Raw genomic sequence first — 144,179 nt, 5'->3', positions numbered from 1 at the left:
AAGCTTGAGAAACACCTTAGCAAGGTTGGAAATGGAGTTGGGAAGGGGAGAGTGCAGAAAATGCAGTCCAACAGCCCTCATGAAGAAGGTGCCAATCTCTAGAGAGAGGAGGAGTGAGGTGGTGAGTTGTCCAGTGTAGGTGGCAGGCAGGTGCTTTGTGGAGCAAGCTAGAGTGGACACATGGCTGGTTACTCCCTTTGTACAAAGGGGATAAGGTCTGGGCGGTGAACATTGGGTTATGTCATAGTCACAGGGGACGGAAGGGACGGCTGCTTGGAACGCGGGGATGCCGAATCGGGACGGAACAACGATGGGGACGGACGGACGTCCCCCATGACGCGTCACTCAAAGGGGACGGGGACGGGGACGCCGGTGGGGGACGGCAGAGAGTCGTTGCTGGCTGTTTTTTTTTCGTTGCGCTCGCCGTTTTTGGCCGTTGCGCTTGCCGTTTCTAGCTCGCCCTTGAGGCTTTCCTCTCTCTCTCTCTTGCCTATCTATATAAGAACAAGCCTCTACAAGGCTACAAGCACACACAACTCTCAAGGCTCAAGCTTTCAAGCTTCTTCTAGCTTCCAACTTCCAAGTTCCAAGCCTCTAGGCTCTCAAACAAGGCCTGCGGGCCGCCGCCCTACTATCTAGATTCTAGAATCTAGACTCTCTCTCTCTCTCTCTCACCTCTCCCTCAAGCCTCTTGAGTCTTCCAACTTCCAAGCCTCTAGGCTCTAGGCCTCTCTCTCTCTCTCTCTCTCTCTCTCTCTCTCTCTCACCTCTCCCTCAACTTTCAAGCCTCTTGAGTCTTCCAACTTCCAAGCCTCTAGGCCTCTCTCTCTCTCTCTCTCTCTCTCATTCCTCAAGGCTCAAGAGTCAAGCCATCTTCAACCATGGCATCCTCCTCACGTGCCGGGGCTTCTCGTAGAAGGACAACGGGATGGACATGGTGGGAGGAGGTTAACTACACCCCATCCGCTCATGGAGGCAGTTCTCGGCCATGGGTATGCAAGCTTTGCCCGTACCGGCGAACGGGTGGCGCCGACAAAGTGCGAGTCCACCTCTTGCATGAGAGTGGGCATGAGGTGAGGTTTTGCACGAATGTCACGCCCGAGAAGAGACGGGAACTTCTTGACAAGCTTAGCGTCTACGAAGCGGTCGAAGTGACAAGAAGGACACCATGAGTGGCCGTGGATCCCGCGACGATGGGGAGAGGAACTCAAGCCTCTACAATGGAGTCATGTGGTGGATCGGGATCATGCACACCATCACCTTCACCATCAAGTCGGAATGTTACTCCATCCACGACGCCGGCACCCTCCATCTCCACGGCCTCTCAATCATTACGTGGCCCACGGCGACAATCTACACTTGGGGAGAATTGGAACCGGAGGTGGATATGGCGGTGGCCCGCTTCTTCTTCCACGACCACATTGCCTTTTAAGCGGCTAGGTAAGTGCAATTGATCATTGCCAATTCATCATTCATGTTTTCATCATCCTAGTCCCCTTCTCATTAGTAAATTACTTTCTTGAATAGGTTGGAATATTTCAAGGTCATGGTTAAGAAGATTGGGGAGTATGGCTCAACCTATATGCCCCCCTCATCCGAGAGCTTGCGCACTACATTGCTCGAGAAGGAGAAGCGCATTGTAGAGCAAGCGGCCGACAACACAAAGCAGCAATGGGAGAGGAACGGAGTCTCCCTCATTGTGGATGGATGGAGTGACACCCGCAAGAGGAGTATTCATGGCATGGTTGCATATTCCCGCGGAGAGATATACTTCATCTCATCTCATGATGCATTCGGCGGAGTGGGCTACCACCATGGAGATCGTTGGCCCCGAGCATGTAGTGGGCTTTGTTGCGGATGGGGAGCCTTCCATAGGGCGGCGGGAGCTATTCTCCAAGGTATGTATGGACATGTCACGGTGTCCTTTTGTATGGCTCATTGCCTAAACAACCTCCTCAAGGACATCGGGGCATTACCATGGATCAGTCCGCTCATTGAGGAGGCGAACACCATGGTCTCCTTTGTCCTCAACCACCAAAGACTTCGGCATGAGTTCAACAAGAGGTCCTGTCTCTCTGTCCTCAAATATTCCGACACCCGGTTTGCCTACAACTTTCTCATGTTGGGCCGGTTGAAGGATTGTAGCGGTGCTTTGAGGGGGCTTTTCCTTAGCGACGAGTTTGTCGCCATGCAAGAGTCCAAACACTGGCCAAGAGTGTAGGCTACGGGCGGATGACGCCTCTTGGTGGGAGCGTGTGAAGACCACAGATGCTATGGTGAGGCCCATAGTCCACCTATTGAGGATTGTAGACGCTATGCAACCATGCTTAATATGACTCAAAAGCTTACCATTTTAGTGTAAATTTGTGCTCATTTTGATGTACTTTCAAAGTAGAATAAGTGTAGAGTAGAAAAATTATAATAAAAAAAAGTATTTTTTGAGTGCCGTTCCCCGTCCCGTCCCCGTTCCCTACTTATGGCCGTCCCCCGTCCCCGTCCCCCGTCACCGTCCCCCGTTCCTTGTGACTATGGGTTATGTCCACCTTGAGACATCAGTGTGTGTGAACACTGGGCTGGTCATAATTTATAAGTGAGTTTTGGACGCCCAAAACTTAATGAAGTATGTACACACTCACTTATAAATTAATGCTAACTCCTAAGGCTAGGTTTATGACCAATACTTACCACCTGTCACATGCCCCATAACCATGTCAGCAGACAGTTTCACACGCACGGTTCGCGGGCAGGCGTCCCCTTACCCGGAACTACACATTGGTCAAGCAAGCATGAAAACAACATGCAATTGCAAGCACATAAAGATGCTATGCAATGCAGCATTGGTATGGACAATCCCCGTTCATGAGACTATACCAAAATAGACGTGCTCCAGGCAAGTACACAAGGTACCAGACCCAATGGAACACCAATCCACCAAGCATTTCCGGGTATGTACACGGAGGCACAAGTCCCAATGGAAAGCCAAGTCCACAGTATCACATGAATGGCATCAATCCCCGACATATACAACTACCATGGACACCAGTCCAATGTACATACATGATGAGAAAGCACAAGTGGACCAATTGGGTGGCCAAATGGTGACAGAATGTCACGTGCACCGTGCATTGGGGTACACAATGACACACTGGCATCATCATCAGTTCAACACTTGTACAGCAGTAATATCTTTTTTATGAACATTTGTTGTACTCCGTGACCCCATTGTGAGCCATCAATCTAGGGACAGGTAGGCACAAGCTACGTAGGTCTATCTCAGAGCCATAGAGGTCAATCTAGAGTCAGTCGTCTTAACCCACTTGGAGAATTCATCAGATAAGTACATATAGCAATAGGTAGCGTTAACTTAAGCATTGCATGCCTATGGGCCAGCCAATGGCTTCAACAGCCTATCCAAGGGCTGTTCACAGCCCTGGACAGTATCTAGGGCCAGTTTACAGCAGTAGGGAGCACCATGCTCTAGTCGGCCAGCAGAGGACATCACAGGCAGTAGGTCGGGGTCAATAAAGTAGTCGGCCAAGCATAGAAAAGGACAACCAAAGCCTGCACAACATTAGATGCTGAAAAGCACAGCATTAAATGCCTATTTTTTGGCATTATTTGTCCACAACAAACTGGCCGAAAGCCCTTAGATTGGTCGACCAGCAGCCTTTGTCCATATAAAAGCAAACGCTGATATTCAGCATATTTCATTCAACATCAGCCAAGTTCTCAAGCAGTTTTCAATCATCAAATCAACAATCAGTCTCCTACCTCTCCAGGCAAAATCTCTGAAGTTCTCTTCAGCATTCAGCCAGCATATGTGCAGTCCTACAACTATCTTGGACTTGTGTAAGTGGCCCCGAAGAGTCTTCTGCAGTGCCCTTGGTTTGGTGGATACTCAGCCGACGTATTGTCTCCTCATCCTTGTGTTGGGCAGTTGTATCGCTTGTTCTCAAGCATTGTGCAGTAGCTCTCGAAAGAAGTAATATAAACAAATACTTCTGCTTGCAGGGGGGCCCCTTCAGTGAGCATTTCCCTACCTTTATCATCGAGGATGATGATTTCTAGAAAGGGGGAGAAAATGTGATACTCAAAGTAAAATCTCACGCAATCACAAGGGTAAGTGTACCAAGGTGGAAGGTGGTGAATATGATCCGGCAAGTAAACGGACGCAAGCACCCATGACGACCGAGTGTGGCTGGCCAGCACGCGAGGTCAGAAATCAAAGAGGGGTGCAGAGCTAGGGACTCATGTTCGTGCACGGGGGATCCCAAGGAGGACCAGTGTCAAGTGAATCAAGTCACTGCGTGAATTGGGGCTTGGGCTTGGACAAAAAAAGGTGGTCCTCATGGGGATGAAGGTTGGGTGGAAGAAAGAAAACTTGCCAAGGAATGTTTCATTTTTTGGGCTCTTCACTTTGCATGATTATCGGACCGGCACCACCTTGGAAAAGGTTTGTTACAGTGGCTATGACCATGGACAGCTTCATGTGCAGGAGACCATGGGTGAGGTTCATAGGTTCAGCCCCAACAACCTCGAGTACAACCGCCATTTAAGAAAGCATTGTATAGTTTGAAAAAGGCACCGTAGGCATGGCATGGTCTGACAAGATAAGCAAGTATCTTGTCTCTTTTAGATTTGAGGTTGCCAGTGTGGATCATTCCCTTTATGTGAGGGGAAGACAGAGTTTGGACTTAAAGTGAGAGTCATTTATGTGGATGACTGGATTGTAACAGGTGATAGCAATGATAAGATTGCTAACGTGAAAGGGCTCTTGAGGATCAAGTTTGAGATGAAAGATTTGGGTAAGTTAAGATATTTTATTGGTATAGAGGACTAGAGGACCCAGCATGGTATTTGGCTTATGCAGATACAATATGGGCTAGACATGTCCAAATAGCACATGGTGGGATGTAAGCCAATTAGTACACCTTGGAACATAATGTGAAGCTATGGATGGATGCAGGTGAGCTTCGTGAGGACCCTACCATGTATTGGAAAATGAATGAAGTCTTAGTTTTCCAACCTAAATTACTGTGTTACAACTGATTGACTGAAAGTGAATATTTACATTGATATTTGCAAGATCTAGACTCGTGATGTGTGTTTACTCTACTGCTGGTCTGGACCGAATTCTTCTACTTTCTTGAGTGAATCTTGTTTCTTTCCTGGCTGCTCTACAAAGTCTTGTAGAAGATATGTAGAATGGGGAGTAAGGGTTCGATTTATATGGAAAATTCTTGTCTACTCACTCTAGTCGGCCAACCTTTGGTAAGCCCAAAAATCATTTCATAAAAGTCACTAAAAGCATTCAAACTGGGCTTCAAAGGTGCCCAATCTTTGGCCCTTTGGCCAAGCTGGTTTACACATGCTTAGGTGGCCAAAAACTGGTCCAAATCTGCCCCACCATTTGCACATTACTCCATACTCATTTGCTACTAATGCTACCCTAATTGCACACATGCATACACTACCTACCTTGTATAAGTGTCCTCAAGTGTCATGGCACATGTGTATGAGGATGGATGCATGTGACATTTTCAGTTTTTATCATAAAAATTTAATTGATCTGATCATCAAAACATGGAATGTATTATTTTCTGTCCCAGTGTGTTTGCTGTCTGTAAATGGTGTCACTCTCATGTTTGTGGATGCAGGAGGAGCTTGAGAAACTGGATAAAACAGAATATGCTTCAGTAGCTTGCAAAGAGTAAGCCAGTCTTACACTGAAATGGATGGTTACAAACTTGGTGGTGTTTGCGCTAACGCTTACCTGCAATTGTTTTCAAATGTAGGTTTGCTGTTGTGAGTCGGATGCTGACAAGTTTCTTTGCTTTTCTGTGCCAGGTTTGTAATACAGATAGAAAGCACACGGGACCCACTTCTTGCCAGGTAAGGAGTATTTGTAGGATTTTGAATTTTGTGTGGAAATCAATTTATTGTAAAATAACATATTTGTTTATTATGGAATTCAGACCTTTATCTTGATAATCATGTTTCTCTTTGATGCAGGACCAATCCTGGTCAATCCTTGAATCGATGGTTTGAACAGCCTCCCCAGGCCAATAGCTGCTACTGTTGGATATGTTGAACCTCCCATGTATATTAGCAAACTTCTATGTCCAGGTTTGCTCATGGCATACCTGGGGTGGATGCTTTTGTGGTTTCCTTATCATTCACTTACATAATGATATGTTAAGGCCTAATAAATGTGTTTGTGATCGGAACAACAGATGTACTGAAGTTAGTTAGTTTTTCTTCTTACCTCATGCTTGCTTGGACTGGTGTAAAGATACAGCTAGGAGTTCACTAAGTTCATCTTTATGCTTATAAACATGCTCTATCAATTAGATATCTTGCACTGCCTTTTGCGTTTGTGAACTTGAGAATTTTCAATCACCTCTCTCTCTCTCTCTCTCTCTCTCTCTCTCTTTTCGTAAAGGTAAGAATGTAATATTATGCACAGGTAATGTACACAGGCCTCATGGCCAACATCTGGGCTAGAACACAAACAAACTTAGAAGAAGGGGGGAGGGGGGACAGAAATAGTAGACAGTCCAGATAACTGATACATTTTCCCGAGCATCGAAGATGAATGCATTTCGGGTGAGCCATATGTGCCACAAGCCAATCCACCTAAAGAAATGAAACAAATCCACAAGTGCAGCCTCCACTATTGCACCCGGAAGATTGCCGAAAACCCAATCCTTGACCGAAACATGTGTGTGTGCAATAGACCACTCAGCTCAGGAAACAAAATCCCAAACACGTTTAGCAACCAGGCAATGCATAAATAAATGGCGGCTATTCTCTAGGCAAGTGGTGCAGAAAACACAGAGGCCTGCCACAAGCTTCCTCTTGCACAATTGATCCCCTGTAGGCAAACCTCCCACCAACACCCACCAAACAAAGACTTTCCCTTGAAAAGGGATCTTGGAATGCCAAACACTCATCAATGTATGCTTCCACCACGAGCGTCTTCAGACTTTGTTGGCTTTTTCAATAACCCACCTCTTATCCTCAACCAACAAATGGTTGACTTGGTTAGCAGACACTAGCATAAGATCCCCAGGCTTTTTAAGCATCCAATCAGCCGTGGTGTAGCAGCTCGAGGGCTGGAATATTCCCAAACGAATCTAATTTCTGCTTAATCACACTCCACAGTAAACTATAAGACCTGGGAACCTTGCCCATGCTGACGAATCCGACAGAAAGAGAAAACCCGGCCCCGCCTCAGTATCAATGCATCAGCCACCCGCACCAAGCGCAACCTAGCCATACAGTTCAACTGCTTGCGGGAATCATCCCTCCCTGGCCAAATCACAAACCGTGTGGTAACAAAAGGCTCTCTCTGCAAGGAGTTTGCATGAAGCCTATTCTGTGGTGGATTCCACCAGAAGATGAATGCCCACATCCAACAGAGCTCCTCCCCCTAATCTCTTAGGCGTGGTAATATGCATCCAGCCCTATCACCTTGCTTTTTCCACAACATAAATCGCACAGGCCGCATTAACTCACCCAACAACTTCTTACTCCATGGTATCAAAGGAAGGAAAAAAGAGACCATCGGTATCATAATAGACAAGGACACTTTAAGGTGGACATGTAGAGACCAACCTTGGGACTTCCAGTACAAAAACTTGTCATGAATACGGGTGACCATCCAGTTCAGCAATTCCCTGGTTGATACATCAACACCCATAGTGTAGCCCAAATGCCGCGTAATACAACCTCTAGGGACCAGTCTTCCTTGCCATCCCAAGGCAGCCAAATCCGATTCTGTGCAACTAAGCAAGGCGGACTTCTCAATGTTAATGCACAAAAGCGAAGCGTGAGCAAAGAGATCCCAAGTCCCCATAACGCAGTAACATTCCTTTTGTCAGCCCTGAAGAACATGAAAGAGTCATCCGCAAGGTCTCGACCCACCAACTGTTGACCACTCAGCAGGAGATGCAGACCCACAATTTGGCCATCTTTAGCCATCTTATATAGCAAGGAAAGTATGGGGTGTGTGACAATAGCAAAAAACAATGGACTAAGAGGGCATCCTTGCTGCAAAGACCAAGTCAAGCCAATACCCTAAGTCACCCCTCCATTTAGCAAAACATGGGTTTCCACCCGTGACCCCGCTACTAATCGTGTAAATCAGATTGGACATCTGAGGCCCAAAACCCAAAGTTGTCATAAGCTGCGACAAGAAAGACCAACTAACATGATCAAAAGCTTTTTCCAAGTCAAGCTGCACCATTACCACCTCCTGCTTCGTGGCTTTTGCATAATCAATGCCTATTTGCACATTAAGAATATTATGCAGGATATCGCGGCCTTTGATAAAGCCATATTGGCAAGGGTGAACAAGAGACGGAAGAACCCTCTGCCAGCACCTTTGTGAATATCTTATACATGCTGATCTGCCTCCATTGCCTCAAATGAACAGGAGAAGGCATCTTGGGCAAGAGACGGAGCAGCCCAATCTTCCAATCCGAAGGCATGAAACCTGAGCTCCATACCTCTTGACAAATAGCTGCCAAAGGTTCTTTCAAATCCTCAGCAAAATTTGTGAAAAGTTCATTTGTGAGGCTATCCCAATCTGGACTTTTCCCCCGTGGTAAATAAAGCAACACAGCTTCCACCTCCCCCTCCGTAATCGGTGCATCCAAATCAACTGCCAAATCAGGAGAGACTTGATTCCTAACTTGCTGAAACAACAAGTCCCGGGCTGCCATAACCTCAGCCGAATCCACCTGTGGGGGTCCAAAAGGTCCTTGTAAAAGTCCATACAAATGTCGACCACCCTAGCCGGGTTAGTAATAATAACCCCTTGCCGATCTTGTAAACGCACAATATTCTCCCTTGCATATTTTTTATGCAAGCATGCATAAAACTTATGGGCTTGGTAATTATTGTTAAGAAAACGTGGTGCTCATGCTAGATTCAAACATGTGGAGGAGAGAGACCCCAAAATACAAGAAGAGATCTTGCTTATTAAGTTGCTTAGAAATACAACTTGGCTTTTGCACCCTACAAAATGCCTTCTAGCTTTGCCTTTAAATAGGTGAGCTAGTGGACCATAAGTCCATTCACACACACACCCTTCTCCTACCCTTTTACATGACCTTAGTCTTTTAATACCCCCCCTCAATACCAACTATGAAAAAAATTGGAATAGGTGGTATTGGACATAGGTTGCCTTTATAACATTAGGCGTATAAGGTTAGGAATATAGGTGTTGTTACATTGAGATTTAAAACAATTTCTCAGTGGAGTTAGAGGCTGATGCAAAGTTAGCCTCTGACTCTTTGTCAGGACATTTAGAAGTGATATGCCCCGTTTGTTTACACTTGTTACATTTCATCTTGTTGGGATATTTGATCCAACAATTATTTGCCAAATGACCTACCTTTTTGCAATGGGTACACCTTACTTTGCTCACTTGATGTGACAAAGTTTGTTCGATATTCAATGAAGTTGATGTATTTGAAGATTCAGCTCCTCCCTTTGGCCTCTTTTCTTCATCAAGGCAAGATTACACCTGATTGCATAACTGCATGCCCACTACAAAACATATGAAAATCTTTGTACACATAAGATTGGCCCGCCAATCTATGCAGGTTATGCTCCACAACACAAAGCACATCCCAATTCTGTGAAAACACAACGTGCCACAACATGAAATGCTTTTGTTGTTGGGAGCACACTCCCTTCACGTTCCATTGTACAATTTTCATGAAAGCGAGTCAGGCTTTGAGGGGTCCATCTCAAGTCCCCCTTTTGTCAAAACACTGCCAACCAACTGTTGTCTATCCATAAGTGCATAAACGGCATTCAACAACTCTATTGCTGATCTACACCCACCGGCCATCCGAGATGAAGAGGGATCTTGTATCTGGCGAGCATGAGTCAAAGAGTAATTCCCATCCCAAGGAGAGATCATTCCCCCTTTCGCATCAAAAGCCAACGACATAGAGGATTGATTCTCTTTATTGACCTAAGACCGGAGCGGGTAACGAGGTAGCGAGAAAGCTCCCTAGACCTTTGTGTATGCCCACTTGAAGGTATCACTCCACGGCCATGCTCACCCTCTCTACCATAAGAATCTTGAGGCCTATGATTGTAAGTCCACAACTCGGGTTGTTGCCCTTGCAACGAAGCACCTTGGGGCCTCGTGTCAAATTATGGGCGTCGTGCTTGCTAGTTTTGCCCCTTTCTCTTCACTTCCACCCATTACCCCTCCGATGACAACACCTGAGGTTCCATAACACCATTTTGATCCAAAGAAACTGGTGCTGTGTTCCTTACCCTTCATCACCACCTTCTGAGGGGCCTGAGAAACCAGTCTCCTAACCTTGCCCAGCCTCAGGGGGGATCTCTACAACTTTTGGGCACTCAGAAATAAAATGACCCATCTGCCTGCAGTGAAAACAATGACCTGCAAATGACCCCCATTTTAACTCATACATCACGGGCTCCATGCCCTCACCACACACTTTCAAATATGCAGGCCTCTCTCTCTCTCTCTCTCTCTCTCTCTCTCTCTCTCTCTCTCTATATATATATATATATATATATATATATATATATATATATATATATATATATATATATATATCCTTGCTCGTCTTTCCACGCACTTGTTCGACATTGAAACCCTACCCAATATGAATGCTAAAGCCAATGCCTCACGCAATTTCTTCAAAAGGCTGCTAAACAATCCTTTTTTAAATATTTTCAAATTCACCAAGAAATACCCTCCCCAAAACGGGTGGGGTGCCCAGCTTCTTGCCAGTTCTTCTTCCAAGTGGGTTGGTTGGCCTAGTGCCCCTTCATGGCGAATTCTAGTGATTGAAGTTTGGGAGCGGATAGAGAACGAGCCCCTTGGCTCGAAAGGCATCTTCAATGCAAGGAGATAGCAGCCCGAACCAATGTGCTTGCCAGCTAACACTGGTGCCACATCTTTGGGGAAGATTCAATCACAGCTAATTTGTTTGAGGAAGTCTGACCATCCTTTTGCATGTCAAAGGCTTGGTCTGACACAAGAAGCTCACGTTTTTTGGAAGCCAATGAGCAGGAATTGTTTAGAATAAAGTAAAGCAATAGCTCTTGAAGAATTTTGGTCAAGGGTTATCAGCATGCACCCTTACAGACCCAAACTTATCTCTCATATCCCACGCCCTACTACACGATCTTTGTTCTCTATAGATTGTGCCACGAGAGCCATCCATCATTTGAAGAATGGAGGAGCCAATGACCATGAAGAGGCTAGTTGGACCTTTAAGATATTTTGGCAGTTGTCGTAGCAAGCTCTTTAATGAGGTTGTTTACCATGGCTTTCCCAAGTTGTGGACTATCCATAAAGCATGAGACCCAATAGACGAATGAAGTTAGAGCACTAAGGAGCTTCATTAGAGGGATACTTCAATGCGTGGGCTGAGAGTGGAGGAGTGAGTCATGGAGGAGGCAAAGCTTAGTCGGGACTGCTCCACATTGGGTTATTCTTCACACTCGGGGCCATCATCGAGTAAGCCAAGCACAAAGGATAGGAATTAAATAGTCACTTAGTAGATTTTTATAAAGCTTTTGCACGGTCCCACAAGATCGATTCATTAATAGCCTTAATAGATAGAGGTTGAGGAGCTAGTGATAAGGGCTACTACGACATTATATGAGCATGTCAATGGGTGAGTTTGCACAATTTATTGGATTCTCAGAGATCCAAAGAATTATTGGGTGAAACACTCTAGATGAATTGGTTGAATTTGTTGATCTTTTGAAGGGGCTCGCTCTACACTAGGAGAGACTTTGATTTAGATCCTATTTATGTGCATGATATGCTTCTATCACTCTCCAAAGGAATTGCAACAAGAGTTAAATGTCTTAGGAGTTATACCAGCATAGAGAACTCGCAGTCAACCTTGATAAGACCGAGGTTATAATCTTGCACACTAGCCTCAATTACTTGCATTGATAAAACTTATATCTGATGAAGAGCTCGTGGAGATTGTAAGAGCGTACACATACTCGAGAGTTGTGTTCTCAGGCCCAAAATTCATGATGAGAACAGTCGCAACATCATTGCTTGTTAGAGGATTTGCATTCTTTGCTCATCTTGAGAGACAATGGTTTCAAGACCACTTTCAAGAGGCTCAGTTCAAGGCACTGCCTTTTTAGTTTCTTGTTAGACCACCAACGATGTATGGTGCAACATTTTTGAATGTGGACATACTCAACTAGAGTACAGTCAGATAGAGAGACAATGATTTCAAGACCACTTTCAAGAGGCTCAGTTCAAGGCACTGCCTTTTTAGTTTCTTGTTAGACCACCAACGATGTATGGTGCAACATTTTTGAATGTGGACATACTCAACTAGAGTACAGTCAGATAGAGAGACTACTATGATGCTCTCATGACTTATCCGCATTGATCCATCAGCCCATATCACATCCTCTTAGGAGAGTGTGCAACACGCTCAATGTACGTGGAGATGATGGAGGGTAGATGGGATGAGAGTTGTGGCTCTCTATGTGCATGTAGTTCTAAGTTATTGGGATCGATTTTTGAAAAAAAGAAAGAAAGTGCTATGACAAGGTTGGTCAACCTTGTGTGGCCACATGTTACGCTTGTTATGGGTTGATTGTAATCATGCATATAAAATCTTTTAATAGTGATCCTATGGTGCCATTACACTTATTAATCTTTTGCTATTTTACAAGAACTAGACAATATCCACGATGTTAGATTCCATGTCATTTCTCTTTTTGCCAATTTTGTGAAACAAAAATAATATTGTATTCTCCCAATCTACATTTATCATGCTGTTTTTCATAAGGTTAGTCTTGTTTTGTGTCAATTTAAACCTTCACTTTCACCACAAAAAAACATTAGAAATTGTTGTGATTTTAAGATTTTAGTGGTTATATCTAAAGTGAATAGTGATTTCTTAAAGTAGATTGATTTATCAAATATGAATACATGTATCTATAGGAGTATGAGTACATGTATCAATAGAAGCTTTGTAACATCTCTGTACATTGAGATTCAACTAATAAAGTATGTGGTTCAACACAAAAAAGGAATGAATGATAGGAAAGATTCTATAATATGTGGACATGCTTGGTTCACAAGTGGTTTTTGGTGATGTAGCACCTTAGTGAGAGTAAAAGAAAGGTTGCATTGGCAAATGAGACTAAGAAAAGGCATAAGACGTTTTCAAAATCCTACTAGAAAACATAAAAGAAGAAAATCACGAGTACCTTATGACACAAGGGAGAGTATTGTCTATCGTGGTCTTCCTTTGAAAGTGGTTTACATGATTCTCCATTAAATTGTAGTAGTGGTAGTGAATCTAGAGAGAGAACCCATGTGAAGTCATCCACCTTGTGACATGAGCATCTAGGGGGAGTCTATGTTAAGTCATCCACTTTGTGATGTGAACAACTAGGGGAGTCCATGTAAGTGATCGACTATCGCACTTGTTATGGAGAAATGGGGTTCTATAAAAGACCACTTTAGCAAGGGCGAGCTTTCACTATCTCCATTGCCTCATCCTCACAGGCAAAGTTGTTGTTTTTTTTTGGGGGGCGGAGGGGCGGGGGGGGGGGGGGGTGGTACCCATAGCTTGTACAAAAACAAACATCAAAGTCTCTTTCACGTGGTGGCTAGATTCAAGGAGACAAAACACTTAAGACAATCACCAAACGTGTATGGGTCTTCAACCCCCATGGCACATAAAGTTCCTCACACAATACTCCATATGGTATTGTACAACACCAAGTAGAGCAAAGAGTTGACCCATCCAATCAAAGCATTGTTACTCATGGGGGATGAAATCAAAAAAGTGCAAAAGGATAAGTATGCTTCCACATTCAACTTTCCTTAAAGTGATTGCACCTTGGGATTGGCCATGCTACCCATACCATTGTTTGATTTGAACAGGGGTCAAAGTCTCTGCCAAATTCAACAATAGTATGAAAAGGTACTCTAAATGCATGGCCATTGCCCTATACCATTGAGGATATGGTCGACATAGGTTTTTGGCTACCTGGAACCTTTTTTAAAGTCAAAGAAAAGGCTTCATGGTCCGAACCTCATGAATGACTATTGCACCTCGCAAACGATCACATCTAGGAAGGGGGACATATTAGGAGATAGGCGTTAGGTCTCTTACTCATGGGTGGCCTTATGAGTAATGGATTATGAAGCCTGTAAGTCAAATTTCTTATACTTGTAAAGGACTTTTTCCATTTGTACGACAGTGTTAGTGTTCTCTCCATTCTCTATCTTCCTTACAATAGTGTTGAGTGTTCTCTCTACTCTCTATCTCCTTTGCAATCGTTTGTGAGTGTGTGCAACCATGATATTGTTAGGGTTTGGAAAGACAATGCCCTCCTCTAGATTTGGGTACTCTCAAGGTTTCTCCTGCTTCTCTTCCCTCCTCTAGACTTGGGGTATCTCTTCTCTATTCTTGGGAATCTCTTGCTTCTCTTCCCTTCTCTAGACTTGAATATCTCGTCTTTGAAAGACTGTGCATTGCTAATGTGTAGTTTGGAGCTTTTGGTGACCACACAAGCCATTTGCTGCATAACCATGCACTACCTACAATGCTTGGAGCCACCTTGGAGTGACAACAAGCACATGAGAACCACTACCTTAAACATATCGCTATCTTTACGATTTGGCAAGTCCCAACAATATTACAAGCTAAGGAGAACCACTACCTTAAACACATGGAATTTGAAGCCCCATTGTTACCTTTGGCAATTTGACAAGTCCGACATAACAAGCTAAGGCAAGGTGAGTACCCAAACTCATTAACACACACACACACACACATACATACATATGTGTGTGTGTGTGTGTGTGTGTGTGTGTGTGTGTACACACATACATACATACATACATATCACACACACACACACACACATACATACATACATATGTATACACACATGCGCATACGCACGCACGCACGCACACACACACACACACACTCTTTTTTTTGGGGTGAAAACCACTGTTTCATTATAAATGCAATGTACATTCATCATTGCCCCAACATGGAGCAGCTACTACGGAAAAGGAGAATTTGAAAAAGGCTAAGACATCCACTGACACACACACACACACACACACACACACATATATATGTTGTTCATGTCAAGAACCTTCTTGTCCTCATGCAAGGATACATAGGATAGAGGAGTGTCAATCCCTCTTGTTTAAGCCCTTCCTTTACTCTCAATCCTCTATGGCAACCCTTCCAATGGCAATGGTTAAGCTAGAAAGCTTGAACCACACTGCACTCCAATCTTGTTTGAACCCTTCCTCTACTCTCAATCCTCTATGGCAACCCTTCTAGTGGTAATGGTTAAGCTAAAAAACTTAAACCACTCTCCACTCCACTCTTGTTTGAACCCTTCCTCTACTCTCAATCCTGTATGGCAACCCTTCTAGTGGTAATGGTTAAGCTAAAAAGCTTAAACCACTCTCCACTCTTATTTGAACCCTTCCTCTACTCTCAATCCTCTATGGCAACCCTTCGAATGGAAATGGTTAAGCTAGAAAGCTTTAACCACTCTCCACTCCACTCTACCTTAATCACTCTCTCACTTAGGCTTGTGCACTCATCATACAAACACATACACAAGCATGCATACCACAAGCAAGCAAGAGGGTAAGAGCTCAAGAGAAGAAGAAAATTTTGCACAAGAGAAATGACTGATTCTCCCCGGTCGCCCAACTTAAGTGGGTGCCCATAGCTTATCTCTAAATATATATACAAGCCTCATGGCACTTGTTACATCAATGGGGCCAATGCCCATACATAATGTGAAATGTTATTAGGCTAGAGGCAAGGATTTCCAATGTACGAAAAGTGTGAACAACCCCTCTTGCCTAGTCCTACTTCCATCCTCAAAAGCTGCGAGGCATTAACGATCTTCATCGATGGTGGCATCTTTGGCTTTTATCTTTGCACGACGGCCTCTACATGTTAAAGTGTTGCACCTGTTGGAGTGGTTTTCCATTGTTATGGGTGATGAACATGAAGTTGTAGGCAGAGAGGATGAACTCAGAGGAGAACATCTCTTCAAAGGCTTGCATCGCCTATAGGCTTCTAGGAATTGGATACATGCAAAACAACCCATATATATGACCGAGAGTGGGCCCAATGTTGAGGTCGAAGGTGAGGCCTTGCATATGGGATTCATCATATTTGTGCCATTGTATGTGGACCTCCTCTTTGAAATCCTAGAGGTAAAATTATAATGGTATAATGGTATCTAAGAACTTGACGGATGCTTGAATTGTGATGTCGGGGACCTCTTGATAGGAAGTGATAAACTAGGTAATGAGTCCACACATCCAATCCTCTGTTGGGATCATGCCAAATGATGGTGATTTGAACTCCGAAAAGTTGAGGAGCAGCTGATTGATCCTCTTTTTGGCTTCATACTCTTTCCACCGCATGTGCTTGCAATGCCATATACATGGGGTTGATCCTTTGGTTGACTAGCATGGCGTAGTACGTGGTCCAACAATCCGGGTTCCTTAGGTAGCAGAGCCATCATCTTGTTTGGGTCTTCATTTCCACATTATCGAATGCTTTGTCATCCTCCTGTATCTGTATCATCCTCTTTCTTCTATAGCCATTCCTTGAAAGGTTTCTCCAGGTAAGACGCATCTCTGTAGGACCTCAAGCTTGTGTATTGTATGGATGGGCTCTTTACACGGAAGGGACATCGCTAGCTTGTAGATAATATCATCGTAGTTGGTGGATGACTAGTAGGTATGAGAGGTCCCATGGGAGCATCTCTGACAATATTTCTTGTGCTTCAAAGAAGAGGTTAGGTGGGTTGAAAGTTCCTAAAAGGGGGTCCCTTTTAGGAATTTTCATGGTTCTAGGCTTCTTGCGGCTCTAGTGGCTCGTCAAATGAGGTTGGGGTCCTCCAGTGGTTTCTAGGCTTCTTGCGGCTCTAGTGCCCATCAAATGAGGTTGACTCAGTATTTCTTGGTGGTTCCTCAATAAGAGTTCTGGAGGGTGGCTCCCTGCCCCCTTCTTCGGTGTGTTTCTTTGCACCCTCAGCGTCCTTCCCCCAGCCCTCTTGGGGTCTTGGTATCCCGACTTGTGGAACTTATCAAATAGTCTTTCTTGTCTAGGTCATCAATAAAGTCCAAGGCTTTGTCTCCTTCCATCTTGCACATGGTCGGTGGTAAAAAAGAAGGCATTGGCTGCCTTTTGCACTTCAAGTTGGGCTGCTATCACGTGGTATATATAGAGAACTACTGATTGGGTTATATGTGCCAGCCAAGGGACCCATTGCTCTGTAAGTAGCCTACGTAAGTGCAAGGCCTTACCCGTTAATCCATTGTTCATCATGGCCCCATTGCCAAGGCAGAGCTCAATAAACGACTTGGCATTGAACAATATATATTCTGTGTCTGCCTCTCTACACATGGGTTGTTTAGCAGTGAGCACCAAGCTTGGTAGTTGGTTATAATTGGATGCACTTTTTGAATATATATGTTTGCTGGTTGCTCAAGGTAGATATCCCTCTTAAAGATCAACATGTTCGGCATGTACTCTATGGGAACTTTTCTACATATCTCAGTAAATAAGTGCAGAGTGGGCGGCTAGTCCAAAGCAGATCCCTGATAGATAAACATTAGTGAGATGGCCTGGAGTGCCAAATGGAGGTAGTGGGCTGGGATGTGGTGCTGCAACACTAATTGTAGGCAAGTTCACTGCCACTTCTAAGATTAGCTCCTCCTTAGCATTGGCCCATGTCGACTTTCCATAATCAGGGTTGGCTAGCTTCTGAGCCCTTTCTTCCTCTAACCCTTACTACAGCTCTTTAATTATTGCATCCTTTCTTCTGAGCTCTACTACATGCAAGGCATTGGTATCTCGGCTCATGACTATAAGTCTTTCAACCTCTCTTTGTCGATTGGCCAATGAGTCGAGGGCTGAATCCCGTTCTTTTTGTAAAATATGTATGACCTTGTCCTTCTTTGTGAGTAGGGATTGGGGTTTGCAAGGAGCTGGGAAGAAATCCTGTCGAGCTCAGCCACATGCTGAAGATTGGTTCCTTTCCATCTCCTTGATTGTCTTGCGGGCGGACAAAGCATCCCTCGAGCCCATGAGCTCATATTTCTGAGCCTCCAGCTGGCTAGCTTTTTCTTGTAGATTGATGCTTGTTGGGCATTCTCTGTAGCCATTTGAGCCTATATAGCATGCATTTATGATAGCTGTGCAGCAGAACGTTGGATCAACTCGATACACCCTACCTGGAGTCCTTGGGCAATTAGGTGTTGGCTCTCATAAGCAGCCTTACTGGAATATGCATCCTAGCTGTCCATTCGGCTATTTGCTTAGCATTTGGGGACAAGGGTCCCACCATTTGTGTAACTAGAGGTATTGGTACTGACCTTGTAGGCATGGACATTGTGCCCCTTGGCAATTCTTTCTCTGTGGCAGTTGCCTCTTTCTCGTTTTGGCTCTGCTGCTGCTAGGCCTAGCTGTTTGCACAACTTGTTCTTTCTCCATCCTCTTCCCTTTTCGTGGTGGCTCCTGAGAGAGAATGTCTTATTTGAGTCACTATCTGATTTTGAGACCATAACTAGGTCTACTCCCCTCAGCACTAGCTTTTTCTTTTAGCTTCTGCAGCATGCCTTTCAGTGGTGATCTGGTGGGTTTCTTCCACTCTTGGCTTCTTCGGGGGTGGGGGAGTGGGTCTGCTTATTTTCTGTTTGGATTCTTGGGAATTTGTGTGGATGCCTCGTCCTTGGTTGGCCTCTCCATGGGCTTTAGCAGTTGTGCGATGGCTTCAAGGTTGGAATAGATAATTCTTGTAGGGAGTAGTCGTCCTGCACCGATGTATTGGGCCTCCAATTGTCAAGAGCTCTTCTATCTCCATGTAAACATGCTTTGCTATGTTTTGGATTGCAGCTTTTAGCATCTGACTCTCTCTAAGCTCTGTAGAGCTTCAACAGTACCCTGGGAGCCCACTTCTGTGAATCTATCGGGCTTGTAAAAAGAGAAGTATTACATATGGGTTTCCCTGGCTTAATTAAGTGATGCAGCCACATATGTCCAGTGTGGCTTTGTAATCTCCAGCTCTTTTATGCGGAAGTATCCCACCTTGTCAGTGGTAAATCTTATATCCCATCTTGTCGGTAAATCTTATGGGACCATTGCATAATAATGTTTGTCTGTGTGGGTGTATTTGACATGAAGCCCCCCACCTGTTCCAACTCTTCTATGCAAAAGTATCCCACCTTGTCATGGCGGTAATCTAATACAAGATGTAGGGGGGTATTGGCTCCCATTTTGCTATCTTGGGAGACGCGACTGTACTGCCTCCTGTAGATACGGCTATGTGATGCTCTCTGAGATTGGCAACTAGTGCCTGGCTGTCTGGCAACCTTAGCTTCTTGTTTCAAACCGAAATTCCCTTTTCTACAACCCTTACATGCAATGTCTAGTGTGCTTACGGGTAATTCCAGCATTCAATCACTGCTAGGCAATGCAATTGGCAACCACTAATCTGAAATTTTAAGCATGGCAAGCCTTTCGCATAAATTTTGGCAGAGTTTCTACTGTGGGGCTGAGCCCAGGTCGAATTTGTGGGATTCCTTCAAGAATGTGTGTCTTGAATAAATCCTAGGCTTACAAGGTGCATTTTTCCACCACACTAATCATGGGAACTATGCCAAAATCTCTAATGTAATTGGAGGCAAGATCAAATGCCTTGATGAACATGGGAGCTATGCCAAAATCTCTAATGTAATTAGAGGCTAGATCAAATACCTTGATGAACATGGGAGTGATCTCAACTCAACCCTGGTTGCAAGTCACTGTAGACTGTAGGCAGATCGATGAAGGCAAAACGCTAATCGTTGAGGGGCGCTTGCACAAGCAGAAGGCGATCTGGATGCTCTACAGAGAATTTGGCAGCACTTGTGTACACCTCCACTTAGGGTCATTGACTAAATGAACCCCATAGAGACTTCTTTTTCTGTGTTTTATAAAAATCCCAATCGAATCATCGATGTTGATGTGGCAATAGTGGGCCGGATCAGTGATCTAACTACGCGGCAAACCGATCCACACCTGGGCGATCCGAAAACGGGACAATCCGAACTGATAATTTTGGGATCTTCAATCCAAACAGTGGCAATCTAAAATTGGGATTGACAATTCAACAAAAAGGGTAACGATTTGAGACTTAGGATCAGCGATCCAGAAATGCTGGCAATCTGAACTTAGATCATCGTGTGGATTCAAATCGGTGGATTAGGATTCTGGATCGGTGATCGGAAACATGGATGTACTGGTTTTCTTCTTTGGTTTTTTTTTTTTGCTTTGACTAGGGTGTCCATGCGTGGGTCCCAAACAATTTCAAGGTGCCTAATGGACGTGTTTGTGTAATATAGGCACTCCTAAATATGCGTTAGAATACATGAATCATGTTGTGAAAGTATGCTCAGTGGGGGTCTATGGGCTGTTGGAGATGAGGTTATTACCCTGGGTGTTTAGTGCATGTGTGATGTGTTATTATGCACGTACATGGATAAAGACATTTGAAGCATGCTTGATGTATGTGCCATGCAAAGCAACACCCTAGGATGCTTTGATACAACTATAGTAATAATTATGTAGTGCGAGAAATAATAGAACATGGAGTTCTCGATGATGGATGGTGGTACACTAGGCTAAGTAGAGAAAGTTTTCCCTTTCATCATCTCGCTAGTGCCCCACCCCCCCAATCCAGAAATGTACTTGAGAGGCGCTCGGAGTGAAGATTTTGGTTAAAAGTTTTCAATAAATAGTGCACAAGTGGGACAAATCTCTCATGACTCAGACATGGCTGGACTCTTATGTCTACCACATCTCCAATAACTTGACATGTATTATTTCCCGTGGCACACGCAATATGACTTTGAAAATGTTATGAAGGACACGATGTGGTGTGCTTAGGATTTACACTTGGGCTCATTTTGACCTTTTGTCCGACTCTAGACTCATATACCCTTGGCATGTTCTGGCCTCCGACGACTTGACACTCTGGCGGGTTACACACCTATCTTTTCTTTCTACTTTATGTTGTTAAGCAATGGCTTCTTCTGTCCCTTGGTTTGATAAGTAGTCGACAATAACTAGAACCCCTTTTTCAATAAAAGCTTTAGGTCACGTAAGAATTGAAGACTTGAGGGTCTTGGAGCTTCCTAGAAATGAGGTTTTCTTACTAGAAGAGGCTCATCTATTGCTATCGATGTGGAAGAAGGGAATGCTGGGATTTGTTCCAAAGGAATCTCCTTGAGGCCAGAGGATGACCAGAGTTCTTGGATTTGCTTTTGGGGTGGTTTCCTTTCTCCCGCAATCCATGGATCCACTACCTTGGCCTTGCCTTTGATAATCTTTTTAGGCACCCATTTGTGCTTTGGTGCGGCGTGTTGGTGTACCTTCTTTGAGCATGATGATGATTTTTTATGTACTTTGGTTCTCGTACTTTGTTGGTTGCACCCTTGAGATGGCTTCATCTTTGGTACTACCCAAATTAGTCTGTCCTTTCGGTAGTATCCTTGGGCTTATGGAGATTTTGTGGTTATCCAACCTTGTGTGGTTGGATCACCCTTTGATTTGTAGCTTCTCCCTTTCTTTGGGATCCATATCAGCTTGTCACTTGCCATTCATTGGCAAGCTCCGTATATTAGCTTTTGGGATTCATATCTACTTTAGGTAGTTGTCGGAGAAGTAGAAGGTACAATTGTTGGGGTTAGTGCGGCTTTTGGTACCCACACTTGTCGTATTTTACCCTTGGGGATCCTTTGTGAAGTGGAGGTAGGAGGGATTAGAGTGTCCTTGGCAATTCTTTGGTTTCTCCTATTGTTCCTCCTTGGTTCCAACTTGGGCTTTACCTCCTTAGGTTTGGCTTTTGGCTTGTTTGCTTTGGCTCCTAACAAGCTTGGGAAGGGCTATTTCGACAAGGCTTGTAGGTTGCAAATGATTGAAATTACTGGCTCGATAGGACCTGCTTGTAATAGTACAGTGAGCAATTTTTGGATCTTTGAGGAGATTTGTCTTCGTTCTCCTTTTGCAAGAAGAACATTCATGGTTTGTTCCTTAAGTTTGATGGTTGTGATCCTTGCCAGCCAGTCGATGCTCTGCAATCATGTTTGGTGATGCATTCTCTTTTGAGAAATCACCTCTTCTGAGGATGATTCCTTTTGGCATTGTCCTTGAGGTGCGATCACATGACAAAGAAACTACCGTCTATGGGATATGAGTTTATGTGGAAATCAAGCTTTACAAATCCTTCACATTCATTATATAGTCCTAAAACAGTTTGTACTAATGCCTTTGTAGTCTCTCAAGGACTGGTTTCTGGCACTGCTGGTAATGCTAGCACTCTCGCCATTCTCATCATTCTTTGGACACGGTAATAGTTAGATGATTTGTGATTTCCGTATCTCCAGTAATATTCACACCACTAATTTGCTTTTGCTCTTAGAATTGGTCATTCATAAGCGGCATGGTTGCTTCTACAAACATCATAAAACGCCATTTCTCGTCTAGGAGCCAAATGAGGATGACGAGTCTCTCTAGGCGTTGCTTTTAATACCCTTTGAGTCCTTTGACCACGTCATTTGTTATGTCTTCCGCACTCTTGGGTTCTTTAGCCTTCAAAATCATGGCTTTTAATATAGGGCTCGGTTTTAGTTGTTGGGTCTAACCTTGACATATCTATAGAGGGGATGCCCATAAAGCTATGGTCATAGTGTACGGCATCCAAGTAACAATGCACTAGTGTTCGATTCCTTTTAGCATATAGCATCATGTAGTTGCTTGCTTCGCAATCCTTCTAATAACAACGAGATTAACCTAGTTTGGCTTTGTTTTTCCTTAGTAGGACACTTGTTGTTGAGGTGATTGATACAGTCTCTGTCATTGTTTCATGTTCAAGTTGGTTGAATTAATATAATTGTGTTACAGAGCTATGCTTGACACTTATCTTGGAGAACCTCGTTGTAAATGCTATCTCCAAGTCTTCCATGGTTTCTCTTTGTGAATCTGCTAGCATAAAGCAAAGCGTTGCTTTCCAAGGTAAAGGCGAAAGCATCTATCTTTGTTTTGAGATTGGTCACCCTTTTTGTTGTTCAAACTTACTTAAAAGCGGCCAAACAGCTATAGGGATCTCCCATTTTGTCGAACTTGGAAATTAGCTTGGCTGTGAGAGAGGGTCTTATCATGGGATTGTTATACTCTACTCCCTCTCTCAGTCCCCTTGTGGGTTTGACTACAGCGAGAAGGACATCTGTAGATCTCCTCAGTTCATAGGCTATATAAATTTTGGCCCTTGTTTGCTGGTTCTTCTATTGGCTCGGGGCCATTACGGCCATGTGCTTGGGCTCAACTCTGGGAGGTACCTAAGTATAGGATGGTCCCACGTAAGTTGTAACCATAGACTGATGTCCCAAAAGATGCTTCTCTTGGCCGCTCAAGAGGTACAAAGCCTAAATGTGTCATCGGGTATCCATATACCAGTATGCCATGAGTTACGAGTATACTTGAGGCTTGATATTCTTGGCTCTCTACTCTTGTAGCTCCTTGTCCTGAATGGATTGGTTCTATTGGTTCGACTAGGGTTACCAACATGGTTCTTTCTAAAGCTGTAGTTCCTTGCCTAACGGTTCTCATACTAATGGAAGCTAAATGTTCGTCCCTTACAGCATCTAATGTGGAGGGAAGCCTGACTTCGACTTTGGGTCTCTCGGTAGTTTCCCTTGCAAAATAGAATGAGAATCCTTCTCTTCCTGGTCTTGCAAGAGAAGTCGTCATTTCTCTTGGCCACAAAATTATATTCTCTAGGTACATATTGGATGGGAAGACTTCCTCTTGCCCAAGCCACCTTTCCGTATCCCTCACTTCTTTGGCCATTCTTGGGATGTATGTGTTACCATCCACATTTGCATATGTAGTTTAGTCACACTAGTTGGATGATAAAAGTTGCTAACCAAGGGTGGCTAAGGAAACTTGTGGTTTCCTTTCACATCCCTATGTATAATGGTGATGGTGAAGAGGTTGTCATGAGCATCCTCATATAGGCATATATATATAAAAATATATATCTATTACGTTTGGAGGTTGAGCCTTGGTAAGTTCTATGTGGGCTCTCAAAAGTTTTGTGAACTCTATGAGGTCCTTGTGCTCTAGTTGGCACACCAAACGATCTAATATAGTGGTGAAGTTTTGCGTGGGGATATACATGTTTTCTTTTGTATCAACACAGAATTCATGTCCACATCACCCGTAGCAAGACCATGAATTTTGCGTTGTCTAGATCATTGGTTCGCAACCAGGCAATGCTAAAAGTGACCACTCCAAAGAGCACCCCGTTATGGTCAATGTAGACTGGGACTTTTAGAGTCTCGTGGTAACTGTAGCACTGTAGTACATAGGCTTCACTCGGTGATCAAGTTTGAGCTCGTTCCCCCACATTTTCACTAATTGCTTGTCTCTCTCTAGTTTAGTGAGCTACTTGAGTCCTTTGAGCCCTTCACCAACGAATGCTTAGTGCTCACTAGACTCCATTCCAACTAACGAAAGCTCTACAGGGTTTATACCCCAGAACATTGATCTAGTCTCTTTGGTTTGTGAGAAGGAATCTTGGTCTACTTTCAAGCCAGAGTCTGGCACAATCTGAGAGGTAAACTCTACATATGGTCTAGTGCCTCTCCCTAACATCAGTGCATGAGAGCATGAGACGAAGTCTCGTATTCGTAGGTTGGGTTAGAATAGGATTGAGCAATGATTCAACATGACCAAAAATGCATAAGTATGTGATTCATCACTAGAATCTCTTGTTAAGGCTCTTTTTATGAGTATATTCTGATTTTTACGGGTTTTTATGGTTTTTCAATGTTTTTAAAGATTTTTTTAACAATAACATAGTAATCAAACAGAAATGAATAGAAATGGTGCATACGAACAATGCAATTTTTTTTTTCTTCTTTTTCTGTTTTCCGGAAGTCCAATCGGATGCGCGATCCGAATCTAGGATTCTTAAGTGATAATCTGAATCTTGAATTGACAATCCGAATCACCGATGGTCTGAAAACTAGGGCAATCCAGAACTTGTAACGATCTAAAAGAAATTGACAATCCAACAGTTGGGACAATCCGGATCCTGAACGATCTGAGAGTTGGATAGGCGATCTGAATTAGACAGTGATCTAGATTTAGGATGGCAATGATCTGGAAATGGCGATCTAAAAGTGACGATCTGAAAGTTGGATTGGCGATCTTGACTAGTGAGCTAGGATTATGGATAGGGATCTGTGATCTAGATTTGGGATCAGCAATCTGAAAGTGTAGTTGGCACCGGTCTCTGTGTACTTTCCACGTGCATCAAGGGTCTTTACACAACTTTATACCTTCTTTTACGATGAGAGAATATTTGATTGGTACCAATGTGGCAAACCCCCTTTTTACATCTGAAGTGTGTGTGAAAATGAAGATCATTTTTACCACTGGATTGTCCCTTAATAATCACTTTCAACTTTGGTCTCAACGATTTGAACTTCGGATTAGCGATCGAGATGCTGGATGATCCAAAAATTAATCAATGATCCAAGAATTCAAGAGCTTTAAAAACACAGTTTTTGAAGTTTCTGGATTTGTTAGGGTTTTTTTCATGATGTTTTTTTGGTTCTTCTAGCATAATGGTGATGCTTAGGAATGCTCTAACGCCGTGATTTTACACTCAATACCATGATTTCGAGCATAATGGTGATGTTTAGGAATGCTCTAATGCCATGATTTGACACTCAATGCTTCTAAAAATAACAACTCTAACGATTAATGGTTAAATTAATCTACGTATGGCCAAAAATATAAATATGGTAATGTGCACCAATTACCTAATTAGTCCAAGGCAAATACTCATATGGTAATGAAGCAACTGAGTGGAGAGAGAACCTACCTCAATCACACTCTGGAGAGCTTGCTCTTCATTTCATCACACTCGTGAGACAAAGAATAGATCAAATTAACAAAAAGAAACATAAAAAGGTTATGGTTAGAAAGGAAACCCACTCTAAGCACACAAATATCACACATTAATACTCTAATCTATGATTTCTACTTCTCCTTCGCTTGTCCAAAATTATTTCTTACCCGTGGGCAATGGTGCCATTTGTTCATGTCAAGAACCTTCTTGCCCTCATGCAAGGAATCATAGGAGGATAGTGGCGAAACCACTTATCTCGGATCATGGAAGTCCCAATAGGAGGCAAAAGAGGCCAAGAGAAGTGTCAATCCCTCTTGTTCGAACCCTTCCTCTACTCTCAATCCTCTATGGCATCCCTTCTAATGGCAATGGTTAAGCTAGAAAACTTGAACCACTCCTCACTCCACACTAGCTCAATCACTCAAGCTATCAAGCATGCACACTCATCACACTACAAACACACACACAAGCAAGCATACTACAAGCAAGTAAGAGTGTAAGAGCTCAAGAGAAGAAGAAATCTTTGCACAAGAGCAATGATTGATTCTCATCGTTCACAAGAGAAATGATTGATTCTCACCATTCACATTATCAAAAGTTGTACATGTACAAGGGGCTTTGCATGGTCTCCCAACTTAACTGGGCACCCAGTGCCTATGTCTACTCATATATACAAGCCTTATGGCTAGGCACTTGATACATGAATAGGGTCCATGGCCATACATAATGTGATATACTATTAGGCTAGATGAGGGGACTTTCAATATAAAAAAATGTGAAAACAAATACACACACACACACATGTATATATATGTATATGTATATATACACACACACACATACATACATGCTATTAGACCCTACACTTTCCTACACCATGTATTAGGCCCTACACTTTCTTACTCCACTACCTTTAAGATCCTACACTTTCTTGCTCCACCACTCCTACACTATAATAAATTCCATAACTCCTTTCCACATCAACAGCCCCCACCATCCCTATTAAACTAACTCCCTCACGGGGGTAACTCGAAACCCTACTCACACTACAATAATTTCCATATCTCCTTTTCTACCACTTACAATTGTAATGATGATCGCTTTCTTACTCTACTAGTCACACTACAATATCTACCATAACTCCTTTTCTACATCAAATAGCACCCACCATCCCTATCAACTTAACTAAATCATGCGAGTAACCCTAAACCCTAAAAAGTGATTTTTTTTACATCTCTAAATTTAAAATTTTAGTAAAAAATAAACTCTCTAACTATATACAATACCAAATATCAATTTATATTCATTATACTTCTTTCTATCAACATTTACAATTATAATGATGACTACTCATCATCTTTCTTAATTATTTACTCCATTGTACAAGACGAGACTATAACTCCTCCTTTCCGCCTTGTCTTTTTAATAACCTCTACAACTTCTTTGATTGTAACCACTTGTTCTCTTCTTCCATTATTTAATTAGAGTACAATAACTTCCATAACTCCACCTTTCCACATGAGTATCTTTCCCATCTAAAGTATTTTTCTTCATGTGAGTCTACGTAAACCTTAAAGTTTGTTTTTTAATCCCTATTTTTTGTCATTTTAATAGTAAATGAGATTTTGACCTACTGATCACTAAAAATTAATTTTAAATTCCTTATATCTCATTTTAATAACCCCTTACAGCAAATATAATCATAATTACTCCTCTAATGACAAATCCATTTTTTGTCAAGCAAATATAACCAAACACTAACAACAAAAAGTTGATCTTCGCATTCATGTGAATAAAGTGTATGGATCATTGAGACAAGGTTATCAAAAATGGTCCATTCAAAAATACCTTCAAGGTTACGAATGAAGGGAAGTAAGAACACTAGTCTTTGGGTGAAAGGTTCACTCTTCCCTAAAGATCCTATGTCTCGTTCATATTCTCCATTTCAAAATCTATCTAGTTTTATGAGGTCCGTCTTTTTGGATTTTGCAAAAGACTTAATGCATCTGGCCTTGGAACTCGAGAATGGCAAAGCTTACAAGCCCAATTTTTGAATGTACAATATTGTCTCCAACAAATACAAGTTCAACTTGGATGCACGCAAGAACCCTATCTTACAAAGTATCAAAAAATCATCTCAATTGATACAAGATCTTACAATGATTCAAAATGAACAAACTAAGCTCAAAGAACACAACAAGATACAACAATAGAACTATCTCATGCAGAGGAACAAGTAGAAAATCTTTGCAAAATGAGAAAAACTCATATATACATATGTGTGAAGGGCAAGAGAGGTAGATCGAAAAATTATAGGCAATACATATAAGGATACTCCTCTTAGATTGAGATAAACAAAAAGACCCTAATCTTCAATTGAAAACCTTGCACTTAGGGGTGGCGCTCGGAAGTGAAGAATCTTGGCCACTAAGTATTAACGTGTTAAACTTTTTAAATCTAATTATTCATTGAAATGTTAGGCGTTTCTTATTGGATACATTTGGACAAGGATTAAATAATGTTTTGGAGCTCATGAAAGTTTTCTCGACTAGAAAAGACATCCTTGCCATAATTATACGAGATCCCAAGTAGCAGAAGAAGAGATCCTTGCTTTGGAGCTCATGAAAGTTTGCTTGACCAAAAAATACATCCTTGCCATTATACGAGATCCTAAGTAGAAGAAGAATCAAACTGCCATAGTGGAAGACGTGATGGAGGATCTACTAAATATTCTAAGTGCTACTAATATTCAAAATACATGTGACGTAGTTGGGATAAGTTGGAAGGGATATAAGACACTTTTTCAATTATTAAGGATGCTTTTTTCAAACATGGAATTAAAAAACTTCTTCTTCCAACCCCTTACAAAGTTAATCTTGTTTAAGAGGTGTAAAATTGTAGATATTCGAATATTTATTGGTGAATATTTTCATGTGAAAGGAACAACAGTCACAAAAGAGAAGAGTAAAGAAGAGCATAACATTTTTGTTAACTTGAAGAGACTTCAATAAGCTATGGTTCAATTATATAAATGCTATGTATAGGGTTAATAAGTTCCCTAGACTAATTAATGTCTTTTATTAATTTAATTTCTTGATTTGGTTTATTATGTGATAGTGTGCAAGGGAGTTCTTCACTTTGTCTTGAAATTAGACGTGTGCCAGATTGTGAAGGGTTGTAAGATAGAAAGGATGACCATCATGCTCATGAACGAAGCTATGGAATATGCAAAGGATGCATCAATGCCACCCTCATTCAGTGTTCAATCTAAAAAGGAAGTTTGGCGATTATGAGCCTTTGAGGTGCCCAAAGAAATGAGTTTTTAATTTGGGTGTTTGACATATGCCCTTGTGTTTTCTGAGTTATAAAGCATCAAATGGAGGGGGAACTACTTGATGTACCACATGTTGGAAGCTTTCAACTTGAATGGCACTTAGGAGATTTGAAAACAATAAAGTGCATGCTTGGTTGTGACACAAGTCTAGTTACCAAAAATCCTTGTCCCTTCTATATGAAAATGTCGATGCATAAATCCACATATGAAAATAATGTGAGATGCATTGATGGTATTCTCTTACGTGACTTGTAGGCACCTCCCAGATCGGGATGTTGAAGACCCCAATTGGAAACCCATCATACCATCTTGTAGACAATGTACATTTTTTGTACTTTGCATGCTACGATGAGAACTTTTTACAAGGTTCTTAAACTTCCCATAGTTTATGCATACAAAATGAAGCCAGGTAATAGGTCAAAAGAAGCCATTTTAAAGTTAGAAGCACTTCTTAACTCTTTAGGATTACATGGAGGAAATGTAACAATAATAAAAGACATGGCAAAGTCACAAAAAATAGATGATGTAACTCGACAAGTCTCAATAAGTGGAACAAAGGCAAGACAATCTCACAAAAGCTCCAAATTGAGATGGGAGTTGTGGAAAGAATTATGCATGTGCACATGTGACTTAGAAAGAAATCCAACACTTGGCAATAACCATGCAAAAGAATGGGTTTACTTTGATAAGATGGTCAGAACCATGTTGAAGAAAAGTACCACTCAAGATGAAAGGACAACATTTTCAATAGATGTCACAACATTTACACAATTGGCGATAATGCACGCAGTGAAACAAGCATTTACCCACTACATGGAAAGTCTTTGGATATTTTAAAATTGCAATTGTTTGTTTTTATTTCGAGCAAATAATAAATGACTCATATAATACATATTTTTCTTCTTTTTTGTAGCATATTGTTTATGCACATGCATATTATTTCCTTGAAAGATACGGATGCATGTCCAAACATTGGTCCGTGCAAAATGGTGCAAACATATGTACAGACACATGTCTAGATGTCACGTGTATAGACATGTGGGAGGTGGGATAATTCGAACCCAGTAGCTCCCTCATCCCAAGTACGTGCCTTACCAACTCCACTATGGCACAACTGTGACAAACCCATGTTTGCAGATGTATACAACCCGATGTCTATACACATGCGCCTACACCGACAGGAGGCAGGGGTCGGCTACCGGCTGTGGGCCCAATCAAATGGGGTGCCACGTATTGAGGCACCCCGAAATCTACCTAAAATCCACGTGGAGGGGGGAGGGTCTACAAATCATCGGAACGGTATTGGTGGTGTAGTTGATAAAGAGCATGGATTAAATGCTAAGGAAGAACGTGGAATGAATGTTGCTTGTACACATGGCTTGGAGAAAAGTCCCCTTGATGAACTGGTGCATGGTTTGGCCCTCCAACCTCTTGATGAGGAAAGCACCATTTAGTCGTGTGGTGAAAGAGATTTTGTACAGTTACTCCATGGAAATGTGCATGCAAGGGCTTGCCCTTCTAGCCCTTTAAGAAGCAGCAGAAGAAGCATTCCTTGTAGGGCCTATTCAAGGATACAAATCTCTGTGTAATCCATGCTAAGAGGATAATCATAAAACAAAAGCATGCAAGTTACACAAAGGCTCTGACGTGATGACTTGCAGTGCTTTTGTAACACATTTCATTTGGCTGTGAGTTGCTTCTGGTGATGTGTCTACTTGTTTTTAATGTAGAACAGTGCTTGTGCTATTTATAGAAGGTGTCCTATTCATTGGTTGCCATTGTTGCCCTTTCATAAGCTCAATTGATAGTGTCTCTTTAAATGGTGTTTTCTTGGAAAAGGCATACTTATAATCATAACCTTGTTGCCCTTTAATGAGCTTAATGTTGTCTTCTTATTTGGTGGTCTTGTGCATTCTTTCTCAATATTTGGTATTGTCTTGTGCTATACAAGGCATAATATCTAGAATGGTAATATTTACTCTCGTCTTGTGCTATGCAAGACATAATGTTATAAAAACATGTAGAATGATAAGATTTACTCACCAAGAAGCTCGGTTCCATAGATGAATCTTGGCTATTTTTCACAAATTCCATGTTAGGAAATTTCTTTGATGTCTCTACAAGATCCTTGATGCTCCCACCTATGCATTGTGGTGGTTAGTGGAGATTGCACTCTCAAGTTGGTAGTCATGACCTATGGAGCCAAGTCAATGGCATATTTTTTACCTATGCATTATGGTTAGTGGAGCCTACACTTTCAAGTTGGTATTCATGACCTATGGAGCCAAGTGAATTGCATATTTGTATCATAATCATGACATAATTCCATGCTTTTGCCATGCCATAGGCCAATAGGGATTTCTTTATGCCTGGAGTAAAATATGTTTTACAGTTTTTCATGCCCTTGTGGGCCTACTATTCCAGGCATAAAAGAAAGCTCATATTTAGCCTATGGCATGGCATCATTAAAAGAACCAAGGCTTAATTCCATAATTTGTTGATTACAACACATATTTTTACATGCCATTTTCATCAATATATTTGCATGCTCTTAAATAGAATTGTTTCTATATATGCGAGTGTTAAGACTTCTTGTTTATTACAAGGCACATTTTTTGCATGTCATTTTCATTAATATATCTACGTACTCTAAAATAAAAAGAAGCTCATATTTAGCCTATGGCATGGCATCATTAAAGGAACCAAGGCTTAATTCCATAATTTGTTGATTACAACACACATTTTTACATGCCATTTTCATCAATATATTTGCATGCTCTTAAATAGAATTGTTTCTATATATGCGAGTGTTAAGACTTCTTGTTTATTACAAGGCACATTTTTTGCATGTCATTTTCATAAATATATTTACGTACTCTAAAATAAAATTGGATGTGGGCATGGAGTGGGCTTCTCTGAGCGGGCTTTTTTCATCAACCCTTCCCTCTTTGTTCTCTCTCTACAATTTCAGCCCCCTCAACCTCCCCTCCCCAACCCTCTACCTAGCCCAGCCCATCCCCAACCTGCCACCACATGAGCTCTCTCTCTCTCTCTCTCTCTCTCTCTCTCTCTCTCTCTCCCCCCTCCCCCCCCTTTCTCTATCCCCCTATGTCCCTTTCTCTCTCCCTGCCACCATCGTACATCATCGGTCTATCTCTCTCCCTCTCTATGGTTCTCTATCCCTCTCTCTTAATCTCTCCTTTTCCCTCCCTCCATCTCTCCCTCTCTCACATACACACACATTTTCGCTCACCACTCAGCATTTCTTTCCTCTCTCTCTCTCTCTCTCTCTCTCTCTCTCTCTCTCTCTCTCTCTCTCTCTCTATATATATATATATATATATATATATATATATATATATATATATATAGTTCTCTATCCATCTCTCTCAAACTCTCCTTCTCCATCCCTTTGTCCCTCTCTCTCTCTCCTATGTTATCTCACCACTTAACATTCCTTTCCACTCCTCCATACTTCACTCTCTATATATCTCTTGTTACACAGATATTACATTCTTGTTCCTTGCTTCACAACCTTTCACAGACCTACATCGTGCGCTGAAAATATATACAATTGGATGGCTCACACACTCTCTCTCACACACAAACATTCATTTAACTATAAAATAATTCGCAGAAGCATTGTATATTTCTCCATTAGAGAAGTTTTTTGCACAACTGAGCAAGTGGCAACAAGGCATGTGCAACCACTTTACATTGGGCTCAACACAAATAACATTTCTTCCAACATGTCTGCATACCTTGGCCAAATCACCTGCTCCAACAAATAAGTCAAGGATAACATCCCCTAGTCTTAACATGGAATCTAGCATGTGTTCCCATGTCTATCGAGCACATTGCAATCCTCCTACACATATAAATAATTAAAAATATACCTCAAACATCTCTACGTTTTTTGAGACTTATGAATGGGGTCCATTTTAAAAGTTTCTCTTACCTCTCCATGGCTTCTCAATGTTGTTGTCTTGTATCCATTCACTTTCTTCACAATCATCGAAAATATGGTCAACTTATGGAGCGTCATACTACGGTGCAACACGTGCTCTCATGAAAGCCATCATCACAAGTGTCCATGTCTGTAAACAACCTCAAAACAAATGAGACTCACTACACATGCCAACCATACATTGCACATATTCTTTAGATGCCATCAAACCACAAAGACAATGAAACTTGCATGTGTGCAGCATATCATTTCAAACCCGGTCTTGCACCTTATGGTCTGCATGAATTGCAACTACCAATCCCTTTCCTGGCAACATTGGGCAAATGAGTTGCACTGTACATAGTGCCTATACTAACTAGTGTCCCAATGTCACACAAGACTCTGCTAGCAATGTCAAATAAGTACTCCTCATCCCCTGGAGTATATTGATTCCAATCTTTGATGTCAGCCCTTATTCCATACACATCACCTCCAATGGGCAGTCTTGCCATGATCAAGTCACATGTTGTCGCCTTTCTCCTCCAAACGAGATACCCTGTTTCTGATTGGCGAAGTGACCCCAATGCTCCTATAATATGCTAAAAGTTCAGGGTTCCACTATCCTCTGTTACTTTTGTGGCTATGTCTATCGGATCGGTGGCAGCGGCGACGACCATAAGCAAGACTTTACCGAAGAGATATGATGTATTTCAAACTCTTCGCGGGTTCATGATGCGAGGTCTTGATCTAGATTACGAGAGTTATGTATAGCCTAAGGAGTCTAAGGATTATGAGACGAGGCATTAAAATATGCTCAGATATTCGATGATATATCTTCAGGTCAAAATATGGTCCTAGACACATGATAGATGAGAGTGGGGGTACCAAAATTAAAAGAAAATATTTTCGGGGTGACAAGGACATGGTCGGGGTGAGCAAGGGGGATGTTGGTCTTAAACCATGAAAAAATAGAGAGAAAAACCATATGAAATTTCAAAACTAGCAGCAATATGAGAAAGCCAAAAAAAAAAGTGCTTTCACTACTTTGAGATGGGGCATAGCCAGGCGACTTGTCCCAAGTTGGGTGCTAAAGTTGGAGGTAGCTCTAGCGATGCTAAGAAAGATGGTAAATCCTCGCAGCAAGTTCATATATGATGCAAGTGTTACCTCTCCGGTCCATAGATTTTAGAGAGGTGGCCGTCTGCCATATAGACATCACCCATGCCTATTATGTTTCACTGGTTTTGTGGCAACCATCTTTTGGGACACACAATAAATTGGTTTATTTATATGGTAGGATTGGTGGTTGAAGAGTCACCATTCTGATTGGCAATGGATCCATGCGCAACTTTCTTAACTACTCATTAGTCAAAAAGTTGAATTACCTGAGACCAAGAGTGACCATAAGTACACAATTTCACTTGTTAATGGTTATGACAAAATACATTTTAGTGTTTTGGACACTAATTATTACACAAAGGAGGTTGAAGCCAAGGCTCTAAGGGACAATTCCTCTGCATCAACGGTGAAATTTATTTACAAAGGAATCATTACAAGGTTAGAACTACTCTTAGTGATCAAGGCAGACATTTTCGTCAATTATGTAATCACTAAGCTAACAAAGAAGCACATGATAATTCATAAAAAATCTAAAGTGTATTATCCTCAGGCCGATAGGCAAGCAAAATCCACCAATGAAGTGTTAAAGATAATTCTCCGAAAATTATCATTGAAACCTGGATGGATTGGGATCTCAGAAATTGCATTCCACCATATGGGCTTTCAAAATAGCATATAAAGTAGCCACAAGAATGACACCTTTTTCACTGGTGTATGGGTTAGAAACGATGGTGGCAACAGAATTTAGGGTGCCAACCCTTAGAAGTGTTATGGAAAAAAACTAAGAATTTGTGGTGCCAACCCTCAGAATTGTTATAGTGGAAAAACTTAGCCCTATTGAATTAGTTAATCACTAGATACAACAAATTACTTGCACTAAATGAATAAAATTGAAAAGTCAAAGACTAAGGAGTCAGTGGACAATAGATAAGCAAAAATATGAAGTTCAAAGTTTTTGAAGAGGGAGATCTAATGCTCTTGTGCAATTCAAAGATGGGTCCACATCCTAGAAAGTTGAACCTGAGATGGGTGGGACCACATGTTATCTCAAAGAAATTTGGTACTAGATTTTTTGAATTGACAACATTGACCTTTGACCATACATCTACATAAGTAGAAATTAAACACTTGATTCCGTCAAAGAAGAAAATGCCAAGCTCAAACTAGAGTTGGATGAGACCTGCCACACGATATAAAGGTTTAAGGGAGGAAAGGAAATAGTATAGGAAGTGCCTAACAAAAGAAATAAATATAGCTCTTGCTCTAGATCACACATCCTTAGATAGTATGTCTGGCATTAAAATCAAGACGCAAGCCATAATGTTGATCGAGGCACTAAAAACCAAAGAAGATGAGATGATATCTATCGAACTACTCAATGCAAACTTTATAAGTGAACTCTCTTACATACTTGGATTCCAAACTCTTAATCACATTCAAATTTTAATTAAAAAATGCTTGTAGAATCTAGTATGATGAGAGTGTACCCTTGGCATTGGTGGAGAGAGTGCTTGGGTAAAGCGGTACGAAAGGGGATTATCTACCGGAGTGAAGAATTGGCCTCAACTCTTACCTTGGCTACAAACTCGGTAAGAGGGTGGGTAGGCTTGGCCGGGAGATCACGGGGCAAGCACAAATCTCTTCTCCAACACTGTTCTTCTTCAATATACACAACCAAGTGGGCAAGCAAAAGGTCATGCAAATGGCAATGTGGTGACACTTTTGGTTGCATTTTGATAGCTTATTGATTGTGGTATGGTGAATGATGCGATGGATTGTAAAAAGAGATACAATTTCAAGCTAGTTGTGGATTGAGATTATGTTGCAAATGCCTCAAGGTCATGGTAAAGTTTTTGCAAACTGAGGTCAAATTTGAGTTGTATTGGACAAGAAGTGGTGTATTGGTTATGTGAATACATGGGGGATGAGATTTGGTGGTTCGGGTGCAAAGGTCATGGTAAATTTTAACCAAATCTCTCTTTGACTGTTTTTGGGTAAACCCTAATTTAGTCAAAACCCTAATTCCATCAAAAACCTTAATTATTGATTTAAAGCCAAGCTTAGAATCTTGTTTCTCACACTTAGGGCTACTTGTCAAGCTATCAAGCATTCAAATTGGAGAACGGGAACTTGGTCAAACCCTAGCGATTTGACTTTTTTGAAAGTCAAATGGGTCAATAGGGCATTTTTGAATATCTTTAAGCTACTCATTGAGGCCTACGCAATGGTGTAAGAATACACAAATCAGAGCCCATTTAGATAGAGTTCTAAAAAGTGGACATGCGTGACGTGGCAAATAAAGTGATATTGCACTTATGGAAAGTGAGATCCAGGGTGGCACATGCATTCCTTGCATCATTACAAAGGCAACAAACTAAAGAACATCACATTTGGATTTCGTCTTGGCTGTCAGACATTAAAAGTTCATTTTGATATTTAACACCACAAAGGAAAAGAGCCAATTCTTGAGGAAATGGAAGATGTGACGGAAATGTACTTACGCCGGAAGAGGTTACCGATGTTAATGAAGGGTTGATGCATACTCATGTGGAGATGCAAACTATGGTGGAAATGACGCGTTCAATGCTTAAAACCATCAACAAGGTCGAGCTAGTTTGATGGAGAATCAATCTCAATAAACTAGTTTGTTGGGAAGCATGGTGGAAAGCATGAACAAGAACCAAGCTATTTTGATTGAGAGAATGAATCAGAACCACACATATTTGCTAAAAGCCTTTAAGGGGGGTATTTTGACAAGCAACAAGCTCTATTGGAGGAAGTGCCTATGCAAAAAGATGCAAATATGGTTGATCGTGGAAAAGGCTTGAGTCCCTCTCGATAAGTCAAAGACTTCATGAGTCAACACAAGCATTCAGGTGGAACTTTGCATGTGCAAGCGGGGAACAAGGAAAACTTGGCACCGAGTTCATTTTCTTTTAGGAGCTTGCCTATAAACATTCCGTCTACGTCACCACGAGGTGATGCCGAAGGGAAGGATGTAGCTTTCAACTTTACACATATGGATAGTTCATGGAATCATAACCCACCCGTGAGGCTATGCATGGGTAATGCCAAGAAAAATGAAGATGAGTTCCAGGTCATCAAAGAAAAAGTGCTTTTCTGAAAGTTTAAATGGGAAGGATCAAGCAATGAAGAGTATGATGAATGGTTTGACAAATTGGATATATATTTTTAAATGAAACCAAGAAGTGATTGCGCTAAGGTGTACTTTGCCTCACTCCACATGGAGGGGTATGCTCACACTTGGTGGCGACATTTGCATGACAATGGTTATGAAATTACCACATGTGGTGCTTTTAAGGGTGCAATGCAAAATGCCTTCACTTACAAGTTGAGAAATGAAAAGTTGATTGGTGAGTGGGATGACTTGGAGCAAGGCAAGGTCAAGGTCAAGGACTACATATATAAAAGTTCTTGAAACTCATTATCCATGTGGATGGATTTAGCAAGAAATTAAAGATGATCAAATACGTGAAGGGTCTCAAACTAAACATTGGGATAGATGTAATAGCGCAAAGGCCTTCAACTCTCCAAGAAGCAATTATATGTATACCAAGATCTTTGGTAACTCCCACCATTCCTACTGTCTATGGTGATGGCTCAAAATAAAATTTTATATTTGGTTCAAATCCTTCTAAGGCTTTGAGTGGGGATGGAAAGCAAACCAATGGAGGTGTCAACCAAAAGCATCGCTTTGAATCTCATTGAGGAAAGAAGAGGATCTATCTGAACAATATCAATCAAAGACTGATTGGACGTGTGTTGGCCGATAATGTCTATTGGGATGTGATCAACAAAAGCAAGTTCATGAAGGAAGACCGAATCAATGAGTTGAGAAACAAGAACCATTGCTATAAATGTGGTTGGAAGAAGTGGCATAAGGAACATTATAAGACATGCAAGTTTAGAAATGTCACTATCTATATGGTCTTATCTGAAGTCATTGAAGATGAACATGAAGAAGACAATGAGACCTTTGGTGATTGCCATGAGTTCATGCAAAGTGATGATGATCTTGTACTAGCCAGGGAGTTTCCTCTTCATCCCGATTGTACATTGTAAGAGAATTTGCAAGAGTATGATGATGGAATTCCTATGTGTAATTTCAATAGAGCAAGCATGAAGATGAACATGAAGAAGACAATGAGACCTTTGGTGATTGCAATGAGTTCATGGAAAGTGATCATGATCATGTACTAGCCAGGGAGTTTCCTCTTCATCCCGATGGTACTTTGTAAGAGAATTTACAAGAGGGTGATGATGGAATTCCTATGTGTACTTTTGATAAAGCAAGCATGAAGCTAACTTTATGCGCTTTCTAGCCAGGGAGTAAAGTGATGATGATCACGTACTAGCCATGGAGTCTCCTCTTTATCCCAATTGTACTTTGTAAGAGACTTTGCAAGAGTATGATGATGGAATTCATATGTGTACTTTTGATAGAGCAAGCATGAAGATAAACATGAAGAAGACAATGAGACCTTTGGTGATTGCAATGAGTTCATGGAAAGTGATGATGATCATGTACTAGCCCGCGAGTTTACTCTTGATCCCGATGGTACTTTGTAAGAGAATTTGCAAGAGTGATGATGATGGAATTCCTATGTGTACTTTTGATAGAGCAAGCATGAAGCTAACTTTGTGCATTTTCTAGCCAGGGAGTAAAGTGATGATGATCATGTACTAGCCAGGGAGTTTCCTCGATCCTGATGGTACTTTGTGAGAGAATTCGCAAGAGTATGATGATGAATTCCTATGTGTACTTTTGATAGAGAAAGCATGAAGCTAACTTTGTGCACTTTATCTCATGATTCTTATGCGAGACGTAAGGGTGCAAACACCTTGAGACTCAAGGTCAATGTCAATGATAGAGTGATTCATGTCTTGGTGGACTAGCAGCGGAAGTACACATAGCTTTGTGAATGTAAAGTCATTAAATTGTAGCCCATACGTTTGACAACATTTCATAAATTTAAGTGGTAAATGGGGCTATAATGGATTGCACAATGATGTGTCAAGTGGTGTGTTTGGAGCTTTCAAAAGAATACACATATAAAGCTGATTTTCTTGTTCTTATATGGAACCCATCGGCATAATTCTTGGATGTGATTGGCTCTCAAGTCTTGGATCCTTCACTCTATGAATTTGAAGCAAGATTTTATGTGGTTCATGCATGGTGAATGGAGTATCACATTGGTGGGAGTGAATGCATCAAATCTTACTTTGATCAATGTCACTCAACTTAAGAGAGAGCTCAAGAAGATGGGTTATGTATATATGTTACAGCTTTACAAGGATGAGAGCAATGATTATAATAAGAAGGAAATGCACAAGGGCTAAGTATTGACATTGACCTTGAGTCTATCAAAAGTTGTTGTTGGATGAGTATAAGGATGTATTCAACATGCCTAAATGTTTGCCACCAAAAAGGGAAATTGATCATGGGATAGAGCTTGAGGCTAATGCTAGGCCCATCAACAAGCCACCATATAGATTATCCAAAGTGGAGATAGATGAGGTGGTGAAACAAGTGTAAAAATTTATGGATATGGGATGGGTGGAGCCAAGTCAATCTCCTTTTTCATCTCCGATGCTTCTTGTGAATAAGGATGGTACCTTTCGGATGTGTGATGTGAATAAGATTTCTATCAAGAATAGGTATCCCATCCTATTCTTGATAAAAATAGGTATGGGTGGAGCCAAGTCAAACTCATTTTTCATCTTTGATGCTTCTTGTGAAGAAGAAGAAAGTTACCTTTTAGATGTGTGTGGATTACTGTAATGTGAGTAAGATTTTTATCAAGAATAGGTATCACATACCTCGTATTGATGATCTTTTGGATGATTTGAAGGGGGCCTATTTCTTCACAAAGATTTGGTTACCATCAAATAAGGATGAAGAGTACAAGACAGCACTTAGGACAGAGAGGGGTCTTTATCACTATATGGTTATGTCGTTTGGACTATGTAATGCACTCGCTAATTTTCAAGCCGCCTTGATGAACAAAGTGCTTAACCCTTTCTCTACTAGTTTGTGTTGCTCTTCTTGATGACATTTTGGTGTATAGTAAGGGTGAAGAAGAGCACTTAGAGCATGTGTGCATGGTTTTGGATGCTTTGCGTACCAACCAATTGTATGCCAAGGAAAGAAAATATACATTTATGACTAGTGAAGTGGAGTACCTTGGTCATATTGTTGGCAAAGATGGCATAATAGTGGATCCCAAGAAGGTGGAGTGTGTGCAAACGTAGCCTATTCTGACCAATATAAGTCAATTAAGAGGTTTCTTAGGACTGACTGCTTTATATGAGGTTCATTGAGAGGTATACACACATAGCTACACCTTTGACATAAAAGCTCAAGAAGGAAGCATTCTTTTGGTATACAATTGCAAATAAGATCTTTGAAGAGCTCAAGAGAATGCTTACATCAGACCCTATTTTGGTGTCTCGACTTTTCAAAGCCATTCACCCATAAGGGTAAATGCATGTGGAGGAGGCATTGGTGCCATATTGTATCAAGATCATGGGGTTATAATATTTGAGAGCTGCAAATTGGATGACAAGGAGATGGAATTTCATATCTCTAATCAAGAAATGATGTCCATCTTGTATGCAATCAAGAAGTGGCACCATCATCTTTATGGGAGCGATTTCTATGTGAGAAGTGATCATAAGGGAACTCAAATATTTTTTATCACATCTAAAGATGGGTGACCACTTTACAAAACTATGATTTTGAGATCACTTTACAAAACTATGATTTTGAGATCACTTACACAAAGGGAAAGACAATGTAGTGGCGGATGCTCTTTCACAGATGTGGGCTTGTTTGTTGAATACAATCTTAAAGGTACATAAATATTTGGTCATGGACATTCAAGAGGAATATCTCTTGGATGAGGAGGTGTCGCAAATGGTGCAGAAATTACACCAAGGCACCCATAAATATTTGCCTCATTATGAGCTCAAGAATCTCTTGTACTAGAGGACAAGATCTATCTTGTACCTAGTTCATCGTACAAGGCCAATGTGATGAGGAAATGCATGCAACCCCTTTGGCAAGTCATTCGGGTCTCTACAAAATGTTTGACAAATAAGTAAGAGTTTCTTTTGAAAAGGGATGTGGAGAGATGTGCATACATGTGTGAAAAAGCGTTTGCCGTGTCAATTAAATAAAGATCCAGCACATAAGCCGAGAGGATTGCTCTAGTCCCTTACCTATTTTCGAGGGGAAGGACACATATATCCATGGATTTTTGCACAGGACTTCCTCACACACTAAGAAGGGTTGGGATCGCTTATTTATAGTAGTAGTGGATCAGTTGACAAAAATGGCACACTTTATTCCTACCAAGGTCACTTATACGACATCTATTGTTGCAAGACAATTTATGGAGTTTATATTCAAGTTGCGTGGAGTGCCTCAACAAATTGTAAATGCCAAGTTCATAGGTTCATTTTGGAGAACATTATTTGATCTCATGGTGGGTACCAAATTGACTCCTAGCACTGCCTATCATCCGAAAATGGATGGACAAATGGAGAGAGACAATAAGTGGGTGGAGACATACTTGAGACTTTGGGATGAATGGTTAACTTTGGCTGAATTTGCCTACAATAACACAAATCATGTAAGCATTGGAATGCCTCAACAAATTGTAAGTGATAGAAATGCCAAGTTCATGGGTTCATTTTGGGAGAACATTATTTGACCTCATGGTTGGGTACCAAATTGACTCCTAGCACTACCTATCATCCGGAAACAAATGGGCAAATGGAAAGAGTCAATAAGTGGGTAGAGACATACTTGAGACTTTGGGATGAATGGTTAACTTTAGCAGAATTCGCTTACAATAACACAAATCATGTAAGCATTGGCATGTCGCCTTTTGAGGTTACTTATGGGATACAACATGAATGCACCAATGGTAAATCAACAAAGAGAAGATTGCAAATAAAAATGCAAAAGATGAAGTTGAGAGGATACAAACTCACCTACAATGTGGGTGATTGGGTGATTGGGTGCTTTTACGCATACCAAAATCAAGATATGCATCTCTCAAGGGCAACACAAACACCAAGTTGGCACCTAGATACTATGGTCCATACAAGATTGAGAGAAGAGTTGGGCGAGCAACCTATAAGCTAATGCTCTCAGCAACTACACGTATACATGTGTTTCATGTCTCTCAATTGAAGGCATATATGGGACCAATAGTAGAAGTACAAGATAAGTTACCTCCAATGAATGAGGAAGGTATGATAGAATATGTATCGGAGAGGGTGTTGGGCACTAGAGAAAAGGTTTTACACAATTGTTCTTTAGTGGAATAGCTCATCAAGTAGAGAGGTTTACCCAATGAAGAGGCTTCATATGGCAACCCACCTCGATGTTGGAAGGATATGAAGACATTTTGGGTGCATTTGGTGTGTCAAATGAGGAGGAATAACAGTGATTTTGCTTGCTGAAATTTCCTATAAATCACTATTAGAGAGCTTCATACCAATTAGGGATTAGGATACTTTCATGGTAACTGAGGTACTATCACGAGGAGTAAGTTTTGGGTTGTTTTCAAGGCATAAGACATAGTTTTCAGTCATTGAAGGCATTTTTCAATCATTGAAGGCAATTTACAATGGTGAATCGCATGAGGATGCTCTCACATGTTGACTTGACATGTCACTCACTCATATGCTTTGTGGATATGGTGCCCAAGCACTTATATGTGGAAATCTAACCTATATGAAACACCTAAATGTTACAAAGTCTTGAGGATGAAACTTATGGGTGGGGATGGTTTGTAAGAAAGTGTTGAGGCTAAATCATTAATTGGCCAAAGGGGATCATGGACAAAGGACTTGAAAAGGGCAATGGGCCAATAAAGGGGCCATGGTCATGGTCCGATTTGTAGGCCAAGGCATAAGTGATTGTGAACATGGGGCATAGGTATGTATATAAGACAATTATAAGCCCTAATTATAAATAACTCATAATCACTTTTAATCAATGCTAATCATGTCTTGCTTAGCAAGATTTCATGGAGATCTTCTCCCATGTCCTCGACTCCATATAAATGATGTCTATATGTCTCTAGACTCCATGTAAACGAGTCTCCTCTCCCTCCCTTCTTTTCATCAAATGCCTCTCTTTCTATTGTTGAATAAATTCTTTTTGCTTTAGATAACCTTTTGTTAGCATAGTAGATAAATTGGAACCCCCTTCTGTTTCTTGCATTAGTATACTTCCTATGGCTAAATCAGATGCATCCATAAACATTGGAAAACTTAGTCCAATCTTGTGGAATTAAAATCGGTGCTAAGGTTAGCATCTTTTTTAAGTTCTAAAAAGATATTATCTCATACATGCTACAGAACAATACATATAATGCATCCATCTTGGTGCGTCTATACAATACAGATGGTACATTTCAAGAATTTAGACTATGTCCGTATTGTATGGACATTACATGTGCTAGAAAGATCAAGAATTTGATGTGCCACTTGATTTGTCCTTCCTTATTCCTCAAAATTAATCGGTGACTTATCACCACTTTTTTCTGATCCAGTACTAAGCCTTCCTCGGAGACTATGTGCTCGAGTAATGATCTACTTATGGGACAACAAAAACACACTTGGCCAGGTTCAAAAACTTAGCCATGCTTGCTAACATTTTTCTAGATAGAACCGGATGTGATGGAGGTGTTCTATTCTTTTTTTGTATGATGTGAGATACTTGCATAAGATTTCTTGTACCATGCGCTAAAAGGTTGCACGTGCATTTTTTAGCCTAAAGGTCATAACATTGGAGACGAAAGATCCCTTCGTTTTATAATTTATGTTATTTTCTCCATGTCCTCCGAGCCCATGCGGACCTAGAAAAGGGTTGGAAATAGTGGCATTGAGCTTCCCATAATCTATACACACTCTGAGTTTTAAATTTTTCTTTAGCACTATTACTATGGGTGATAGCCAACTTGCCTTTCCATTAGATAAATGAATCCCACTTTGAGCAACTTGACAATTTCCTCCTTTACTTGTTTGGCATAGCTCGGATTTATATTCGATACCTTTGTTGTTGGATTGGAACTATATATTTCTTGAGGTTGATCTGATGTTGGTAGAAGGAAGGATCAATACGTGTGATATTTGTGCAACTTTAGGCAAATACATCTTTGTATTCTTTCAATAGTCCTATCAACAGTCCTTTCAATTTTTAATGCCTAAGTTCTTCATTTAGTTTGCACTAACCTTGACTATTTATAGTGATTTTGGGTCACCCAAACTCATGTCTATTAGCTCATCTTTGTACTCTATTGCTTTTTATTAGTACCTATGTTTTCTTCTATGCTTTCATCCAGGCCTTCACATCTTCTAGAGATGGTTATGGGAATTCCTCATCTCCTCTTAATGCATTCTCTAGATGTAATGGAAGTTTTCACATGATTTCTTGGTTGTATCATCCACACCCACATCAATCTCAAACAATGAAATAATCTTTGGGTTTTTCTTCTTAGGTTTAAGCCTTCTACGGGCACTAGGTGGAGCAGACATAAGGAGTGATCTTGAAGCTATTGTCACTTTGATTTTCTTCTTCCCTTTTTGGATTTTGGTCTAATATTTCTTCCAATCCTATTTGATCTTACCATGTCAAGGCCATCACCTACCTAATAGCATGGGGCATGCTCTTGTTATGGCCTCCATCCCTAGTACCGAGAGGCACATCCAACGATGCTTATTTATTCTCCCTTCACTATGCCGAGAGGCATGACTCTCCCATTGATCTACCATTTTGATTGCAAATGGTGCAAGAGGCTACATTTTTGTGATGCCTAGATCTTTTATCACGGGCTTCTAATATTACATTAACACTATAGCCTATCTAATAAGGCATTCAGACAACTAATAACATTGGTTCTCAACGTTACTTCAAGTTCTCTTGTGTCCACTTTTAGAAACACCTCTACTTCTATTTTGTGTCACAATGGATTTTTTATTTTGATGAGGATCTCCATCTCCCCTCAACACTTCTAGGGCTACATGAATTTGTTGTCTATAGTTTGGGACAAGTAAGGAATGCATCAAGCATGATATTAAGTTTGATTTTTTTGAGGTCCTCCTATAATTTGTACTCTGAAGAACTATTACTTCCTCCTTTTCTTTCTTGTCATGCTTGTTCTTACATATCCTTCCCATCAATGGTGGCTTGTGGAAGTTTTTTCTTTTTCTTACAAATCACTTGTGGGCATTTTTTACCCAAAACCTATTTTGGTGAAGCTTTTGTTTGGTGTGAGAGGGATTTATTGGCATTGATGGCATATTGGTGCCCCCTCTTCTTGTTGTTCACTTTCTTCCATGATCGTCTTGATAACCATTTTGCCCTAGGATATTTCCTCTCGATTGAAGTGGGTTTTTCCATGTTCTAGACTCTTTTCGCTAACAGTTGTGAGGAGGAGCCTTTTGGTTTTACGGGATATGATCTTATGCTTCTTGCACCAATTTTGTCGCATGATCCTAGGCCTTTTGCTGCTCCTCCCACTTGATGGACTTCTTCTTTGTCCTTTAAGAATTTTCTTGATTATAATTGACAAGTCCCATGGACCTTGTGAAAGCCATCACATCTAGATTTTTTGCTTGACTTTCTGACAAGTCTACACTTTGTACCACCTTTACTGTAGGGTTATTTTGCCCATTCATTTTCCCTTGCTATAATTCCTACTAATGCCTTTACCATATTGGCATTCCAATATCATGTTCCCTAATTTCATGTAGTAATAGCATTGGCATCCTCCTTCTGGTGTGCTCTAGCATTTCCTCCTCCTCGACCGTAAGGTTGTCTTTACTGAGGTATTAGGACTACACGTTGGGGTATATGATGCATTGCATTCTTCCATTATTATGTATGTGCATACTTCAAACTATGCCATATGTGTGTCTGGATCTTCCCTTTTCTTCTCATTGAAGTTTGGGTACTTCATGTTGATATTCTGTTGATGTGCCATGTTGTGTGGTGGAGGAGGTAGTGGTGCCGAAAGTGAGGGACAAGTGGAGGAATTAGTGGAGTGCATTACTGTTGGTTTTGTCGATTCAAAATAGTATGGTAAATGAGATTGGTTAACCAACAAGATTCATAACCTTAAGTGCTTGGTCCTCCATGAAGTGATTATGGTCCTGCTCCGTGGCCTAGGGCACCAGAGTTTTGAGTGTGTGCTGTACCAAATGATGAATGTAGAGTTTTTTAGGACTTGCAAATTCTAACATGCCATGTTCCCACTTCTATTACCTTTTCATCCTAGAGAGTTTGAAGGTTGTCAAGTTTTTATTTGCTTTTGGGGTCAAAACTCATAGGCATTCCACTTAACAAAGGAGAGAAATACTATAAAGTAACAAAATGAATGCTATGTTATATGTGGAAGCAAGACCAGTGGCATGAGAGGTTTTGGGAAAAAGATAGTTTTGAATTCAATGTGGCTTACTGGGTGGCACCAATGACTAGCTAGTTGTATGGCAAGAAAGTGGGTTAGACAATGTGTGATGTAAGACTGATTGTATGCATCAACGAGCAAGACTTTTATGCCCTCAGGTTTAGGGCTGTGCCACGACCTAGCTCCACTGCTATACAACTGCGACGACAGCACAACAGCTCCAAGTAGCAAGCCATCAATGTATGGCTAATCTCCATGCTCCCATGCCACTCAGCACCATCAGGTCCCCTAGCCCTCGCAGCAGAGCAGGTGGCAAATGATAGTATGCAACGGACTCCAATGGCCGCATCTAAAGGGACTCAAATAGAGGCATACTATCCAACAATAAGACAAGAGGATCCATCCCCCATCTTTGGATCATAAACAATGTAGAAGTACTATACTACAAGGACCCAAAATAAGACAAAGACCATATTCAATAGCTAATGTCCGCAAAAATACAATGCACAAAACAGCAAAGCATCATTAAACACCAAAAGAAGAGTGGACATACCTCTATCGTATCCCGCAAGCTCCACATAGCCATAGGCAGAGTGATGCATGACAATAACTCAATGCCAAATCTCAAGATCAAATACATGACAATACCAGTCAATCCACCCTACGGCATGCCCTAAAAGAAAAGAACACAAATGATAATTTAATTCTTTGAATCACACCAACGTTTCCCATGCAACAAGCAAAAAAGATCAATCACACCTCCACTGGATGCCATAATGACTAGCCATCCATGATCAGAAAGCAAAGAGGTTGCCACTGATATCCCATATTGCATGTGCTCCTCTGTGATCATATCACATGCAGGTCGAGGCAAAAATCATACAGAAATCCACCGAATGGGAGATCAAGAAAAATAAAATCTGCAGCCCACCCAACAAGTTTCCCCTTCCTCACACAATCTCTACCTTGAGGTCAATATCTCATGATGTGCTTATGAATCTCTATGTACATGTGATTCTTCTTGTTGCCTGAGAAATCTACCCCTATGGCAATGTAATCACCAACAATGGATATACACTTGGATATACACTTATGCTCCATCCCAATAGGCAATGAATCCATGCTATGCTTAGGAACATAGGCAAAAGTGATTCTTTTCTTAAAAAGCACTTTGTGAGACGTGTCCACACCCCCTTCCAAACACAAACAACAAAAGAGTCGCCTCATTTGAACCAACTACACTAAACCTATATAATGAAGGAGAATATGAGATAGAATGGCTTCTTTTACCAGGAAAAGAACTACCGTCCTTTGAATAATTAGGTTCCCTATCCTCTGAAAGGTCAAGCATCTCAGCTCGATGCTAACGTTTTCCACTATCTACCAAAACCAATACATAGGCCTATAGTCAATACATATCATTGTCAATTTGAAATTGTGCATGCTTCTCCTCTTCTCACTCTAGGACTTCACCACCATCCATATCAATCCACCATGGACAGTTATCTAACTCTCCCACTTTGAAAAGGAATGCATGTCAGGAGGATACATCGTGGTAGCCTCATTAATGATCGACAACCATTGCCTTGCCCTTAAAGGTAAAGCAATAATGTGTCCATTCTCTTTCGAATAGTAGAAAATTGTGTAATTCCAAACACATGCTACCAAGAGCAACTTAGAATACGACCAACAAACACAGAGCTGCCTCTGCAGAGGCGACCACTCTAAAATAGTATACATGTACACCAATCTTTGAGCGGCCATCTGAATCAAGTCAAGCTTTCTTAGAGCTTTGCGATCAGCTCCCTTCTCTTTTCCCTCTACACGCCCGACCATATAAAACAAGAACTTTCAAAATCTTTCTTAGATATAATGCAATCATACGATCAAACAAATGTGTGTTTCTTACAGTCATCAAAAGCCAAATGTTGCAAAATTGATAGAGCGGCAATTTTGAAATCACAAATTGTAAGTAACATGATTTAATCAACCATAAAAATCCCAAACCACAAAAATCCTATAGATGTTTTTTGGGCTTCACATATCATCATAATATTCAAGTGAATAACCATATTCTAAGCATCGGTATATGTCCAATGGGATTGACTTTTCGGGATCGCTTCCATATACGAAAATCTCTAACTTTTTGCACGAGAAGTGCACTCATTAAATGAAATGGGAGACCTTCACATTCATATATCCCACCACTACTTATAATCAAAGCCTCATAGTTTTACTTCATACAATATGAGGCACATGCATTAAGAATTAGAGTATCTATACCTGAAATGGGATCAACCCACAATGACCACAAAGATTTAACCAATTAAAAAACCACAAGTTCTTCTCCACATGCATCATAAGTCACATGCTTTATCCAAACAAGAACTTTAAGAAATCCATTAATGGGATTCAATTGGTCATTATCCCATAAATAATATAGCTATATCTAATCTGTATGATCACTATTGAGTTACCTAAGAGGAAGAGCTTCCTTTGCTGATGCAAGTATGATAGGCATGGTAGAAAAGCATCAAGACACGGGCTAAGTGAGTCGTAATACTCACCGTCCATTTTTATAGGTGTAGCAGGGTCGGTGTTGCCAGCTCTCCTCATGAATACCTTCACTGATGCCATTCTGTTGTGCAAAAGAGTTATCCGCATATCGCCAAGGGTGTTGCAGAAGCATGCTCGAGATTATTGCTAATGGCAGGTCTTCAACAAATTAAATGTAAATCGCATGCAAATCTTTTAACAAAGATCCCTAAAATTAGCCTTTTGATAAGTCGGTTAAAAAAGACCAAGTGTGAACGTGCTTGTGTGGATGTGTGTGTGAAAGTCCTAAAAGCATTTAATAAAGGTTTTCAAACCTTTATAAGTTTCTTATTATAGATGAGAATGTGTGTGTGTGTGTGTGTGTGTACACACACACACACACAGATAGAAAAGAAGAACATATAGGAATAGATATTGTAAATTTTGAATTAAAGCACCTAATAAAGGAATTCAATACTCACTTTACGAAACATACGGCCAAAATTACCATCTTAGAGTGAGATGTGAGTATATAAAGGAGAACACTGGAATATGTGTGTGTGTGTGTGTGTGTGTGTGTGTGTAGAGAGAGAGAGAGAGAGAGAGAGAGAGAGAGAGAGAGAGAGAGAGAAATTGGGGGGCAGGGGCTAAAAATCTAGGACAACATATGACTATAAAGTAAAAATGACTAACAAATCTAGAGAGAGAGAGAGAGAGAGGGGGGGGGGGGGAAGAACCCAAACTTAATTACATAGAATATGGAAGGCTGGTTAAGAGAGAGAGAGATAGAGAGGAAAGAAATGTTTTTATTTAAATAAAAGGTCTCTATTACTGTTGCAGGTATATATTTTATCATATCTTTGATGAATTAATAATCGTAGAAAAATATGCTTAATTTAATTTGTGCACGAATCAGCTTAATGGAATGTGCGAATGCGTACAAGATTATTATATGTGCAAATGTGCACAAAGTTATTTTATGTAACAAGGCCCATTAGCAATTATATTTGAGCAACGGTTTCTATATGTACAAACCTAAGGAGCAGTAATATGGTTAATAATATGTAAAGCAATACCCAAACGTGGAAAAAAGCAAGCCCGATTTATATGCACATCTATTATTAGCTCCTTGAGCTATTTTTATGAATAAAATTCTCTAAATACTCAAGTAGTGGAAGTGGAGCTACACTTCTTGAGGGGGGATAGATTGCACAAGATTATTATGGCTATTATTTGAATACTTATGGGGTTGTCTATATCTCAAGATGACGTTGCGATTAATTGATCTATTCAATTAATTGTTTAACTAATGTGGACACTGAGTATAGCCAACAAGAAGTGCGAGGGTATCGATTGAGGTGTCGTACTATACAAGCGTACCGATTGAGGTGTCGTATGGCTGGTAGATTGAGCGGTGGTGTGAAAATGATGATCATTTTATTTTTGTGAATCATGTAATTGACTTTTTTGACATCTCATGTTGTTGAAGGGTTATTTTGTGCATATTATTTTTTATTTGATGATCAATGTGACGATCACCAATTTAGGTGTCGCACGAGTTTTCTTGTTGGTATTCCATGTCCATAAGAACCTCTGAGCCATGTTCAGATCTCTAAGTTTACCTTGTAGGTTATGACATCAATACCTACGAGCACAATCTTGTTCTCTCAACATTTTTCTCTTACACAACTGAGGACAATTGCTTCCTCAAACGGGAGGACTGCTACAGGTATATATTTTTTATCACTTTGATGAATTAATAATCATAGAAAAATATACTTAATTTAATTTATAGAGGAATCACCTTAATGGAATGTGCGAGTGAGCACAAGATTATTATATGTGCAAATGTGCACAAAGTTATTTTATGTAACAAGGCCCATTAGCAATTATATTTGGGCAAAGGTTTTTATATGTCCAAACCTTAGGAGCCTTTATATGGTTAATAATATGTAAAGCAATACCCAAAAGTGAAAAAAAGCAAGCCCAATTTGTACGCACATCTATTATTAGCTCCTTGGGCTATTTTTATGAATAAAATTCTCTAAATACTCAAGTCGTGGAAGTGGAACTACACACTTGAGGGGGAAGATTGCACCCAATCTTGTCTTGATGGTGATGCTATTCTATTTCCCTTTCCTTAGGTTATGCTATGTTATTTGATTTCAATTTAATTCAAGTCTTTGTTTCAATTTTTGATGTATTTTGTGAGTTTCAAATTATTTCTTCTCAAGAAGTACACAAAAGGGTCCCGTGACAATTACTTATAAAGTAGTGAAATTAATTTAGCAAAGACTTAAAATGTAAAATCCTAACTATTTGTAAAGGTAGAAGAGTAAGATACAAAAATATTAACAAGACGACGCTTTAGCAAAGATACAAAATGTAAAAATGCTAACTACTTATAAAGGTATGAATAAGATACAAAGATATGAGTAAGATACAAAGGTATGAGTAGTTATAAAGGTATGAGTAAGATACAAAGGTACTAAAGATGACCATTCTAACCAAGAGAAAACTACTAAGAAAAAATAACATTAAGAACTCCATGATTTTTATTCTACATAACATACTACAGCAAAAATGTTACTTAAAAGTTAAAGGATTATTAATCTTGTTACACTATTAAAACATAGCTCATATGACGTATGGCTTGATCATGGCCCATACAAGTTAAAGAGGCATGCCTAGATTCTAATCGGACTAAGTGTGCATGTGGTTTGCGTCTTATCATTGATTTTAGAGTGAGTACTACATGGCCATACACACTCTCACTGCCATGTATGTATATACAGACACATGTATGGGTGGCCTAGTGCTAGGAGGGGGAAAACCATGTAATGAGTAGGAAAAGTGTGTAGCTTATGGCATTGAGAAGTGCACAAAAGTGAAGTGAGGCTCTTTACACATATCCATCATTCCTGCATGTTCTGTGAGTGAGTGGGTGTTGTTAACTAAGTTTTAAAAGAATTTGTAACTTGCTCACAGTCAAATGCTCTCAAGAAAAAGTTGGGCAGTGGCACCCTCTTTTCAAAAAGGGATCTTATGAATGCAGATAGTCATTGTTGACTATGGCATGTGTTATATATGTTGCTGACTGCAGGCTAAAAGTTGAAATGGCTAAGCGACAAATCCAATTGCTCGGCGATGCTTTGCCATCTTCAACCACTTACACAAGATCAACAAAATGTATTGTGCGAAGCCAAAGTGTGCTCATTGTAAATAATCAATTTTTAGTCTTATGTCTCTTGCATTCTGTTTGTACTAGCATAATGTTGTTGTCGGTAGCAACATATTTGGCAGATCCTAACAACCTTGCTTAATAGAGGAGCTCATAAGAGCATAGTCATCACTGTGATTTATTTTGTAGCTACTAAACACATCAAGCTAGGCATATCATATATCTTGCATGAATTTTTTTACTTTTTTAGCTACGTAACACATCACGATAGGCATATATCATATAGCTTGCATATACATTGTTAGAAGTCTCATAGAGTCTACAAATGTTTCTTTTATCCAAAGAACGCCACCCCAAAAATCCACTTGTACATATAAAAGTCTTGCTAGTTGATGCTAATCTTACATCACACATTGTTTCTTGCCATACAACTAGCTAGTCACTTTAGAAGTTTTCTATTCTTGTTGAGTGGAATGCTTGTGAGTTTTGACCCTGAAACCAAACCAAAACTTGATAACCTCTGAACTCTTTGGGATGAAAGGAGATATGAATAATAGCAAATGGGAGAACATGACTAGAGAATGAAAGGAGATATGAATAATAGCAAATGGGAGAACATGACTAGAGAATGTCAGAATCTACAAGTCACCAACAACACTATAATCATCATCTAGCACTTAGAACTCTAGCGGACGAGCAGTAGGACAATAATCACTTCATAGAGGACCAAGCAGTTGAGGCTGCACGAAACTTCTTTGTACCAATCTCATTTGGCATACCATTTTGAACCACCAAAACTAGCAACAACATGCTCCAACAATTCCTCCACTTGTCCCCCACCGTCGGCCACTACCTCCTAATACAACATGGCACATCATCATCATAATATACAACATGAAGTACCTAAAGTTATATGGGAGATCTAGGCACACATGTGGCACAATTTGAAACCTTATCGTCCAGCAAATGGGATGAGACCCACATTTTTGGATGAAAGGAAAAAACTAGTCTTTCATGGAACCTCAAGTAAGAAGGCTACTGATTGGTTCCCACAATATGATTAAAATTACTACATATATTGACCTCAAAGAAGACTTCTTGCTCAAGTTTTGAATGGGTAAAACATTTTCACATAGCTACTAGATAAGCTACAGAACTTAAAGCAAAAACTCCTATAAAATCTAAAGTTTCTTCTGTATAATGGTGCCAAAGACCCTCTTGAAGTAGATTGGGATGCAATCTATGTCACGTGGGATGATCTAAAAGACCATCGTAATGTAAATATAATGACAACATAATAGTGATATAGAGGTTTCTCTTATTTGACCTTTAGCCATTATTTGTTGACATTAGAACTGAAGTAGCTTTTCATGATCAGTTATTGTATTGAAACATTTGTGATTGAATGATATTTTGAAACTTTCGATTCCAAGAAATTTGAACATTTGAAATACTTGATGAACATAGATTCATAAAGGTTTAAAGCTTGGAGGGTCATGCATGAGTTAGTTTTGTTGTCTTAGTAGCTATTAAAATTTAGTGATAAGAGTTGAGATACCATATTTGCACAATGTTTTAAATATTATCAACTTCTATTGTGTTACTTCTTATGATAACCCAATCTATAGATGATTCGAGAGCATAAGTTTGCATAGATATTGAATTGTACATGAGTTGATGGTCTTCTTTAACCATCAAATGCATGCTCAAAATGATAATTTCATGTAAGGTTAAGTAAAAAGAGTTTCCAAACACAGAGACAGGAATCAGGATCAATGCAGATACTGCATTGAAGATGCACTCCCAAAAAAGGGTGGAAAAGCTGTAGAAGAAAACAAAGCCTCCAGCAATTATTTCCGCTAAATTGAATGCTTCATTTCCTTTAAGCAAACTCATTAAATGGTTTCCTTTAAGCAAACTCATTAAATGGTTGGGCCCTCCTGTGGGAACTTCCAAGCTCCCCTGAAGGCTGACAGATTCATCCTCTCCAAAGAATAAAGTCAAGGCTAGGGCCCAAGGTAGGTAAACAATTACAGAAAGGTGGGGTTTATTCACGTGCACCGATGGTGAGGGATAGAGACACATCACCAATTCAAAGCCTAATCATAACCAATACCCGCAAGCCTCCTTTCCCCCATCTTCACGACTTCTGACGCTGTGCGACCCTGGTTACATCTTTCTATTGCTGCTCGTCTTCAAATCTATTAATAGCCTAGGCGTGTCTTCCTCTATATGTATCTATTTTGCACATGCCCCGGACCACATCTTGTGGCAGTTGCTAATCTTTTTTCATGGTTCTACACTTCAATTTGTTTGATGTTGAGATTTGATCTATCAAGGATCAATATATACTTCATGTTGAATTTTAGAATTTTCAACATAAAAAATGCCACCACAGTTCTCAATGCTCATGCTTGGTTGTTAATAAAGACGCTCCCTATATTATATAAATTAACCGGTTTCTTTGAATTGTCAGTGTGATCTTCTCGTTTAAGAAACCGGTTAAATTGTTGTTGCAAATTGTTCAAAGCCTTGCGGCCGTGGGTTACACTTGATAAGGCCAATGCAGTGGTGAGAAACTCTTGTAGTGATTTCTAAGCTTCTGACAGCGTATCGAGGATGTGGCTTCTCAGGGAGACCAATTCTGGGATACTACCGTCCAGGATGACAAAGTCCCCGTGGCGGAGATTGTCGAACAAGAGCAGCCTCGAGTCCAGGCCGAGCTGCTGCTGCAACACGCCGTTGAAAGAGAGCGAGGTGTCGGGGGGCACCACGGTGTCGCTGCTGCTGCAAAGCAAGGTGCAACTCGGGAAGAAGAAATCGCGAGATAAGCTAGCGCTGCTGCTAACGACGCTGTGGAACAGCCGGACAGGAGACATGGCCTCCAGGAGGTGAGGGAGACCGCCCATGGCCGGGCTCATGCACGACATGGAATCCACCCCGCGTTTCTGCTCGTACTTGAGGTGCTCCACGATGTCGTACACCCCTGCCAGACCCACAAACTTGCAAGGCTGACGAACGTCTTCCTCATCAAAATCCTCTTCATTGCCTTCGATTTCTGCCTCCTGCCTGGCGGTAGCGGCCCTGGCGGCTCGCCGCTGCTGCAGCTGCTGTCCGGCCTTGAAACGCTCCCACAGAACCAGTGCAGCCAAATGCGCACCTGCCGCCAGGAATGCTGCCTGCGTTAACAACATCCAGCATCATAAAACTGTAAGTGGGCAATTGGGAAAAAGCCTTACCTGCCGAATGCCCCATCAGAGTGACTCTGCCGGGATTCCCACCGTAATGCACCGCATTATCCAACACCCACGACAATGCCCTTGACACCTCCCTCGCCTGCTGCCACGCCAAAACCTACACACACACGAGAAGGGCATGATGAAGAAGAATGCCCTACACTGTACACGATGTGCTTGACTTTCTTTATAAGAAAAAGGCCTACCTCGGGAAACAGCGTGTATTGTACGACGACAGCCAGGACTCCGAGGTTTGCAAGGCAGGCGCCCACATGGGCGAACACCTCCTTGCTGCCGCTCGCCCAAATGCCCCCGTGCACGAACATCACCACTGGCCGCCCCCCTTCCGCCGTCGCCCGCTGCGGCACGTACACATCCAGTCTGCATCAACATGCAACAATTCAGTAACAATGAGGCTCCCAAACCCCTAAATAAAGTACGGGCTCACTTACAGGTTCCTCTTGGCTTCCCCGTAGCGTATATCCCGGGCAATAGAGACTTTGAATGTCCACCATCGGCGTTGCCGGAGCTTACGGCGGAGAAGGCTGCTAGGGGCGGTGTTGGCGTCCGTGTCTTCGCCCGTTCCAAGGTGACAGAGTGCATGGGATGGCAAGGAGGAGTAGATAAGGAAGGCGCGCGAGGCGGAGGGGAGAATGGCGGCGAATCCCACGATCTCCTTGGAGAAGAGGTAGGCGAGCAAGACGGCCAGGCGAGCTTTCTGCCAGAGGCCCCGCGTGGAACCGACGTGGGCTGCCGCACCGTTGAGGGCCAGAAGCACCATGGAAAGGGCCATACCCGCTCTCGCGAGACGAGACGGCACACTGGTAAGTACCTAGTTGCCAAGATTCTCTCACCAGCAAGGATTCCGCTTCCCTTAACCTTTATATAGCTACCAATCAAATAGCCAACATCAGATCGCTTATATTATTTTAGTTAGGAAACACCCATCCAATAATCTAATGGACGGCATGGGCAGCAACAGCAAGCAGGATCGTAATGAGAAACTTTTGAAATTGGGTAGTGGTAAATGCCCATCTTGGTGTTTTTGTCGACGGTGCTTTTTGGGGTGGGCATTAAATAATTAATGCCCACACCTTAGGTGAGCCTAAGGTTATAAACCTTAGCAATTGTATCTACAGCTATGCCTTGTCTTCCTCAACACCTTCTCCTCCACAACATGCAAAGACATGGAACCCAAGAGTGCACATGCCAATGGGGAGAGAGAGAGAGAGAGAGAGAGAGCTCTTTAAGCACACAAGGATAGACAAGTCTCCCCATTGATCATGTGCATGGAGCAGGGAGAGAGGAAGCAACAAATAGAGACGCTTCTCTCACAGAGACCTATTGCTCCTTCACTCGCTAGAGAGAGAGAGAGAGAGAGAGATGGGACTGCCTCAAATTGATAAGGGGAGAATTCTGAAACGAACCACTGTCAACCATATTAATTCTTTTAAAAAAAAGATTTTAATTGATTTATGCAAAAAACATTTGTCAAACATGTTGTGATAAAGGACAAGTTCAAGAACATCCCTAAATCCAATACCAAACCCCAATGTCATTCCATATGGAAGCACATGTTACAAGTGTGAATTTGAACACTTTCAAGAATTGTCCGAACAAAGTGACAATCACTCTAGTGGTGGTTAACTTGTTAAGTGTATACAAGGTGGACTTATTCAGATAGTCTCCCTTAATGCTATCACAATGCTTCAAACCAAATCAAGGGGTAGTTGCTAAGGAATGATCCAAATGAATGAGGAAGTAAAAAGCTCAAGCTTTGACCTCAAAGCTAGAAACCTAAGAGTGAGAGGTGCAAGCCCTAGAGACTGTAGCCTAAGAGCCATAGACACAAGCCCTAGAGGCTACAACAGACCCTAAAAAGGCTAATAAACCAAAACTAGAGGTCCATAAGAAGAAGACCTCAAAGAGCACATAAAAATGCAATGCACATTAGTTGTCTCGAGGGCAATGACATCGTGACCATTGAAGGTGGTTCTTCGGATGATAGCTTCAAAACAGAGATAATGAGAGATCTCCCATTTAAATCAGCTCTTGCCAAATAGAAGAAACCCGTTGACTATGCAAACCTTCCAAAGATATTTAAAGAGTACCCTAACCCCATTTGGCAAAAAGAGAGAACAAAACGAGCCCAAGTACTTAAGTGGTTGAATACAAACCATTGACCTTGCTTAATCCCCGACCCAAAAGCCAATCATAGAACCAATGAGGAAACCTCAGTGCTGCCAAAGGCCTTGACCAAAATCGTAACCATTTTTTAGAGGCTATAAAAAGAGCGAGGAGTCTCTGCCTTAGGAACGAATCTGTTTGATTCCACATTACTAGATGCAGTGAAGGAGGACTCAATGGGAGGTGAATGTTGGCCTTCCATGGGTCATCATAGTCACTACAATATTTTCTCTAATGTTTGGTGCCAACTTTATTTTGAACCACCCCCGCCCCCCGCCCCCCGGGTCACTCAGAGGCACTACATTGTAGGGAAGGATAAATCCACATCCCCTACACGTTGGTAGGTCCAAGCACACCTCCGAGTGAGTACAAGCTAAGTGGGTGTGAATATTGCACGAGGGACATAGTACACCTCATAGATTTCTTATCCTTGGAAGTCCGAGTCCCAATAAGTTCTCTTTGAGACAAGGAAAATCTCAACTTTGGAGAGACTTATCTAGCTGGATGGATGAGAATTTAAGGGCCTTGACAACTGTGAACTTGAACCTAAAGAGGAGGAGGATGAGTCATGCCACAGTGCCACAGTGAGCACTCTCCTTCCTTACCCAAGACAAAAGGATAGCAGCTAAAAGTGCCATGAACAAGCTAGGACACTACTTCAAAAGTGATGAAATAAACACCGTGTTACCTATAGTTTATAAAGGCATGGCACGATGGTCTTCACCAATCTTGGATGGTGGTGTTGGTGTTAGCATAATCACCAAGGATTGTTGGGAGGCATGGGGATGCCCACCACTACTCGTGGTTAAGCAGGAACACAGCTAAAGGATTTCTGGGAGGCCTAGGGATGCCCACTACTCATAGGCACAAGCCTCATGGTTAAGAAGGAACACAGCTAAACGTCTCGTCATGTCCTTCAAGATAAAAAGATTAAGACCTTCGGGCTAAGCTTTCGGTGATGGATTTTCAGAGAAGAGGATCGTACACCATGATCCTCAGAAAGCCTTGCATGAGAGATGCAAGGTATTCATGATTGGAAAGCCAATCACATTTATATATGCAAGGGTAATGAGTCCTTAAAAATAAACTTGAAAATAGGGAAGACTCATCCCATGGGTCAAGGTATTCTCACCAATGAGTCTGACACATAACCACTTGGATAGTTGATATTTGCAGAGCATGTAAACGAAGAAGCTTACACCATGTCGATTGATATTGGTAAAGCTTGTAACAAGATGTTGGATGGTGAAGATGAGGAAGAAGAATATGAGCCCCTCGCTGAGCCTGTAGCTCCCACGACAAGAGATTATATGCGCTCATTGATTGATTTATGACAGTCTCAAGAGCAAGAGCTTCATGACCATATCTACAAGTCTAGACACTACATCTTTGTTGATAAGTGTTGTCGCCTGTGAGGCAATATACCTAATAGACAATCTGCAAGATAAGGATGTAGAAATCACCCACCCAAACCAAGAGATAGAAGACACATCATCCAAAGCCTCTCATCAAAAGCCTCAATAGCTAAGGATGCCCCACTAGCACCAGCTAGAGTCCTACTCAAAGAGATGTGCATGGATGAGTTGGCAAGAAATTTTTTCAACCGCTTAGGCTAGGAGTGGCAGGGCCAACCCTAAGAGTAACCTCAAGGGTGACCCCAGCTAGTTCCTCAAGTTTGGACACCCACACTTATTTCCATAAAGAGTTATGGTTTGGTGTGAAATTTGCTGCCACCCAAAACCATACAAGCATGGAGTGCTTGTATGGTGTGAAATTTGGTGCTGCCACCCAAAACCATACAAGCACGGAGTGCTCGATGTTGAGGTCTAGACAACAACAATTTTGTGCTCATTGCCAGTGCTATGAGAACAACGATACAATCCATTTGTTGGTACTGGGGAAACACTACCGGTGCATAATCTAGTGCCTATTTTTCAAAACCCTATACCGAAAGGTATGTATAGATTGCCACCAATGCCATACCCACCTCCACCCCAACTAGTTCCTCTTAGAACCGTACACATGTACAATAGTACTTAGTGACATTGCCAACAGACTCCAAGAGTCTAGACTAGGAGAGCTACAAGTCATATGAGCATTCTAATTCATATGGATATTCAAAACAATCCCCAGTTATTATGCCTCCTTGTTCAAAGCTATGGTAAAACAAAGAGCAAGAGAATTTAATAGCATATCATGTTCCAATGTTTCCATTGCAAGGACCCCCACCATGTTGTGATGGGATGACTCTATCCATGAGATAACTCTATGAGTGTCCTTGTAGAGTTGTCACACGAAGTACCCTAACTCCATCCCCATATACAATGCCAAATCCCAATGTCATTCCATACACAGGTACATGTAACACTTATGGATTCAAACATGCTCTCAAGGATTGTCCCAATAGAGTGATAAGGAATATCATCCACTTCGATGAGCCTTAACTTGTTAAGCATACAAGGGGGACTTAGTCATTCAGTCCCCCTTAATGCCATCACAAGGCTCCAAACCAAGTTGAGGGTTACATCCAAGGTAGCTAAGTAGTAAAAAGCTTAGGCTTTAACCTCAAAGCCAACTACCAAAGAACCTGAGGCAAAAGCCTCAAAGGTTGCAGTAGCCCTTGAAAAGGCTAAAGTACTAAGCCAAAGGTCTAAAAGAAGAAAACCTCGAAGAGCACGCAGAACCTCGAAGAGCACGCAGAAATGCAATGCATTGTTAGTTGTCAAGGGAAACGATGTTGTGAGATGACCATTGAAAGTGGTTTGGATAGCTCCGAAGCCATCTCCCTCGCGGAGACAACATGCGATCTCTCGTTCAAACCAACTCTTCCCAAAGAGAAGAAACCCATTGACTATGCATTTCAAAGAAACTCAAAGAGCACCCCAACCCGGTGTTAGAGAAGAAGCAAATGAAACAAGCCCAAGCACTTATAAGGAAGGTGCAAAGATTGAGCTAGAGCCAATACTTGAGAAGGTTGTCGAGTATGAACCACTAACCTTGCTTAAGAGTATCCTAGACCCTATTCTAGAGTTAATCACAGAACCAGTAAAGGAACCTTAGAGCACCATTAGCTGAACCCATGAACATTCTTAAGAAGTTACAAAAAGAGCTAGTTTACGGAACCTTTGCCTCTAGAACCAATCCAAGCACATTCCACATTACTAGATGTAGTGAAGGAGGACTCAGTGGGGGGTGAAAGTTAGCCTTCCATGGTTTATCATAGTCGTTATAATATTTTCTTCGATGTTAGGTGACGAGTTCATTTCGACCCCATCAAAGGCATGGCCTCCTAGGAAAGGATCAATGGTTTATCATAGTCGTTATAATATTTTCTTTGATGTTAGGTGACGAGTTCATTTCGACCCCATCAAAGGCATGGCCTCCTAGGAAAGGATCAATGCATACTCTCTACTACACATTGGTAGGTCCAAACCCACCTCCAAAAGTGAGTACGACCTAAGTAAGCACAAATATGGTATATGGGACATAGTAAGCCTCACATCCTACTTATCCTTAGCAATTTGAATCCTGATGATAAGTTCTCCTTTACAAGGAAATTCTCAAATTTGGAGAGACTTATCAAACCGAATGACTGGGAACATAAGAGCCCACACACCTGAACCTCAAGAGGAGGAGGAAGCCATGCCACACTGATTGTTTTCCTTCCATGCCCAAGACAAAAGGACAGCCAAAAGTGCCCATGAAGCTGAGACAATGTTTCGATAGCGATGAAATAAATGTCGTGTTATCTGTAGTTTATAAAGGAAAGATTGTCTCCTTAATCTTTGATGGTGGTGCTGGTGTCAACATAATCACCAAGGATTAATGGGAGATCACCACTCTAGTAAGGCGCAAGCCTTGTGGTCAATCTTGGATGGTGGTGTTGGCGGCAACATAATCACCAAGGATTACTGGGAGACCACCACTCTCATAGGCACAAGCCTCGTGGTCAATCTGGTCAATGGGAACATAGCCAAACCTTTGGGCACATCCTTCAGGATGCAAAGATCAAGACCTTTGGGCTAAGCTTCCACCATAGAATCATGATGATAGATTCTCAGAGAAGAGGGTCATACACCATGATTCACAAAAGGCCTATCGGTTGTAGAAGACCTAGCAGCCACACTAATCCAACAAATGACTGAGCAATTAGAAAGGACAACATAGGACAACCACATCTATACCCTAGACATGAGTTGGTCTGGTGTTCAATATGTCGTACTAACCACACAAGCATGGAATTCCCCCAACACCCATTGCTATAATTATTAACCTTAGTCACACCACCTCTACTTGCTCATCACATTGATTTGTCAACACCACTGACAAACCCATTCTTAGGGTAGTACGTGCCTCAAAGAGGAGTGCTAAGGGTTCTAAAGTTACCTCTGTTGCCTCCAGTGTTGCCATAATAACCGCCCATTCCACAGGTCACTCCCATGGACCAATTAATCATGACATAAATACCTAATGGGGAGGAAGAGGAAATAGGAAGGGGCACAACCTACCTAGAACCCCTAGAGCCACATAGTCCCCTGAGTCAAATCTAGAGTCACTACGTTCAAGATGATGATAGTGTCTACCCTGTCTATATAGTTGCAGTGTAATCCAATAGGGGGAGAGACATCAATGCCTTAGGATCACACATGCCACTACAATGCTATCTCACTGTAAGGGACCTCACCTAGTGGTAGAGTGCCCCATCAAGAAGGTGCACCACCCAACCCACATCCACTAGTACCACTCTATAATGGTTGTGGTATTGACCACATGTACAAGGATTTCCCATTATGAGCATCTACCCGAGCCCAAGAGGATAAGCTAAGCATCAAATAGTACCTCTCAATGCTATGACTAGAATGAAAAATAGGAGGAGAGATGACGCTCACAAAGTTGGACAAGCTTCAGCTTCCTGTACTCAAAGTGCACAAGGACCAGCTAATGAAGTCTTGAAATATGCTAGAGTCACCCCTAAAACTAGAAGATGAAGGTCCAATAAAATAGGATAAGGGGAAGACCATGTGACAGTTCAAGAGGGTTCAGAGGCAAGGATGCACCTACCAACATCTCTTCATTCTCTTCAGTTCTCTTCAGAGGAGGAATTGAATCCTTAACTATGAAGAACTAGTCATAGACCTCACCCAGTGGTGGCAGCGTGTCCCATCAAGAAGGCACACCACCCAACCCACATCCATTAGTACCACTCTATAATGGTTGTAATATTGAGACCACATGTACAAGGATTTCCCATTCTGAGCATTAACCCTAGCCCAAGAGCATAAGCTAAGCACAAAACAATACCTCTCAATGCTATGACTAGAATGCAAAATAGGAGGAGAGTCATTGCTTATATGAAGCTGGACAAGCTTCAGCTTCCTGTACTCAAAGTGCACAAAGATCAGCCCAAGTCTTACCCACCAATGAAGTCTCGGAATATGCTAGAGTCACCCCTAAAACTAGAAGACAAAGGTCCTGGAAAATGGGATAAGAAGAAGACCATATAATATTTCAAGAGGGTTCAGAGGCAAGGATACAACTACCAACATCTCTTCGTTCTCTTCAGAGAAGGAATTGGATCCTTAACTTCCCACCATGGACTAAGAAGAACTAGTCATAGACCCCAACAATTTGCCTAAAAAGCTAGCTGAATGCCCCTAAAACTAGAAGGTGAAGGTCTAAGAATAGGACAAGGGGAAGACTGTGTGATAGTTCAAGAGGGTTCATGCAAGGATATATATAGCTATACCAACATCTCTTTTTCCTCTTCAAAGGAGGAATTGAACCCTCAGCTTGCCATAGACCAAGAAGAACTAGTCATAGACACGCTAGCAACCTAGCTAAAAAGCTAGCAGAATACCCCAATCCTATCGAGGCAAAAGGTAGGTTGGAAGCTGCTTAGGACTTGGTAAGAGCATGCTAAGAGAAATTGGATGCTGAACCTATTCGTTCCCACTATTGGAATGGGATGCTAATGCAGATGCTGGTTTCACTTTGCTTTAAGAGAAGATCGACAAAGAACCAGTCTATTTTGCAACATTGAGAAACTCAAAACAGGGATTAGACGAAGAGGAAAATAGCTTTGAAGCTATTGCCTCCAAAATCCTAGGAGATGACAGGAGAGTTGAGGGGGCCTGTACACATTCTATATGCCATTACTAGCGTCGATAGCTATTTAAGTGATAATGGACATCTACCTAGAGGCATAGGCTCATAGAAAGACTCACCGCCTTCCTTTCCTCTCAAGTCCAAACTTCTATTGGCTCCTTGCTACAAGGAAGCCAATGTTTATGGAAGGACCTAAAGGATTGGATGGACGGTAGACTGAGAGTGGGCATGGAAGAACCACCACCACAAGACTCCCCATTATGAGTTTGATGAGACGAACCCACTAGGGAAGGGATAGTTCTCCAACCTTTTCCAAAAGCATCGGTGAATAAATTAGGCCATTACTTTGAAAGTGACAACATGAATGCCGTCCTTCCTGTGAAATAGAAGGACAGTCAAGTCACAACCATCCCCATTGGCATACTTTGATGCTGTATCATAGGATCTAGAAGCAACTATAGCTCATGAGAACTAGCCAACATCATTTATTCGACACTATCATCACTTTGAGAGTGACGCCATGAATGCCATCCTTAATGTAAAATATAAGGACAGTCAAGTCACAACCATCCCCATTGGCATACTAGTGCTATTTCTTAGGATCTAGAAGCAACTACAGCTCATGAGGACTAGCTAGCACCATTTGTTCAACACTGTTCATGTGGCCTACCCCTAGGATGTTTCTGATGATGAATATGGGGAGGCTCATGAATTCTATAGATCCATGAGACCAGCACCCACTTTGAAGGAAGAGGAGGACACCAATGACACAACCAAGGGCAAGGATGATGACGATGCATCAGGTAGCAAGGGCAATCAACATAAGTGCACCCAGCAGGATCATATGCTGGTGGCCCAAGTGAGGCCCAAGACCCTTCCCCATTTGGCCTCTCTTTAGATGCACCCACTCCATATGCTTCTACCAAAGGCAAGGCCAAAGAACTTCATGCCTAACCCTTAGCTCCCCCTCTTCAATGCACCCACTTCAGGTGCTTCTACCAAAGGCAAGGCCAAAGAACTTCACACCTAACCCTCAACATTAGCTCCCCCTCCTATCACATCTCTATCCACGATTATAGCCCTTGCCTCTCCAACGTTGACATTCCCCCTTTTGTCTCCCAAACTACCCCCAAGGTGCCTGACATAGTGTTCACTTTTTTCGCCTCATCATAGTCCTATTGGCGGAGTTTCTAGATTGGCATGCAATTGATGAAGGTCTCTAGGGCATGGCCTTCAACATCAACAAAAGAAGTTTCCATGGCATTTAGGGATTCTTCAAGAAAACCCTAATTTCTTAGAAATTGGCCATTCCCTTTTAACATTTGGCTTATTGTGGCATCATTGGATGGAATTTCAAGCTTATGGATTGCCAATTGCATAAGTGATGATGTGTTGAATGACAATACAAGACCATTGCTAAAGTAGAGAAGCCAGCAAATCTTGTACAATGGCAAGTGGTTGAAGCAAACAAACCCCCTACAGGCTAGAAATCGTCGCCAGCTTCCTGGGAGGTTTGGGAGAGATGCAAATACACATAATGCTTCCAAATGTGGTTGAAGCAAACAAACCCCCTACAGGCTAGAAATCACCGCCAGCTTCCTGGGAGATTTGGGAGAGATGCAAACACGCATAATGCTCCCAAATGTGCCTTATAGATCGTAGATGGTGTGCATGATGATTCTTGGACACTTTAGAAGCTTGAGATCACCATTTCTAGGGTTTCTTGGCATTATGAAAAGAGGGAGAAAAATAAAAAAATCCACATCTCAAAAATACCTCAAAATGGTCCTTTGTGTTGCTAAGAATGTCCTTGACCAAATCCCCAAGGTTGTGATTACAAACGGCTATGTGATGAGCCCTAGCCATGGAAAGCTTGAGGAAAAAAGGAAGAGAAGGTAAAAAATGAGATTATAAAAAAATTAACAAGTAATCACTCCCACTTAGTTCAAATTTGGTCCACAGCCTTTTAAAAATTTGGTCTTGTGCTCAAATTTGATCCAAGAACCATAGTCTAACAAAAAATGTGCAAAAATCTATGGAACCATGGATCAAAACACAAGAGCTCTGATACCAATTAAAATGGAGTGATCATAAAGCTAAGATTTGGAACAAATCATCATGTTGATTAGCATGCAATTAGCAAGAATCACACATAATGCCTAAGTGATTTAGCCTTTCACCAAAGGATGGAAATAATATGTCCAAAAGATATAATAATGGTCCATGAGCCCATGACCATGGTCCTAGACCTAATCTAAAGTTGTTGCTTCATTAGAGAGAGAGAGAGAGAGAGAGAGAGAGAGAGAGAGAGAGAGAGATGTGTGAACCCACACACATGTACACATACATATTTACATATTTATAGTAGTGTTCATCCCAAGAAAACAAATGCATATCTCACACTGAGTGCATTCACATATGTAGTCACTCATATTTGAATATAAGCTCACAAGTTGGTACATAGGGCAATTGAAATATTATTTCAAGGTGATTGCCGAGTTTGCGGGGGTCCATGACTTGCATGCTCTCTCCTGCCACATGCTCTCTTCTGAAGGTGGCATAGCCGCTCGAGCAGCAATGCAGGAAACTAATCTCATATCTATTGCGTGGTAGGCCTGAGAGCTTCTCTCTAGCCACATGCCACATGACAATAGTGTAATACCAAGAGGACTAATCTCATATCTATTGCGTGGTAGGCCTGAGAGCTTCTCTCTAGCCACATGCCACATGGCAATAGTGTAATACCAAGAGGACACTGCATGGGCCACAACAACAGTGCGGGTCAAGTAATGTATTACATATAAGTGATGTAATTTATTAATGTGGTGAAGTTGGATGGTGGTATAACTACTTGTTTTCAAATTTCTTCTGTTTATAAAGGGTGTTTACAAACTATGGGCCGGCCCACGAAAAAGGTTGAGAGATGTGGGCAAGCACCTTTTTGATAAACAATTGCTAGACGACAATACCCTTTACAGACCGTGGGCATGCCCACAGAAAAGGAGTCCTGCAAACTGAGAGCTATGGGCAAGCTATTCCGCTCGAAACTGGAACGATGGTTGTTGGGCTCCAGACATCAACGCCGAGGGTGCATGAGCGTGGTCACAATCTGTAAAGAAATGTTAGACAAGCGAGTGATTGTGGTGATCTGATTGGTTGGGCAAAACTTTTTCGTGGGCTTCCACCCAAGTGTGTAAACACCGTAAGGTAAGATGAGCTAATTTTGCGCATGTGCAACGATATTTAATTTGCCTGCCTACCTCCTCCCGTATCCATCTGCATCCTCCCTCAACCAATTCCAAATTTCCCACAATAGAGAGGGGACATAAAGGCGGGTATTCGTAGGCCGTAGCTCCCAGGACCCAGTCCTCGATTATCTGCGTACAAGAGAAAGAGAAAGAGACGCAATGAGAAATTTGTTTGCATCCTTCGTGTGCGTGATTTCTTCTAGAGAGACACGGGGGAGAAAGAAAAAGGAGTAGACGTGCTGTAACAGCTGAGAGAGAAAGAAAGCGTCTCGCCTCTCTTAGATCCCTATTCGCCTCTTGAGCATAGAAAATTGTGCGTGTATGTGTTTACGAGAGAGAGAGAGAGAGAGATCCATGCAGACTCACCACGTTTAACAAAATAACAAAACTCAGAGAGGAACAATAATAATAAACAGCAAAACTCCTAATTTTTTTTAATTTATTAGAAGAGGGAAAAGTTTGAAGCCTTACACTTTAAGATCTGGACCATCGGAGCTGCTTCTCATCTGCAGCAGCACGTGCTCTCTGCCAACAAAGCCAGGGCCCTGGCTGGCATCATTTTGAGCCTGTCTCACTCGTCCCATCCCTCGTCTCAGCACAGCAGTTGTACTTTAATTTCAAACACAAAACGATTCTCTCAAACTCGGGCCCTGCACTGCACATTGCACAAGCCAGGGATTCTTGCCCCATCGCAGATAGTTCCCAGGATCGGAAATGGGCCTATCATCGACCCTACCCCGGTGATGTGATCTCTACCCACTCACATATGGATGCCTTTCGGAAGCACGCGAGCAAGTTTCGCGATCAAGTTGCTAAACAGCAACAGGTCTCTGCTTGTTCCCTTAATTCACAGCAGACTTCTCTTTGAACCGAGTGAACAGAATCTCTTATCTTCCTCCTCGACTTGTGCAGGCAGTTGTGCGGCAGTTCTCCTCTCATGGCTATGGCGGTAGCGACATCATCGTCACTGATGAGGCAGAGCTTCAACGGCATCAGCAGTTGGAGAAGCTTTACAACTCTACCAAAATCGGCAAGGTTAGCACTCCCTGCACAACCACTTTCTTGTTTTAGGGTTCTGTCATTGCCCTAACAGAAGGATGGCAATGGCAGCATTACCAAAGGGACATCGTGAGAGGAGTGGAAGGCGTGATACTCACTGGAACACGGCAGGTCGAAGTAGGTGAGCAACCAACAGACACTAGTTTTGAATTGAACGGAAATTAAAAGTCGTTGTTTTAATGTTCGGCACATCTGGCAGTAAACAAACTCTGTGAGGATGTCTGCAAGTATGCGTCAGAGAGCCTTGGTGCTCGCGGAGTCCTTGGCAGATCCCTTTCTCATTACGGCACACACCGTGCTCGATTGGAAAGGGAGAGGGAAATTCTCTTCAATTCCCTCAGCACTCAGGTGAGAAGCCCCTCCAATGGTTGATTATGAGTATTCTTGTGTAGAGTATTCTTGGCATGTAATAAGGCAGCATTTGATGTGCAATATATCTATTATGACATGTTCACACTCTGAAGAGGGCACTGGGCTAGTGGGATTTTTAGAAAGTACTGGATGTTTGATATGAAGTTTTAACCTATGATCATGCCCCAGAGGAAGACGTGGGTGGAGATTATAACATAAGCTAGACCAGTAAAGGTGCGGCCACCAGTGCACGTGAAAAGGGGGATGCTGGGCCAGATTAGGTTGCCCAAGCATGCTATTGGATCTTCAAGATCTGGGCAAGTGAATTAGAAACGCGAGTTGAGAAGTAAGTTAGAGATCAGGAAAGGCAATTATGTGTTAGAATAGGAGTTCTCATTCGCTCTTCATGACTTGGATGAGAAACTGGTTTGGAACCTCATTCTTCGTCAATAGGGATGGATAGAAAGATCGATCTCTAGGATAATGTTAATTTTACATTGGAACTTAAGAGGATCGTCGAATGAAATTCTTGTTTGGAGTAATAGAAATTGGCTACAGGAATTGTGTTTGAACACACAGATTTTCTGCTTAGAAGTGATCAAGGTCAGGGTTCCAGAATCCAAATATCACATTTGGATGATTGGAAGGGAAAAGGGGCATTCTAAGTTGAATTGGCAAGGATTGTGGAATTTTATGATAGGAAGTCAATTTTGATACTAGATCGACTTGTCTGGGTAGCAACCTCTGAAGAGGGCGGATGTGCACCAAAAAGATCTGTAATAGCGGTTTGGGAAGGGTCTCACTGGCTCTGTCAGCATGACCTCTCTGTGACACCGAAGCTTCAACAAATACATGCTCAAACATCTCTGATCCCCTCACTGTATGATCCGGGGGAGGGGACCGAATCCGTCCCGGAAAAGACAATGGAAACACCCTCAGATCTCATAGTAGGATGGACAGTTGAGCAGGTAGTGCTCCTCATCCTCCACCTCCCCAGTCAGACTCAATTCACCGTGATGAGTGATAGTCGGAGTGATCCACTTGTCGCTCGTGGTCATCCTCCACATTCCAAGACTGGTGGGGCGAGTTGTGAATTTGAAATCAAGGAGCACCCTTGGGGCTGGTTCCTTTGCTGGACTGCATCCAACCAAGTAGAGAATTTTTGTTGGAACTTTGCCATATGGTTATTGAATTGTGAAAATCTTGACCAGGTGGGCATCTGCTCATCTATAGACATGATGAAAAAAAATGGTAACAGCGAAGGGTACCCAAAAGAATCTTTTCCCAAGACGCGACACATGGGATCCCTAGGCTTTGAAATTAAATGGTAACAACAAAGGGTACCCAAAATAATTTTTTCCCAAGACAACACACACGGGATTCCTAGGCTCTGATACCAAATGTAAGACTACCGGTGCTGTGAGAGAGTGGACACAGAGAGATGAATTTTGGAAGACTTGAATACATACAATCATACACGAGTATCTATGTTAGTTTTGATGTAAATCTCGAGAACCCAAGCTTAATTATACAAGAAAATATGTACAAAGCTGACTAAACGATATAGTAGAAGTACCCAAGTTGATGTCTCTTAATTGCTGGCAGACTCCTGCTGATTCTGGCTTTCAAGTGCACACATGGGCTTGTCTCTAGCTACTCCAATGCTGCTGAAGATTGAATATCTGATGATATTCCTTGGTCTATTTATAGGGCTTTTTTGAGTCCCAATCAGGGGTTGGCCTGCTCGACCTGTTACCCAACCTATCAGGCGACCCCTGCCCTGTGGCTGTTCGGCCTGCCTTGCATGTCCGGCTGCCTGTCTGTCTTGCCTTGTACAAGGTTGCTTTTCCAGACCTGTGTGGACCGGCTGTCAGTGCAGAGTCTGACTGCAGGATGGAGGTGGGTCACACGTGCTACCCATGCTGCCACAACTTACACCTAGGTTGTCCCAGCTGCAGCTGCCCTGGCTGTTCCCACATGGGGGGCCGTCCTTGACAGACACTGGCTGCCTTCTATACGGGACCATGAAATGCCTGAAATTTGGCCCTTCTACTAAGAGGCGTGTCACACAACCCTGTCTAGAAATCAAAAGTAGACAGAGGAGCTTACTTTTATGTGGATGGAAAAAGTGAGAGGAGAGCAGAGGCCAATTGAACTTTCAAGAGGATAGAGTAAGAACTCCCTAAAAAGGAAAGGGAGGCCAGGAAAGCTACATTTAAGTCTAATTGGTGGAGGGACAGAATCAAAGGCACTCTTCAACTTTCTAACAGCCAAGAGGCATCAAGAAGACATTAGTGAAATTACTAGTTCAAAGGGGTGGGTTATGCAAACCTTCATTGTAAAACCTTATTTTATTTGTATTTTGATGTATTTGAAGCTAAGAGAGCATTTGCTATATGGGGACTTACAAAACCAGTCAACAGTATCACGGTGCTTGAACTTGAAGAGGAACAATTCTAACCTCAAAGGAATCACAATGAAATGAAAGAAGATAAGTTGCCAGGAGCTGATGGCTTGGGTCAGAGTGGTTTAATAGGGCTTGGAACCTTATCAAACAGGATAAGCAAAACAAGATCATTTGGAGCATTAGCAAAGGTGTGACATAGAATCCTCGCTAAGGCTTTAGCTTTATGATTGAGAGACTAGATGAAGGCAGTGATAATTAAGGAACAAACTGGGTTTATGAAGGAAAGGTTCACCTTATACCATATGGGAGGATTGCATGATCAGCAACTCAGTGAGCTGGACCTACTTCGAAATCATGCCTGGTTTTTGCCCTGAGATTCTTGGGCTAATCAAACTTCTTGTGGTCAACTACAAATTTGTGTTAGGCAAGAGTGAGGCAAGGATGCCCCTTGTCTACACTCTTTGATGTTGCACTAGCATGAGAGGGCAGGATCAGAGATTGGATCAAGGATTTATGTTGCCAAATGGCAGATACAACATTGATGACCTCTGGAGATGGAAGTTTGGCAGTTAATGCATAAATTTCTGTGTTGTTTCTGAATCTATGGTTAAAAGTGCTAAATCTCTTATTTGGGTCATAAATGAGGATATTTTCCATCTATGTGAGGATACCCTCCGGACGTGCTCTAAGATGCGATTAATCGTTAGCCTCTTCCATGAATCTCCAAAGGCTGAATTCAAATGCAATAAATGGCACACTTCCTGTAAAATGTGGAAGTCTTTTTTCAGCCCTAAACACCATCGTGGAACAACCTGATGCAAAAACGCAAGCTAGCGATAGAGAGAAGAGAGAGAGAGAGAGCCGAGTATTCAGTATATTCATAATGTACAAGAAGGAAGTACAAGTCTTGCAGCCGCTGCCTCTTCAAAAGGTAGAATTACCCATTCTAATCCTAAATCTATGACTCAGCCTATGACCTGCTGTCGGCCAGGTCCATGGACAATAAATCCATAAAAGCTGCAGCCGACAGAAGCATCTCTTCCTTGCCCTAGCCAACAGCCTCCTGACTCTTCCAGCAAGGTGTTCACTGCTCATGCTTGCAAGCTGCACCAGCTCCTAAATCTGGTCCTGATCTGATTCATTATTTGTTGCCCTTCCAGAATTAGCCTTGTCACGTGCACGCCCGTGCCATGGCTAATTCTCGGCATGAACAGCATTAATCCCCAATTAAGTCAGCATTTAGCATCAGTAGCATCGTCTTCATTACCATCAGTAGCATCAGCATCAGCAGTACCATCATCATCATCAGTAGTAGAAACATCAGCATCAGCATCAGCATCATCCTTAGCATCAACGTCATCAACATCATCACCATCATCAACAGCAGCATGGAGGGTCTAGGGACCCTGTTGGCAGCCATCAGGGGGCCTTCAGCTTGCAATCGGCAGCCCATAGGTGACCTAGGCAGTCTTATGCAGTGGACAGCAGGCGGCTCAGTCTCATGCGCTTCATATCAGTGCTGAGCCGCCTGCTGTCCATTGCATAAGACTGAGCCGCCTGCTGCCTACGTGATTGCAAGCTGAAGGCCCCTGATGGCTGCCGACAGTGTCCCTAGACCCTCCATGCTGCTGTTGATGATGGTGATGATGTTGATGCTGTGAGGGCAAAAGAGACCAAAGGATGGAATATATGAGAGATCAGAGCAAATCACACAGCATGCAATGGGGATGTATATATAAATGATGAAATCCAGTACATGAGCTCTATGTGAGACTCCGAAGGAGCAGAGAGGGCTGCTGTCCCAAAAACGCAGATAACAGTGCCGTAGTAAGCCTGATGTAAATGCCGATATATGCCTGATGTAAGCGCTGATGTACTCTCGATGTAGAAACGCTGAAGTCAGCCTGATGGTTTGCTGAAGACAAACGCAGAACTGTAACTGATGGTGAGAACGCTGAGATCAGTCCTGAAGTAGGTGATGACAAAAAACGCAGAACAGTCCCCTGATGTAGGCGATGGAGAAACTCAGTAGACAGCCCTGGTGTAGGCGATGAGTCCAGCAGAGGAGGTGGCAGGTTGCACCAGTCGTAGGCGACCTGCACTAGCAGCAGAGGAGGCAGCTCACACCTGTCGCGTAGGCGGCCTGATGGTGACTCAGAAGTTGGTGACTAGCAGAGGAGGTGCTCGCTTCAGTCAACTGAATGAAGATGCGCTTCATATATATAGGAAGGGAGGGTGCTGGTCGGCCAGTAGAGGCTGTCGGCCAGCAAATAAAGGTAAAGTAAAAAAGACCAAAATAACCCTTTTTGGGTTGGGTAAAATACCCTTTTGGGTATATTTTCACACACCCCCTCTCAGACCAAAAAGGGATCATGAGAGAAGATGAGGGGAAAAAAACTTTGGTTGTCGAAGATGAGGACCATGTGTTTTGAGACCGGAGTAGAGGCTTCTGAGTTTGGGAGGTACTGGAAAAATGCCACAATGCAAGATGTTTTCACATGCATGAACGTCCATTTTTGGGTTTTCATTCACACATGCATCCCAAACACAAAAAACAGAATGCTATGCATAGGTAATGCAAGATGGAAAAAAATGCAATGGAGTGGGTTTTCACATGAGCCGTGCTCTCATGGGGTTTTCACTGACTCATGTGCCCGATACAATGATGATAAAAATGTGAAAGGAGAGGAAGATCCTCCTCTCAATGTGCGGAGGATGGTGGTGGTGGACCGATGCTGATCCGATCGTGAAGACGCTCGAGGATGGGGCGGTTAACGGACTTTGTAAGGATGTCTGCATGGTTGTCCGTTGTAGGAATGTACTGGAGTCGGTGGTACCAAGCTCAACTTGTTCCCTTGGTAAAATGAAAATGGACACCCACATGCTTGGTATGGTTAGAAAAAATAGGATTGCCAGCAAGGGCAATCGCACTTTGACTGTCGATGAAGATGATAGAAGCGGTGTCAATGGGGATGCGCTTCTTCGTAAGAAGCTGACGAAGATACATAGCCTTAGTGGTGGCGTCATAGAGGGCCCGGTATTCGGCTTTAGCAGAGGAACCTGCAATGGTATCCTGCTTTTTGCTAGACCAAGAAAAAGGGGCAGATCCAAGGGAGAACAAATAACCACCATGAGAACGTCAGGAATCGAAATCACCAGCCCAGTCGGAGTCCGTGTAACCACGCAGGGTGATCCCACAACTGTAGGGAAGTCCATACAAATAGGTGCCTGCTAGATAGAGAACAACCCTCATTGCTGAACTCCAATGTGGCCCCTTAGGAGCATTGAAATACTGACTTAAAATGGATGTGCAATAGGATATATTTGGACGAGAATTTATGAGCCAGATAAGTTTCCCAAACCACTTGGCAGTAGGCTCGCTCTTCATGTGGAGGTGAGTCCACTTCCTTTGATAGTTTGACGGTGGGATCCAATGGAGTAGCCACAGGGATAGCACCATCAGGAAAGTAGGAAGTAATGAGTTGGAGACAGTACTTCTGTTGAGACACAAAAATACCATCAGTATGTTGGACCACCTTCATGCCAAGGAAATATGACAGAAGACCGAGATCAGTCATCTCAAAAGTTCGTCTGAGCTGTGCCATGATATCAGCCATTTTGGCTTGATGTGACCCAGAAATAATGAGGTCATCGACATACAGCACTAGGCAGCCAACCATCCCTTGATCAGTGTGAATATGGATATTGGGCATGTTCCTGGATTCATCTAGGTATATAATATAGCTATATTAGCGGACATGCAGATTTCACATTGTGAAGTTTTCGTCCGAGTTGCGGCCAGTTGATATTGTGCTTATTCTTTCTATCTTTAGCGGTGCATTTGCCCTATCAACTACTTATTTGCTGTACTAATTCTTTCTATTTGCTACTTCCCTTAGTGCTAGGCTTCATTATGGCTGAGTCTGCCCTGCATCTACGGAGGTTTGACAGAAACTCAGTACGAAGGGCTTTGTGTGAATATATGCTCTTATCTATGTGTGTGTGTGTGTGTGTGTGTGTGTGTGTGTGTGTGTGGAGTGCGTGTGTGAGAGAATGTCTTGATACAGTGTTCTACACCCACTCTTAGGCAGCACTGATGATGTTAGTGGGGATGTCGTAGTATCTAATCCATACTATGCATAATGGAGTTGATAGTTATATAGTCTTGTGGGTTGACTACCATGAGTATATAACATGCATGTTTCTAAAAGGTGAATTTGGGCATGTTCCTGGATTCATCTAGGTATATATATATAGATATTGGGGTCACAGTGAGATGGTTGAAAACATTGGTTGTGAAAAAAATTGTCGATGCGATGATACCACGCTCGGGGGGCTTGCTTAAGCCCATACAGAGCTTTATGCAAGACTTTGTCCTCAAAACCGGTGAACGGGAAGCCCGGAGGTTGGTCAACGTAGACCTCCTCTTCGAGAATGCCATTTAAAAGGCACTCTTAACATCCATCTGATAGACTGGCCATTTAAAAGGCACTCTTAACATCCATCTGATAGACTGGCCATTTGTGGTGAGCAGCCAGATTGAGTAAAAGATGGATTGTCGTCATTCGAGCAGTGGGTGCAAAGGTCTTGTTGAAATCAATGCCTTCTTTCTGGCAAAAGCCTTGCACAACAAGCTGGGCTTTGTATTGTCCAAGGTACCATTGGCTTTAAATTTGGTGCGGAAGATCCATTTGGTTCCAATGACCTTATGATGAGGGCAATCCACAAGAGACCACGTGCCATCACGGTCAATGCTTTTGAGTTCAAGTTTCATAGCATGTTTCCAGGATGGAAGTTTGATAGCATCTGTCCACGATGTTGGCTCATCATGTGCCACATAGTCTGCGGAAAAAACAGAGGCGAATGAGGCACGAGGAGCGAGTCTGGTGGACCGACGAGGACCATCCAAAGGGGTATCATGGGGAAGCATGCCAAAATCACGCATGGTTTGTTGATACCAGCGAGGTAAAGGGTCCTTGGGTGGTTGTCGGGAGGAGGAAGCCTCCTCAAGAGGCGAAGTTGTAGGTGATTGATGGGGTTCATGTGGCACAGTCTGAGATCCTTGTTCAGTTGGTATGGACAACGGAAGGCGAAGTAAATCTCGCTCATCAAAGACAACGTCTCGACGAACGAAGACTTTGTTTGATCTTGGATCAAAAACTTTGTAACCTTTTGATTCAGAAGAGTAGCCCACAAAAATGAGCAACTCACTCCTTGGCTCAAGCTTGCCCCTTGTGTCATTCGGATTGTGAGTGTATGCACGACACCCAAAGACATGGAAATGGGAAATGGTTGGCTTTTCGCCAAAAAATGCCTCAAACAGAGTCTTGTGGGGAACAACGACTTTGGGGCAACGGTTCAGAAGGTACACCGCAGTGACCAAAGGCATTCAGGCAGCTGCAAAAAGCATGGAGCGTGCCATATCCCGACCACTCCATTTTGTGAGGAAGAGTTGGTGGAGGTGAGTTGGCGTTGAATGCCTTGGTCTTGTAAGAACTTAGTAAATTGGTGGGAGATAAATTCACCACCATTGTCACCACGAGCAATCCCAATTGAGACGCCCATTTGATTAGTGACTAACTGAACCCATGTGGAAAAGTATTGGAAAGTGTCGAATTTATGCTTTAGGAAATATACCCACATGTACCTTAAATAATCATCAACAATCAGCATGTAGTACATAGAGCCATTCAAGGAAGGGGTTGGGGATTGCCCACTCAAGTCGAAATGAATCAACTTGAGGATTCCTGAAGCATGATGAGTAGCATGTTGTGGGAATGGGGAGCGATGTTGCTTACCCATTTGACAGGGCTGGCAGACATCCTTTGTTAGTTTCTTGGCTTTAAAAACACATCATCATCAAATTGCCCAGGCATTTGGCAATAAGTGCAAAATCTATTCTTTTTGGGAATATTTTGCCATTGGGGAATGGGTGTTGAGGCAGGGTTTTTGGAATCAGTATTGTTGCCGGGAGATTTGCCTTGATTACCTGAGTTGCTATTTCCCTTCCCTTGTTGTCCTTTTTGATTAGAGGTGGTATTGGACACAAGGGCCCCCTCTTGAGTGGAGGAGGAAGAGGATGACTTCTTGGGATGAAATTGGTCATGCAACCGAACGAAGCGCAAAAGTTGGCACTCACACTCATATAGGTTAGGCATAGGTTCTAAACTTATTGTTTGTTATGAAAGTAAAGAAACTAGGTGGCAACTTGTTTAGTACAGTGATAACTTGGTCTTCCTGTGACTTGGTAGAACTAGTGGTGGCATACTCGGCGTTAAGGCGCCGATATTCATCAACTTTGACGGTCAAGTCATCCCCCTCTTTGATAGAGAAAATTTGAATTTGATGCTCGAGATCAATGCAACGCGTGCAATCACGTGCGGCATATCTCTCTGTAAGGTGTGCCCATTGTCAGAGACATAGGGGAACTGCAGGAGTTTCCGGCAGAAGGCCTTGCATGAGCTCCACTATAGCAATGGCATTTCTAGCTTCCCAATGGCTGACGACTTTAGGAGGTGCTAGGGAAGGGTGGGGTTTTGGTTCAAATCCCTTTACTAGGTTCCAGGAACCTTGGGAAGTAAAAACCTGTTCCATAAGATTAGCCCAGGTGGTATAATTAGACCCGTTAAAACGAGTCTTTCCTGTGAAAGCATTTCTGGGCATAGAAACATGAAAGGAAGATGGTGGGGGAGTCGAGGATGGTTGGTGCCCATATCCGAAGTGTAAGATTTGAGGAGGAAAACCAGAAAATCCACCAGGACCAGGCATAGGTGTAGGACTTGTCGAGGGTACTCCATAAGATGGAATATAGGTTTGGGCACTCAACATAGGTGGAATACCTGGTTGAGGCATGAATCCTTGAGAGGACACATAATTAGGAAAAATATTAGTGTCAGGGATGGGTTGGTATTCATCTGATACCTCGGTGCAACATGCGGAAGCATCGGGGCAAATCGGTAAACTTCAATGCTCAGAAATCAGCACACTTTTCGCGACGGAATTAACGCACAAAACTGAATGAAGATGTGCAGAAAATAGAGAGAGAGAGGGGGAGAGGAGAGGACACAGTATTGGGTCCCAAATACCCTCTGTAGGGCCCTCACCACGAATGGTGTATTTGCTTTATTAGAATGATGTAAATATGAAAAGAAAATACAGAAATCTTGACCTTTCTTGGCTGAGAAATCTTTGCCCTTGACCTGCAGTCCTTCACCCCTTTGTGTTAGCACTCCTTGGCTGTCCTGGCCCTTGATTGCCTTAGCACTTGGTGAATTATGAGCTAACTCAATGGGATTGTGGGCCTTCTATTTATACTACTCCATAAACAGCAGTCGGCCAGTTCTAAACCTGGCGGTCAGCATATATATTCTGCCCACGACTGAGATATAGCATTAAATGCTATAAAAATCTAGTAAAAAGCTGTGCTTTTCTTCATGGCTGGCTGGGCATCAGGCACATGGTTCTCTAGGGGCTGGGCACTGTCTTTAGGCTGTTTGGGGACTGGGCAACATGTATGGGCTGCCCTATACCTGCCCTTACAGCCATAATTAGGCTGTACAGCCTGTAGGCTTCCCCTAGCCTGCCCTTAGGGCTGTCCTACAGCCCCTCCATGGCTGGTGGGTTCAGCCAAGGCCTTCTTGGCCGTCATGGGGGTGGTTTCACCTATCCCCATCCCCACACAAAGACTTGGGGTAGCCCTATGGGCTGGCTCCTTTTCCTAAAACAAACCCTAACTACCTACACAATGATCTGGCATCTAGTACCATACCAAATACACAGAATCACTGTCATCATTCTAGAGGGAGACTCACAGCGCGGACTGGCACTGTTTCATGTGCAGGACAATGCACACCTGACCTTGGACTCCTGTGCAGGACAATGCACACCTAACCTCGGACGACTGGGATGGATCCGTGGCTGACTCGTCCCGGACTGGGTTCACATGGGACCAGTTTACCATCCCAGGTTCTGCACCTTCTGTACAGATATGTCTACGTGGCATCCAAGTGCGGGATGCACGTGAAATCCCCTTCTGCTTAACTTGACGGAAGTTGCATAGCCTCCAAATAATCCGTCAATAACGCCGGATAGTCTTCGAAGAACTCTTTGTCAAGCCATACCGCTTCGTGGGTCCCTCGGTCCTGAAACTTCGTGAAGAACTGTCTTTGCCTTCAGCCCGAGCCATGCTTGAAACGGTGCAAAAGGATTTGTTCTGGAACCATAACTTCTACTTCATCCACAATATCTGGTTTCGCCTCGTCTTTAACTTCTGAAGGAATTGGACTTGCATATGGCTTTAACCAACTGACGTGAAACACATCGTGCATCGTCCAACTTGGAGGTAGCTTTAAAGTATGGAAACCTCATTGATCTTTTTCTGGATGGGAAAGGGTCCGAAGCTCCTGAAAGACAACTTTGGTCATCACTTGCCCACTTGCTTCAACCTTTGCTTCATAATCCGAAGATAAACCCAATCCCCTTCCGAAAACTTCATATCCCTTCGGTCTTCATTGGCCTGTTGAGTGTAGGCCTCTTGCGCTTTAGCCAATCTATCTTTTACTGACTCTAAAATCTCCTGGTTAGACTCCGTCACTTTGTTCGCTTCAGGTACTGAAGATGAGGTCCTGGTCAACAACGACTGGAAAGGTCTTCCAAACGCTGCCTCATATGGAGTCCTGCCAATAGCTGAAGAAAAAGAATCATTCAAAACAGCTTGAACTAAAGGCAAATAAGATTCCCACTTACCTTGCTGATCGTGTAACGTAGACATAACACTTCAGCATATCAAAGGCCAACTGGTTGTATATCTCTGTCTGGCTGTCCGTCTGTGGGTGGAATGCATTGGAAAAATTCAATTTAGTACCAAAGTTATCAAACAATGTCCTCCAAAAATGATTGGTAAACTTGGCATCTCGGTCTGACACTATGGTCCTAGGAATCTCGCCAATCGGGTACCAATGCCGAATGAACAACTGGGCAACATCCTCGGCGGTCACATTGGCCCTGCAAGGAATAAGCATAACAAATTTGCTAAATCTATCAACAATAGTTAAGCACTGCGTATTATGCTTTTACTCGGACTGGGAGGCAGATTCGTGACCAAGTCCATTGAAATATCTTGGAAAGCACTCTCAGGAATTGGCAAGGGTTGTAACAACCCTATCTTCTTTCCACGAGGAGCTTTCACCTTTTGACAAATATCACAACGTTGTACATATGTAAACACATCTCGCCTCATCTTTGGCCAATAATATTGCCGTTCCAATTTCTCCAAAGTCGAATTCATGCCCCTGTGACCACCAGTAATGGCGTCATGGGTATCATGGAGAAGATGTCACCAATTGGCCGACCATTTGGTCCATCTCCAGTTTTTGCGTCTCGTTCACTTGAGGCCAGGCTGGTGTCTCGTGTGAAGAGGCCAGTATTTTGTTGACATGGACGGGAGCCAGACTGGTGCCACCCGTGTTAGCAGGATGGTGTCGTATGGACGGGAGCCAGACCAGTGTCACCCGTGTATGACCTGGACTGTGTTTGACCCATGGGACTGTCACGCCATGGAAGAGCCAGTATTCGTGCCGTGTTTTGCCTATGGGACTGTCACACCATAGGGAGACTCGTGCCTGGAATTGTGTCTTACCTATGGGACTGTCACTCCATAGGAAGACCAGGTTTTTATGTTTTTATGTCGTGCCAGTTTTGTGCCGACAGATATTTTGTACTTGTTCCATGAACGGGAGATATGTCCATGTTACTATTTGCACATGCACACATATTTTGCATGTTTGAAACTGTTTTCGCATGACATGTATTTGTGTGTTTGCCTGCTTGACGTGTTACTTACTGAGCGGGGACGCCTGCCAGTGAGTCGTGAAGTCTGCTTTGTATTCTGACAAGTTTTGGTGCATGTGAACAGGTGGTAAGTATATCGCACATGTTATTTTTATTATTTTATTTCTAACCTTTAGTTTTATAAGGTTAAGTGTTCACATTCACTTAAATGTGGGCACCCCCTTTTGGGCACCCACTTAGGGGCCAAGGTGGGGAGCCCCACTTAAGTGAGTGTGGGGGTGGGCATGGTCACCTACCCATACTCCCCACCCACATGCAAACGTGGGAATCACCAAAGTAAACTTCACTTTAAATTTTATTAAAAAAGGCTTCCTCCATGAAGCGTAGAGGATCAATCGCTTCCATCCTTCAAGCGATTATTCACCAACTTGCGCCTTCTCTCCCTCAGGCGACTGTTTTCCATACACAACAGGCTGCGCTTGTTCTCTCCCAGGCGGCTGGCTGCCCTACATCCCTCCTACTTTTGCTTCTCCCAGGTGGCTGGCTGCCCTATCGACTGCATCACCAGGCGGCTGCAGCCAGGCCAATTACTGTTCCTCAGGTGGCTGCGCAGGCTGCTGTGTACCCTCTTTCAACGGGCTTTGATCTCTGCTCCTACAGGCGATAGCAAACCTGCAAGAACCTCAGCGTGCTGCTCCTACAGGTGGCAGCAAATCTGCAAGAACCCATGGAGCATTGTATTCATTAAATACTCCCAATAAATATATCATATATTGAGGGGGGGGGTCAGCCCGTTCCGGCCCCAGTGCTGGTGTCCATCTTTCCATTTCATTTCATTTCAATTTCAAGTTGTATTAAGTTGTCCATTTCAAATTTGTGGTTTTAAAGTTGTGCTATTAAGCGTGTGGGTGTCCAACGGAGTCTTTCCCACTTGACGGGATCGGTTTCAGAAGAGCTGCCCTGAACGACTTCATGGCACATAGTCGGCCTTTGTAGAAAAGCCAACCATCGCGTATCAAAAAGTGGCATGGTCCTGTGGCATCCAATGCTTGTTTCCACTGTGGCGCGAATTCCTCGGAATCCGCGTATGTGTGCTTCATGTCATCTAGTCCTGTACCAACAAGATCGAGTCTAGTGGTCTGAATTGTAGTCACTTGTTCCTTCTTGCTCAAAGCATCGGCCACCGGATTGGGCTTTCTTGAAAGGTACTCAATCATACCACCGAATTGCTGGAATATTTGGCTCCAGCGGTGTTATTGATTACTCCACTGTGCACTTGGCATTGTCTGAAACCAGCGTAATGCCTGATGGTCAGTGCAAACCTCAAAGTCACGGCCATAAAGAAAACGTTTCCAATGTTTCAAGGCCTATATAACTGCCAGGAGTTCACGATCATAGATTGAGTAATTTTTTTCTGCGGGCAATAAATTACGAGACATGTAAGCTACTGGATGACCATTCTGTTGTAACACACCTCCAATTGCGATGTTACTCGCATCGGTGATCACCTGAAATGGCTGGTCCCACAAGGCAAGTGCTAAACAAGGTGCTTTTGATAGAGCCACCTTGAGGTGCTTGAATGCCTTCAACGCTCGTGGAGTCATTCGAATCCATTGCCTTCTTGTCTTCACACCCTTTAGCAGATCGGTGAGATCCGCCGAGAGGTCAGAAAACTTGTCTATGTGGGTGAAGTATGCATGGCATATACCCACAAAGGATCTGATGTCATATGCTGTCTGAGGTATTTCCCAACAATTGACAATCTCTGCCACTTTAGCCGGATCAAGTCGAATGCCTTCGGCACTAATTATGTATCCCAAGTAATGCACCTGGAACAGATAAAATTCCGACTTCTTTTCTTTGACGTAGAGGTCATTGCTTTCCAACAACTTAAGGACTTTCTCCACATCAATGTCATGCAGCTCAACCGTAGCTGAAAATATCAGTATGTCGTCCTTAAATATGAACACACTTTCCAATCAAATCCCGGAAAACACGCATCATCATGTGGTTAAATGTAGCTGGGGCGTTTGTCAAGCCAAATGGCATGACCACAAATTCATAGTGGGCCCGTTCCGTACGGAAGGCTGTCTTGGCGATGTCCCCCTCCACAATCCTCACCTGGTGGTACCCACTCTTTAAATCAAGTTTCGAGAACACCTTTGCTCCATTGAGCCTCTCGAGAATATAATCAATTCGAGGCATCGGGAATCTACTCTTGATAGTCAGCTTATTGAGTGTACGATAATCGACACACAATCGAGAAGCTCCATCTTTCTTCTTGAGAAATAAGATCGGGGCTGCAAATGGCGACACGCTGGGGCGGATGAAGCCAGATTGCAACAATTCTTGGAGTTGGCGGCCCAACTCTGATTCCATTGCCTTGGAAAGGCGATACGCAAACTTGCTTGGGGGTTCCGAGCCTGGGAGGAGGTCAATCTTGAAAGAGTGCACAGAGCGGAAGCAGAGTGGCACTAGAATGTGCTGAACAGAGAGTGCAAGAGAGAGAGAGAGATATGGAGCAAACTATGCTGAATATACTGAAGCAAAACAGTCCCAAGCAAGAGACACAGATAGTCTCATAAGTGAGGGAGCAAAATATGTACAAGACTGAATGAAACAAGAGAGGCCAGCACCCACTATTTATAGTGAGGGAATGGTGGCCGACTGGAGCTGATAAACAGGCCGACTGGAGCTGATGGACATGGCCGACTGGTAAATGCCAGAAAGGCTGGGAAAAATCCCAGAAAAATAGTAAAAAGGGGTGGCCAGCCCCCAAGCAAGGGCCATGCAAAAGGGATCCAAATGGGCACCATACAAGAGCAAAATCTGGGGATGAATGTGCTAACACCCCCTCTCAGCACCAGATGCTGAGCAAACTCCGAGAATCCGAAGATGAGGAGCCAAGGAAGCCTGAGAAACCGGCTTGGTGAACAAATCTACAGCATTCTCCGTGGAAGGACAATACTCCAAACGCAAATCTCCAGCAAGAACCCGTTCACGAACATAGTGATACTGAATCTCAATGTGTTTCGTACGAGCATGAAACACAGGGTTCTTGGCGATGGCGATGCAACTCTGATTGTCACACCAAAGAAGAGTAGATCCGGTAGGAGGTCAACCAAGCTCCTCCAATAATCTCCGCAACCATATCGCCTCACATGCAGCATAACAAACTGCATGGTACTCCGCCTCGGTAGAGGAAAGCGCCACAGTAGGCTGCTTTTTACTGCACCAAGAAATGGCTCCAGACCCAAGTGAAAAAACACAACCAGTGGTTGAACACCGTGTATCTGGATCTCCAGCCCAGTCTGAGTCAAACCATCCAACAAGAGTGCGTCCTTGGCCATAAAAGATGCCAAAATCCAGAGTGCCATGCAAGTACCGAAGAACTCTGAGAGCACACCGCCAATGCTGCTGACGGGGTTTGGATGAGAAGGAACTCAATAAACTGACTGCGAAGCATATGTCCAATCGGGAGTAGGTCAACCATACCAAACAACTGACGAGAACTCGATTCTGTCCCTGATCAGTCCCTGGAGAAGCAGCAAGTGAAGAAAGCTTCTCACCAATATTCATAGGAGAAGATACTGGTTTGCACCTAGTCATTTGAAATCTGTCGAGAATCTCCTGAGTGTACTTCTACTGAGAGAAGAAAATGCCCTTCGAGGTCTGCCAAATCTCAAAGCCAAGAAAATAATGCAAGAGGCCAAGATCCGTCATCTCAAACTCTGTCTCCAAAGCATCCATAACAGAACGGATCTACACAGAATAAGAACCTGTAAAGATGAGGTCATCAACATAGACCACAATGATAACAATCAACCCCCTCTCAAGGAGGATATAAAGGTTCGAATCTGCATGAGAACGGCACAGGCCGAGCTTCTGAAAGAACTCATCAATCCGCTGATACCAAGCCCGCAGAGCCTGCTGTAGACCATATAAAGCCTTCTTAAGCCGGTACACATGATCCTGTTTGCCCGGAACAACAAATCCTGGCGGTTGATCAACATAAACCTCCTGTGTAAGCTCTCCATTCAGGAAAGCCGACTTGACGTCCATTTGGAAAACAGGCCATCTATGATGTCTTGCAAGTGCAAGAATGGTACGAATGGTAGTCATCCAGGCCGTCGGAGCGAAGGTCTCATCAAAGTCGACACCAGGGCGCTGAGCATAACCCTTGGCAACCAACCTTGCCTTGTGCTTGTCCAAGCTGCCATCAGCTCGGAACTTTGATTTGAAAATCCAACACACACCAATCACCTTACGATGCAGAGGCCGAGGCACCAAAGTCCAAGTGCCATTCCATTCGATAGCATCCAGCTCTGCCTGCATAGCATGATGCCAAGGCTCATGTGAAAGAGCCTCGTCTACAGAAGTGGGATCAGAAGGACCATTAATGATTGTAGACATAAGAGCATAATTAACAAACATGTTGCCCTCATGAATTTGTTTCCTTGTAACTCTGGAAGAACGCTGCAAAGAACGAGGCGGAGGAGCAGAAGGAAGCTCACGTAACCCAGAGTCACGAACTGTCTGATACCAACCAGGTACAGATCTGCTCGAACTCGCCGGAGGAGGAGCAGGGTCATCATCATCTGACTGAGAATCCTTAGCTGGAGGTGTAACAGAAACAGCGGGAGCAGGAGCAGGAGGAGAAGGAGGTGCAGGAAGAAGAAGCTCACCACCCCCCTCTGAAGATGTAGGAGTCTCGTCGAACACCACATCACGGCTCACAACAACTTTACCGGCCTGAGGATCATAAAGACGATATGCCTTGGACACAGTGCTGTATCCGAGAAAAGTCATGTGCTGAGACTTCGAGTCCAACTTTGAGCGGTGCTCCTTAGGCACATGAACATATGCCGTACACCCAAATATCCGGAAATGAACAACGGAGGGCTTCTCACCATGGAAAGCCTCATATGGAGTTTTGTCGGGAAGAGCAGCAGTAGGAGACCTATTCTGAATGTAGACAGCAGCTGCCTCAACCCAGAAACGTCGAAGTATAGACAGCAGCTGCCTCAACCCAGAAACGTCGAGGTAATGAAGAATGCTCAAGCATAGCACGGGCCATCTCCATAATGGTCCTATTCTTCCTCTCAGCAACTCCATTCTGTGATGGAGTATATGATGTAGTAAGGTGTCTCCGAATGCCATGTGTCTTGCAATATTGCTGAAACTCCTGGGATGTGAACTCACCCCCTCCGTCGGTCCTGAGAGCCTTGACCGAGTGACCGGTCTCTTTTTCCACCTCAGCTTTCCAATCACAGAAGTGATGAAAAGTCTCATCCTTGGTCTTCAAAAAGAAAACCCAAGTATATCTGGTAAAATCATCCACCATCACGAGCATGTACAATGCCTTACTCAAAGACGCGGTACTCATAGGACCACATAAGTTTGCTTGAATGAGAGCAAGTGATGTCGAAGATTTGTGTGTCGCCTCCTTCGGAAAGGCGGCTCGGTGTTGCTTCCCTTGTAAACAAGAGGAACAAGCAAAAGACGGGGCCTTGATGGTCGGTAATCCCTCAACCAACCCATCCTTCGAGGCTCGCTGTAGAAGCTGATAGCTCAAATGGCCAAACTGAGCATGCCAAAGAGCAGAAGAAGCACCGGAAGAAAGCAGAGCGGTCAACTTGTAAAGACCACTATCTTGGACTCCCTGATGTTGGGTGTTGGACTCACACACTCACACACACAAACCTGCACATTAGGGTTAGGTGCAGGGTAGAGAAGCTCACACACAGAAATGAGAGAGAGAGAGAGAGAGAGAGAGCCAAAAGTGTGGTATCCACAAAATGCAAGTCAACTCTTGCATGTGTGTCACATCCATATAATATAGAAGTACAAAATATTATATGTTAGTGTCCTTTCACACTTGATGTCCAAGGGGAAAAACCACATGGGAAAAGTGCCCTTGGTTAAGCCTTGTTCACACATAGCACTACCATAAGTGAGCATATGCCTACAAATCCCCCCTGTAGTGGAAGTGTGAACCTGTACAAGGTAGCAGATCACTCTCTGTATGAGAGTAAGCTCAAAGCTTTGCGGAAAGCTTCAAACTTTTCTCGAGGTAAAGCCTTTGTGAATAGATCTGCAACATTATCCTGTGTAGGGCAATAAGATAAACTGATCTCCCCTGCATGTAGCCTCTCTCTGACATAGTGATAATGAATCTCTATGTGCTTGGTACGTGCATGAAATACTGGATTTCGTGCCACGGCCATAGCACTCTGGCTATCAGTGAGAATGGTGGTGGGTGTCTGCTGACACTCACGAAGATCAACCAATAGTCTCCTCAACCATACACAATCTACTGTAGTTGTAAAGACTGCCCTGTACTCAGCCTCACAAGTAGATGTAGCAACAGTGGGTTGCTTTTTACTCAACCAAGATATGCATGAACTGCCAAGAAAAAAACAATTCCCACTGGTGGATTGCCTGGTATCATAATCACCAGCCCAATCTGAATCACTGTATGCATAAAGCTGCAAGCTGCCCCCCTTGGGATAGAACAAACCAAGATCAGGGTACCCTTAAGATAACGAAAGATGCGTTTGACTGCTTGCCAATGCTTTGTGCCTGGGCTGTGCATGAATTTGCTCAACAAAGACACCCCAAAAGATATGTCTGGCCTCGTGTTACACAAGTAAATGAGGCATCCCATTGCCTGGCTATAAATGCCGGCCTCAAAAGGCTCTCCAATATCATGCATAGTAAGCCGTACACCTGGTTCTACCGGAGTAGAAATGGGCTTACATTCATCCATGTGAAACCTTTTCAGCAAACTTTTTATGTACTTAGTTTGCTGCATAACAATGCCATCATCTGTATGCATAAACTGTATGCCGAGATAGTAGTGTAAAGGCCCCAAATCTGACATATCAAATTCAGCTTTCAAATCAGCTTTGAAATCTGAAATTTGTGCTTTGCTTGTACCTGTAATGAGCATGTCATCTACATACAAGATGACTATGAGAATATCGGCATCGGTTTTCTTCACATACAATGTGCTTTCAGCTGGACTATTCTCATAACCTTGGCTGGTTAGATGAGCATGTATCTTATCATACCAAGCTCTTGGAGCTTGCTTTAACCCATACAATGCTTTGTGCAACCTGCATACTTTATGTTCCTCACCAGGAACTACAAAACCAATGGGCTGATTTACATATACTTCCTCCTGTAAATCCCCATTTAAGAATGCAGTTTTGATATCCAATTGATGCACTTTCCATCCTTTATGGGCAACCAATGCAATCACAGATCTTATTGTGGTCATTCTCGAAGTAGGAGCAAAAGTCTCTTCATAATCTATTCCCTTTTTCTGGGAGTAGCCTTTTGCCACAAGTCTTGCTTTGTACCTGTCAATAGTACCATCAGACTTTCTTTTGATTTTGTACACCCACTTTGTTCCAATTACATGCTTGCCTTTAGGCAATTCCACAAGATCCCATGTATTGTTCTTCATGATAGAAGAAATTTCAGCTTGCATAGCTTGCAACCAATGCTCATTCTCATGTGCTTCTTCATAAGAAGAAGGCTCTTCTGAATCAAAGAGACCACCCATTGCGAATGCAGACTCCCCACGATGTACATTCAAAGCATAGCTGGAACTAACCCTTGTTCTACCTGTGAGTGGAGCTGCAAGTTTGCTTTCTTGCAAAGTTTTCAGCAACCATCTTGGCACTGACTTGGCTTTGTCTATGGCTGTTTGCTCTTCCCTGACAAGATCTTCCACTTCTTCCATAGAAGGGGACTGAATGGCTGGCTGTTCCACATGTTCTATATGAGGATTTTCTTGTGTAGGGGCTGGCTGATCTGAATCCCCCCTAATTGCAATGGGTAAAAGTCCATCAAACATGTCCTTTATGCCTGTATCATTGTTTTTATACAAGCTGTACATGGGCTGTTCTGAATTTTCAGCAAATACCACATCTCTACTGACAAAAATCCTTCGTGTAGTTGGATTATAAAGACGGTATCCTTTTCTCTCATTGCTGTAGCCCACAAAAATGCATTTAATTGCTTTGTCATCTAGCTTTGTTCGGAGTTGTTCTGGCACATGTGCATATGCCAAACACCCAAATGTACGCATATAATCCACTGTTGGCTTTCGGCTATACCAAGCCTCAAATGGTGTTATGGTTTTCAAAGCTTTTGTTGGACACCTGTTCAACACATGAGTTGCACACATTATAGCTTCCATCCAAAATTTGTGAGGCAACTTTTGTGCTTTCACCATGCATCTTGCCATCTCCATGAGAGATCTATTTTTCCTTTCAGCTACACCATTCTGCTGCGGTGTATAAGGCACAGTACATTGGTGTTTGATGCCCTTTTGAAGCATATAATCATTGAATGCATTTGACATATATTCTCCACCTCTATCTGAGCGGAGTGTTTGGACTTTACATCCACACATATTTTCAGCCGTTGCTACAAAGTGTCGAAAGCATGTAAACACATCTGCTTTCGCTTTCAAAGGGTAAGCATTTCTTTGGGGTTTGCCAAGCATTTGTATCGGATAGGCATTGACCAGATTCTTCACCACTTTGTCCGTCTCTGGCGGCCGGACGGTAGAGCAGCGACGGAATCAGACGGACGGAAAAACGTAGGCGACGGAATCCGACGGACGGAAAAACGCAGGCGACGGAAATTCGCAGCCTGTCGACGGAATTTCGCAGGATTTCTTCCAGTTGCAGATTTCCAGGACCAGCTCCTACCTCCCAGCTCTGATACCAAATGTTGGGTGTTGGACTCACACACTCACACACACAAACCTGCACAGTAGGGTTAGGTGCAGGGTAGAGAAGCTCACAGACAGAAATGAGAGAGAGAGAGAGAGAGCCAAAAGTGTGGTATCCACAAAATGCAAGTCAACTCTTGCATGTGTGCCACATCCATATAATATAGAAGTACAAAATATTATATGTTAAAGAGTGTCCTTTCACACTTGATGTCCAAGGGGAAAAACCACATGGGAAAAAGTGCCCTTGGTTAAGCCTTGTTCACACATAGCACTACCGTAAGTGAGCATATGCCTACACCTGAGCCAAGATGCTACGAGTCACCTTATCACGAATGGTAATCTCATAACGAGAAAAGATCACCTCCGCACCCTGAGCTGTAAGAGCACTCACTGACAAAAGGTTAAAAGCCAAATCTGGAATATACAGAACGTTAGAGAAATACCTCTTGTACTCGTCAGAACGGAAGATGGGGATAGTGCCATGACCATGCACTGGCACAGAAGAAGAATCACCCAGAGTGATCTCGCCTGATCTTGCATTGAAGTCCTCGAACCAATCTCGATGGGGTGTCATATGAGCAGTAGCACTGCTATCAACAATCCAAGACCGTGACGGAGAAGTCACAAGAGCAAGTATACGTCGAGTACCTGCGAAGAGAAGAATGCCATCATCCTTCTTGGGTTGAGACACCGCCGTTGAGGAAGAGTTCTTTGCTGCTTCATCACGCTTCTTCTTGTGACATTGGGGTGACTTATGACCCTTCTTGCCACAATAATGACATTCAATGTCCTTATTCTTTGAAGATTTGTTATCTTTATGCCACATGCCAATGTCCTGTACCACATTTTGGCTTTTAGAGATGGCTGATTTCAACTCAGGAATCCCAGCATCCAACCGGAATCGTTGGAGTTCTTGTCAGAACCCCCTTTTCCTTTCTTTTGTTGAGTCTTCCCTTTATCTCGTGCTGCCAAAGCTCCATCAGGGCCACTAGAAGTGAGTCTCCGCTCCTCAAAGCGAGACTCAATCTGCATAACGGAGGGGAGAACTTTCTCCCCTGTAACTAGAACAGGACGAGGAGAAGAAACCAAAGACTGAAAGTATGCATCAAACCTCTCTGGAAGTTTGGAGAGCAGTCGAATAGCCATATCCTCTGTGGAGATGTCCTTGCCACAAACAGCAAGCTCGTCCCGGAGATCTTTCATCTTCGAGATGAAAGCAGATAAAGATGGAAACATAGAAACTGATAAGTTCATAAGTTGCTTTTCCAACGCCAAAATCTGACCCAGAGACTTAATCTCATAGAGATCTGCAAAACTTCATGTGCAGCATCTGCTGTACGCACATGAGAGAGAATAGCATCCTGACAGTTCAACATCAGGAAGGAGAAAACGCGTCGATCATTTGACTGCTGCCAAATATCAATCTGTGCCTGAGTCGCACCACCGAAAGCAAGGGTGGGAGGGGTGGCATTGGCCGGTGTAACAAGCCAATCCCAGAGATCCACGCCATGCAAGCCAGCAGGGTGCTGTCCAGAAAATGCAGCAGCAAAGGCTATGGATTTGAAGAAAACGCAGAGGAAAAGTTGCTGAAACCAGGGCTGAATCTGGGGCAGCAAAGCGGTTGCTAGACCGGGAGCGATGATACCATGAAAGAGTGCACAGAGCGGAAGCAGAGTGGCACTAGAATGTGCTGAACAGAGAGTGCAAGAGAGAGAGAGAGATATGGAGCAAACTATGCTGAATATACTGAAGCAAAACAGTCCCAAGCAAGAGACACAGATAGTCTTATAAGTGAGGGAGCAAAATATGTACAAGACTGAATGAAACAAGAGAGGCCAGCACCCACTATTTATAGTGAGGGAATGCTGGCCAACTGGAGCTGATAAACAGGCCGACTGGAGCTGATGGACATGGCCGACTGGTAAATGCCAGAAAGGCTGGCAAAAATAGTAAAAAGGGGTGGCCAGCCCACAAGCAAGGGCCATGCAAAAGGGAACCAAATGGGCACCATACAAGAGCAGAATCTGGGGATGAATGTGCTAACAAATCTTGTGGTCCTCCGGTCTGGACAGGGGGAGCTGGGGAGGGAGACTGTCCCGAAGAAAAATCTTATGGAACTTTTCATGGAGAGCTGAGTACTTCTCCGAAGCACTAGCGACCGTGTGGGCTATCGATGTATATCATCGCACAATGTGCGTCTTTCCTGACTGCTCGCTTAGCTTGCAAGTGGCTTATGAGCGGAAAGTTCGGAATTCCTGGCTCACACTTAATGGTCACTGGGGCGTTTGACACATTCCGATTGATTTGGAACGTGTGCTTGTCCCACTTGACGTCAGGAAGAAACTTGTGAAACCACTGAATGCCCAAAATTATGTCTGCTCCTACAAGAGGGGAAACCATAAAATCACGCACAAATTCTATGCCGTGAATAACTAATTTAGCACCTAGAGCTTCATATTTGACAGTCGTTGTCATACCTGTGCTAAAACCCTCAACCTGTTTGTCCATCGAAGTCAAGATGAAACGGGCACGCCTAGCGGCCTGTTCTGTGACCACATCCTTCGTGCTGCCGCTGTCAAACAAGACGACGACTCTCGAGCCACCTATGTAGCCAAAGGACTTGAGCAATTCGTTGGGCTCATACTCCTGGTCATGGGTGCCCTTCTGCTTATCTTCGAGTTCCCGGCTAATAATTGCTCCAATTGAAGCTCCAGGATTTGAAGAACTAGGGGCAGCGACTGGGATTTGTGTGGGAGCTGAGCTCACCACGGAAGTTGTGGAGGCAACGGCGGGGGGCTTTGGAGGCTTCTTAGGACACTCCCAATAAGTATGTCCTTTTATATGACAAGAAACATCTACTCCCCTTCTTGTACTGAGAAAGCTCCTCAGCACTCAACTTGCCACTTGTCTTGCCTGCCTCCGCTTTCTCGTCTGGAGTAAGCTTAGACGCACTATTCGAGTTCTTGGAGCGAGAGGCTCCCGGGCTCTGTCCTGGGGAAGACCCCGTCTGGTTTTGGCCTTTGTCCCCCGAGGCGGTAGCCTTGGGAGTAGCCGGCTGGGAAGTCTTGGGGTTGCCACCATTCTGCTTCATTTCTGCACTCTACGCAAGCGAGAGTGCGTCTTCAAAGGTGGCTGGCCTAAACATATGCACCTCCCACTAGATTTGCGTGTCAAGGCCATACGAAAACTGCCCTTTCTTGTCCGAATCAGATAAGCCTAATTGCAAACATAAAGTCAAAATTCTATTGGCAAACTGAAGGACTGGTTGCGCGTTCGGACGCGCTCCCCTGAACTCGTCTTCGAGTCGCTCAAGGTAGTCGGGCAGTAGAAACCGTTACTTAAGGTCGCGGACAAATTCGTCCCACACATAAGCTGCCATACCTAATCTGGTGTGGGCATGAGTCCACTGAGTCCACCAAGGAATGGCCTCACCTTCCAAGTACCAAATGGCTAAGATCACTATGTCAGTATCTGTCTTTCTAACTGTGGCAAAGTAAGCTTCAAACTGATGCAACCATGAATAGAGAGTTGTGGGGTTGAGTTTACCATTATACTTACTGAAAATCATTTTCTCGAGAAAATGATTCGAGGGCTCCCCGGTGTCAATCTGGCGTCCAAAGCTTTGAGGTAACGCTCATGTTCCATGCATCGCATGGCTTCGTCTTCACGTTGTCGGATCTCCAATGCACGCATCTGCAACTCAAGCAAAGAGCTCAACTGCGGTCGTGACCCCGCGAGAGAGTCCCTGTGTCGAGGATCTGGAATCTCGGATACGGACGGAGAGGGAGGAGGAGATGGAAAACGCGACGTTGGAGAACGGGTACGTTCGCATCATCTGCTGGAACATCTCTGCAACACTCAAGCCTGGTGCCCTAGCTGGGCTGCCTGGTGCACTCTGGTCCCAAGGTTCTTGGTCTCTCTCGTCGTCGAAGCTCGCCATAGCAGGAAAACGCACTTCCTTTCCGGAGCGCAATCTGACCTTCCACTATGTGTGTGGGAGACGTGTCGAGGCCTCCGGAGGCTGAAAACCAACTGTCCTTCGAGGGACAGGAGTCACTCCGAAAGGGGTAGTCCACCGGCATCTGAAAACCAACCACACGAGCGAGAAAAAAATCTGGTTTCTTTGCTGAATCTTTGCACTTGAAGTAGGCTATGATACCACTATAACATGAGGAAGCATCGGGGGAAATCGGTAAACTTCAATGCTCAGAAATCAGCACACTTTTCACAACGGAATTAACGCACAAAACTGAATGAAGATGTGGAGAAAATAGAGAGAGGGAGGGGGAGAGGAGAGGACACAGTATTGGGTCCCAAATACCCTCTGTAGGGCCCTCACCACGAATGGTGTATTTGCTTTATTAGAATGATGTAAATCTGAAAAGAAAATACAAAAATCTTGACCTTTCTTGGCTGAGAAATCTTTGCCCTTGACCTGCAGTCCTTCACCCCTTTGCGTTAGCACTCCTTGGCTGTCCTGGCCCTTGATTGCCTTAGCACTTGGTGAATTATGAGCTAACTCAATGGGATTGTGGGCCTCCTATTTATACTACTCCATAAACAGCAGTCGGCCAGTTCTAAACCAGGCGGCCAGCATATATATTCTGCCCACGACTGAGATATAGCATTAAATGCTATAAAAATCTAGTAAAAGGCTGCGCTTTTCTTCATGGCTGGCTGGGCATCAGGCGCATGGTTCTCTAGGGGCTGGGCACTGTCTTTAGGCTGTTTGGGGACTGGGCAGCCTGTATGGCTGCCCTATACCTGCCCTTACAGCAATAATTAGGCTGTACAGCCTGTAGGCTTCCCCTAGCCTGCACTTAGGGCTGTCCTACAGCCCCTCCATGGCTGGTGGGTTCAGCCAGGGCCTTCTTGGCCCTCATGGGGGTGGTTTCACACTGTCCCCATGCCCACACAAAGACTTGGGGTAGCCCTATGGGCTGGCCCCTTTTCCTAAAAGCAAACCTTATCTACTTACACAATGATCTGGCATCGAGTACCATACCGGATACACAGAATCATTGTCATCATTCCAGAGGGAGACTCACAGTGCGGACTAGCACTGTTTCATGTGCAGGACAATGCACACCTAACCTCGGACGACAGGGATGGATCCCTGGCTGACTCGTCCATGACTGGGCTCATAGGGGACCAGTTTACCATCCTAGGTCCTGCACCTTTTGTACAGATATGTCTACGTGGCATCCAAGTGTGGGATGCACGTGACACTTGGAATGTTAGGTGGCACCGCAGTGCCAGAGGGCATAGTGCTGAGAGATAGCTGGGATGGGTAGAACCCATTCGTAGGACCCAAAGGAGGTGCAGGCGGTGATGACTGCACGCCAACACTAGTAGGAAAAGCCATGGGTTGGGTCACGGGTGGGAGGGTTTTGTGCTTGAAGTTGAGCATTATCCATAACACATTAGGAGCAGGGACATAACGTGAACCAGAGGAGAAAACAGTGTTACCTCCGTAAACACCAGAAGTCTGAGAGTGAATTGTACTCCTAGACCCTCCTTTGTTTGGGTTCACAAAATGCCAAGGATCGAGGGTAGTTGATGGCACCGTTTGTTGAACCTGTGCTACAGAAGAAGATACCCAGGTAGAGTTAGGAACATGCGTACTAAAAGGCACATACGAACTTGATGCGGTCACTGGCAGGGTTGATGATGAATCATCTCCGAATGACCGAGGAGGTACGTGTCCTTCTTGAGAAAAAGTCCCATATTGAAGTGCAGTTTGTCGGCTAGAATGAGAAGCAGGGCTCTCGAGATGAGGCTGAATACCTGGGTCCAATACAGGCACAGTGGCTGTGGGCATGTATCCTCTTCTAGAAGTAACGGCTGATGAGCTCGGAGAAGAAAAACCATATGCCAAGGGTGTAGAGGGTGAGTAGGTAAAAATAGGCTGGTCGTCTCTCAGTGAAAGACCTTGAACAGGGCTCTCCAGTGAATGAGGAGTCCCATCCTCCGGAATCATGGGTAGACGGTCCATGCTGTGTGCTCTCAAGGTCTTCAATCCTTTTGCTCACGATAGCTCTGATACCGATAGACCAAAGGACCTAATCTATGAGAGATCAGAGCAAATCACATAGCATGCAATGGGGATGTATATAAGTGATGAAATCCATGATAGGATATGTGAGACCTTGAAGGAGCAGAGAGGACTGCTGTCCCAAAAACGCAGAAAACAGTGCCGTAGTAAGCCTGATGTAAACGCTGAAGTACTCCTGATGTAGAAACGCTGAAGTCAGCCTGATGGTTTGCTGAAGACAAACACAGAAGTGTAACTGATGGTGAGAAACATATATGCTTGATGTAGGGCTGATGTAAGCGCTGAAGTACTCCTGATGTAGAAAGGCTGAAGTCAGCCTGATACTTTGCTGAAGACAAACGCAGAAGTGTAACTGAAGGTGAGAAACGCTGAGATCAGTCCTGAAGTAGGAGATGACAAAAAACGCAGAACAGTCCCCTGATGTAGGCGATGGAGAAACTCAGAACAGTCCCCTGATGTAGGTGATGGAGAAACTTAGCAGACAGCCCTGGTGTAGGTGATGAGTCCAGCAGAGGAGGTGGCAGGTTGCACGAGTCGTAGCAGGCGACCTGCACCAGCAGTAGAGGAGGCAGCTCACACCTGTCGTAGGCGGCCTGATGGTGACTCAGACGTTGGCGACCAGCAGAGGAGGTCCTCGCTACAGTCAATTGAATGAAGATGCGCTTCATATATATAGAAAGGGAGGGTGCTGGTCGGCCAGTAGAGGCTGTTGGCCAGCAAATAAAGGTAAAGTAAAAAAGACCAAAATAACCCTTTTGGGTATATTTTCACACAGATGCTAAGGATTATGCTGATGCTGATGCTAGTGATGGTAATGAAGATGATGCTACTGATGCTAAATGTCGATTTAAAATGTTGTTCATGATGAGGATTAGCCATGTCACGGGCGTGTGCATATTGTCACCAATTGGCCGACCATTTGGTCCATCTCCAGATTTGTGTCTCGTTCACTTGAGGCCAGGCCGGTGTCTCATGTGAAGGGGCCAGTATTTTTGCATAACATGGACGGGAGCCAGACTGGTGCCACCCGTGTGTTAGCAGGATGGTGTCGTATGGACGGGAGCCAGACTGGTGCCACCCGTGTATGACCTGGACTGTGTTCTATCCATGGGATTGTCACGCCATGGAAGAGCCAGTATTTGTGCCGTGTCTTGCCTATGGGATTGTCACTCCATAGGGAGGCTCGTCATAGTCACAGGGGACGGCGGGGACGGAGCCTTGGAACGCCGGGACGCCGAAACGGGGACGAACGGGGACGGACGGACGTCCCCCGACGGACGTTTCAAACCGGGGATGGCGCAGGGGACGGCGCAGGGACGGGGATGGCTGTCGGGGACGGCAGAGGGCCGTTGCGCCCGTTTTTGGCCGTTGCGCCTGCCTGCCTGTCCCTTCCTAGCCGTTTATGGCTGTTGGGCCTGGGCTCTTCTAGCCGTTTATGGCTAATGGGCCTTGGCCCTTGGCTCTTTGAGGCTTGGCCCTCCCTCTCTCTCTCTTGCCCTTGAGGCTTTCCTCTCTCTCTCTTGCCTATCTATGTAAGAACAAGCCTCTACAAGGCTACAAGCACACACAAGTTCACAACTCTCAAGGCTCATTGCTCAAGCTTTCAAGGCTCAAGCTTCTTGAATCTTCTCTCTTCCAACTTCCAAGTTCCAAGCTCTAGGGCCTAGGCTCTCACCTCTCCCTCAAGCCTCTTGAGTCTTGACTCTTCGAGTCTTCCAACTTCCAAGCCTCTAGGCTCTCTCTCTCTCTCTCTCTCTCTCTCTCTCTCTCTCATTCCTCAAGGCTCTCTCTCTCTCTCTCTCTCTCTCTCTCTCCCTCTCATTCCTCAAGGCTCAAGAGTCAAGCCATCTTCAACCATGGCATCCTCCTCACGTGCCGGGGCTTCTCGTAGAAGGACAACGGGATGGACATGGTGGGAGGAGGTAAACTACACCACATCCGTTCATGGAGGCGGTTCTACGAAGCGGTCGAAGCGACAAGAAGGACACCACGAGTGGCCGTGGATCCCGCGACGATGGGGAGAGGAACTCAAGCCTCTACAATGGAGTCATGTGGTGGATCGGGATCATGCACACCATCACCTTCACCATCAAGTCGGAATGTTACTCCATCCACGACACCGGCACCCTCCATCTCCACGGCCTCTCAATCATTACGTGGCCCACGGCGACAATCTACACTTGGGGAGAATTGGAACCCCAAGTTGAAGGAGGAGGTGGATATGGCGGTGGCCCGCTTCTTCTTCCACGACCACATTGCCTTTCAAGCGGCTAGGTAAGTGCAATCGATCATTGCCAATTCATCATTCATGTTTTCATCATCCTAGTCCCCTTCTCATTAGTAAATTACTTTTATGAATAGGTCGGTTCAAGGTCATGGTTAAGAAAATTGGGGAGTATGGCTCAACCTATACGCTCCCCTCATCCGAGAGCTTGCGCACTACATTGCTCAACAAGGAGAAGCGCATTGTAGAGCAAGCGGCCGACAACACAAAGCGGCAATGGGAGAGGAACGGAGTCTCCCTCATTGTGGATGGATGGAGTGACACCCGCAAGAGGAGTATTCACGGCATGGTTGCATATTCCCGCGGAGAGATGTACTTCATCTCATCTCATGATGCATCCGGCACTGGGAAGAGCGCGCATGTGCTTGCGGCGGAGTGGGCTACCACCATGGAGATCGTTGGCCCCGAGCATGTAGTGGGCTTTGTTGCGGATGGGGAGCCTTCCAATAGGGCGGCGGGAGCTATTCTCCAAAGTATGTATGGACATGTCACGGTGTCCTTTTGTATGGCTCATTACCTAAACAACCTCCTCAAAGACATCGGGGCATTACCATGGATCAGCCCGCTCATTGAGGAGGCCAACACCATGGTCTCCTTTGTCCTCAACCACCAAAGACTTCGGCATGAGTTCAACAAGAGGTCCTGTCTCTCTCTTCTCAAATATTCCGACACCCGGTTTGCCTACAACTTTCTCATGTTGGGCCGGTTGAAGGATTGTAGTGGTGCTTTGAGGGGGCTTTTCGTTAGCGACGAGTTTGTCGCCATGCAAGAGTCCCATACAAACACTGGCCAAGAGTGTAGGCTACGGGCGGATGACGCCTCTTGGTGGGAGCGTGTGAAGACCATAGATGCTATGGTGAGGCCCATAGTCCACCTATTGAGGATTGTAGACGCTATGCAACCATGCATAGGCAAGGTCTACGAGGCCATGGATCGCATGATAGAGAAGTTGAAAGACTTCGTGCCTGACGAAGACAGATACGAGGAGATCCATGCCTTGTGTCTAGGAAGGTGGAATTCCTACTCATTGCATGCAGCAGCTTATGTGGTGGACCCAGAATTCCAAGGCAACAAGCAGGAGAGCGACCGGGAGGTGAGCGTTGGATGGAGGATCATCTTGGATCGTCTTGTGCGTGATGCGTCGGTTAGGCGCAAGATCAGGGACCAACTTTCGATGTACAGGTCATTTCATGGCTCCTATGGCTGTCATGATGCACAGGTTGACCGCTCCAAAGTTGGTGCTGCTCTATGGTGGGAGGACTTTGGTTCAGATGGACCGGAGCTGCAGCAGCTTGCCATCCGCATACTTAGCCAGGCCGTCAGCTCCTCTTGCTTGGAGCAACTTTGGAGTACCTACAGCCACATTACCTCTAGGAAGAGGAACCGACTCGGGGTAGAGCGTGCCAATGATCTTGTCTTCGTCAGCGCGAACTTGCGAATGCTTTGCAAGAGCGTGACCAAGAAGGCAGATTCCTTCACCGAGTGGGAGATGAGTCAACAAGAAGAGCAACGGGAGGATGAGGTGCAGGAGCAGCATGCCAGTGAGGATGAGACTAAGGATGAGCTTGATGCTTCTTTGGCACAAGCTACCCATGACCATGAGGCTCGCGAGCACTTCACGTGGATGATCATTCATGGATCATGATTCATGCGCCTAACTACTTAGCTCTAGCCTCTAGCCTCTAGTCTTCAGTACTTTTTTGTCATTGACTCATTTGAGTCCGTCCTTGTATTTTGCCTCCTTAAGGCTTAGTCCCGACTCTTGAGTCATGACTTATTTTGTATCTACTTAATTATTAATATGACTCAAAAGCTTACCATTTTAGTGTAAATTTGTGCTCATTTTGATGTACTTCCAAAGTAGAATAAGTGCAGAGTAGAAAAATTTAAAAAAAAGTATTTTTTGAGTGCCGTTCCCTCCCCCGTCCCCGTTCCCTACTTATGGCCGTCCCATCCCCGTCCCCGTCCCCGTCCCCCGTCACCGTCCCCTGTCCCTTGTGACTATGAGGCTCGTGCGTGGATCTGTGTCTTACCTATGGGACTGTCACTCCATAGGAAGATCGGGATTTATGTTTTCTGTCGTACCATCATTGTGCCCGACAGAAATGTTTAGTACTTGTTCCATGAACGGGAGATATGTCCATGATACTGTTTGCACATGCATTCATGTTTTGCATGTTGGAATTGTTTTCGCATGACTTGATTCTTGTGTTTGCTTGTTTGTCGTGCCACTTACTGAGCGGGGACACCTGCTAGTGAGTCGTGAAGTTTGCTCTGTCTTCTGACGAGTTTTATTGCGTGTGAACAGGTGGTAGTGTATTGCATTTGTTTATTTCTTAGCGTTCTTTTGAACCTTTGTTTTTTATAAGGTTGCAGTTTCACACTCATTAATGAGTGGGCACCTTTCCCAATATTTCATGGTACTTTTAGAAGGGTGGGCACCCACGTTTGAGTCATGGTGGGAAAGGGAACCCCTCATGTGTGTGGGGGTGGGTGCATGGCCACCTACCTACCCCCCACCTTGGAACCTTTGGAACTGGCCGCCTCCATGCAAGCTAGGTGGGCCGGCCAGCTGTTGGATGTGTGCCCTTTCCATCACTCAGGGTGATCCTCCTCTTGCTTATAGACGGCTATGCCGACGCCGCCTTGGGCCGGATCTGACTGCACAGGTGACCTCTCCATCGCTTACATATAGGCGACCCTTATCTTGCCAGCAAGCGGCTGTCCTCTTGCCTTGCGGGTCCTCTCACTTCTCTCTGGCCAGCAGGCGGCTGCGCCCAGACGCCACTCTCTTGCCAGCAGGCGGCTGCGCATAGGTATCACTGCTCTCTTGCCCTGCAGGTGACTGTGCGTAGGTTCTCTCTCTCCTCTCTTGCCAGCAGGCGGCTGCGCCCAGGTGTCCTTCTCTAGCCCCTATGCAGCTGCACTTAGGCGCCTCTGATATTTGTTCTCCCACTAGCGAGCTACAGGCGACTCTCTCACTTGCGGGCTGGCAGCAACAGTAGTAATAGAGACTTCTCCTTTCATATGTGGGTGCCTACTTCTGAAGGCCATTTCCATTATTTTGCAAGGTAAGTGGATTGAGATTTAAGCAAAGGTCTTTGATGTAAATCTTATAAGGGATACTCTCTGCTGCTAACACCCGTTCGGTGCCGGGTAGTCCAAGCTTCTGGAGAACCATGGTCCATGGGTAGATCGGGAGAGCCAGGTGTTAGTACGGGAGTGCCTGTTTGTGCGTGGTCTTGGAACACCAGTGGGGCGCTCTCTGCGGATTCCAGTGAAGGCACAGGATCGTAGAGACTAGACTTCTTCAAGTGGATCGCTCTCCTTCGAACGTCTACTTCAAGTCTATTGTTTGGTAACTGTTTTCATCTCAGTTGTACATGGACATCAACTGGTTCATTGAACCCATGAAGCATTGTATCTTTTAAATACTGCCAATAACATATCATATATTGAGGGGGGGAGAGGGGGGGTCGGCCCGTTCCGGCCCTAGTGCTGGTTTCCATTGATCAACATTTCATTTCATTTCAGTTTTCAGTTGTTATTGAGTTGTTCATTTATATTGTAAAATTTAAGTTGTGCTATTACACGTGTGGGTGTCCAACGGAGTCTATTCCCACTTGACGGGATCGGTTTGATTAGTATCAGAGCACGTTTATTTCCCTCTTCTTAGTGGGGAAACAAACCTGTGTATTGGACACCCCGCTTCTAGCACACTTAACACAATGGACAGCCAAGGCAACCCTTTGGAAGTGCCTAATTCGAGGGGCCCATCAAGTGCCTTGCGTGGTTCTGATGCTTTACAGGGAAGGCACAAGCCCCTTGAGAGGGTGAAAGATAGTGGTTCGAGGGGACAACTGTCTCGTGGAAAGGCAGTGATGCAAAAAGAAGAGCTTGATGCAATGAGGGCTGAATTGGAGCATATGCGAAAGCTTTTGCAGGCACAAGAGCAAGAGCTGAAATTTTTGCATGAAGATTCCCATGTGCAAAGTGCCATTGAAGCAAAGAAAGCCGATGCAATGATAGACATGACTTTTGAGTCCATGGCACGAGAAGTGGGCAAGAAGCCAAGGGAATTGGTACTTTCCTACCTCCTCCTCAAAGGTGACATCAAAGAGGGGGAAGATGGAGAGCTGAAATTCATAAATCCACCTCGCTTGAAGCATGGAGATCCCGCATCTCAAAGGTTGAGGTCATTTATGCAAAGGGAAGAGGTGACAGCCACCTCTCGTCATGCATCATCTCCACAAGGCACAAAGGGTGACAGGTATATGTATACTAGTGCTCATGGAGGGCATGATGGTCACATGTATTCAAGGCATGTATTCCATGCAGGGGGTGACAGGTCTGCCACTAGAAGAGCCTGAGTTGTCTCATGAGAGACATTGTGTCACGTAGGCTGTAATGCCTGTGACCGAAGGCAGACCGGATGGCCATGTCCGGGGTTCAGTGGGAGAGGACGCCCATGCGGAGTCATGGGCGGCCAGGCTAGTGTGGACGGCAGGCCACACACTATATAGCCTGGGGGATGAGGGGCAATCCTCATTCTTCCTCTATGGCTGGGTGGTGAGCCAGAGGCCGTCCCCTCTTGTGGTAATGCCCGTAGCGGCGTTACGGATATGTAACACTGGTATCAGAGCGTGGTTCGAGGGAATCGTGAGAATCCGCGCGTGACCGGGGGACCGGAGCCCACTCCATGGTTTTCGACCATTCGTCTCCTTATCCTTATCTCGAATGGAGGGTGTGGAGGGAGGCGACCATGGAAGAATGGCGGGGAAGAACTCTCTCTCTCTTTCTCTCCCCCTCACACACAGCAAGTAATGGAGGTAAGCGAAATTCGTTTTGTTTTGTCTCTCTGCGTTGAAATTATAATTCTTTGGGTAGGAGAGAATCGCCTCTGTATGCTGTGTGTGGGAGTGGGGGGGGGCGAGGGGCGAGAGCCCACTACTGTGCGTGGGGAAGCGACAAAGCCCCACGACTGCTTGAGCAGCCCCACTGTCCGCGAAGGACCTGTGTGTAGTGGTGGGGGAGGCGCAGACCACACCGTGTGTGGGGGTGGGGGGCGAAACCAGCCCCATTGTCAGCGAAGAGCCCAGGACGAAAGGCTTGAATGGCTGCGAAGAAAAACTGCAGTGTGCGAAGTGGCCAGTCAGCCAGCAGCGTTCGTAAACTGCGAAGACGTTGCAGCCCCAATGCAGTGTGCGAAGTGGCCAGTCAGCCAGCGGCGTTCGTAGTGCTTCCGTTTGAAGTTTACGCTGGGCGGCTTGCTTGAAAGCTTCTCCGTAGGGCGCCGCGTTTTCCCTAAATCTTGCAGGTCGTTGCTGAACCGCGTGCCTTCTGAGGCGCTGCTGAAAATTGCGCCGTTTGAGCTGGGCGAAGAGCCAATGTGAGCAGTGAGCAAATACTTGTTCGCTTCCGTTGGGTGTTGATGTCGTGCCTGAGTAGGCCGGCCTTGGAAGGGCGTGCAAGCCGTCAAATGGGGGGGGGGGCGACCCACGGCGGCGCCCAGGCAGGCCAAGCCAGCCAGTGGGCGGCCATGCCAGCGGGCGGCTAGGGCGGCGGCAGCCAACCCCACCCACGGCGGCGCCCAGGCAGGCCAAGCCAGCCAGTGGGCGGCCAGGGCCACGGCCAGCCTTGGGCGGCCAGGCCAGCCACGAGCCCAGCAAGCGCTGCAGGCACCAGCGACAGCAGAAAGAAAAAAAGAAAAAAAAAGGGGTTAAAAAAACCATTTATTTTTTTAATATATTTTTAATTATTCAGTTTTATGAATAATGAAAATATAGGCGGCCAGCCTGGACACTCCCCACGGGCGGGCGGCCACGCCCGAAGCGGCGAGGGCGTGCCCGGCCCGTTACTTTATTTTATTTTATTTATTAAAAAAAAAACACAGAACAACGGCACACTCCCCGAAACAAACCCAACACGGCCGTCGCGCCGTGTGGCCGTAGTGCCCGTTTTCTACGAAAGAGACCCACCGCACACGGCCGTAGCGCCGCGTGCTAAGAGAGAGACAAGTCCCACGGCCGTACCCGAGTCCTTCGAGACAAAGCCGTTCTATGGCCGTTGTGCCTAGTGAACACGTCTATGGCCGTAGCGCCGCGAGAATAACACATGTGGTGATCACACATTTGGTTCGAAGAGACTAAATTTAAGCTGAGCATAGATTTAGTATTGACCATAAAGTCACGTAGTTTGGCTATAGTGTAAATGTGAAACCGCGGTGTGTTTACTTGGGCTAAGAAGACCGGCAATAACGTCAGTTGTGCCCAAATTAGATGGAGTGCTTATCACGAGAATCAAGGTAAGCCTAATTGAGCCGTAGTGCTCATAACCCTTCACAATCTTTTAACAGATGCTCGAAGATTGTGATAAACTTTGGCAAATGAGAACCATGTACAAGCGTAGTCTTGATGTGGTTATGCCTTGTGTCCAAACAAGTTGCTTACTGTTTGTAGCAACAAGCGAGCCTTGGCCCGTAAAGGCAAGCTGGCACTTGTTGGTAGTAACAAAATAGTGTCACTACTTGGGCCTAGAGAGTGGTGACTAGTTTGATTTAGTCACGTGATTGCCTGGTAAAAGTAATCCCTATGGTGTGTATTACTTGGGATAACGGGGCTAGCAGTGCTGCTAGCAGTGCTCAACTGAATAGTTTATCTAGAAGTACTAATCTGAAGGATTAGCGTACGCCTAGATAATAATAGCAGATTTAGGATTGATTTGTAGAAATCAAAGGTAAATCTGAAGGGGTATAGTCTTGACTCTTGAGATGTAATGCTCAATGCCCTTATACAATTTGATCGAAGAAAACTGTTCTTAAACTTACAAGCATGGTTTTCTGTTCTTTTTATTGCCATGCGTTGACATCCCACTGCTCGAGAGTTTGTGGTGATCTTTCGAGGGGGGAAAGAGCCTTTTTATATGTCACATCAGTTGGTTGGGTGGTAATTTGATGGTATGGGACATCAAATTCTCACGGAATCAATTGTAGTCTTGGTGGAATGGGACGCCAAGGCTTGTGCATGTAACTTGACTCTTTGGCAGGTCTGTATGTACACTTGTCTGTAGTGATAAAGTGTGCAAGATAAAATTTGAACTTTGAAAATTACCAAATATAGCCATAAGTTGGGATAAAACCCAGTTTTACAGAGTTCGGAGAAGCTCTAGGTAGCAAGACCATGATGGTGTGCTAGTGCTAACAGAGTGATTTAGTTCCGGAGTGATCTAAATCTAGAGGTTAGCAGTAAGACTAGTTGGTTGGACAATTTCATGCATGGGGGACGCCCTATAGCATTTTGCAAGCGTAGTCTTGCCTATGTTCAACATAAGTGTGCGATTGTGAGCACATTTTAGTTGCTACCATATGAATTTGGGAAATATATTACTTTCCTACATAAGCAATTGTAATATTGCATGACAGGCTATTTTGCTTACAAAGTTCATGCGCGTGTAAACCCTATAAGTCGTATGACCCCTAAGGAATGAGTGGAGCATTTCTAGGATTTAATAATTTTTTACATGGCAATAGTGAGTAGTATCTCACTCCAGATGAGCCTGGTTGTTGTTAGTATCGGATCCGACATATGAAGTGTACATAAACTCGGGCTGAGTTAGGATAGAAGGCTAAGCCGGAGAGCTTAGTGGTAAATCCTATTGTATCTGGTGAGTTTTGACTTAACCGGAGTGTTAAGAAGTAAACTCAAAGTCTGGGGCTGAACCGGAGTGTTCGGAGGCAGACATATCTTTTGTTAAATCGGAGAATTTAGCAAAAGATGAGCTTGGGGTGAACCATGGTACCCAGGAAAAAAGCTCTTCACACTAAAATAGTGCACAATAATTTTAGGGTGATAAAAATCCATTGCAGGAATGTTTTACAACTTTCCATAGATGATAAATGAAGACCATGTACTTTACGGAGTTAAAGTACATAGGTGGTGACTTCGGCGCCACATTTTTTGTAGGAAGTCACCAGTGGTGCGGTTAGGTCAGCCGAGACTCCACAAGACCTATGCACTAGTTTTTAAGTTGACCTCTATGATAAGGACGTCCAAAAATTCGTGTTGTAATACCAGAGATTGTACTGCAATGTGCAATGAAGGGGTCAATTTGTGTAGTCACTTCTTAGCAGCAAGTGACTTAATCATCTTGTTATAGATGGTTGTATATGGTACTCCCACTCGGGGGAGGTACGCCATTGGGTACGGAGTTACTCACAGACTAGTATGGACCTACTAGTGTGATGATAGTGGGTACGTAGTTACTCACTACTAATACATAGCTGTTAATAAAATTAAGATCCTCGAGTGAAAGATACTCTAGATCAACATTTTAAATTACCGAACCACAATCCATGAGTATCGAGGTACTCATAAATATGTTGACGTTGCTCAAATCGAGGGACTGATTTGTTCGATGGTATGGAATAAGCAAGGAGAGTGGAGTAACTTAAAAGTTACACATCACTAGTCCTAGTGAGTTGTCGAGGTCATCCGTAGTTTGATGATCCCCTCTACCTATCAGATAACATTCAATTTTGCAAGCCCTGGCATTTAATCCGTAGTGATTATGAGTTGGGTGTGAGATATGGTTATGAAGTTCTTACAAGAGTACTCGTTTATTTGCTTGTCATTGATTATAGCTTGGTAGAGATTGCCACCTGTGATGGGTAGGTAGCTTTGCCGCTATAATGAGGAGGCAGCAAATAATGTTCTCATAGTTATACTTCATACCAACACCAAACAGGGATAGGATGAAATTCCTAAGTTCATCATCATGAAGTACTGTGATGTTTGCATTTATATTGAATGTATGATGTAATGAGACATTGGGCTTGTGTAATTACCATCAATTATCTAGCAACTTATGGCTTCGCAGCAAGCTCAGTCATTATCTGTGGATTGATAATGTGGTTATTAGTAGTTTGGAATTTTCTTGATAGATGGTACAACCCACCCAAATGATTCATAAGTGTGTAACCGCTTATGAAGGGTAATAATATGCAACAATGAAGCACTTTGTTACAAGTGTGAAACCACTGATCTGTTGCAAAGCATTTTATCAATAGTACCACCATATGTGCGTAGACACTATACCACATCTTCGTTGCAAGATGTTTAAAAGTTTCTTGGAAGGACTCAAGAATATAACATATGATATTAAACACGGTCTAGATTTGTTCTTGGACCTATGACACTAGCGCGTAGTCCGCTTGAGAGTAAAATTTTGAGGACAAAAACCTTTCTTGAGGGAAAGGAGGGATATCCTCAAATATCACATAAACTCGAATAGTTGTGTGAGTCCAGACAATACTTGAACGATGTGTCTGGTAATAGCAACAAAGAGTTGTAAGTGATTGGATGTAACTCCAGACACCCGTAGTGGTGCAAGAATCTTTATCAAACATCTCCACATACTATATGGTCTGCTCGCATATATAGTATGGCATAAGAGATAGGAAGTTTGATTGTTATATTTGAAGGGAAATCTTCAAAAAGTTACATTTACTCTGAGTTAGAGTGGAGTTTAACAATCCGTAGATTGATGGTAGTTAGAAACTCAACAAAATTCTAGAGCATATGCTTGTGCCAAGATGTTACTCTAAGAGAGAAAGTATCTCTCAACTTTGGAACTAATCCTTGTGATTCATGATTAGATTGGCTCTAGTTTATTTCTCCTATGGCCGTAGAGCTTTCCAAGGAGAAGTTTTAACAAGTTGGTGATGCAACATGGTAGCGTAGTCTACAAATATCTAGTAGCATGGTCTGAGAAATTGCGCTACTAGAGTGCTCTCCAGTACATTAGCTTCTGTGCTAATGACATGATGCAAAATCAAGGCATGAAATTTGCCTTAAGGTTTTGGTCGAAATACCAAATCATAGCTTGTTTGAGCATGATCCTGTCTTTACAGAGGTCTGGCGCGCTGTACGCGTACGCACTTTGTCACAGCCTCGCCCACCTTCCTCGCCGACACGTAATGCTAGTCCGAAAAAACTCGCCGTAGGTGCGGTGGGTAGCGAGGCGAGAGTTAGTCCAGAGAGGCTAGCCGAGCCTTCGGGGTATAGTTTTGATAGTCCAAGTGCGGGTCATCCTGGGATTCAGAAGACCTATGCACTAGTAAAAAGACAGTTTTATTGGCCTAGTTTGTTTAAGAACGTCCAGACTTATGTGCTGAAATGCAGTAAGTGCCAGGTCAATAAACATGAACGTCTTAAGGTTGGAGGACTACTCCATCCGCTGGAGATTCCTCAAGGGAAATGGGAAAGCATTTCCATGGATTTCATTACCGGTTTACCCAAGACGAGTTGAGGGAATGACTCGGTGTGGGTGGTAGTGGACAGGACTAAAATGGCAAAGTTTATTGCCACGAAGAAAAACTGTAAAAACGCCAGAGTTGGCAAAACTCTTTATTGAACATCTCTACAAGCTATATGGCCTGCTCGCAGATATAGTGTTGGATAGAGATAAAAAGTTCAACAGTCATTTTTGGAGGGAAATCTTCAAAAGGTGGATACTACTCTGAGTATAAGTACGGTAGATCATCCGGAGTCTGATGGTCAAACTGAAAGAGTTAAACAAATTCTAGAGGATATGTTGCGTTCTTATGTTAGTAAGAAGCAATCTAATTGGGAAGAGTACTTGCCCTTATTGGAGTTTGCCTATAACAGCTCCACACACTCAGCGACTGGATTTACACCATTCATGTTAATGTATGGATTCCAGCCAAGATCTCCGATGGTTGTAGGCCTAGAAAAGGAGAAGATTCAATCTGTCAAGGATTTCCTTGAAGATATGAATGATATGCTCAAAGCTGCACGCGAGAGCATTCGTAGCGCACAGGATCGCGCTAAAACATTTGCCTATAAAGGACGCAGACAAGTGACCTTTGCAGAAGGTGACATTGTATTTTTAAAGGTTCCTGCGCAGTCAGCAACCATGAAAACGGGAAAGTGTGATAAACTTTCTCCTAGATATTGCGGTCCTTTCAAGGTCCTTAAGAAGATTGGGGACGTAGCCTACAAACTTGAGTTACCGGAGAGTTCTCAAGTCCATCCTGTCTTCCATGTCATTAAACTGAAGAAATCAGTTCACGGGTTAGAGAACGCAGTTTCTCCAAAGATTTTGGTGGACTTGATAGAGCCACCAAAGATACCACATGAACCTGAAAAGATTCTATAGTATCGTGACAGACAAACCCGACATAAAGTGTACCAGGAGGTACTTGTTAAATGGACAGATAGGGATGAGGAGTAGCAACCTGGGAACGCCGTAGTGCAATTTCCAAAAGGTTTCCCCAGTTTGTTTTCGAGGACGAAAACTCTTCTTAAGGGGGGGGTAATGTCACGTAGGCTGTAATGCCTGTGATCGACGGCAGACCGGATGGCCATGTCCAGGGTTCAGTGGGAGAGGACGCCCATGCGGAGTCATGGGCGGCCAGTCTAGTGTGGACGGCAGGCCACACACTATATAGCCTGGGGGATGAGGGGCAATCCTCATTCTTCCTCTATGGCTGGGTGGTGAGCCAGAGGCCGTCCCCTCTTGTGGTAATGCCCGTAGCGGCGTTACGGATATGTAACACATTGCCTTATGGAGGAAGGTCACATGCATCTGATTCTCAGGTTCGTGGAGCACATGCCACCGTGCTTCATGAAACTTCCATGATGGCCCATGGAGCCCATGCAGATAGGGCTACCCCGTTGGATAAGGGGAAAAGAAAAAGAGAGGACCATGAGCCTCATGCCAGAAAGCTCAAGGAATTTAAAGCAGGTGACAAGTCCGTTAAGTTTGATGTTTTTCATGGAGAGCATGATGCTTCCAAAGTGTTAGCATTTGTGGCACAGTTTGACGTTGCTTTTAGTGATGAGGACTTCACTGAGAAGTCTAAAGTACGCCATGGTAGCATGTTCTTGAAGGGGACCGCTGCTCATTGGTGGATCATTGAAAAGATCACCAAAGATCCCATTTGCACCTGGAAAGAGTTTAAGGACAGATTTTATGCCCAGTTCTTGCCACCTAATGTGGAGCAAACTCTCACCCAAAAGTGGGATACACTTGAGCAAAGAGATAATGAAAGTGTGCAACAGTATGTCAATAAGTTTGGAAAGTGTTGCTTGAGGTAACTCCTTTTATGTAAATCACTGAGGATGAAAGAAAGAGGAAGTTTCGCTCCGGATTGCAACCAGCTTATCGTTCGGGCATTGAATTGCACCGAAACACACTTTGCAACAGCTTATAGCCTTTGCTCTTGCTACGGAGCAATTGGTACTCAAAATTAAGCAAGATCAAGGGGGTTTAAAGGGTAAAGATAAGGTTGTCCCAAATCTGCAAAAAGGTGGACAGCCACCTAAAAAGAACTTCCAAGAGATCCAGAAGGGAGGTAAAGCTGAAAATACCTCATCTAAAGATCATGGCCCAAAGAAGAACAAATTTGGTTTGATCCCTGAGCAAAGGGAACAATATGCCAAGGAGGGGAAATGTTTTTCTTGTGGCAGCAAAGAGCACATGTTTAGACAATGTCCTGACCGCAAACCAAAGCATGAGGACAAGCAAACCAAGGCTAATGTGCACGCAGTTCCCGATGTGCAGGGAAACACAAAACATGATGCAAAAGAACAGATGGTATGCAAAGCATGGGGTCAAATCAAGGATCAGCCTGCCTTATTTATGTTTGATGATTGTGCAACCGATAACTTCATCTCTATTCAGATGGCAGCTGCCTTGGGTATTGAGGTTGAGAACATGGGACCTCAAATTGAAGCATAAGCTGCCTTTCTTGGTAAAGAGGTGTAGGTTACCCCACTAATAGGGAAGTTGCGCATACATATCTAGGGTTACCTTGATCATGAGCATTTCTTAGTTGCACCACTTAATGGATGTGATGTATTGCTTGGCAAGCCATGGCATCATAGGCTTGAGCCCCGCAAAGAGTATAAGACAAACATGATTTCTTTTATGCATAGAGGCCGCATGCATATCATTGATGCCGGCAAGGAAGGGGATTCCATCCCACTTGTATCTCACATCCACATTAATAAAGCAATGAAAAAGAGTCTTTCTGCGTACTTGGTTTTTGTTCGTGATAGCATTGTACCAAGTCATCAAAATGTGACTTACGATAGGCTGAATTTTCTTCATGCATTCAACGATTGTTTTGCTGATGCATTGCCAGATGAATTACCTCCCCAAAGGCGCGAGGATCATCGCATAGATCTTATGCCAGGTAGTTCTCTACCTAACAAACTTGCATACCGTGTGAGTGCCGCACAACTAGAAGAGATCATGAAGCAGGTAAATGAGCTTTTAGAGAAAGGTTTGGTTCAGCCAAGTTCCTCACCTTATTGCTCTCCCGTGCTTCTTGTTCAAAAGAAAGACGGGTCATTCCGCATGTGTGTGGATTATAGAGCTTTAAATAAGCTCACCATCAAGAATAGATTCCCAATCCCGCGTATTGATGACATTTTGGATAAGCTTGATGGCTCGGCTTGTTTCAGCCATCTTGATTTGAAGAGTGGTTATCACCAAATACGAGTGGTGCCACAAGATGTCCACAAAACTGCATTCAGGACAGCTTTTGGATTATATGAATTTTTGGTGATGCCTTTTGGTCTCACCAATGCTCCCGCCACATTTAATCGTATGATGGATAGGATATTCCGATCCCATCGCAAATTCACAGGTGTATTCTTTGATGACATCTTGGTTTTCTCCAAGAATGAGCAGTAACATAGAACTCATTTGGTCACAGTGTTCGAAGAGTTGCGGAAGCATAAACTTTTCATTAATGCTAAGAAAAGTGAGTTCTTTCTTTCAGAGATGCATTATTTGGGTCACATTGTATCCAAGGATGGAGTAACAATGGATCCTGCAAAGATAGAAACCATTTGGAATTAGCCAGAGTTACAAAATGTACATCAAGTATGTAGTTTTCTGGGATTATGTTCATATTATAGGCGTTTCATAAGGCATTTTGCTATGATAGCCACCCCTCTACATGATGTCACAAAGAAGAAAACCACTTTCAAATGGACACAAAAGAACAGGATGCCTTCTTGCAGCTCAAGCATGCTATCATTTGTGGACCCGTATTGATTGTTTCCGACTTACAAAGGTCATTCATAGTGGAATGTGATGCTTGTGGCGACTGTATAGGAGCTGTCCTAAATCAAGAAGGGCATGTAGTTGCATATGAGAGCCGTCGTTTGCATAATGTTGAGCTTCATATGGATATCTATGAGAAAGAACTCTTGGCTGTAATTCATGCCTTAAAGATATGGAAACATTATCTTCTTGGGGCTGAATTTGTAGTCAAGACAGATCATCAAAGCTTGAGATATTTTCTATCTCAAACAAAGCTTTCGGAGAAGCAGATGAGAATGGCAAACTTTCTTTCCATGTTTCATTTTCAGATTGTCCATACTCCGGGAAAGAAAAATGTGGTGGGAGATGCATTATCCAGGAGGCCTTACGTGGTTGCAGTTTCAGTGGCCTCTCATGGAGACTTATCTGCTATGCGAGATTCGTATCATTTGGATGCTGATTTTTGCCATATATGGATTGATTTGATGACTGGTCACTCACATGCCTCTTATGTGATCATAGAGGGTTATCTTATGAAGGATAACTGCTTATGTGTGGTGAAGGATATGCGTCCAAAAGTTATGGACGAATGTCACGCTCCACCTTACGCTGGTCATAGAGGTATCATGCCTACTACACGCATGATGAGAGATATTTCTTTTGGCCCAGCATGCGTAAAAACATTGAGGCATATGTACATGCATGTATTACTTGCCAAAAAGTGAAGTTCGACAGGCAAAAACCTCCAGGTTTGCTTCAGCCATTACCTATTCCCTCTAGCAGCAAGCTCATTTCTTGCCCGTCAAGAAAACCATTAAAGTTGATCATATGGTGAAGCTTTTTCTTGCTAACATTTTCAAACATCATGGTATGCCTAAATCCATTGTTGGGGATAGAGATCCCAGGACTAGGAGCCTCTTCTGAAGGGCTTTATTTGATAACATGGGTAGTAAACTTGAGTTTTCATCAGCTTATCATCCCCAAACGGATGGCCAAAGTGAAGCTGCAAATTCAGCCGTGTTGGATTTGTTGAAGTGTTATGTGGCAGATCAAAAGACTGCATGGGAGAAGTATCTTCCACTTGTTGAGTTTGCCTACAACAATACGATCCATGCCTCCACGGGAAAGGCCCCGTTTGAGATTTTTTATGGCAGAGTGGTATTGCCACCCATCCTTCGTACAAAGGATGAGATTTTTGCAACTGATGAGTGTGTTCGTGACTTGGATGTAGCCTTTGCTCAGGTACGGACAGCCATTGCAAGGTCACAAGATAAGCATAAAATGGCTGCTGACAAGCATAGAAGGGACATGCAAGTCAAAGAAGGTGTTTGGGTTTTGCTGAAATTTGAGAAAGCTAGGCTTCGGAAGAGGCCAGGACGAGAAGGATCATATCCTAAGCTTTCTCCTCGCTATTATGGACCCTTCAAGGTGATTCAAAAAATCAATGAAGTGTCATGCAGGCTTGCTTTACCTAGTCATTGGAAGATTCACAATGCATTTCATGTGAGTCTTTTCCAGAAATATGTCGGGCCAGATCCTGACGAGCCTGTCACAGAAGATCCGCCAGAGATTGATGAGCTTGAGGAGCTCCTCCAGCCAGAACAGATTGTCTTTCACAAGGACAGAAAGCTACCTACAGGAAAGCTTTCCCGGCGATACCTTGTGAAGTTCAAGAATTATTTACCCATTGATGCAAAGTGGGTAAACGAGGATTATTTTGTTGATTACCCACAGCTGTTGCAGGCATATCTTGAGGCTTTTTTGAGGACAACTCTTTAGAAGCCCGGGGGGATGTCACCAATTGGCCGACCATTCAGTCCATCACCAGATTTGTGTCTAGTTCACTTGAGGCCAGGCCGGTGTCTCATATGAAGGGGCCAGTATTTTTGCATAACATGGACGAGAGCCAGACTGGTGCCACCGGTGTGTTAGCAGGATGGTGTCGTATGGACGGGAGCCAGACTGGTGCCACCCGTGTATGACCTGGACTGTGTTCTATCCATGGGATTGTCATGCCATGGAAGAGCCAGTATTTGTGCCGTGTCTTGCCTATGGGATTGTCACTCCATAGGGAGGCTTGTGCCTGGATCTGTGTTTTACCTATGGGACTGTCACTCCATAGGAAGACCGGGATTTATGTTTTCTGTCGTGCCATCATTGTGCCCGACAGAAATGTTTAGTACTTGTTCCATGAACGGGAGATATGCCCATGATACTGTTTGCACATGCATTCATGTTTTGCATGTTTGGAACTGTTTTCGCATGACTTGTACTCTCGTGTTTGCTTGTTTGTCGTGCCACTTACTGAGTGGGGACGCCTGCTAGTGAGTCGTGAAGTTTGCTCTGTCTTCTGACGAGTTTTATTGCGTGTGAACAGGTGGTAGTGTATTGTATTTGTTTATTTCTTAGCATTCTTTTGAACCTTTGTTTTTTATAAGGTTGCAGTTTCACACTCATTAATGAGTGGGCACCTTTCCCAATATTTCATGGTACTTTTAGAAGGGTGGGCACCCACGTTTGAGTGGTGGGAAAGGGAACCCCTCATGTGTGTGGGGGTGGGTGCATGGCCACCCACCCACCCCTCACCTTGGAACCTTTGGAACTGGCCGCCTCCATGCAAGCTAGGTGGGCCGGCCAGCTGTTGGACGTGTGCCCTTTCCATCACTCAGGGTGATCCTCCTCTTGCGTATAGACGGCTATGCAGACGCCACCTTGGGCCGGATCTGATTGCACATGCAACCTCTCCATCGCTTACATATAGGCGACCTTGATCTTGCCAGTAGGCGGCTGTCCTCTTGCCTTGCCCCACTCCTCTCTGGCCAGCAAATAAAGGTAAAGTAAAAAAGACCAAAATAACCCTTTTTGGGTTGGGTAAAATATACCCTTTTGGGTATATTTTCACACAAATGCCAAGGATTATGCTGATGCTGATGCTAGTGATGGTAATGAAGATGATGCTACTGATGCTAAATGTCGATTTAAAATGTTGTTCATGATGAGGATTAGCCATGTCACGGGCGTGCACATTGTCACCAATTGGCCGACCATTTGGTGCATCTCCAGATTTGTGTCTCGTTCACTTGAGGCCAGGCCGGTGTCTCATGTGAAGGGGCCAGTATTTTTGCATAACATGGGCGGGAGCCAGACTGGTGCCACCCGTGTGTTAGCAGGACTGTGTTCTATCCATGGGATTGTCACACCATGGAAGAGCCAGTATTTGTGCCGTGTCTTGCCTATGGGATTGTCACTCCATAGCGAGGCTCGTGCCTGGATCTGTGTCTTACCTATGGGACTGTCACTCCATAGGAAGATCGGGATTTATGTTTTCTGTCGTGCCATCATTGTGCCCGACAGAAATGTTTAGTACTTGTTCCATGAACGGGAGATATGTCCATGATACTGTTTGCACATGCATTCATGTTTTGCATGTTTGGAATTGTTTTCGCATGACTTGATTCTTGTGTTTGCTTGTTTGTCGTGCCACTTACTGAGCGAGGACGCTTGCCAGTGAGTCGTGAAGTTTGCTCTGTCTTCTGACGAGTTTTATTGCGTGTGAACAGGTGGTAGTGTATTGCAGGCGGCTGCGCCCAGACGCCACTCTCTTGCCAGCAGGCGGCTGCGCACACATATCACTGCTCTTTGGCCAGCAGGCGGCTGTGCCCAGACGCCACTCTCTTACCCTGCAGGTGACTGTGCGTAGGTTCTCTCTCTCCTCTCTTGCCAGCAGGCGGCTGCGCCCAGGTGTCCTTCTCTAGCCCCTATGCAGCTGCACTTAGGCGCCTCTGATATTTGTTCTCCCACTAGCGAGCTACAGGCGACTCTCTCACTTGCGTGCTGGCAGCAACAGCAGTAATAGAGACTTCTCCTTTCATACGTGGGTGCCTACTACTTCTGAAGGCCATATCCATTATTTTGCAAGGTAAGTGGATTGAGATTTAAGCAAAGGTCTTTGATGTAAATCTTATAAGGGATACTCTCTGCTGCTAACACCCGTTCGGTGCCGGGTAGTCCAAGCTTCTGGAGAACCACGGTCCATGGGTAGATCGGGAGAGCCAGGTGAAGCTGTAGCCGATAGAAGCATCTCTTCCTTGCCCTAGCCGACAGCCTCCTGACTCTTCCAACAAGGTGTTCCCTGCACATACAAGCTGCACCAACTCCTAAATCTGGTCCAAAAATGGTCCTAATCTAATTCGTTATCTGCTGCCCTTCTAGGATTAGCCTTGGGATTAGCATATATATGTGCATGCACATGACACTTCCTTCCTAGCCTTGAGTTCTAATAGTAATGACTAGTGGAGTTTTGGCAGCCATTGTTACATATTCAAGTGTTATTGGAGACCATCTAACATCAAGCTGGCAAGATTAGAAAAAGTTAGGATCAAAATGTGTACCCTAACTTGCGCTTCGATTAAAATTGTGAAATATGATAGAAGATGTTTCTTTCACTACTGAGGAAGCTGATAGGGGCCTGAGGACAGAGAAATGTTCCTTGCCTTAGTAAGTAAAGATTTTCAAACGCAGCAAAAGACATGATTTTGGAACAAAACCTTGTTGATTTTTCGGAGGCTTCCACCTGCCACAGGCTGCACTTGAGTGAGTAAGCCTTGCATTGCCAGGAACGGTGCACATGTATTACCAGTATCGGAGACTCTCAATTTTTTGCTACTTAATGTGCTTCTTTTATGAGCTGCTTTGGGAAAGCTCCCATCTTGCATGTTTTGAGTACTTTTTATTGTTGATCTTCTCCTTGCTCAGCTTCTCATTCCAGGCTTGATTGTTTAGTTCTTTGTCACATGGCTTTCAGGTCGTGGAACCCTTAAAGGCGATGGTCAATGGAGCCCCATTGGAAGATGCTCGCCATCTGGCACAACGATATGATCGCATGAGGCAAGATGCAGAAGCACAGGTAATTAGGCTTCTTTTTTTGGATATCACGAAGAAATGCTTTGATTTTTGGTGCAGCTTCTGGACGACATGCACTAGGTTGTAGACACTATGCTTTTAGGTGAAATGCATAGGCGTGAATGAGTAAATAAATGCTTTCCTTATTTATAAATGTACCTGGTCTCTTCTATCAAATGCCTTTCTGTAGAATGAAAATTGGGTTTGCTACTTTGTTTTATGCTTAACAGTTGGTGACTTTGTTTAAAACTTGTAAGAAAGGCTAAATTTTGACCTTTTTTTTATACTGAAGTATTGAGGCATTTTCTTTTGCATCATCAATTGTTTATATTAGACAAAATAAATCAATTCCCTCCCGCCCTCCTCCCCCTTCCCTTCCCTTTTTGTCTTATCCTTGTTATATGTAGGGAAGGTCTTTAACATGCGGAAGCTTAGAGACAGGAGTATACTTTGATAAGGAATATTCAGCACCTTGGTTCTTGACGATTGCACAGTGTAGTGGAGATGAGAGAGAGAGAGAGAGTGAGAGAGAGAGAGCAAAGACAAGTACACCCGATTGGGTCCCAAATACCCTCTGAAGGGCCCCCACCAAGGACTGGTGTATTTGCTTTATTGAATGATGTGAAAGACTGACTTCTTGAAGACCTTCCTTGGTTGGAAATCAACAGCGTGAAGATGTCCTATTCTTGACCTTCACGTTCACCTTTCCTTTAGCCTCCCCTTGGCTGTCTTGGCCCTTGGAGTCTTCAGCACTTTGTGAATTATGAGATGCCTTAGCCCTTTGCTGCCTATTGCTTATATAAGGCCATAATATGTTGGTCGGTTTGCATATCTAGCTCTCCGATTTTTTCTCATTGACATACAGCTTATTGCTTTCCAACAATTTCATCACTTTCTCCACGTCAATGTCAGGTTACTCTTTTGTAGCTGAAAAAATCAATATGTCATCCAAGAAGATAAAGACACACTTATAGATCAAGTCCTTGAACACATGCATCATCATGCGGTTAAATCTAGCTAGGGTGTTTGTCAGACAGAAGGGCATGACCACGAACTCGTAGTATGCGGTTTTGGGGATGTTCCCTTCCACAATTCGTACATGATGGTACCCACTTTTTAGGTCAATCTTCAAAAACACCTTAGCTCCATTCAGCCTCTCTAATATGTAGTCAATCTGGAAACTTTTTTTGACGGTCAGCTTATTGAGAATATAATAGAGGATCCATCATTCTTTTTAACAAAAGAACCGGGGTTGCGACGGAGATGCATTAGTGTATAAAACCAGATTGCAGCAACTCGTGGAGTTGACGGTTCAATTTCGTTTCCATGGCCTTACTAAGGCGATATGGAAACTTGTGTTGGGGTTCGAAACCTGGGAGGAGTTCAATTTTGTGGTCCTCCGGTCTAGATAGGGGGAGCTTAGGGGGAAGATTGTCCTGAAGAAAGATCCTCTGGAACTAGTCATGCAGGGCCTTATACCAGAGAATCACTAGTAACCATCTGGGTGGTCTAAACATAGGTCATTGCACATTGTGCACCTTTCCGAATCTCTCATTTAGCTTAGATATGGCTAATGATTGGAAAGTTAGGTATCCCTTGCTCACATTTTATGATCATGGGAGCCTTGGGACACATTCCGGGTAATGTGAAAATTGTGTTGCTCCTAGTCAATGTCTAGGGTAAACTTGTGAAACCACTGGATCCCTAAGATAATGTTTGCGCCTACAAGAGGTGCAACCATAGAATCTCGCACAAATTTTGTGCCCTAGACTAACTTGTGATATGAAGGGTAGGTCTTTAACGTGCGGAAGCTTAGAGACAAGATTATACTTTGATAAGGAATCTTCAACACCTTGGTTCTTGACGATTGCACAATGTAGTGGAGATGAGAGAGAGAGAGAGAGAGAGAGAGAGAGAGAGAGAGCAAAGACAAGTACACCCGATTGGGTCCCAAAAACCCTTTGAAGGGCCTCCACCAAGGACTGGTGTATTTGCTTTATTGAATGACCTGAAAGACTGACTTCTTGAAGACCGTCCTTGGCTGGAAATCAGCAGCCTGAAGATGTCCTATTCTTGACCTTCAAGTTCACCTTTGCTTTAGCCTCCCTTTGGCTGTCCTGGCCCTTGGAGTCTTCAGCACTTTGTGAATTATGAGATGCCTTAGCCCTTTGCTGCCTATTGCCTATATAAGGCCATAATATGTCGGTTGATTTGCATATCGAGTTGTGGGCCTGTTCTTGAAGTCCCACGACTGGATTAACACCATTAAATAGGCACCTTTCCACACGTGTCTTCATGGGCTGGCTGACTGAGTTGGCTGCTTGTTTATTGTAGCCTGACCCTCTCATGGGCTGCTGCCTTGCTGCCCAGCCCTCATATGGGCTGGTTGCTTGTGCATGGGGGCCTCCATGGCTCCTAGGGTAGCCTCTAAGGGCTGCCCACCTTGTAGGCAAGCCCCTTAAGGCCTTATGGGGTGGTCCATAGGGCTTCCCCTTTGCCTACATGCCGGTTATAGCAGTGGCAGTAAAGGCTACCTTCTCTTTAATCCTTCCACACAAAGGATTTTGGACAGCAGAGACGTCGTATTTGCTGAAAATTCGGACTAGCCATTGGCTGAATTTTTTGGACAGCCACCTTCAGGCCCACTTAACATGTTTGAAGGACTTCTCCTGTTGGGAATTGATGGCTCAACAGATCAGCCATCAACTTTGCCTAATGGATAGCATTTGGGTACTCAAACTCAGCCCATGAATGAGCTCATTATACCTCAAAATGTGGAGGAAGCAGTAGAGCAAGAATGGACAGCAACGGAAGAGGCTAGAGTCATGCCTCGTTGGCTGCTCCGTACTTTAGAGGAGAGCAAACCTTCAGCTCCACTTGGTAGCAGGACTAGGGCTGGTTCATGTAATGCAAGAGAACACGCAGATGTTGCTTGCATGAGTACACTTTGTGATGCAGATGAGCCAGATTCATTTGAAGAGGCTCATGAGGATGAGCATTGGAAGCAAGCCATGCAAAATGAGATGGATTCTATCCATGAAAACAGCACTTGGGAGTTGGTAGACTTGCCTGCTGGCAAGAAGCCCATTGGCACAAAGTGGGTTTATAAGTTAAAAAGAAAGTTTGATGGTACCATTGACAGGTACAAGGCCGGGCTAGTGGCCAAAGGATATGCCCAACAAAAAGCATTGATTAATATCCATATCATTCTTAGGTAGCAACATGTCATCCACATAAAGAATGAGCATAATCAAAGTGCCATGATCCACTTTCACATAGAGGGTGCTTTCCATTGGACTATTGCAAAATCCTTACGTGATCAAATAAGTAAGTATCTTCTTATACCAAGTTCGGGGAGCTTGTTTGAGACCATAAAGTGCTTTTTGAAGCTTGCATACTTTGTTTTCATGACCATGCATCACAAAACCAATGGGCTGATTTACATACACTTCTTCCTGCAAATCCCCATTGAGAAAAGTTGATTTTATGTCCAATTGATGCACTTTTCATCCATGATGGGCAGCCAATATAACAACACATATAATTTTGGCCATATGAGAAGTAGGTGCGAAAGTCTCATCACAATCAATGCCCTTTTGTTGGGCATATCCTTTGGCCACTAGCCTAGCTTTGTACCTGTCAATGGTACCATGAGACTTTCTTTTCAACTTGTAAACCCACTTTGTGCCAATGGGCTTCTTGCCAGCAGGCAAGTCTACCAAATCCCATGTGCTGTTTTTATGGATAGAATCCATCTCATTTTGCATGGCTTGCATCCAATGCTTATCCTCATGAGCCTCTTCAAATGAATCTGGCTCATCTGCATCACAAAGTGTACTCATGCAAGCAACATCTACTTGTTCTCTGCATTACGTGAACCAGCTCGTGTCCTGCTACCAAGTGGAGCTGAGAGTTTGCTCTCCTATAAAGTACAGAGCAGACAACGAGCCACAACTCTAGCCTCTTCTATTGGTGTCTGCTCTTGCTCTATTGCTTCCTCCACATTTTGAGGTGTAATGAGCTCATTCATGGGCTGATTTTGAGTACCCAAATGTTGTCCATTAGGCGAAGTTGATGGCTGATCTGTTGAGCCATCAATTCCCAATGGGAGAAGTCCTTCAAACATGTTACGTGGGCCCGAAGGTGGCTGTCCAAAAAATTCAGCCAATGGCTGGTCTGAATTTTCAGCAAATACAACATCTCTACTGTCCAAAATCCTTTGTGTGGAAGGATTACAGAGACGGTAGCCTTTACTGCCACTGCTATAACCCACAAATATGCACTTAGCTGCTTTGTCATCAAGTTTACCTCTCAATTGCTAAGGGACATGTGCATATGCTATACATCCAAAAACTCTAAAGTGATCAACTTTAGGTTTCCTTTCGTACTAGGCCTCATATGGCGTTATGGTTTTCAATGCTTTGGTAGGGCATCTATTCAACACATGTGTAGCACACATTATTGCCTCCATCTAGAATTTGTGAGGCAATCCTTTGCATTTAACCATGCATCTAGCCATTTCCATCAAAGACCTGCTCTTTCTCTCAGCAACACCATTTTGCTGAGGAGAATATGGCATCGTGCATTGATGCTTTATGCCTTTCTCTACCATAAATGCTTTGAAAGCAATGGACATGTATTCTCCCCTCAATCTGTACGGAGGGTCTGCACTTTGCAACCTGTTTGATTTTTAGCTTGTGCCACAAAATGCTGAAAACATGTAAATACATCAGATTTTGCCTTCAAGGGATACACCCAAGCAAATCTAGAGTAGCCATCAATAAGGTTACAAAGTATCGATGCTTTCCAAAAGATGGTGTGCGCATAGGACCACACACATCATTGTGCACAAGCTGTAATTTCTGGACAGCCCTTGTTCATCTATCTTTCGGGAATGCATTTCTGTGCATCTTACCCAATATGCACCCTTCACATACATGTTTTGGTGGCAGCTCTACATGAGGCATATCCTGTACCATTTATGCCTTTGCAATAGCATCAAACTGCCATAATTCACATGCCCAAACCTGGCATGCCACAATTTTGCCTCATGCATAGCAGGTGTAAGAGTGGTAACCACATGACCATCATGCTCTCTCCTGTCAAACCTGTCAAGTTGATATAACCCATGGTACAATGCGCCGGAAGTGACCAATGCATAGCCACCTTCATGGTCTTTCACTGTGCATTTGTTGTCCTCAAAGTTCACTGTATATCGTCTTTTAGCCAAAGAGGAGGCGAACAACAAGTTCTTCTTAATCCCTAGCACATACAATACATCTGGAAGACATAAATCTGCACCATCTGTTGCTGTGAGGAGCACCTCACCAACACCCAAACTGTATAAGAAGAATTGTTTGCACATGTTACCCGCTTGCGCTCAGGGGCAACCATACGCTTCTTAAACAAATCCCTCCGTGAGGTAATGTGTTTAGAAGCAGCACTGTCAAAGTACCACGTGTCATGTCTTTCATTGACATCGAGAGACATATGCTCCAATGATGCAGCATAACTGCAAGTAAGAAAAGTCCACTCATCTTGCACAAGATTTACTGATCATCATCTTTTCATGCAGGTGATGAAGAAGAATCTACAGCCATGCCGCTTTCCTTTTTCTTCTCCTTTGCAAGCCTCTTTCAACACTCATTTAAGTAATGACCTAGCTTCTTGCAGTAGTGACATTTGCCCTTTTTCTTGGGCTTGCATGTATCTTTTTTAGCCTTTTGTGAAGGTTGTCCTGAATTAGCCTTAGGTTGAAAACTGTGTTTGGCTCTTCCCTTGCCCTTATCTCAGGCAACAAAAGCCCCATCACTACCACACATGCTGGAAGATTTGTTCTTCCGATTATGCTCTTGTAGTAACAAACCAACCAACTCTTCAAACAAGATTGGTTCCGGGTTTCCTCGCATAAATAGAGTGAGCATTGTGTGGAAGTTCAAGTAGGTTTCTGACAAAGATGATAGTGTCCTGGAAACCAACTCCTTTTTGGACCTGACCTTATCAATATTGAGCAACTGCTCTCGAAGATGCTGGATCTTCGTAAGATGATCAACCATACTATCACCTTCATTCATGTCCAAGTTCTCAAGCTCTTTCTTGAGAAATGCAACCTTGGCTTCATTCTTTGCCTCATACATGGTTTCAAGTACATCCCAAGCTCGCCGAATATGCGGGATGATTGATCGCTTTACTGACAAAGCAGTCAAAGCCATCGCTTGCGCATCGCAAGTATCCCATCTCTTCTGCTCTTGTGAGGGAGGAGTGGGTACTGTAGCTTGTTGAGCACCACGGCCAGGCGTGTTAGGTGCTATGTCAACAGGGCGTACATCTTCACTTGACACATAACCCCATAATCCATTGGCCACAAGTAGATTTCGGACCATGAAACTCCATAGGGAGTAATTACTGCCATCCAATTTGTTGTCTTGGGAAAAAACCCCAAATATATTAGTCGTATTTCTAGCCATTTGCTAAAATCTCTTTACCAAGAGATATGCAAACACGTGCAACTAGCTATGTTGTAAAAAGCACCTGCAAGCAAAATCCAAAATGCACTGGAGTGCAATGCCAAGCAACCACAAGTCCTGTGCAAATGTTTTGCCCTAAATACAATGCCGCAATGGTGAAAATCCCTAAATTTTTGAGTACCAATGGGCTGATTTATGTGTCAATTGCTCATAATTGACAAAAGCTCTAAATATCTGTGTACCAATGAGCTTTATTGTGCGATTAATCCCTGTGGGCTTTGGAGGCTTCTTAGGACACTCTTGAGAAGTATGTCCTTTGTATGACAAAAGAAACATCTACCCTCCTTCTTGTACAGAGAAAGCTCCTTAGCACTCAACTTGCCACCTGTCTTGCTTGCCTCCGCTTTCTGGTCTGGAGTAAGCTTAGACGCATTGTTCGAGTTCTTGGAGCTAGAGGCTCTTGGGTTCTGTCCTGGGGAAGACCCCGTCTGGTTCTAGCCTTTTCCCCCCGAGGCGGTAGCCTTGGGAGTAGCCGGCTGGGAAGTCTTGGGCTTGCCACCATTGTGCTTCATTTGTGCACTCTGCGCAACCGAGAGTGCGTCTTCAAAGGTGGCTGGCCTAAACATATGCACCTCCCACTGGATTTGCGTGTCAAGGCCATACAAAACGTGCCCTTTCTTGTCCGAATCAGATAAGCCTAATTGCAAACATAAGGTCGGAATGCTATTGGCAAATTGAAAGACTGGCTGTGCGTTCTGACGCGCTCCCTTGAACTCGTCTTCGAGTTGCTCAAGATAGTGGGGCGGTAGAAACCGCTGATTAAGGTTGTGGACGAACTCGTCCCACACATAAGCTGACATACCTAATCTAGTGTGGGCATGAGCCCACTGAGTCCACCAAGGAATGGCCTCATCTTCCAAGTACGAACTAGCTAAGATCACTCTGTCAGTATCTGTCTTTCTAACTGCGGCAAAGGAAGCTTCAAACTGATGCAACCATGAATAGAGAGTTGTGGGGTCGAGGTTACCATTATACTTACTGAAGTTCATTTTCTCGGGAAAATGATTCGAGGGCGCCGCCGGTGTCAATTTGGCGTCCAAAGCTGCTAGGTAACGCTTGTGTTCCACGCGTCGCATGGCTTCGTCGTCACGTTGTCGGATCTCCAATGCACGCATCTGCAACTCAAGCAAAGAGCTCGGTTACGGTCGTGACCCCGCAAGAGGGTCCCTGTGTCAAGGATCTGGAATCTGGGATACGGAAGGAGAGGGAGGAGGAGATGGAAAACACGACGCTGGAGAACGGGTATGTTCTTCCAGGGCCTGAATCTGTGCCTTCTCCTCTTCCAAGTTGGTCGTCTGGCCTGCGATTGCTCGCATCATCTGCTGGAACATCTTTGTAACACTCAAGCTTGGTGCCCTAGCTGGGCTGTTTGGTGCAATCTGGTCCCAAGGTTCTTGGTCTCTCTCGTCATCGAAGCTCGTCATAGCAGAAAAACACACTTCCTTTCCGGAGTGCAATCTGACCATCCACTGTGTGGGAGACGTCCAGAGGCTGAAAACAAACCATCCCTCGAGGGACAGGAGTCACTCCGAAAAGGGTAGTCCACCGGCGTCTAAAAACCAACCACACGAGCGAGAAAAAAATATGGTTTCTTTGCTGAATCTTTGCACTTGAAGTAGGCTCTGATACTACTGTAACATGTGGAAGCTTCGGGGGAGATCGGTAATTTCAATGGTCAAAATTCAGCACTCTTTTCGCGACGGAATTAACGCACAAAACTGAATGAAGATGTGCAGAAAATAGAGAGAGAGAGGGAGAGAGGAGAGGACATAGTATTGGGTCCCAAGTACCCTCTGTAGGGCGCCCACCACGAATGGTGTATTTGCTTTATTAGAATGATGCAAATCTGAAAAGAAAATACAGAAAACTTGACCTTTCTTGGCTGAGATAACTCTGCCCTTGACCTGCAGTCCTTCACCCCTTTGTGTTAGCACTCCTTGGCTGTCCTAGCCCTTGATTGCCTTAGCACTTGGTGAATTATGAGATAACACAAAGGGATTGTGGGCTCACTATTTATACTACTCCATAAAAGCAGTCGGCCAGCATTATATCCAGTCGGCCAGTATAGTTTTTGTCCCACGACTGTAAATGAGCATTAAATGCTGAATAATTCAGATAAAAAGCTACGCTTTTCTACATGGCTGGCTGGGCATCATGCGCCTGATTCTATAGGGGCTGGGCACTGAATCTAGGCTGTTTTGGGGATTGGGCAGTCTGTATGGGCTGCCCCAAACTTGCCCTACAGCCATTAGAATACTTGATGTGTTTTCGGCTGACCCTGGCATGCCCCTAGGGCTGTCCTACAGCCTCTCCATGGCTGGTGGGTTCAGCCAGGGCCTTCCTGGCCCTCATGGGGGTGGTTTCACACTATCCCCATGCCCACACTAAGACTTGGGGTAGCCCTATGGGCTGGCCCCTTTTCCTAAAAGCAAACCCTAACTATCTACACAATGATCTGGCATCCGGTACCATACCAGATACACAAAATAACTGACATCATTCCAAAGGGAGACTCACAGCGCGGACTAGCACTGTTTCATGTGCAGGACAGTGCACACCTGACCTTCGACGACTGTGCAAGACACTGCACACCTGACCTCGGACAACTGGGATTGATCCCTGACTGACTCATCCGGGACTGGGCTCACATGGGACCAGTTTACCATCCCAGGTCCTGCACCTTCTGTACAAAAATATCTACGTGGCATCCAAGTTCGGGATGCAGGTGACATCCTCATCAAGCACAGTGGTCGCACGAATCTCCGCTAGAGCCTCCCGCATGAAGTGGGTGAGTAGCCCCAATGTGGAGCCCTCCATGTCGGCCATGGGCAAAACCTATACAAGGGAGTCACCGCAATGACAATGGCACGCACCTCGTGCCAAAAGGACTCTCTCATGCATAGCTGTTGAACGGCTTGGGCCTCGTCCGCACTAGTCATCCTCTCTTAGCCATGCGATGAAATCCGGGGGGAGAACACGGTCATTTGGAGCTTCAGTTGCACGTCGTATAGCCGTTCGAAGAGAAGCCACATGTAGGCAAACCGCGTGGAAGAGGGCTTCTTAAGCTCCAAGTCGCTTTGCTCGCGAAACATAGTGAGCACCTTTACCTTCTTTCTGAAGAAATTTACAATGGATAGGCCTTGTGCGACCACCCTCTTCACCTACTCTAGCTTCCCCACATCCTCCATGAGTAGATCTAGACAATGGGAGGTACAAGGAGTCCATACAATGGATGGGAACTCCGTCTCTACCAAGTGCCCCATTTTGCGAAAATTGGACACATTGTCCGTGATGACTTGAATGACATTTTCATGTCCGACCTACAAGTAACACAATGGCAAATGCAATGACATTCTTAGAAGTTAGAAGCTTGAACATGTTACATGGATACTAGAGAGTCGAGACTTGAGAGTTAAAACTTAAATCGCAATGCACATGTGACATAGTCCATACCTCTGTGATGGCTTTCCGGATGTGACAATAGATAAAGTCTCCTGATGTTTTTTGCCCCGTCTTTCCGGTATCGACAGTGCGTAAGAAGTTTGTGCCGAGAGCGCATGAAACAAGGATATTCAAGATACCTCTCTTCTTCCGATCACTCCATCCATCGGAGAGGATAGAGCAACCATACTTCGCCCATCCTTCGAGTTGTCGTTGATCCTTTGTCTCTTGTCATCAAGCGCGGTGGTGCGCATCTCATGGTAGGTGATACCATGCCATTCACCATGGGATGGCCTCACCTCTACAATGGCCTTCACCATTTTGTGCCATTGTGGAACCTTGAACACATGGAAGGAGAGATTGCAATCGATCACCGTGCATGCAATCTCCTCATTTGCGGCTTTCATCTTCGCCTTCACATAGGTGAGGTTGTTAATGTTTGCACCAATGGCGGTTTGCCTTATTACTGGAGAGCTCTCCTCCCTTGGCCTCTTTGATTGGAAGTTGGAACCGCCCAAGGCGGAGGTGGAGCCAGATGGGACAGGCGAAGGAGTCACGGATGCGGAGGCACCGGACATGGAAGCTCCCCCACGTCCACCTTTGCCTTGGTTGCGGATGAGCAAGTACTTTTTCACTATACCATCTGCAATTTCTTGGGGAATCTCCTTGCATGGCGCCACTTCCCCACCAAGCTTGGACACATGTGCAAGGAGCCTTGTTACGTTACTTGTGTAACCCTTCCCGCAAAAGTTACACTTCCATTTCCATGACCCCAAATTACCGGTAGGTTTCTCACCGGTGGTGGTATATAAGGCAAAAGCCTCATGCTTAGTCTAAAGAGAGAGGGAAAGAGAGCTTGAGAGAGAGAGAGATAGAGGAAGAGGCTAGAGCCTAGGTACTAGGTATTAGGCGCTAGAGGGCGGGACTCGAGAGAGGGAGAGAGGTAGGGGGAGAGAGAGAGCTTGAGCCTTGAGAGAGAGAGAGAGAGAGAGAGAGAGAGAGAGATTTGAAAGTTGAGAGCATGAATGATGAGAGAGGGAGAGAACTTGAGAGAGACTTGAAAGTTGAGAGCATGAATGATGAGAGAGGGAGAGACCTTGAGAGCTCTTATACAAGCACCAAGGTGAAAGGGATCCTAGGTCATGCCCAAACGGCTACAACAAATGGGCGAAAAAAACAAGCAAAAAAAGGGTAAAAAACGGTGCAGTTTTTTTCAAGTCCGTTTCGTTGTCGTACCATACCATACCACACCGCACGAAACGAACGTTTCGGTAGCGAAACGAAACGTTGGCCAAAAAATCCGTTTCGGCATCGTTTTACTTCGGTCGTTTTGTCCCGTCCCGTGCTTTACATACGGTTGTTGTGGTACGCGCCCTGCAGACAACTATGATGTGTAGTTATGGGTAAGGGGCGCCTGCTCAAAAACCATGCGTGTGAAACTGTCTACTGTCATGGTTGTGGCATGTGACAAGTGGTAAGTATTGGTCAAAACCTAGCCTTAGGATCTAGCATTAATTTATAAGTGAGTGTTATTTGTTGGAATTTCTAGTCTTTGGCTGAAAACTCTAATTTCAGCCATCTTTTCTCAAGTTGAACCATAGGGGAAGCTTTCCTAGGGTTCCTTGCATCCACTTGAAGAATTTTGTTGGAAAGGATCTTGAGACAGATTAAAGATTTCAACACTCCAGATACTTTCATCGCGAAGACTTCCGGTATCATCGACTCTACTTGCAATTGCTAAGCTGTAATGTTCAATTATGGAAGCAAGTAGTAGGAGGGAGGAGCAGGATTCCAAATTCACATACACTCTGTAGTGTTCTCCTCTTACGTACTGTCTTGGAGATTGTCTCTGCCATGTGTTCATGGAACAATAGAGAGCATATGGTAGGGAACATGGGCACTTGAGAGGGTAGCGTGAGTTGCAGATCTTCACCGATAACCATATTGCTTGCAATACTATATTCATATGCATTGGTATGGAAATCTGGTTAGAAATGCCCATGATACTATGTACTTCATTCTCCCAAGATCAATAAACATTATTTGAGAGAGGGACCGGCTGTTCTTGCTCATTGTGCGTCTCTTGTCAATTTAGCAAATTATATCTTGTATCGTGCTTGTTGTCCATTAAAGCTTGGTGTATTTAAGTGTATTGATTAGCATTGTGTTCAACCAAACCTTCCACACCGACCGGTGGAATTATAGTGGGACATGCACACTTGACCATGACCATGTATGAGACTTGTATACCTGACGATGCCCAACTCTTGGCTGACTCGTCCTGGACAAGGGCTCACAAAAGGCCATTAGCCACTCTAAGACACTGCACCTGGTGTACAAATATGTCCATGTGGCATCCAAGTGTGGGTTGCATGTGACAAGGTCTTTCATTTTTTGTGGATTTCTTATTTTCCTACAAACACTGTTCTCAACCATCAACAATGAACCTATGAGATGGTCAAGAGGCACCACAGGTCCACATGTTTCAGCCATTACAGGGATGCTTTGTAACATTGTCATTCACATGGCCGTTTTGTTTCTCTATCTATATTGTTATATTTTTTTACATTATACAGTCATTTTATACTAATGGCTCCTTTTATACTTATTCTATTAATCATACCAGCATTCATGGGAGATTAATCCCAAGGAGACACCTTAGGGCATCATTCACTTAAATGGACCCACACTCTCATACAAAAAGATGGTTCCTTTCATACTTATTAATTAGAACAGCATGGATTTCATAGGAGATTAATCCCAAGGAGATACTTAGGGCCGATACCTATAGACTCACACTCTCATACAAAAAAGATGAGATCATTAGGATTTGAACCCAAGTGGAGACATAGAGACAGGTGAGCTCTACCAGTGACACTACATATTTCAGAATAAATGAGCATAACAACTCTACAATAGAATATAATAGCTTGAATCTGGATTTTCAACTTGTGAACACTCCTTTGCTTTGTTCCCTTACGATAAGATCTTGATTATGGACGAGCTTTAGCTTTTTTTAAAAAACAATGCTTTGCTCTCCTAGGCTGCTGAACTGGGAAGACGCCAGGCCCGGCTGAAAGAGAGTGGAGGTGGCGGCGACAATGGATTGAAGTTGCAAATGGCAGAAGCTAAGATGCAGGAAATTGCATCGTCGATGGCAGTCCTAGGGAAGGAGGCAGCAGCTGCAATGACTGCTGTAGAGACCCAACAACAGCGTCTTACCCTCCAACGTCTTATTGCCTTGGTATGTCTATTTAGGGACATATTTCTGAAGCTGAAAATTATATATTGTGATTTATATAGCTATCCTTATGTCAATACTTTGTCTCAGGTTGAAAATGAACGGTTATACCATCAACGTGCTGCAGAATTATTGGATCAGATACAGGCGCAAGTACTTTTCTAGTTGTCTAGAGTCATGATTGTTTGTTTTTTTGACTAAAACTGAACTAGGTTAAAGTTTCAGAATCATGTTTTCAATGTGATAGTGTATTCTGATTCTTTTTTTCCTTTTTTTAAAAAATAAAAAATTTAAAGATTGTGTCAGAACGCCAGAGGAATGATTCCATGCCCCCTGCAGAGGCCAAAATTTCAGTCATTGACACGGTAACAAAGGTGCCTTTAATTGAGAATGTCAGGTCAATTGAAGGGGAGGCTGATCTTTCTGATTCATTGAAAGGTCTAGCAACCAATAAGTCAAACAACAATCCCAGCATATACCTGGCTGAGGTGATTAAAAAATTTCAAGCAGAGTTATTTATGGCAATTTTTGGTGGCCTCGTTGATCTCTGCTCATGTTATGACATATAAACATATATTAGCCAATGTTTATGTATGAAGCAGGTCTTATTTCTGTTTACAGGTTGTCTTGAATTTCGTTACTAGGTCTTGGGTAGTTGGCATTGCAGGAAAAGGTGCATTGTGTTGAAGGTTTTCCAATCTTATTGCAGGTTATGCATGCATTTGATGCAGAGGCAGAAGGCGAACTGAGTCTATCAGTTGGTGACTTCGTAGTTGTCCGCCAGGTACTTTTCAAAGCATTATGCCGTGTTTAAAGGGAGAAATTACAAGGCAATATGAAAACATCCATTCATTCAATGCTATTGTTGATTTTTGTGGCAGTCAGGCTAGATCCAAGGTCATTGGAATGGTTCACTTTTTCTGATGTTACAAATCTCGTTGTTCTGTCTTGGTTAATTTTCTCAGTGGCACCCCATTGATAACCTGGAGTGTGAGTGCTCATGAAGTGTGCCTCTATGTCATGCTGGCTTTGAGATTTGTCATGACCTATTAATGAAAGTGTTGATGTAGTGCATGAAGGGGAGTGAGCTTGTGTGGTTGTGGCTGCTAGTGCTACAATCATGGTCATACACATTGACACCTCTTTGCTAGTTTGCTTCTTTCTGCTACATAGAGTCACAATCAAAGCATTGATGAAGGCAATAATTCTTTTGACAGTTGTGGATGTAGCACGCCTGCTGACCTTCCCTTGCCATTGGACTTGGGTTTTAGGCCTTAGGAATTGTCTGCTGCTGGTTTTAGCTACCTTGCTTGGAACCCTTCCTTTATGTGTAGTTGCCATCCACACTGCCTATGAAAGAATCTTGGGCTTAAGCATGAGAACATCCTTGTGAATTGATGGCTCAAGTAGTCCACAATCTCACATTCTTGTTGCAATGCAGGAATGTATGTAGCAAGAAGATCAATAAGATATCTCTCATAGGATTTCTGAAATTCTCCCAAATTAAAGGTTTTGAGAGTCTCTTAGCAGCATTCATCCTACTATGGACATTGTGGTGCTTGATGTAGTAGAGAAGAGCCAACTATTCCCAACGAGATGCTCTTAAATCCACTAGCTCCAGCCGAGCATGCTTGCATATCTTTTTGGCTGAGTTGATAATCGCTTCACAATCAATCTTACATGGAACTTGTGCAAGATGTCCAACCATCGAGCAGGAATTTCAAGTTTTTGCCCTAAGGAGCTTTGGTACATGTAGCGGGAGCTTCAAGGGTGCCCAACCTTCCAACAAACTATATTGCCAAAGTAAGATTTGGTCCTAAACAAGGTGATGTTCAAGTTATTAGGAGATAGGAGATAGGAGACAGAGCACAAGAATGTGTCCAAGAGGAGGAAGAAGCTTCTAAGTCCAACATGAAGAAGTTAAATGACAGAAGTCAGATCAGGCTGTCAAAGGAATAGGGGTAAAGTCATTTACAGTTAGAATTGTTATGACCCTTTCACGTGGCAACACGTAGTTGAGTATTTTGGACACAATATATCAGCGCTAGGTGTAAAGATAGATCTGAAGAAAGTAGCAGTAATCTTGGCTTGGCCTGTTTCAGAGGATATTACTGTGCTCAGATCTTTCTTAGGGCTATCTGGTTTTTATAAAAAGTTTATTATTTTCTATTTTGAAATAGCAGCGCCATTGACTGACTTGTTGCAAGTTATTGTTGTTTATGTTTGGACCGACATCCAAGAGCAAAGTTTTGGTAAGTTCAAACAGGCGGTTGTAACTGCACCTATGTTGAAGATGGTGGATCCGTCATTACCTTTTGTCATTGAGACTGATACTAGTAGCATTGCTATAGGAGTTGTGTTGAGCCAAGAAGGCCGACCAATGGCTTTTGAAAGTAAGAAACTCAGTAGTTCGCAACGCAAGTGGTCCACACATGAGCTTGAATTGTATGTAACTAGTTATACATGCACTCAAGGTGTGAAGGCATTACTTGTATGGAGTTAAGTTTAAGATATACACGGTTCATGATACACTGAAGTAGCCGGATTTAAGAGGCCGTTAAGCAAGATGGGTCAAATTGATGCAAGAGTTTCACATGGAAATCTTGTATAGACGAGGAAAAGAGAATGTTATTACCAATGCATTGTCTCGTATAATGTATCAGATGAGTTTCAGTATAATCGAGAATGAGATCATTCATAGAATACATGAAGCTCAAAAGATGGATCCGTATGTTCAATCCTTATGGAACAAGGCTAGCCAAGTAGATGAGGAATCAACTTCGTCTAGTAAATGTAGATTTACCATTGAGAATGGAATTCTCAAGGAATGGTAAGGCGTGTGTTCCGGACTTAAATAATTTGAGGGTATTAGTGACATGAGAATATCACGATAGTCCATGTGCTGGACACCCGAGAATAAAGAAAACAATTGAGCTAATTAGACGTTTCTAATGGTGGCTACAATTAAAGAAACATGTTAATCATTATGTGACACATTGTTTACAGTGCCAGGTTACTAAATTCGAGGGTGTGAAGTCGCCGAGATTGTTACACCCGTTGTCTATTCCAGAGAGGAAATGACAGAGTATTTCCATGGATTTCATTATGGGTTTGCCCAGAACCAAGAAAGGTTGTAATGCTATCTTTATTATTGTGGATAGATTATCTAAGATGGCACATTTTGTTCCTACTACGAACAAGGTTGAAGCTCCACAAGTAGCAGAATTATTTATTGTCAACGTGTTTAGATTACATGGCTTGCCAGAATCCATTGTGTTGGATAGAGATATATGGTTTACAGGTAATTTTTGGCAGCATGTTTTTAGTAAACTTGGCATGCAACTATGCATGAGTAGCGGTGATCATCCACAGATTGATGGTCGGGTTGAGAGAGCCAACTAAGTCTTGAAGGATATGTTGAGAGCTTATGTCGGAGAACGACACATTGATTGGGAAAACTATTTATCTTTATTGGAGTTTGTGTATAATTCGCGCAAGCATTCCTCTACAAACTTTTCTCCGTTTGAATTGAATTATGGGTATAATCCATTGATGCCAGGTACGATTAGATTACCTCAGAAGACACCTAGTGCATTTGAATTTTTGTCTCGGATGCATTTAAATTTAGCTAGATCCAGAGATTATATCCGTTAGGCTACGGATTGAGCGGTTAAGCATGCTAATCCAAAAAAGATAGGTCGTTCTTTTTAAGAAGGGGAGAAAGTGTTTCTACTTGTTCTTCAGAGAACTGAGACGCTTCGTGTGGGTAAATTCACTAAGTTGTTGCCTAGATATTGTTGGTTGTGGACGATTTTGAAACAAGTCGGAGATGTGGCTTATAAGTTAGACTTACCACAAGAATGTTACGTGGGATTTACACGCCAGTAATGCGTGGTACATGTAGACGTTGCGTGGGAAAACCAATGGCGGCATACTATTGCACATCATCGCTTATAATAATAAGTATGAACGGGTAACGTTCGTGGATGAAGGTTGTAGGCCAAAGCCCCAGTGATGTGTAGCATGGGGTAACCAGCGGGGACACAGGGGGCATGTGAGTATGGTGTGTGGTGGTAAGGTACACACTGGACACCTGGGGTCACTGGTATATATAATGGTTGGGTAGTTAAACATGGTATGCCAAGCTAGGTTTCTTTTTGCTATTCTTGAGTTCATCTTCTTCTCTCTCACGTTTTTTACACAAGGCTTGAAACAGAGACCTAGATCTTCTTGCATGGAAGCCTGACAAGAACGTTGACAAGAAATGTGTCATCATGTAGTTAAAAGTTGCTAGAGCGATCATCAATTAGAAGGACATGACCACAAACTAATAGTGGTCGTGTTCAGTGCGGAATTCTATTTTAGGGATGTTTTTCGAGAAAACCTTTGCTTCGTTCATCCTTTCTAAGATATAATCGATTCGAGGCATCAAGAACTTGCTGTGAGACCCCCTACCCCTCTAACTATGGCAATGGAATCATAACAGGGTAGAACGACTCACTCGGGGCCTCATATTACCATGTCCTAATGCTTGGCTACTTTGTCAGCTCCTCTCAGTCCTAACTAGAACAATCCTTACGTAAGAAAGGTGAATGATTCCACGAGGTGTATTCCCTCAATAACTCTCACAACAAGTAGGCCACATCGGGTGGCTTCTTTAGACTCAACAAGATGTCCTAACTCCTCGATTATGAAGGCAATTTGTTTATCCTTATTCATGATTTGCCAACTCAACTATTCGTCCCACGTTTTTCTTGATCAATTTCTCGCTTTTCTTTGGTTTTTTAGAATGTTGAGAGGCATTGCCGACATTTGCCAACACTTTGGTGACCTTACTAAAATTTTTTGCTTTTTTCTAGTTTTTTAGATTGTTGAGACTTTGCTATGAATTTATTGTTGGGTGACGAATTTCCTCTCCCAGCCAAACAAATATTTGTCCAAGGTCTTATCAAGTAGGCAGATGTCCCATTATATCAACACAATATGCAGGTTTCTGTGCACGGTTTTCCTATCACATTATAACAACGTAATGTTGCTCTTGCACATGTTCTCATATCGTATTATATCAACATAATGTGGCTCCAATTCATGTTTCTCCTATATATATCTAGGTTCTGTTTGTTGATGTGTATTATCTATCCTAGGGTTCCGTTTGTTAATGTATATTCTCTACCCTACATCTCTTCTTATCTTGCCCATCTATCCATTATTAGAAAATCATTAGAGTATTGTGGATCGCATCGAATTTAAAACCATTCATTTCTCCAATGGGTCAAGTTGTTTTGTTTAGAAAGTACCCGCTTCTTGGGTCAACCCGACTGCCCACTTTCCAGTGTTTAATCCTTTTTCTACGTTGAGTAGATCCATAGGCTCAACCTAGCCCTGTCCAATCCCATGGGTCTAGCCTTCCGCCCTGAGCTAGACTTATGGAACCGGTGTGAACTCACGCACCCATAATTGAAAATTGCCACTTTACTCACACGCCACAAGAGTTCACACATTCCTTTATAAAAACAATCCTTTCAAAAGAAAACATACGTCAAACTGTTCTTTTCAAATCATGTATATATCGTATGTCTAGACTCCATATCACACGTCACATAAAAATATCCAAGTTGATAGTGATATTCGAGCTGGTAGTGATATGAGTGTTAGGAAATCACTACCAGACAGCATATCACTATCAGCCAGCACATGTGATGTCTAGTAGTGTATGTTAAGTCTCATATCACTACCAGGCAACATATCACTATGAGCCAGCACTTATTACCACTATTAGTCATGCATTTGCTCTACTAGGCTGTGATGCCCACTATTAGTCATGCATATGCGCTCGGACATTTGCATGGGCATCACAGTTTAGTAGAGCATGCTGCTCATCCTTGATCGATCCTGTGTCGGAGTGCAAGTATATGTGGTCAGCAGGGGAGGGGGGTCATCATGAGGACTGCCAATGCCAGTCTGGCTTTGTAGTCTGTGAGACCCAGTACGCATGGCAGTAACCGTGTGTTGTGCTGATCGTGGGACATGCTCTTGGAGGTAGGGCTGGGTGTGGCTCCCTCTAGCAGCCATGAAAGTTCTACAAAAAGATGGGCATATAAGGCAAGTATAGTAAAGGAATTTGGTACGGTGCTCTGCCTGCTCCCATGTGTAATAGGCGTCTTTGTAAGAAAGCCTCTGAGATCCGAGAGCCTACTGGTGGATCTGCTATCAGGGTGTCAGATCCCCAATGGAGAAACCACTTCTGAATGTCCATCATCCAGCTTGACTGCAGGAGTTTACTCTTGTGTGTCTTTTGAAGACGAGAACTAGCCTTCAATGCAATGTAGGGAAGGTGGTCCTGTGGTAGACGAGTAACACTGGCCAAGTATTGTAGTGTTCTCTCCATAGCAAGGATCTCTAGATGTATGGTACGCGTCTCAAGTAGCAGTATGGAGTACGGAGTAGATTCCTTGATCCCCAAAAGCTTACCAAGAAGCGCTTTTGAATTTTCTTTATTTCATTCCATGTAGAGGTGGAGATTATAACTAGTGTAACTAGGGCATCAAAAAGGTGTTTCTTCATCTTCCAGGTTGAAATCTCGGCTTGCTTGTATGTATTCTCAAAGGCATAGTAGCTCCTCCAACCTGCTTCAATACACTTGTCGAACAAAAATCACATGGTATTTCAACACCCAAGTAGCGGAAGGGCTCGACTACCTCTACGTGCTGCCCTTTGTGTGTGATGTCTGGCAGGATGCCTCTCTGAGCTTTGAGTAGCATGACTTTTGTTTTCTCCACTTTGACTTGAAGACTGCTCAATTGGCACAAAAATTCTAAGACATCCATCAAATGATGGGCATCTGCTACATTTTTGGCAAACAAAACCACATCTTTTGCATACAATATCAAGTGTATGATTTGGGCACGTGTGGGCCCTGGATGCCCGCCTTGGCTGCGCATCTGAGGATAAAAGTTCCTGGAGTTGGTCGATACATAATCCAAAGAGAGTGGGCAGCCTTGCTCGACTCCAATGTCACTTGAGAAAGCCTGTGAGAAATTGCCATTTCATGCGGAGTGTGCATTTCACCTACTTGTAAAGCCTATGCACTGCATGCATAAATTCCGGGGGGACACCAATGTCGTGCATTCTCTGCCAAAGGGTTTTCCCAGGGACTGTGTCAAAAGCTTTGCAGAAATCAACAAAGCTACATATTCCTCTCCACGCAACTGGCACTCCTCCAAGGGTACTCGGATCGTGACCAAGTGAGTGATCTGTAGTGTTGTGTGCTTGTCGAAAGCCAATGTGCCCCTGGCTATCCTCAGCGCAATTGCTGATTTTGTTTTCAAGAATAGTTCCATATAATTTGGCAAGAGTGGACCCAACCATTATGGTCCTATAGTTTCAATTTTGTCTCCTCCCTTGTGAAGGGGTTTAAGCCTAGTCTTCCAGAAACCTAGTCTCCTCCCTTGTGAAGGGGTTTAAGCCTAGTCTTCCAGAAAACCAACTGCATGGTAGATATCATTTATTTGCCTCTGAACCTGCCCATTTTAACAGCTCTGCTTGCATCTCTAGGAGATCAGCTGCCTTGCCATTGGCCATCTTTCGAAGCCCTAGATCTACATCCTCAACTGTTGTTGTTCAAGGAGGGGATGGGTGGGGTTTTTTTTTTTGGGGGGGGGGGGGGGGGGGGGGGGGGGGGGTGTTATCAGTGGCATGGGTGGCCCACCTGGATTTACAGATAACCTTGTTTGTGTGGTCAAACATGGCCTCTAGGCTGATTACATTTGCTTGTTCACCTCTGTTAGGGCTGGTTCCCATCTAAAAACGCCCTGGTCGGCGTGTGCTAGTTCATGTGGCGCTGTTTCTCAGCATGCATGACTTCATACTCCCATCCTTTTTTTTCTGGATGATCCTCGTTCTTTCTGTCTGTAGTTTCTCTTTCTTCTATTGTTTTGGTAGTCATAACACTTTTTCGAGCTTCCTTGCCTTTTGTGTGTGTGTGTGTGTGTGTGTGTGAGAGAGAGAGAGAGAGAGAGAGAGAGAGAGAGAGCGTTATGCTTCCTTATTTATTTTCCAGGTGTTGTGTGAAAGGAAATGTTATGTTTTATGTTGTAATGTTGTTAGTTGCTAAGGGGAGCACTTCATTTCAGGTTTCACAATCTGGCTGGTCAGAAGGAGAGTGTAAAGGTAACGCTGGCTGGTTCCCATCAGCATATGTTGAACATCGGCATCAGGTACCTGCTAGCAAACTAACGGAGACCTTTTGATAATTCACTGCTTAAAAACTAGGATTTCATATGTATTCCGTTTCACATGATATACCAAAACATGCCTGTGTGATATAAAGGCCGCATCCGCTTCATGTTGGCTTACCTCATGCCAGCAGTTTTTAATGCAAACCTTGAGGTGACTTGTCCAACACTACCAGTTTCTTCTACTATGCCCTGATTCTCTTGACTGCACAAAATGTACTCCTTATTCTTGAAGGCTATATGATGTAAAACTGGCAAGGACCAGCAGCTATTGTACCTATTTGTTTCTTATAAAGTTATCAGCTTCTTTATGAATAATCCTGTGTCCAGTACCTTTGGTAGTAAGATCACTCTTGTAATGCTGTATGCTTATTTTTGCAGAGTGCTAATTTCAAAGACACCATTTTGGTGTCATGACATGTACTTGAAAGGGGAGTTGGATTTAAACACTCCTAACCCTTTTTTTTTGTGTGTGTGTGTGTGTTGTCACAAACCTATCTAGATCAAAGTACAACAATTTAAATCAGTTTAATTGCATGTGCTATCTATGCCTGTTGCAACTTAGAATGGCAAGGCCATGGGAGCTGCATATGAATGATGTAGACAATCTAAGCGCTCTTGTAGAGGCATCTATTTCAATAACTAGTTACTACATTCACATACGTCCTCTTGTGTCGCCAGACCTAAGCTCTTTTGTAATCTGAACTAAGTGATGATGTTTATGTTATTGTCACTTGGAATGCATATGCTCTTCTTATTGGAGTCAAATAATCACGACACAGACCAAGAGTCTTGTATAATCTGTACTAACTGATAATATTCATAGTACTCCAATAATATTCATAGTACTCTCATTTGAAATTCCTTTGTTGGTTTGTGGTAATCTAACAACAAGGTCCATAGAGATGCTATCCCTTTTTTGTTAAAAATCTTCAGCAAATTCCTTGTTGGTTTAACTTCACCTTTTTAATATGCTTCAGATACCTACTTTGTACAACCATGACATTCAAAGCGAATGCTTCCTCATATCCTCAACAATAGCAAGCACCTTTTTAAATTTAAAATAGTGTAATGATCCCACTACATAAATGGTTTAGCCGTCAAGCTGAATTGCAGCTACCCCAAGCTGCACCAGATGCCTTTTTAGGTTGAAGTACTAGTCATATGCCACTACGTGTGTGGAACCATACCTTTTTAGGTTGAAGTACTAGTCATAGGCTGCTACAGGTGTGGAACCATATGATGTGTTTAAACCACAATATTTTACTCACAATTCCTTTTCTTGCAAGATACGTTTGCTAAACGCAATCCTTTCTACAGAAGCCATCATGTTTCCCTTAATCCAGTCAATGATATGCATCATTTGAATGCAAGAGCATTGTACATGCAGGATAGGCAGCTGCATTCCAACCATCCCTACACGTTCACCTACATGCCATTCACACAATGGCATTGACAGGGGTATGAGTTTTCTGATGCTCCACGCGTTGGCTCCTACTGCCACGAGGAGGTTAAGAACCTTGGAAAGCATTTTTGGCTAAGCGACATTATAAAAATGTACAAGAATGGTAGATATGTTATACCATGCCCATGACCCACTCATGGCATTGCATAACCCAAGGGCAAAACCTATCCTAAATTCCAATTTAAAAATCTATTTAGAGTCATGAGCTTATGTCCATCTCGAGTGCATGGAAACATGACAAACCCGACATTGAATTCTAGTCCCACCTGTGACCTCACCCTCTTACGAAAAGCTTCTTTCTTATTACACCCAAGGTGCACATTTATAGATGTATGATAATGCTCTCAGAGTGTTAACCTATGGCGGACATTGAGACGTATTACTTTTTACATCATATAATTATTTTAAATATTCTGAGTCATGGGCCGGGCTTGTCGGCACCACATGTAAAGGGTAAGGGGATTGGGTGATCGCCGATAAGAGACGCACCTCGAATTTTATCAGGATAAGAGTTAGGATCGGTCGGCCATGTGCGAGCGCCCATGTGTGAACGGCCAGGTCACATATAAAAGTCAAATGTAACCTAAAACCTCTCATTCTCTAAGTGTTGAATAGAAGGAGTGCTCTTGCTTCATCTTCTCCATCTCCTTCTCCAGCGTGTGTGTGTGTGTGTGTGAGTGAGTGAGAGAGAGAGAGTGTGTGTAGCGATCGAGCATTACGTGGCGGCACGGCGGTGGCTCCTTCTTCATCGCGGCGCGAGAATCCTTCACGACGGCGGTCTGAGCGGTAAGTGACACACTATTGCTCCCTGTTTTGAGCTTGCTGGTTTCTTGGTTGTGTGCTTGCAGCCATTCATGGCTCGCACACGGTGCTTGGCAAGTCCCTAGCTCCGACACGTGCGGCAAGAGCGCACATTTTTGGCACCGCTGTCGGGGAATTAAGCTCCAGATGTAGCTCGGACTGCTATTTAAGTCCATTTTATCCTGCAGGAAAGGCAGAGAGGCGTGTTTGTGTGTTTGCTGCTGTTCTTCAGTCATTTTTCAATTCTGTTTTCTTCATTTTCTGCACATTTCAATTCTGTGTGTTAGATGTTAGAGCAGTAAGTTAGTTAGCGTTAGCGTTAGTGTGTGCGTGCGCGCGTGTAGACAGAGGGTAGAAGAGCTGCTGCACGCAGGGCGCCGCGGCGGTAAGCGGTCAGCCATAGTGCTAAAACAATATCCTTAAGATTTTTTTTCCTAAAAATATTTTTTCTCTAAGTAAAAATAAAAAAAAATAAAAAAAAATCAACCCAACCCGCGTGGAAAGAAAGTTTTTATTGAAAAAAAATTGAAAAAGGAAAAACCCTCAATTGACGCCGACCCCAGCCTCGGCCTCGGTCTTTTGATATATATATATATAGAAGAGTGAGCCTCCATAGCTTTCTCTCAAGTAAAAGCTTAAGGAGAGTGAAGCTCTATATATAGTCTACCCCCCCAAGGAGTGGAGTGGACATGTGTGGGACAAAGCCTTCACCTTTCTCTCCACAAGCACCCTTGGATTTTCTAATTTAAGCCTCACACCTAGGCACAAACAGAGTGTTCTGAGGGCCACGGGAGCTCCGGATAGGCGAACATTGTGCTGTAAAGCACGCTAAGATCCCTTGAACGATACGATCGTCTTGAGCTATCACACGCCTTAGTCCAGTTTCGACCATAAGTAAGGGGGTAAAAATGGGTAAAAAAACAAGACAAAAACAAGTAAAAACGGGGTGCGAAACACCTGAGAAACCACTTGTGTGGGCTTCAAGGATAGTTACCAACACCCGTAGGATACCCACGTCACATGCATCTATGCTTTGGTCGGGTGCTAGAGTCTGAGCAACTAGAAAGCATTTCAGTTTACGCAGGCTCACACCATCCCTCCACGTTAGCATCTTGGCCTTTAGTTGGAACCCAAGGAAGTGCAACCCAAGATCCACGAATAGCGGCTAGTGACTCTCCTCTGACTCTGAAGTCATGGAAGGGCATCCTACCCAGAACTCTGAGAAAGCAAGCCAAAACGTGCCAGTTTGGGTCCCACAACCCGGATCTAGCATGTTTAGTCGTCTAATAGAGACTTTTAGTAGAGCTACGCGCTCTCAACCTGCGAGACAAGTGAAGTAAACGAAGGAGGTGGGGAAGTAGATTCGCCACATGTAGTCCATGCCCTCCCAAAGAGTGTCCATGTGGATATTCTACCCACTTCATTTAATGAAGGCCCTACTAAGCTACCACCTTCTGACGCTCTTCCTAAAGTAGAGGCCCCTAGAAATCAAACCACAAGAAGTGACATTGCGTCCACTTCGAGAGAACCTTTTGGCACGCCAAGTTTAGATGGGATATTTCTCAATGAAAATTGGGAATATGACCTACACACGGAGACTCTGACTGACCTATACACGGGTTACACATACCATGTAGGTTGGTTAGAAGTCATACGATCTACATCTAGTGCCACCAATCTAGATGAACAACAACAAATGATATGTGAAGTTATACATAGAATTATCCAATTCGAGAGGCAAAATAGGGGAGTGAACCTAGTTTCAACTGGCCCTATGAGATTTTTGGATACGGGCAAGGCTGAACAACCAACCCTGTCGCAATTGGAGACTCCCTTGGTGAGTCCCGTAGATCCTTCATATATTGTTTCGCCTGGAGACTCAATGCAGGTTGAGCCCACGAGCAGTAACTTTAGCTTTCCAACTTTGGCTCAACTTTCCATTAGGGAATCCACAATGCCTACTCCGATGATGAGCATGACAAAAAGTGCACCCGTTACCACTGTAGTTAGTACAACACCGCTACCTAGTGGTACAGCACCTACAACAGTGCGTACCAGTGCATATCGGCCATATGTACCTATCGCTACTCATGCTCATGTAACTCCTACGCCTCCTGTTATGCCAATGGCGTATGCTCCACGAATGCCTTATCAGAACCCTTATCCAAGAGGAGCTATGCCTAGTCACATATCATATCCTGCGTCACCTGCATGCATACCAAGACCAATGCCAACTCCTGTTATTACCAGGCCATCCCAGAAGTGCCTCCACAAGCTATGCCTCCTCACTCAGTGATCTAGCAGCGTTCGCTCAAACGATCGGACGATCTATTACGGAAAACATGCGTGGCATACCTGAGAGAGAGCCTAGAAGCAAGGCGGTACAAGTTGCCAAGCTCACTCAGAACTTCAATGGTAATGAAGATGTTAGGAAGCACATTGAAGTTTTTGAACACATGTGATTCCTTGGAAGAGCACAATGAGCTACATAAGTGTAAAGCCTTAGGCTTAACCTTGAGTAGAAAAGTCGAAAATTGGTATCGAACTTTAAGGGTTGAAGAGCGTACTCACTATCCCACTCTCAAGAGATTGTTCTTGAAAGAATACATACGTGAGGGTGTGCTTTGGGGTGTAGCATCTCAACTCCAAAAAGCTGAATGCCAGGAAGGAGAGTCAGTGAGATTTTATTAGTCGACTAAAGCATCTAAATATAACGTTTCGTGCTCAAACATTGGGTTCAAGTAAGAAGTCACAATGATTCGACCCAAAAGTAAATGCATAAGCACTTGATCCAATGCTAGAATCACTTGATGGGAACCTTTAATGATTTTCTAGGTGCTTTGGTGTTTTTAGGTTTTTGAAATTTATCAAATTTCATGGTTTTTTTTGTTTTTTCAAGTTTTATGTGTTTTTTTAAGAGTGACTTGTGTTTCGGAGTTCCCGTGTCTCACATAGGTCAAGAGATTAGATTAGGTCACTGTCTCAAATTTCTGCGAATTTTGTCTTAATAGGGTCGACAATTTGACTTCTTGGATTAGTGATTGGACTTTTAGGATTAGTGATCGGTGATTGAACCGGTCGGATGAGATCGGACTTCCAGTGAACGATCGAACTCATCAATCAAGCAATGGAACTTCTTAGCGATTGGTCGTACAATGACTACTCATACACGATTGCTCATACCTAAATGACTGTATGTGTCCACAATTGTAGAACGAGTAATAGTCATCGATGCTTGAACTTCGATATTTGCTTGTACACCTGATCGGTTGTACAACGATTGAAATTTTCCATGTGCACATCGGACTGAGATAGATTTCCTAGATTTTTGTGTATTCAATGTGCACATTCCTTCACAAGAATAATGCACGTCCCCTCAATATTCTCTATCAGATTTAATCAATACTTGGCATAACTCCCCATTTAGTTGATTTTGTTGCCATTTATGGCCTTG

General features: G+C 43.6%; 3 protein-coding genes across 3 annotated transcripts in view; 2 read left to right on the top strand and 1 right to left on the bottom strand.

The window, feature by feature from the left end:
* Positions 1-6,264, top strand: part of LOC147607183 (guanine nucleotide-binding protein subunit gamma 1-like) — a 35,774-nt gene extending 29,510 nt beyond the window's left edge. Inside the window, exons 2-4 of the mRNA XM_086791187.1 lie at positions 5,658-5,710; positions 5,848-5,892; positions 6,013-6,264. Of these exons, the coding sequence (XP_086647313.1) occupies positions 5,658-5,710; positions 5,848-5,892; positions 6,013-6,091 (177 nt within the window). The 3' untranslated portion in view covers positions 6,092-6,264. The remainder of the gene's footprint in view (positions 1-5,657; positions 5,711-5,847; positions 5,893-6,012) is intronic.
* A 48,722-nt stretch (positions 6,265-54,986) lies between these two features.
* Positions 54,987-56,684, bottom strand: LOC147607182 (putative isoprenylcysteine alpha-carbonyl methylesterase ICMEL1). Its single transcript, XM_086791438.1, has 4 exons — positions 56,257-56,684; positions 56,011-56,185; positions 55,808-55,922; positions 54,987-55,728 (listed from the first exon to the last, which is right to left on the bottom strand). The coding sequence occupies exons 1-4, from the start codon at positions 56,595-56,597 to the stop codon at positions 55,163-55,165; spliced, it is 1,197 nt and encodes a 398-aa protein (XP_086647564.1). The 5' UTR covers positions 56,598-56,684; the 3' UTR covers positions 54,987-55,162.
* An 11,128-nt stretch (positions 56,685-67,812) lies between these two features.
* On the top strand, positions 67,813-138,777 carry LOC147607181 (SH3 domain-containing protein 2-like). The gene is made up of 10 exons (XM_086790972.1): positions 67,813-68,170; positions 68,257-68,379; positions 68,455-68,524; positions 68,603-68,751; positions 116,919-117,020; positions 130,028-130,228; positions 130,316-130,378; positions 130,522-130,713; positions 130,935-131,009; positions 138,358-138,777. The coding sequence occupies exons 1-10, from the start codon at positions 68,111-68,113 to the stop codon at positions 138,472-138,474; spliced, it is 1,152 nt and encodes a 383-aa protein (XP_086647098.1). The 5' UTR covers positions 67,813-68,110; the 3' UTR covers positions 138,475-138,777.
* Positions 138,778-144,179: the final 5,402 nt, after the last annotated feature.

Source organism: Cibotium barometz, chromosome 56 (assembly GCF_041138505.1).
Source record: "Cibotium barometz isolate CiBa-2024 chromosome 56, ASM4113850v1, whole genome shotgun sequence".
Lineage (NCBI taxonomy): Eukaryota > Viridiplantae > Streptophyta > Polypodiopsida > Cyatheales > Cibotiaceae > Cibotium > Cibotium barometz.
Note: the sequence above shows the minus strand (reverse complement) of the source record. Positions and strands in the feature narration are given on the sequence as shown.

Coding starts and splice junctions, on each gene's coding strand:
- LOC147607181 (XM_086790972.1), top strand. CDS start 68,111: ATGGATGCCTTTCGGAAGCACGCGAGCAAGTTTCGCGATCAAGTTGCT. Junction 68,171..68,256: donor AAGTTGCTAAACAGCAACAG/GTCTCTGCTTGT, acceptor CGACTTGTGCAG/GCAGTTGTGCGGCAGTTCTC. Junction 68,525..68,602: donor AACACGGCAGGTCGAAGTAG/GTGAGCAACCAA, acceptor CACATCTGGCAG/TAAACAAACTCTGTGAGGAT.
- LOC147607182 (XM_086791438.1), bottom strand. CDS start 56,597: ATGGCCCTTTCCATGGTGCTTCTGGCCCTCAACGGTGCGGCAGCCCAC. Junction 56,186..56,256: donor GGGGAAGCCAAGAGGAACCT/GTAAGTGAGCCC, acceptor ATGTTGATGCAG/ACTGGATGTGTACGTGCCGC. Junction 55,729..55,807: donor TCTGATGGGGCATTCGGCAG/GTAAGGCTTTTT, acceptor TCCTGGCGGCAG/GTGCGCATTTGGCTGCACTG.